Source organism: Cricetulus griseus, chromosome 8, assembly GCF_003668045.3.
Source record: "Cricetulus griseus strain 17A/GY chromosome 8, alternate assembly CriGri-PICRH-1.0, whole genome shotgun sequence".
In the NCBI taxonomy this organism is placed as follows: domain Eukaryota; kingdom Metazoa; phylum Chordata; class Mammalia; order Rodentia; family Cricetidae; genus Cricetulus; species Cricetulus griseus.
This window is the reverse complement of record NC_048601.1, coordinates 16,224,255-16,368,433: the sequence shown is the minus strand read 5'-3', so window position 1 is coordinate 16,368,433 and position 144,179 is coordinate 16,224,255. Positions and strand designations below refer to the sequence as shown.

General features: G+C 38.3%; 2 protein-coding genes across 2 annotated transcripts; both read right to left on the bottom strand.

Moving 5' to 3' along the window:
* Positions 1 to 24,574: 24,574 nt before the first annotated feature.
* On the bottom strand, positions 24,575 to 37,115 carry LOC100774794 (C-type lectin domain family 7 member A-like). Its single transcript, XM_027429996.1, has 5 exons — positions 37,019 to 37,115; positions 36,308 to 36,391; positions 28,196 to 28,306; positions 27,477 to 27,628; positions 24,575 to 24,685 (listed from the first exon to the last, which is right to left on the bottom strand). The coding sequence occupies exons 1-5, from the start codon at positions 37,104 to 37,106 to the stop codon at positions 24,575 to 24,577; spliced, it is 546 nt and encodes a 181-aa protein (XP_027285797.1). The 5' UTR covers positions 37,107 to 37,115.
* Positions 37,116 to 54,659: 17,544 nt separating this feature from the next.
* On the bottom strand, positions 54,660 to 101,630 carry LOC100750597 (killer cell lectin-like receptor 2). Its single transcript, XM_035448729.1, has 6 exons — positions 101,516 to 101,630; positions 99,750 to 99,839; positions 97,668 to 97,889; positions 96,529 to 96,671; positions 65,837 to 65,940; positions 54,660 to 54,780 (listed from the first exon to the last, which is right to left on the bottom strand). The coding sequence occupies exons 1-6, from the start codon at positions 101,628 to 101,630 to the stop codon at positions 54,660 to 54,662; spliced, it is 795 nt and encodes a 264-aa protein (XP_035304620.1).
* Positions 101,631 to 144,179: the final 42,549 nt, after the last annotated feature.

The window sequence follows — 144,179 nt, the reverse complement described above, 5'->3', positions numbered from 1 at the left end:
AAATGGTGTCAAACTCATGGTGGTCCTCCTGTGTCAGCCGCTCAAGTGCTGCGATTATCGGAATGAGTTACTAAACTGGGTGATCTGCTCCTTCTTTTCTTACTTAGCAGCTGCGTGTCTCCCAAAGACTTGCTGAGTAGAACGTGCCAGTGGGAGCCTGTTTACTCCTTTAGTTTTCTTGTAGCATTGATTGAACACTGCAATGCTGCAGAATCCTACCTTTTTTCTCAGTGAGGATAATAGTGACTGTCACAAGCCTTCCAGAACATTCAGTTTGCTAGACCGTGATCTTCACAACCAGTGCTTCCACTGCAAACAGTTACAAAGAAAACAGGAAAACAGGAGTGTGTAACCTACCAGCTCTGCTTTGGAGTGTATCTCCACAACATGAGAATGCAGAGTTCCTCACAGATAGACTGACAGCCCAGGTTTTGATTCCACAAAAAGAACGATAGAAATGTTTCCACAAGCCATCTAGCAACATGAGAGAAGATAACAAGAGTTATCTAGGAAACACGTACGTGTGAAATGGGTGCTCAGCTGTAGAATAACCACTATTATCTACTAAATACATGGATTTTAAACTTATTCATTTTTGTGTGCATTGGTTTGCCTGTATGTGTATCTGAGTGTGTCAGAGTCTCTGGAACTGGAGTTACAGACAGTTGCGAGCTGCCATGTGGGTACTGGGACCTCTGGAAGAGAAGCCAATGATCTTAATTGCTGAGCCATCTTTCCAAGCCAATACATGCATTTTTTAAAAAACAAAAAAACAAAAAGAATGTTAGACATTTTTCTAGCGATTTTTAAGGATCTTTGTTTTGGTTTGGTTTAGCTGTTTCTCTCTCTCTCTTTTTTTTCTTCTGGGATTATATCTTGTAAAATCTTGGCAAACATTCCACTAATAAACTATACATTCGTATGTGGTTTCCTAACAATTCTATGTAACTTTTATACAATCTCTACCTGGAAATTATTCTTAACCTGGATTCTCTCTCACACTCAGTACATTGCAGTCCAGCCCCTCCCCCGTCACTCCAAGTCCTCAACAATTTTTTCTTTCACCCTTTCTATTCTCCTTTTCTATTCCGTGGTAGCATTCAACACTGTTTGTCATCCCCCTTTTCTGCACTTCATGCCTTATTTTCTGTATTCTTGGTCTCCTCACCCAGACTAATGTTTCAATATATATCTCAAAGGCATTTTTCCTTTGGTCTTTAGCTCACACATGGTGTCACAGCAATTAACTTCTCAGAAGACCCCCAACTATTCCCTACACAAACTCAGTACCTCTAAAGGTAACCAGAGGCTTTGAGGTGTAGTTTAGTCAAAGAGCATTTGCTCAATAAATTCCAGAGTCCAGCCCCTTAGAACTATAACATAAAAAGTAAAATACCTAATTAATAACAATAATAAAAATAGAAAGTAAAATAAAACAGTATGATCCTTAGGCACCAAATTGTGATGATGTATTATTTATGATTTATTAAAGCTTGTCTGAGGGTTCAGGATGCAAAGCCAGCCAAAAGCTATAGAATTCAGGCAGTGGTGATACAGACCTTTAATCCCAGAAGCCGTATTAGCTAGACATAGATCTAAGCAGTGGTGGCACACCTTTAATCCCAGGACTCAAGAGACAAGCAGATGGATCTCTGTTAGTTCAAGGTCACATTGAGCTACACAAAACTGATCCAGTCTAAAAGAGAAACAGCTCACACAAAGGCGATCTCAGCACTTGGGATCCCACACCTTTAATCCAAGCACTAGGGAGGTATGAAAGGAAGTGTCTCACATGGAGATTCAGTTTCCAGACAGGGAGAGCTATTGTCTCTGAATATATGTGGAGAGAGCATTACACTCTGAGGATTCGTGGAGCCAGAATCTCCATTTCAGTCTCATATAAAGGTAAGAGCTAGTGGCTGGCAGCTTTGCTTATCTGACCCCAATATCTGTCTCTGGGTTTTTATTTTTCATGTTACCCAAATCACTTATCTGATAAGACTAGGGTAAAACTTAAAATTGTTACTAGAGTCATTTTGACCTTTAAACATTAGCTACATACAATTCTGTTTTTCCTTTAGATATATGTTTTTATTTTATGTATATGAATGTTTTACCCATATGTATGTCTGCATACCATGTGCATGCCTAGTGCCATTGAAGTTCAGAAAAGAGCATTTTATTTCCTGGAACTGGAGTTACAGACAGCTGTGAGCTGCCGTGTGCGTCCTGAACACTAAACCCAGGTCCTCTCCAAGAGCAACAAGTGTTCTCAACCGCTGATGCATTAACTTATTTCTGCATTATAATATTCTTAATTTTCTTTCTTCTTACTTTTATATGAGGAAAAAAAGTAAATTACACTTAACTTCTACACTAACCAATTACGCTATAATTTTTCTAGCTATTGAATTTTGTCTGGATGTTTAAGCTCCCATATGGTTTTGAGTTGTGTGGAATCATTTCATTTCCACTGTGTATGTCACTTGTTAAGCAAGGTTTGTAACAGTTCCCAAGTTTTTGTTTACCTCAATTTTTAAATTTCATCCTAGTTTTTAAGTATTTTATTCTTTAAGAATATCATATATGCATACAATGTGTTTTGATCATATTTACCCCCAAAACTTCCCCCACTAATTCCTCCATGACCCACCTCTGTTCCCTTACCAGACCAACTTTGTTTCTTTGTATCTGTTTTTATTTCTTTTTATAGCCCATCCATTTAAGTTTGTGCTACTCACATATGCATGGGTATGGCACTCTGCATTAGAACACAGTCAGTCTACAAGTGTCACAGCCATATTTTATATGGCTATTACACTTAGTTGTTTCCACATTCTTAAAATATCATCATTTGGGCATGGTGGTGCACACATTTATTTCCAGCACTCTGGAGGCAGACACAGTAGGATCTTTGTGAGTTGAAGCCTGGTCTATATAGTGAGTTCAGGAACAGTCAGGGCTATGTAGAGATACGTTGTCTCAAAATGAAACAAAAACAAACACAAAAATCAAAAAGGCTAGCTCTTTTCCGGCACCTAAAATTTCTGCAGAGAAATGTACTGGCAGTGTTACAGGATTTCCCTTACATGAGAGGAATCACTTTTCTTCTGCTATATTTAAAATTATTTGACTTTTAACAATACTACTTGGCTTTGTTTGTTTCTTTGTTTGAGACAGGGTATTGCTATGTAGTTTGGGGAAGCCTGGAACTTGCTATGTAGACCAGGATGACTTCAAATATCCACCATTCTCTAGTTATTGTATTTTAAAGGAGAATCCCAGTAATTGAGAAAATCTTAGCAGCTATGCACTTCAGGACCTCAATTTTGAGTGCTCCCTTTCCTTCCTCACTCCATTGATAGTTAATTGTGTGTCTGACATGCAAAAGGCCCTCCTATAAATTGAGATAAAAAAAGAATTTTCTTTAATTTTTTCATAAAAAAATTAGAAGCAAAATCACAGAGAAAAAATTAAACACAGCATTTAAAGAAACAGACTGCAAATTATATTTTGCATTAAGCCCCCTTTTAAATCTTATCTTTGGGCTGGGAGATAGTGGTGCATGTATTTTATCCTAGCACTCCAGAAGCAAGTACACACAGATCTCTGTGAGTTTAAGGTCAACCTTAAGGTCTACAGAATGATTTCCAGGACAGGCTCCTAAGCTACAGAGAAACCCTGTCTCAAAACAAATAAACAAACAAACAAAACCTGTACCTTTGTATATAAGATATATACTTCAAGTTTATAAAGGATAATTACTTAATTCTAAACTAGCTACAATTTTAATTCACAAATTACTTTTAAAATTATTTCAACCAGGAAAACAGAGACACATTTTCTTTAAATTTTGAAGTATTTTAACATTTTCAAAACCCAAGTGTATGACAACATGAATTTTATACATGATGGAAGATCAACAATGTGAATATGGACATCATATATTTAAACAAATAGTTAAGAAAATATCAATCCCCATTGCAATACAGTATTTGATATTTGGAATAAAGGACTAGAGATGGGTCCGTGGTTAAGAACAAGTGTTGCTCTTTCAGAGGACCTGACTTCAGTTCCCAGCAGGGCAGGCTAATAATTACCTGTAACTGAAGGATCAGAAGATCCAACATCTTCTATTCTACTGGCCTCAGAGGAGGGCACTTGTATTCATGGAGAGAGAGAGAGAGAGAGAGAGAGAGAGAGAGAGAGAGAGAGAGAGAGAGAGAGAGAGAGAGAGAGAACGCTACACATAATTAAAACAATAATTTGAAAATTTTGCAATAAACCTGTAAAGTCGGTTTGGGACAGTGACTCAAAGTCATAGGTGAAGTAGTTCCCACATAACTCAGGCCATATTTTAGCCAAACAGAAATGGCACCTCTGACCATGCTGACATCACAAGCCGTGTTTCACATCCTTTGGAAGCCACAGATTCCACCACACCCCGGTCGATAATGAGCTCTTGTTGTGTGTTGCCAGGTGCGAGAAGAAATATCAAAAGTATGTGTTACTTTCCTGTTGGCATTTGGTTCTACACATACTATCTTTGGTTTTTACACATTTCAATGGATTCTTTGTTTTGCAGTTCTGTTTCCCAAGCAAGCACAGGCCCATACTTCCTTATTTAATTCTGCACAGACTCTTAAGAGTGGAAAAGATACGTAGTTGATGATGATTTTTTTCTGGAACATATGGCAAACGTTGAAATGGAAAATTGTGCATCTTTGAACTCAGTGTTTTGTTTGATGTATTTGTTCCCCACTTCCAGTTGCTTCAATATTAAATATTCCAGAAAGATACTTCGTAACATCTTGACTCACCACACATCTTCGTGAGGTCGCTTTAAACAGCCCTACACCCTGCTCACTGGGGTGGCCACATTCTTACTGAATTCTCATCCCATGTCCTCAGCTCCATGTATTGCAAGTTCCTTGGTATCTTGTGACTCTAGAACAGTGGAGTAACTTACCACAAGAGAAAATCAACAGGAATTAAAATATATTTTCAAGAACAAAAAGAAATGCAATGTGCTAAATCAAGGAAACAGTATCAGCTCAGGACACAATAAGACCAAATTCTCAGCACAAAGGAGATACATTTGCCCCAGAGACAAAGCGGAGGAATAAGAGACAAAAGACTGCCTCCAGATAGAGAGGAGACATATCTACAAATGACAGTTTATAAAGAAACAGGGCAAACCCAGTGTTAGGATGAAGGGTTCACTTTTAATGGACATGTTTATTAGGAGAGTCAAAGGGAGGTTTCTATTGCTTACCTTCGTAATCTAATGGTTTTCAGCATGGCAGATGGAATGGGGGAAGTACAAGGCCTGCCAGAGCCATGTTTGCCATCCATAAGCTGCCTAGAGTCCCTTCACTAATTTTCATGAGTTACAGAATAAAACAAACAAACAAAACTCCCCATGTTTAAGAAAGAAATGTAACTGCATTCCAGAGGATCCCATGCCCTCTTCTACTCTAGGTGGGAACTGCATGTATTTGGTGTCTGACATATGAAGGAAAACACCCATAAATAAAAATGGGAGTAAAATAAAAAGTCTATTGTATCAGGTCTTTCTTTGGGCAACCATCTCCAGAATAATGACACAGGGGCTTTTTATTAATTACGAAAGCGTGACCTTAGCTTAGACTTGTTTCCAACCAGCTCTTAAAACTTAAATTAACCCATTTATTTAATCTACACTCTGCCACGTGGCTTGTTATCTTTCCTCAACACTGTATATCTGACTTCTTCTGTATCTCACTGGTGAATCCTCCACATCTCATATTCTTCCCAGAATTGTTATCTCTGCCCTGTCCTCTCCTGCCTAGCTATTGGTCATTCAGCTCTTTATTAAACCAATCAGAAGATACCTTAGGCAGGTGAGGTAATATCTTGCAATACTCCCCCCTTTTATCTAGATAAAAAGGAATGGTTTCAACTCTTAACACAGTAAAACTATATGCAGTAAGAACAGCAATCGGGTAAAAATTACATTCACAATTTTCAGTCAATTTGTATTTTGCAACTTTGGAAAAGGTAGTTTATTATCTGTACTATTATGCTGAGTCCAATATTTTATACCTCAACATTTTCTTTCATACCTTGTATTACCAATCTAAAAATGTCTCTTTTCTTAGATTAAACAATTTGAGCTTTATGTTTCTTAATCTTTGTAACTCTTTTGTGAGTAATCTGTAAAACTATTAACTACCTAATCTTCAACCTCATCAGAAACTTAAAAAGGATAAAATATTACCTGAGTAAACAGGAAGTGTATGGAAAATCTAGAAACTCACAAAACTATAGAAAGGATAGAGACAGTTGGACTGCTGCTTGGACATATGTCTTGGATTGTGTGTTTTGGTAGAGAAAAAGGAGGGGAATGTTCAGCAAGCCTAGGGTGAAATAGATGGGAGGAGCAAAAGCAATAGAAGCTCCCACTCTGACCAGGAGGTCCCTTACCAGCAAGTGGGTGGGACAGGTTGGTACCTGTGGTGGTTTGAATAGGAATGGCCACCCCAAACTCTTTAAGTGCTTGCCCATGGGGAGTGGCACCATTAGGAGTTGTTGGAGTAGATGTGGTTTTGTTAGCGGTGTGTCACCAGGGGTTGGACTTCCAGGTCTCAGAAGTTCAAATCATGCCCAGTGTGGCATTCTCTTCCAGGTGCCTGTGGATCCAGATGTAGAACTCTTGGCTCTTTCTCCAGCACCATGTCTGCCTGCATGCCACCACGATTCCTTCCTTGATGATAATGGACTAGACATCTGAAGCTGTAAGCCAGCCCCAATTAAACCTTTTCCTTTTTAAAAGTTGTTTAAAAGTTGTTGTGGTCATGGTGTCTCTTCACAGCAATAAAACCCTAAAACAATACCACTAGGAAGGAACGGGTAAGAGGAATACCCCTAAAGACACAACTGAGTGGTGGGGTTTGGTGAAGTTGATAAGTCAGCCGTCTTCCTTAACAATAGGGGACTGAGAAGGAAAGGTGAATCCCCAAAACTTGGTCAGGACTGAGTAAGTGGCCCTGGTATCAAGGAAATGGATGGACTGTCCTGTTTCTGTGATAACTACCCAGAGTTCCCTGTCAGAGATGGAGGTAGTCAGGGAGAAGACCCTCTCAGTTGTCCATGGAAATCAGCGGAAGAATGATATGGTTCTGACAGCCCCACATTGTGGACAGTCAATAACACAGTAGCACCTTGAATATGGTCATGGTGGTTTCTAAGGGTTCAGGCCAGCCTGAGTCCAGTGACCCTCTTAACCAAATTTGAAACAGGTGTCTAGAGGATCTCAGGTTTGGGAGGAAAGAGAGCCCAGGCAGTTGCTGTGGTTGGCTGGAAGGTCTTACCCAGAATTTGGTGTTTTGTTTTCAGGCCCTTTCATCTCTCCTAATGGTACACCTTAAAGGCCACCTTTGATTTCTGCCTGTGGGGTCAGGGTCCCCTTTCTAGACAATTAAGTTTGGCCCTAATGTCAGGGAAACTTTTAGAGAAATATGTCATAAGAAGCTGTTTTCCAAATGGGGTTTCAGGCTCCAGATTGGTTTATTATAAGAGGATCTTTGTAAGGCAGTCTGGGAACTGAGATGGGTTTTCATTTTGTCCTGGATGACCTCTTAGATTTTTTTCATAATTTACTGCTTTAAGGACATCCAAGAGGCAAGTTGTAAATTGATTACTACCTGAAATGCTCCTAATGGTTATTTGTGGTGATTTGAAGGGGAATGGTCCCCATAGGCTCATGTGTTTGAATGCTTTTTTGCCAAGGAGTGGCAGTACTGGGATATCAGCCCTTGTTGGAGTAGGTGTGGCCTTGTTAGAGAAGGTGTGTCACTGAGGGAGGACTTTGCGCTTCACAAGCTCAAGCCAGGCCCATTGTCACTCTTTCTTTTTGCTGCCAGCCAATCCAAAGGTAGAACTCTCAGCTCATTCTCCAGCAGCATTTCTTCCTGCATGCCACCATGCTGACTTCTATAATGATAATGGACGAGACATCTGAAAGTGTAAGCCAGCCCCAATTAAATGTTTTCCCTATAAGAGTTGTCTTGTCATGGTATCTTCTACTAGCTGCTGGATGAAGGCTCTGGATGGCATATAAATTAGTCATCAATCTCACTATCAGGGGGGGAATTAAGGTAGCCTCTCCTCTGTTGCTTAGACTGTTAGCTGGGGTCATCTTTGTAGATCTGCAGACATTTCCCTAGTGCCTGATTTCTCTTTAAATCTAAAATGTCTCCCTATATTATGGTATCTCTTTTTGTCTTCTTCTATTCTTCCCCTGACTCAACCTTTCTGTCCCCTCATGTCCTCCTCACCCCTCCTCTTCTCCATTTCTCAATGTCCTAGCTCCCTCCCCCGCTCCTCCCATGCTTCCAATTTGCTCAGGAGGTCTTGTCCCTTTCCCCTTCTCCAGGGGACCATGTCTGTCTCTCTTAGGGTCCTCCATGTTTATTAGCTTCTCTGGCAGTGTGGATTGTAGGCTGGTAATCCTTTACTCTATGTCTAAAATCCACATATGAGAAGTACATACCATGTTTGTCTTTTTGTGATTGGGTTACCTCGCTCAGAATGGTTTCTTCTAGTTCTATCCATTTGCCTGCAAATTTCAAGATTCCATTTTTTTTTCTGCTGAGTAGTACTCCATTGTGTAAATGTACCACATTTTCTCTATCCATTCTTCAGTTGAGGGGCATCTAAGATGTTTCCAGATTCTGGCTATTACAAATAGTGCTGCTATGAACATCGTTGAACAGATGTCCTTGTTGTATGAATGTGCTTCTTTTGGGTATATGCCTAAGAGTGGGATTGTTGGATCTTGTGGTAGACTGATTCCCATTTTCCTGAGGAGTCACCATACTGATTTCCAAATTGGCTATACAAGTTGGCACTCCCACCAGCAGTGGAGTAGTGTACCCCGTTCACCACATCCTCTCAGCATAAACTGCCATTGGTGTTTTTTGATTTTAGCCATTCTGACAGGGGTAAGATGGTATCTCAGAGTTGTTTTGATTTGCATTTCCATGATGGCTAAGGATGCTGAAGACTTTCTTATGTGTCTTTCAGCCATGATTCCTCTATTGAGGACTGTCTATTTAGATCTTTTTAATTGGATTGTTTGGTGTTTTCGAAATTAGCTTCTTGAGTTCTTTGTATATTTTGGAGATCAGCCCTCTGTCAGATGTGGGGTTGGTGAATATCTTTGCCCAGTCTGTGGGCTGCTGTTTTGTCTTGCTGACTGTGTCCTTTGCCTTACAGAAGCTTCTCAGTTTCAAGAGGTTCCATTTATTAATTGTTGACCTCAGTGTGTGTGCTACTGGTGTAATGTTCAGGAAGTGGTCTCCTGTACCAATTAATTCAAGGGTATTTCCCACTTTGTCTTCTAATAGGTTCAGTCTGGCTGGATTTCTGTTGAGGTCTTTGGTCCATTTGGACTTAAAGTTTTGTGCATGGTGATAGACTTGGATCTATCTGCAGTCTTCTACATTCCAGCATCCAGTTATGCCAGCACCATTTGTTGAAGTTGCTTTCTTTATTCCATCATATAAATTTAGCTTTTTTGTCAAAAATCAAGTGTTCATAGGTGTGTGGGCTAATATCGGGGTTTTCAACTCTATTCCATTGGTCTACTTGTCTATTTTTGTGCCAATACCAACCTGTTTTCAGGGCAATAGCTCTGTAATCGTACTTGCAGTCAGGGATGGTGATGTCTCCAGAAGTTCCTTTATTGCACAGTGTTGTTTTGGCTATCCTGGGTCTTTTGTTTTTCCATACACAGTTGATAATTGTTCTTTCAAAATCTGTGAAGAATTGTGTTGGGATTTTAATGGGGATTGCACTGAATCTGTAGATTGCTTTTGGCAAGATTGCCATTTTTACTGTGTTGATCCTACCTATCCAAGAACATGGTATCTTCCACTTTCTGGTATCTTCTTTAATTTCTTTCCTCAGAGACTCAAAATTCTTATGGTACAGGTTTTTCACTTTTTTGTTTATAGTTACCCCAAGGTATTTTATGTTGTTTGTGGCAGTTGTAAAGGGTGATGTTTCTCTGATATCTTGCTCCATGAATGTATCATCTGTATATAGTAGGGCTATAGATTTTTTTTAGTTAATCTTGTATCTTACCACTTTGCTGAAGGTGTTTATCAGATGTAGGAGTTCCCTGGTAGAGTTTTTCGGGTCACTTATGTAGACTATTATGTCATCTGCAAATAGTGAAAGTTTGACTTCTTCCTTTCCAATTTTGTATCCCCTTGATCTCCTCTTGTTGTTGTGTTGCTGTAGCTAGAACTTCAAGGACAATATTGAAGAGATATAGAGAGAGTGGACAACCTTGTCTTGTCCCCAATTTTAGAGGAATTGCATTGAGTTCCTCTCCATTTAGTTTGATGTTGGCTGTCGGCTTGCTGTATGTTGCTCTTATTATGATAAGGTATGTTCCTGTTATCCTTAATCTCTCCAAGACCTTTATCATGAAGGGGTGTTGGATTTTGTCAAAGGCTTTTTTGGCATTTAGTGAGATGATCATGTGGTTTTATTTTCCCTCAGTCTGTTTATATGGTGGATTACATTGATGGATTTTTGTATGTTGAACCATCCTTGCATCCCTGGGATGAAGCCTACTTGATCATTATGGATGGTTTCTCTGATGTGTTCTTGGATTTGGTTTGCCAGTATTTTATTGAGTATTTTTGCATCAATATTAATGAGGGAAATTGGTCTGTAGTTCTCTTTCTTAATTGTGTCTTTGTGTGCCTTGGGTATCAAGGATATTGAAGCCTCGTAAAAAAGAGCTTGGCAATGAACCTTCTGCTTCTATTGTGTGGAGTACTTTGAGGAGAACTGGTATTAGCTGAACCTTGAAATTCTGGTAGAATTCTGCACTGAAGCCTTTGGCCCTTGGCTTTTTTTGTTTGGGAGTCTTTTGATGACTGCTTCTATTTCATTAGGGGTTTTAGGTTTATTTGTTGCTTATTTGTTCTTGATTTAAATTTGGTAAGTGAAATCTATCCAGAAAATTATCCATTTCCTTTAGATTTTTGAATTTTGAGGAATATAGTTTTTTGAAGTATAACCTGATGATTCTCTGGATTTCCTCTGTGTCTGTTGTTATATCCCCCTTTTCATTCCTGATTTTATTAATTTGCACGTTCACTCTCTGCAGTTTGGTAAGTTTGGATAAAGGTTTGTCTATCTTGCTGATTTTCTCGAAGAACCAACTCTTCTTTATATTGATTCTTTGTATTGTTCTCCTTGTTTCCTATTTATTGATTTCAGCCCTCAACTTTATTATTTCTTGTCATCTGCTCTTCCGGGGTGAATTGGATTCTTTGTGTTCTAAGGCTTTCAGTTGTGTTGTTAATTCTCTAGTATGATTATTCTCATGTTTCTTCATGTTGGCACTTAGCACTATGAACTTTCCTCTCAGCACTGATTTCAAAGTTTCCCCTAAGTTTGGGTATGTTATGACTGCATTTTCATTGAATTCTAGGAAATCTTTACATTCTTTTTTTTTATTTCTTCCTTGACCCAGGAATTGTGCAATTGGGTGTTATTTAACTTCCATGAGTTTCTAGGTTTTCTGTAATTTGTGTTGTTGAATTCTAACTTTAAAGCATGGTGGTGTGATAAGATACAGGGGGTTATTTTAATTTTCTGGTTCCTGTTGAGGTGTGCTATGTTGCCAAGTATGTGCCTGATTTTAGAGAAGGTTCCATGTGGTGCTGAGAAGAAAGTATATTCTTTTGTATTTGCATGGCATGTTCTATAGATGTCTGTTAAGCCTAATTGGGCCATAACTTCTGTTAGTTTCTTTGTTTCTTTGTTAAGTTTCTGTCTGGTGTTCCTGTCCGGTGGTGAGAGTGGGGTGTTGAAGTCTCCCACTATAAGTTTGTGCAGTTTTATGTGTGATTTGAGTTTCAGTAATGTTTCTTTTACAAACATGGATGCCTTTGTATTTGGAGCACAAATGTTCAGAATTGAGACTTCATCATGATGGATTCCTCCAGTGATGAGTAGGAAGTGACCCCCTTCATCTCTTTTGATTGATTTTAGTTTAAAGTCCAATTTGTTGGATATTAGGATTGCTACACCCGCTTGTTTCTTGGGTCCATTTGATTGGAAAAATCTTTCCCCAGCCTTTAATTCTTTGGTACCGTCTGTCTTTGAAGTTGAGGTGTGTTTCTTGTATGCAGCAGAAGGATGGATTCTTCTTATCCATTCTGCTAACCTGTTTCTTTTAATAGGTGAGTTCAGACCATTAATATTGAGGGATATTAATGACCATTGATTTTTCATTCTTGTTTGTTTTGTATTTGGTAGTGAAATTATGTGTGGGTTTCCCCACATAATTTTTTCTTTTGGCTTTTTTCTTTTGGCTGTTGGTAAAGTGGGATTATCTGTTGCCTATATTTTTCTGGTTGTAGTCAACTTCGTTGGGTTGCAATTTTCCTTCCGGAACTTTCTGTAGGGCTGGATTGGTAGATATGTATTGTTTGAATCTGGTTTTGTCATGTAATATCTTCCCCCCCCATCTATAGTGATTGAAAGCTTTGCTGGGTATAGTAGTCTGGGCTGGCATCCATGGTCTCTTAGTGTAGGTAGAATATCTATCCAGGACCTCTGGCTTTCAGAGTTACCATGGAAAAGTCAGGTGTAATTCTGATAGGGTTGCCTTTATATGTTACTGGACCTTTTTCTTTTGCTGCCCTTAATATTTTCTCTTTATTCTGTATGTTTGGGGCTTTGATTATTATGTGGTGAGGAGACCTTTTTTTTTTTTTTTTTTTTTAGTCTGGTCTATTTGGTGTTCTGTAGGCTTCTTGTACTTTCATCGGCATGTCTTTCTTTAGGTTGGGAAAAGTTTTCTTCTATAATTTTGTTGAATATGTTTTCTGCACCTTTGAATTGGATTTCTTCACCCTCTTCTATACCTATAATTCTTAGGTTTGGTCTTTTATGGTATCCCATATTTCCTGGATATTTTGTGTTAGGGATTTGTTGGACTTAAGATTTTCTTTTGTTGATGAATCTATTTCTCCTAGTGTATCTTCAACTCCTGAGATTCTCTTTCCATCTCTTGTATTCTGTTGGTTATGCTTACATCTGTAGTTCCTGATTGTTTATCCAGCTTTTCTATTTCCAGCATTCCCTCAGATTGTGCTTTCTTTATTGTCTCTATTTCAGTTTTTAGGTCTTGAATTGTTTCCTTGAAAGATTTGTTGATATCTTGTATTTTTTGGTTTGTTTTTTCTTCCATTTCTTTAAGGGATTTTCTCATAAACTGTTTGAGGCCCTCTATGATTTTCATGAAGACTTTTTAAGGTCATTCTCTTCTGCTTTATCTGTATTGTGATGTTCAGGTCTTGCTGGTGTAGGGTCCCTAGTCTCCGGTGGTGTCATAATGGTTTTTCTGTTGTTGAATGTGCTTTTATATTGTCTTCTTCCCATCCTTTCTTCTGGTGGGTGTAGCAGGAATTTCTTCCTCTCCTGGTGGGTACAGGACCAAGGTTCCCTTCTGGTAGGTGCAAACTGTTCCAATATTCTGATGTCTGTCCTCTTCTCATGGATGGAGGCGGGACTGTTACCGGGGTCCTGGCAGCCTCTGGGTGTGTTGGATCCCAATGAGTTCGGATCCCGTGAGCAGTCCCAGGGCCTCGGGTGTCCCTGACAATTTGTCAGATTTTATCATCAAGGAAAAACTTAAACAACAGCTATACTTCCAGCCTGAAACCTAATATTCTCATGGAAGAAACTGTGACTCTCTCTCTATATATATACATACCATCTTTTGAAGGAGGTTAATTGTGATGAGGACAAGGTATTTCATAACCCAAGAATTATGATTTTATAAAGGAAAGATTACAATGCTGCAGTATTGTGCTGTTATTGTCAAAGCAAATGACATGGATGAGGAACTTGTTGAACTGTGTTGATCTTCTGTTTGAAACTCTGCACTCGAAACATTTCCTCACCTCTCAGTGCCACATTCTCAATTTCGACTTTTGTTTACCAAGTTGTATGGAAGTGATGTTACTGTTTGAGACATCTCTTCATTAAGTACTCCAGGAGCACACAATCTTCCTGCCTCAAATTCCTGAGATCTGGGATCACAGTGTATACTACTATGCTCAATTAGATCATACATAATCTTGGCCATTTGATTATGAACATTTCCCATCTTGTCTGTCTATTTTATTTTTTTTCTGAGCTTTTGTTGATCTATAGTTGTCAGACATGTAGACCTGAAATAACTTAGAAAATGTTATCTTTGTAGATTTCAGGGTGGAGTGTATGTACAAATACCAGGGATATTGTGATCACACAGACAAAAAGAGAAAACCAGAAAAAAATGCTGTTTAGAAGGATGTAGGCATGCCACGTGACATGATGAACATAACTAAAGCCCATGAATTAAGCGCTTATTGAGACTGGAGATGATTTAATGTTTATATATTCAGAAAATTTTGTTTGATGATGAACATGTATTTAATAAGTATTTATGTGAGAAAATATGATGCTGAAAAGGACTGAAATACATTTGTAGAAAGAATGCTGTAGCTACAAAATCTATTGTTTGGATGAAAAAGAATATAGTAGGTAGGCTTCAAGGATAAAAAGACTGATCTATACAGTCTTTCTAGTTTTTATATTTTGATCCATGTGAATTTTTGTTCTGTGTGTTTTCTACTTTTGGGGGGTACTTAAGGCAGTTTGTAGTATTATGCTACATTTTTTTATGTTTCCTAGGTTTTAGAGTTCTTTGGGGGGAGGGGGTGTGCACATCCGTGCATGCATGTATGTGTAAGAATTATCATCAATATTTTGAGTTGGGCAGAGGAGAAATGTGTTAAAAATACATTATGCACTTGTGTGAAATTTGTCTTATGTAACCCTGTATAATAACAAATATAAATGAATAAAATAGTTTTGATTCCTGTTTCCTCTGTTCTCATAGTAACTTCAAATTCATAACTTTTTTTCTTTTAATGCCCAAGGATATCTGGGGAACTTTGTTGGCTTCCTTTGCCAAGAGCATCCTCTTCTGTCAAAATAGTGCAATGCAGCCTCTTAAATAGACTGAAGAGAAAGACAGTTGTGTGTGAACAGGTGTGTGTGTGTGTGTGTGTGTGTGTGTGTGTGTGTGTGTGTGTGTGTGTGTGTGTGTGTGCATTTGTACTTGCAGAGGTCATGTATTTGTGTGTGATTTTTTTTTCTGGTACTCTCCTAACTCCCCCTCTGTACTGATGAGATTTCAAATGCATTTCTTTTCATTTTACCCTTTTCTGCCTTCAAAGGTGACTTCTGCAGACAAAGTGTGATGATTCAGAACACATCTTTAGGTACTTCCCTTCTACTCTGTATTTGGCCTGTTCTGAGTTTTAAAGATTTTCACTAGTGCATTCTTATTACTCTGTTTCTCAATTCATGTGCCATCTGAACCTAGACATGTCTAGTGAAAACCACATATTCAGTAATCATTTGGTAAATCAATTGCTCTATAATCTATACTTGAGACAATGTAAATACATTTTTATTATCTTGAAAGAATATGTATTACCTTTCAGATAAGAAGACTGATCTATACAGAGGGAATAAATGCAGAGATGGAAATGTTCATTGGTGTGATTTCCCATTATGCATTATATTCATTTAGTACTTTGTACCCAACTATATGTACAATGCTGTATCAATTATTATTACTTTTTAAGATAAAATAAGTGTCTATGGAATTGACATTAACAAAAGGGATATCTATATTTCCCTCCTCCCCGAGGATCAGAGACCATCCCAGAAGAGATGGCAGAAAGATTATAAGAACCAGCGGTCAGGAGGATTGCAGTGTAACAGTGTCTCCTGGACATGACAGAACCTCTTCACTGATAAACTCACAGCAGCTGTGGTTGTCTGCCCAAGCTCAAGCCAGGCAACCTTCTACTACTTGGTGGGGGCTGTGGGGCTCACAAGCTCCCACCCTTAACTGAGGAGCATCTGTGGTCAGCTTATGGCTTCTGGGAGGGAAGTTGGTTTTCTTTAAGTCAGTTGCCTTTGGTAGGTCAACAGCTATCCAGTGGATGTCCCCACAAACTGGACTCAATGGGTTACTCCAAAAAAAGAAAAAGGACACACATGGTGTAGATATGTGAGGATATGAGGGAGGCGAATATGATCGAATATATTGCATGAATTTCTCCAAGATTTAATAACATTGTTTTCATTACTTGAGCACACCTGTTTCTAAAGTCTCTATTCGGTTTGTCTGTATATGTTTTTAAGCCAGTACCACACTGATTTTATTACTATTGATTTTTAATATATTTTCAAATTAACAAATTTTGGCACCTTGATTCTTTTCCTTATATTTGGGGTCTTTGGAGGTCCCCATATGAATTTTAGGATTTATTTATTTTTGTTCTTGTAGAAAAGTTGTAGGATATATTACACAACTATAGACCTGAGGATATATTTCACAACTATAGACCTGTTTAAGAATGGACATGCTAGCCAGGTGTTGGTGGCGCACGCCTTTAATCCCAGCACTCGGGAGGCAGAGGCAGGCAGATCTCTGTGAGTTCGAGGCCAGCCTGGTCTCCAGAGCAAGTGCCAGGATAGGCTCCAAAGCTACACAGAGAAACCCTGTCTCGAAAAACCAAAAAAAAAAAAAAATGGAATGCTAACATGAAGTACACTTACTTAGCAGCAAAAGTGAAATCATACAAATGAGACCTCATCGAAGTAACAGCAAACAGCCAAGTGTGCAGAATGAACACCTGTAGTGGAAATATTTGTACATAATTTTGGTTATGGGATTAAGAACCAAAATACAATAAGAATTCCTACAACTCAATGGCAAAAATAAATAAATTTAAGTGTGGTCAAGGGCCTTATTAGACATGTCTGAAAACCAAATGCCCACATGCTATTATTGCAGGAAAATGGTCAATGTGGTCAACCATCAAAGAAATATAAATCAGATCCACAGTAAGATGCACCCAACATCCACTGATGTGACTCCTAAAAATGAAAAGACACTGCTTATGTGGAGAATATAACCATAATATTCCATAATATTCTTAGCTTAAAACAGATTCACCATAAAACTTCGGAAAAGATTATCCATTAATTTCACAATTATTTCTGAAGCAATGAATAAAATCAGTATAGTAATCTTTGCTAATAAGAATAAATTTCAATCATAAGACAGAAATTTAAAAAGAGAAGATAAAATGATCCAAAAACGTTAAACAGGAACAGAGAGGTGAGGCGTCTTAGCAGGTAAGATTGTCTTCAAACCTGATGACCTGAGTTTGATTTCCAGGTCCCACACTGATTGATTCCTGAAAACTCTCCTCTGACTTCTATGCTTGTGACATGGATTCTTCAAAAATATCTTTTTCTTATTCATCTATAATTTGAAGGTTTTAAAATTCTCCCTTTGTGTGTAAAAATATCAGTGTGAGGTTTCCTATACTGGCAACATTTAATGAATATTTATTAAATGCATCGGTGTTGAAAAGTAGAACACTTTTAAACAGAAGGGAAGTATCAGTCTCTGTGATCTAAGCCAACTGAACTACATTTCCTACACAGATAATCAGCCTTAGGGTATATAATAGAATAGAGCTCAGTTTGGGGTTCCAGAATGTGTAATTTCTAATTTATTAAATGGACATATCCACTGAGTGTCATATGTCCCAAAGAGTGTGCAGGGATTGCCACATGGGAAAAGCACCATACAGCACAATTCTGGTCAGTAATATGATTACCATGAAAGAATGGACTCGTAGAGCGATGTTATTCTGCAGGAAAACACTTCATGAAATATTGAAGACACATTTTAAATGATGCAAATTGCCTAAGTATTAGATTTTAATACATGATACAAATAATATGAAAATGTGCAAAGAGGGAAAGATGAATCATGTAAGATGCTTTGGAAGTTTACTTAACTGCAACACACACACACACACACACACACACACACACACACACACACACACACACACACACACGGGAGAGACAAGAATGCCTGTGTGCACACGTACATGTATGCATATATGCTTCAGCTTTCTCACAAATGAAAGTGGATTTCAAAAGGAACAATTCCGATCTAGTCAAACATTAAAAACATGTCCCATCATAGAAGCAAATAAAAGACAAATTACTAAGAAAATGAAGATGGGAAGATGTGATTAAGGAGGTTTTGAGTTTTGTATATTAAAAAAAAATACTGAAAGTGATATATAATTACGAAAAGCTGGCAAAATGTCTTTTAATGTTAGAGAGAAAACAGCTTTATTAAACATCTAAAGAGCATAAATTGAAACAACAAAATGAAAATTGCTATGTACCTACCAAAATTACCCATACTTTGAAAGATTATGCAGCATCGATGAAGGAACCCACCGCTGTGTTTTGTGCCAGCTGGTGCAGCATTTCTGGAGGGAATTTAACAGCACAGCGAGGACGGTCAAAGGGCCATTCACTTGACTGAAGAATGACAGCTTTGTACTTCTTTTCAATACCAGAAATTTACGTAGAATCATGCTACTCCCCATATATTTATCAACAAACATCGAAATCAATCAAGTTTTCTAATAGCAGAGGCATCGTTACAGGAGTTATTAAATATTTAAATGACTCCAATGATACATAAAACTGCCTACAATATGTCATGAAATAATGAAAAGAAGAAATGAAAAGTCTGGAAAATTTTCTCTATTTCTTCTAGCTAAAATACTTCTTATAGATCATTTATTTTTTTGATATTTTATGTATTATACATTTTGGATGTTTTACTTACAAGCATGTCTGTACATCACATGCAGTGCACAACGAGGCCAGAAGGGGGCACTGCATTGTCTGAAGCTAGAGCTACAGAAATGTGTGAGCTTCCATGTGCATGCTGGAACAGAACCCGCATAGGTCCTGGAAGGGCAGTCAGTGTGCTCTTAACCCCTGACCTATCTCTCTAGTCCATGAACACAGACATTTTATACTGCAGTTTGTTTATCACAAAGGCTGTAAGACTGCATATTCTATCCTCTTGATCTTAAGGAAATCTTTCACAAGCCAGTACTAAGATTTGGAAAAGAAAAGAGCAGTTGGATTATATAGTAGAAACTCACAGTCCCAGAGAAGGGAAAAAACCATCCTCACTTCCACTCATTGTCCTCTTCCTTATAGGACAGGCCAAGCTTAATGAAAATATTTTCTACTGAAAGTCACTTCTTGCTATTCTGCTTGGAGAGGAAATGCATAAGTCCCTTATGCATTTTAAAGCATGAGTGATGCTTAAAAGCATTAGTGATGATGAGTACCGAACTAATATCAAATAAGAAGTAAAGGAATCGCAAAAGCACAGCAGTCTCTTTGTACACACTAATGAACAAAACATCAAAAGAAAAGCTTCAGGACTGCACCGAGGATGCACTTTTCAAACGACTTAAACACAAAGAGAGGCACAGACAGAGTCTTTTACTCAAGGGCACTGCCACAATAGAAATCACTTTGTTTAATTTGATTTATGATCCACCCAACACTCTGCTTATGCTTTGAGCTTGAAACATGACATTAAATAAAATGACAAAAATCCTTGCTGCTAGGGAAGTTAAGTAAAAATAAACAGCAATGCGTGGACAGTATATGGTAATGAAGAATACCCTTCATGGTGTGATTAATATGAAGACAGCTGAAGGGCCAGAGGCTCCAGAGAGGGGTTGCTGGGGGACAGTGATAGACAGATGCTGGTTAGGACTGCTAGTGCAGTCCTATGAATAACTAACTAAATAAGTACTTGAAGGGAGGAACACTTAGCAATGGTTATATGTGAGGCAGTAGTGAATGCAGAGTGATCACTCGGTACAGAGGGCCTACAGAGAAGGATGTCTGGTGTGTTGACAAAAGGGAAACGGTGCTACAATAGCACGTGCCAGAAAAGAGTCCTCAAAGTGAATCTAAAAGAAGTTTGTCTTCTCTTGTGTGGCAGTGGCTGCCTGGTTCTTCTTTGGATGGCTCCTACTACATGTTTATATCTTAGTATTAAAGGATGAAATGCAACTTTACCGTTGATGTGCTTCTCGCTGTCAAAAAACATGAAGTGTTCCAAGCTGAACATGGAGTACATGACTTTAATCCCAGCACTCAGGAGGCAGAGGCAGATGGGTCTCTCTGAGTTCTAGGTCAGCATGGTCTACTCAGAGAGTTAAAAGGCAACCAGAGCTGCATATTGTCTTCAATCTCCTTGTCCTTCAAAGATGTAGCATTCCAGGATATGCAGTGATAGAATAAAGGCATCTCTGTGTCTCAGTGGAAACAAGTCACATGACTTGGAATGACTATACTCTAACCAAGAGTCAGGGGCTATCGGATAAAACTCCAGAAAAAATGACCTGTATTCCTTGATTAAAAGTTGACCTTGCTTTTCTGCCACTGGGAAAATATAGAAACAAAAATATAAAAAATACAAGCATAAATTCCATCTTAGTCCCTGACAAGCTGAAGGTAAAAGAGATAAAAACATTTACTAGATTAGAACAGGTGTTAAAAACAGTCATTACAGAAATATGCTCCAGAAATAACAAATCCACCAATTAGCTGTTTCTGTGGATCCACATATAGGTAGATAAGTAGACAACTTTCTATCTTGATAAGCAAGAAACTTTATAGCATTTATTGTGAATCTTGAGAATGACTAATTGGCATCAAGTTCCTTTGACCCTGAGGAGTTAGGTATTGAATGTCTGTGTAAGGCATCACAAATCACCGGGGACAAGATCAAGTACTTACGGTTGGGTTACTAATATTTGCTTTTCTTTTGGAGTCTGAAGTTTAATACAATCTCCCTCTCCAGCAGGGGAATAGGGCATCTTGGATGCATGAGACTGGAATGAATGAAAAGATGATCAGACAATCATGTATCACACAATTTAAGAGAATTTTAAAGCAGGGTCTTGAGGCTTGCCATCAATACCAGTAAGGAGCACTCAGGACTGGACAGTTGAATCAAAGAAAGAAGTCAGGATAAAAAAATATTGCCTGGCTTTGTAAGGGCTACAATTTTATTCCTGCTGGCACCTAGCTAAGAGAGAGTCAATTGTGGTGAAACCCTGTATCTTTAGGGTCCCACTGCTTCTCAAAAAGAGTGTCATCTTTTCTTATTGTGCTTCTTATATTCCAGGAACAAAACCAGGAGCATTTTCTCATCTTTAGGTTTGAAATGACTGTGAAATCCTCCTTGAATGGAGGTGGGCTTCTTTCATGAGGGGTCATGGAGGGGACATTCCTACTTCCACTGACCACTTCTTTGTAACTTGGAGTTTTATAGGCCCATATATTCGAGAACTCTTGGCTGTAATGTCCTGGATGACCATAATAACAATTGGAAAATATTCTTAACTGAAGGCTGGATTAGCTAACTTTGACTGAACTGGTGGTCACCAGATGGAGCTCTCATGTTCCCAGAGATGGACTGGGAGAATGCAAGTGTCACAGTCATCTACCAAGTTTGCCTCCTGTCTTTTTCTCCTACCTTCTCTTTCTGCCCCTCTGGATCTTAGACTCTCTTCTCAGCTATTAAAGATGCCAGAGGCTACAATTAATAAAATGGAGGTAGGATGTTGGGATAGTTGGCTTAGAGTTTGAAGCTGAATCTGATATCTGAAAGGGCCTGGATTATAAAGCATACAGCCATGAGTTTAAACTTCCTGCGTCTCATGATTCTGGTGAGCATGTTTGCTCAGAGTTTTACATATCCTAGATTCAAAGGGTGCATTGTAGAATATTAATTTAAGATGTGTTGCATCCATTTATACTGTGGAATGTTTATTTAATGATGAAAAGTTGTATTGCATACTTTTATGTTGCATTTGCTTAACTCTGTAAAGCTGTCACTTTGCCTTCCTAAAAGACCTGATTGATCTAATAAAAAGATAAATGGTCAATAAGTAGGTGGAAGAAAGGATAGGCAGGCTTGGCATGCAGGGAGAATAAGTAGGAGGAGAAATCTAAGATAGAGAAGAAGAAGAAAAGGAGGGAAGAGTGAAAAGGGTAGAAAGCAAGGAAAATGCCAGGAGAATGCCAGGGGCCAGCCACCCAGGCAACTAGGTACCCAGCCCAGAATAAGCCATGGAGTAAGAAGGAAATAAAGGTATATAGAATAAAGAAAGGTAAAAAGCCCAGAAGCAAAATATAGTTAAAGAGAAATGGGATAAATTAAGTTAGAAAATCTGCCTAGAAATAAGCCAAGCTAGTGTTGACCTTCAGAAGTAAGACTAAGTCTCCATGTATTTGTTGGGCCCCCAAAGATTTTTTTTAAAGCATGGTTTTTGGAAGATTAGTGATTACTGTGTTATCTCCCACACTTACCTGTTTATCCCATTATCCAGTGCTCAACCCATACTTCAATAAGAAAACATTTCCCTAACTTCTAATACCATGGATTAGAATCACCTATTAGTGACCTTTATTGGTGAGTGAAAGTCTAGAAGATGATCCATATTGAGTCTGCTTTCTTTCACTCAAAATTGTGTTTGTAAACTGAAGATTCTAAGGTGTTCTAAGACACAGACATGGCAAATGGTAATAACTCTGAGTTGGTTGTTGCACATTATAATGTGTATCAAATTACCTACTACCCATAAATATGTAGAAGCAACTTGTTGTTTTATAAATTCCATTTGAGCTTAAAACTTTTGATAAGTTTTAAAATGGAAAATATTTTTTGTTCAAGCAAGAATTTATGCGAACACACATGAAATGCTTAAACAAATCAGGCTAACTGCCAAAAATTAATGAGGAATTAGTTATTTAAATAATGAATGGTATCTCCTTTGGAAAATATTTTCTTAACCAAATAAATTCTATTGACAACACACTGGTATTAAAAATGTGAAGAATCAAGTATTGGTGAAAATTATTGTTTGGATAATGATAAAGACACAACCAATGTGAATGTTATTTATTGAATATCTGCTAAAATATGAAACTTTGACACAGAAATTACAGTAGCAGAGGTTTATAATGGAGATATTCTCCATGCTACACAAGACTGTGTAAAGTATCACTCACTCCAGGTTTTGCGTAATTGTAAATTCTATAATAAGCCTAAATACCCATTGCAATATGATTGGCCAAGTACATTTTGCAACATCTCTTACTAGCAATGATTAAAGATGTTCCAAAAAGTATAAACCTCCTTTATGTCTGGACAAGAAACAGTCTTCGATGTCTAAATATTGAAAAGCAAAACTGAGGGTGCTGGTTCACACCAGAAATCCTAACATTAAGGAGTCCCAGGGTGAGAGCATCTCCACCAATTTTAAGCTAGCCTTTTCTACATGAGTTCCAGGCCAACCACAACTAGATAGTGAGGCATCATATAAAAACCAAACCACCCTTAAAATAGAAAAATCTATACTGCACTTTATGCATTTGTAACATTTGCTTTATAAGTAGAATGTCTTTCCATATGATATCCTTAGGATGATATCTAAAATCTAATTGAGTCTGACAAGTGGTTCTTGAAACATAAGAAAGACAATAATAAATGGTTTTACAGTTCAATTTTGCTTTCTTTTATATCTTATGCAATACAAACACATCACTATTTATGGAAATAAATTTTCTTAGATGAATAGAAGAAATAAATACAAAGCTTTACAAACAAAATAAGTGTTTCATGTTTTTCCATTCACTGTTTTTTTGCCATTTTAAAATATATATGTACTTCTTAAGTTTATTTCATTTACTGTCTAAAAATCTTTGCTTTATCCTTGATTAAAGAGAATAAGGCTTCCTAAATCATGTAGAGTTTACTGATTTGTGTAAAATACTCTAAGTTATTGAGTTTTATTTTACTAATAGACATTAAGGAATAAAAACAGAAAAACTGTGATTTTTACCGACTCTTTGAATTAACAAGGCAGGTAAAGTTCTTTTCACAAATGTAATGGAAATATCTACTACACACACCATTGCTGAGGAACACTGGCTTGAGGTATCCACAATCTGCAGATGCTGAATGTGTTTCACGGAAATACCTGTGTCAAAAAATGTTTATTTAAGACAAATCACTCGTTAAGCATAACTTTTATTATCAGTTCAGTCGGTACCACTGAGATAAAGCTGCTAAGTGATAAAGCCTAGTATGGGGATGTAGAGTCCTTTTTTTAATGGAGGGGTTAGGGAGATGGCCCACCAATTAACAGCACTTTCTGCTCTTCCAGAGGACTGTTTCAATTCCCAGAACCCACATGACTGCTTACAATGATCTGTAACTCCAGTTCTAGGGAATCCAATGTCCTCTTCTGGACTCTGAGTGCATCAGGCATGCACAAGGTGAACAAACATATGTGAAACATGCATATGCATTTTAAAAATAATAAAATAACAAATAGAAAAAATAAGAAACATGGAAAGAAATGCTTCTTTGTTCTGGTATAAACTAGGTCTGAATTTTTCAATGAGATTCTGTGCATGAAAATCTATAGCAATGAACTAACGACATGATCTAATTCACTGTGATCTTCTGTTATACTGAATCAGTTGTTAAGGAAGTTTATGAAATAAAACCTTACAAGTCTGAAGAAAGTGCTCTGTCCTTCTGATTCACCCACTGGAATTGATTTCCATTTTTATGTAATCCAACCCAATAGCTGTAATTCAATCGTGACTGAATAAAGTTCTGTAGAAAAAAATTAGAATTTTTAGTATTCCTTATGGTATCAATATCATATAAGACATTGTACTTGAGGTTCAAAATCAAGATAAACTAAATCTATAATTCCTCAGTATCAAAAGACATTTTATAAAATATGTTCAAACAAGCCTCAGATTTGGAGATGCTTGTACTTATTGAAAAGACAAAGATATCTTGTAAGTCAATGAAGAAATTCATCTAATAGGAAAAAAGAGGAAAAAACCCAAGTACTTATATTTCATGTAAAGAAAGAATTTATAGGTCAGTAAATGTAGACATACCAATGGCAATCAAAATATTTATATTAAAGCTGTAACAAGATATTTTCCAATTAACCCCCTTATGTGAGATGTGAATAATGACAAGAGTCCCATGGATAATGAAATCAGATGGATGTATTTGCTATTGTTATTGATACCATATTGAAGAAGGTTAGGGAAGTTTTAAACTTTTTACATGCCCTACTATGCAACTTTACTCCTACAGTTATGTGTGAAAAAGAGAAGATACATTGAACAGTATTGCACAGAGTACAAGTTTGAGGGTATTAATACAAAATAAAACTACTATGACTGATAAAGAACAAAAAGCTGCATCCATGTCATGATGTCTTATGCCACATGAAACTTAAGAAACTATAGAAAGCCTTAATTAAGTTGCATTTATAATAAGAAAATTAATAAACTTGCATTTTCCTTATGTGTAAATGTAGATCACAGAATCTGAAGATTTTATGTACTAAAATAATGAGTTTAAATGTATTAGTTATGGTTTTTCTTATACATGCCAATATGAGGCAGTGAATTTTGTTGCTAAAAGCAATACATTTTATATATCCTCCTCTCCTCCCTGTGCCTCTGTCTTTCTGTGTATATATCTGTCTCTCTCTATCTCCATGTGTCCATTTCTATATCTGTATCTCTCTCTCTCTCTTACACACACACACACACACACACACAGAGAGAGAGAGAGAGGGGGGGGAGGAGAGAGATTCCACAGTCTCTGTTATCATGCCGTTTAGTTAATATATACAAAAATGCAATACATGAAAAATGCATGGATATTATAGAAACATATTTTAGTATACAGTTTGTATCTCTAAAATCACATAAGTTACATATGTGCCAATAATTTCATTCATTTATGTACATCTTCTAGGAGTAAAAAATAGACATAGACCCCACTACTGTCCTCCTTTCTAGGCTGTCACCACCCCATCTCTCTTCTCTGGAACTTCTATGGCAATGCTGCTACTGGGTTGGGCCCACTCCTTCCTCACCCCTAGCCAACCAATATTCTTTCTTCCTTTACTAGGACCTTGCCACTATATTACCACAAGGTCATACCTCTTTCCTCTCCCATAGACTGCCCAATGTCCCTTCCTCCATTTCCAGAAGTATGACACTGTGCCTCCAGGGATGGCCATCTCTTTTCTCTTTAAAGTCAAGATCTTACATGCACTCAACAAGACTCCATACTGTTGCTTCTGTCAGATATAGGGACCCTGTTTCCTGCTCCCTAGACTATTCAGAATCCTGCTTGCCTTCACAAGGTCCCAAGCAAACTGCACCAAAGGCTCCTCTGGCAAAGTCTAATTTAAAAGTTTCCCAAATCTACAATAATGAAGAAAATAATAGTTATATACAGAAGATAGAAAGATGGATCAGTGGTTAAGACTACTTGCTGCTCTTGCAAAGGACCCAAGTTTGATTCTGAGCACATGCATTTGGTGGCTAACAAACACCTCTAAGCCCAACTACAGGAGATCTGATATCTCTTTTGATCTCCATAAGTACTAACATGTACACACACACACACACCTAAAATAAATCTTTGGAATACATTTATTTAAAATTAAAGAATTATACACAAATTATGCAAATGTTTACAAAGTAAAACAGTATTCCAATTTATAAAGAACTCATTTACAACAATAGAGATTCAAAATGTGAAAGGTATTTATAAATTATAAATTAGTCTTTGTATTTCCTTGTCTACCCCCTCTATTTATTTATGAAATATCTATCTTAATAAAATAATTATATATTAGTAAGTGTAATGGTGTTTTATGCATCCTCGATAAGATACTATTAGAAACAGCATTTCTAAAAGTAAATACGAAAATGGAATCTAGTGCCTAATTTGAATTGTTGAAAATAAATCTACAGAATATGCTAGAGTGACCTCTTTCTTCTTAAACTTTGGAAAAAATAGCAAGTGTCATATACGAACAACAGAGAAACTCCTGTTATTCTTAGTTATGAGTCAAATAAAATTTATTTCTGAGAAATGATCCTAACATATTTCTTTTATTTATTTGCCCTTTATTTTAAATCCTATTTCTCCAGTGTCAAATGACAGAGACTCATGTTTCATCCAAGAAGTACATTTCTTCCAGATTCTGATAATAGAAGAACAGAACTCAAAAATAATTATTTGTTTTGGTCACTTGTATCAAAGAGGTGAACAAAACTCAAGGGTAGCTTTTCATTAACAATAAATAGTCTGTTCTAGCTAAACTCTGAAAATGCAATGTAAGTAAAGTGGTTGAGAATTATCCCATGATTGCCCACACCAGGGTTATTTCTCAAGATATAAAAATGATCATCTGGATATTTTTAATGTCTTTGCCCTTTTCTTTCCAGGTAAATATGTGCCAAAGTACACAAGTGTTTCTGTTTAGCAGGCAAAGAACAGTAGAAGGAACATAAATGATTATCACAGCTCAAGACATCAGGACTTCTCAAGAAAGACTCAAGCAACACACTCCACACACCTGCTCTTCTCTGTTGTCAATCTTAGCCAGGTGAGAACCCAGGCGTCTGCAGGATGCTTCACTGTCCTCCCATGTCTTTTCTTCTTCTGAAAAGTAGTAACAATTTTCTCCACAACAGGACCATTTTCCATGACATGGATGGTAGCCTTTTCCTGAAAATAAAAGCACCCATTATCCTCAGACCCATTTCAAGACATGGACTTTTGGTGTTTCATCATTTGTTCTATATTTCACTCCAAAGAGTAATTGCTTTCACTAAAAATAGGTCTTCTGCCAAACTTTATAGTAAAGAATGTTGTGAATACAGAAACTGACTCTGACAGATCTAAGGATTTTGTGAGGGCTGCACTGACAGATCTTGACTTCTCAAGGAGAAAGACACCAGCATTAAGCATTTCTATCTGCAAGACGAGATCCATAAGAATGAACATTGGGAGTGACATTAATCTAAAAGGCTCTACATTGGGCAAATACACCCACAGTACAGAATCATATAAAATCCTCAGTAAACTCAAGGTGAAAACCAACAGCAACTTCTTTGGTGAAAGCCAAAAGTTTAATTAACAGTAACAAAAATGATGGATTCAGTTTGGAGAGGTGAACAAAACTCAAATCCTGACAAAGTTCAATGTAAAGTTTTAAGATTAAAATATGAAGTGGGACAGAAATGTAAATACCATTAAAATATGTCAATTTTCAGCACAAGTTTTGATGCATACCCATAACGAACGGGTGTAAAGTTGAAGGACCCGTTACTTCCATTGAGGAGACTGTATTTGCATTTGCATCTTTCCCATATTGAAATTTGAAGTTAGAAGTGCTCTGCAAAACTAAATCCATACTATGAGATTAGAACCACACTTAGTGATAACTGATCACATAACAACCATTCAATTGTAACTGTAAATAGTAGATGGTATTAATTAAATTACAGCAAGAAAATATAAAATATTTTGAAGTGCTAGAAAGTAAATATATTTTAAAATGCAGATATTTATAACTTGCGACACACTATGTTTAAAGTGCTTATAACATTTTTAAAACAAAAAGTCAAGTGAAAAAAATGTATAAACTGATTATATGTCCTGTATCTACAAATAACGCTTTGACATTTATTATTCCATTTAATGCTTACATGTGTAGTTTGAAGGACCTGACTTTATATTTTAATTTATAATGGACTTATTGAATATGGATTACAAAAAGTAAACTAAAAATCTCTGCTTGGACTTATAATCTTGGGGATGGTGAGATAGCTCAGTGGTTAAGAGCATGTTCTACTCTTGTGGAGAACCCAAATTTTGTTCCTGGCCCTCATATCAGATAGCTCACAACTCTCTGAAACTAGCTGTGGCAGAATTAAGGCCCTCCCTTTATTCCACTGCCTCTGCACTTGTATGCATCCCCCCCCCCGCCCCCGGCACATATACAAATAACTTAAAAAGTAGTAAGTCTTTTAAAGAAAGAATCAACTTGAAGACCTTCCTGATCCCTCATGTGCTCCTCTCCCCTCCCCTTCTCTCCTCCTATTTTCTCCTAAGGTTAAGTTGGGGGAAGAACAGAGAAGGAGAGCAAAGATTGAGGGAGCCAATATGGGCTCAACAAGAAACCTGGCACCAGGGAAATTGCCAGGAATCCACAAGGATGACCCCAACTAAGAATCTAAGCAATAGTGGAAAGGCTGCCTTAAATGCCCTTCCCCAGTAATAGGGTTGATGACTACCTTAAATGCCATCCTAGAGACTTCACCCAGTAGCTGATGGGAGCAGAAGCAGAGATTCACTGCTAAGCCCTGAGCTGAACTCCTGAAATCCAGTTGTAGAGAGGGAGGAGTGATGAGCAAAAGGGTCAAGACCAAGCTGGGGAAACCCACAGAAACAGCTGACCTGGGCAAGTGAGAGGATACAGATTCCAGACGGACAGCTGGGGAACCTGAGTAAGACCAAACTAGGCCCCTTGAACATGGGTGTGAGTTGGGGGCTTGGACAGTCTATGGGGCCACTGGCAGTGGAACCAGTATTTCCCTAGTACAGGAATGGGCTTTGGGAGCCCATTCCCTATGGAGGAATACTCTCAGCCTAGATACACGGGGGAGGGCCTAGGTTTTGCACCAAATGATGTGACAGCCTTTGATGATTCCCCCATGGTGCTCACACCCTCCCTGAGGAGTGGATAAGTGTCTGGCATGGGGAAATGGTGGGGGGTTGGGGAGGAAAGGAGGGAGAGGGAATTGGGATTGGTATATAAAATAAGATTGTTTTTAATTTAAATAAAAACTAAAAAAAAAGAAGGACTCAAGATGTCTTCCAAAAACTCATGAACTAACAATGTAAGAGTATGAAGCAAGCAACTTATTTTCTCATTTATAATTCTTTTCTTTCCATGGTTATTTAGAAAAATTCATTTTTGGTAACTTTTTGTATTGAACTTTTTTTGTTTATTTAGTTACTCTATGTAATGTTTGTCCTAACTGTCACTAGAATCTTACTCATTACATGTATCTATTTACATATTATTCCCTTGGTTCAATTTACAGTTACTTTTAGAGTCTTATTATTAAAATTGTTCTGACTTCGTTGCTTTAAAGCTATGATCTTATAAAAATGCATCATAGCATGGAAAAATGACCACTTTTTTCACTTTGCATTGTCATGATAATATTCATCCACATTGTTATATATTCCTGTAGTTGAGTTTTTGACTACCAAAAAATTGTATTTTGTGACTCCATCTAAGAGATGATGTAAATCTACATACTTTCAACACTTGTTTAACCATAGTTTAAATAATACAATTTTCTAGACTCAGTGATTAACAGTCTTCACAAATTTCAGCCATTGCAACCTAGTTTGGGTCATATGATCATTTACCAAATCTACACCCGCAAGAAGTTTTAGTGGTCTTCCTCTTGATCAAAGTTCTGTCTGTTTATAGTTTATAGTTTATAGTTTATAGTTTCACTTCAGCATTGGCTATTCTTAATACACTGTTCCTGATGCCAGATGGCTGTGTTTCCACTAATCAGATATCCATTTGTTTCACCCTCAATCATACTTGCCTGTTTTTATGTTGATTTACCCTAAGTATCATCTTCCTGACCTCTTGTCTTCCAACACGGCAAAAACTGCCCACTGGTTTTGAAAGGTTTCTGTATAATCTGCCTTCCATCTCCTTTTTGTCATGTTCTCAAGTAATTTGCGTGTTAATTGAATGTAATTAAACACATTTTATATCCCTAATCTAGATATCTGCCTTGAGCTCATATGTGTGCTGATACTCTGAATCTATTACCAACCACAAACTGTGAAAAAATAACTCAACCTAAACTTTGTGGTTATGCCTATTGTTGTGCCACATACTCCTGTATAACCCCCCTCTCTCTTCTCAGGAACACACACACACACACACACACACACACACACACACACACACAAATACGTGAGTCTGACATAAAATGGGATGACTGATGCCTTTTTGTTCCTCCCCTTCTCAGCTGAATACAAGCTCTAGCAGTTCTGTATCTCACCCATTCCTCCTGTGTTTCCCTGTATGATGTCATGACTTCTATCATGACGCTAACCTAGACAAACATGGACACTTATGAAATAAGTCTCCTACACATGCATGCTCAATTCTAGTTTGCTGAGCCATTCCTTCCAAAGGTCTTACCTGTCCATATAACTTGAATCATGTGCCTCTTCACTTTCCATCACCAGATAGTTATTTTTATTTCATTTTTCTTTTATGTGAACTATAAACTTGCCTGGCATGGTATAAAAACATTTATAAATTAGCATTATCTGTCCAAACTTATATCTAGCTTAGTCTTTCACTACACCACAACTGTCTGTGAGTCTCTAAATCTGTTCCTTTCTCATGCTCCCTACTCAAAGTAGATGAGTTTTCTCTATGAGTGGCCTAATTCTTACTTTCTCTTATTTAACCTTGATTACTGTCTCAACCAAGAAGGCTTCTTGACATCAGGATGTTATGTGTCACCCATATAACACAGCATCATGCCCTTATTGCATTCATTTTATTTTAAAAAAACACTCCAATATATATATTCAACTCATTAAAATATTTTCCTTCTTAATTTTTTTCTATTTTTTATTTAAATTAGAAATAAGCTTGTTTTACATGTTAATCACAGTTCCTTCTCTCTACCTAACCCTCTATCCCATCCCCTTTCTGTTCCCCAGGGAAGATGAGGTCTTCCATGGGGGATCATAAAAGTCTGTCATATCATTTGGAGCAAGACCTAGGCCCTCCCCATGTGTCTAGGCAGAGAGAGTATCCCTCTATGTGGAATGAGCTCTTAAAGTCCATTCGTATGCTAGGGATAAATACTGATGTGCTACCAGAGGCCCCATAGATTGCCTAGGCCTTCTCACTGACACTCACATTGAGAGGATCTGGATGAGTCCTATGCCGGTTTCCAAGCTATCAGTCTGGGGTCCAAAAGCACTCCCTTGTTCAGGTCAGCTGTTTCTGCGAGTTTCTCCAGCCTGGTCTAGACCTCTTTGCTCATCACTCTTCCCTCTCTGCAACTGGACTCCAGGAGTTCAGTTCAGTGTTTAGCTGTGGGTGTCTGCTTCTGCTTCCATCAGCTACTTCATGAAGGCTCTCAGATGGCATATAAGATAGACATCAATCTCATTATTGGGGAAGGGCATTTAAGGTAGCCTCTCCACTATTGCTAAGACAGTTAGTTGGTGTCATCCTTGTAGACCTCTGGACATTTTCCTAGCCCAAATTTTTCTTTAAACCTATAAACCTCCCTCTATTATGGTGTCTCTTATCTTGCTCTCCCCTATTCTTCTCCCCCGACTTAAACTTCCTGCTCCCTCATGTCCTCCTCTGCCCTCCTCTTTTCTCCTTCTCTTTCTCCTAGCACCATCATCCCTAACCCCAGTGCTCTCAATTTGTTCAGGAGATCTTGTTCCTTTCTCCTTCTAGAAGAGCTAATACCAATACTCCTCAAATTTTTCCATGCCATGGAAGCAGAGGTTCATTGACAAACTCTTTTCACAATGCTACAATTACCTTGGTACCCAAGCCACACAAAGACACAACTGAGAAAGAGAACTACAGAGAGTTCCCCTCATGAACACTGATACAAAAATATTCAATAAAATAGTGGCAAATTGAATCCAAGAACACATCAGAGAAGTCATCCACCATGATCAAGTAGGCTTCATCCCAGGGATACAGGGAGGTTCAACATATCTATCTATCAATACATCTATCAATGTAATCCACCATATAAATAAACTGAACAAAAAAAACCCATATAATCATCTCACTAGATGCTGAAAAAGCCTTCTACAAGATCCAACACTCGTTCATAATAAAGGTCCTGGAGAGATCAGGAATAACAGGAACATACCTGAACATAATAAAAACAATCTACAGTAAGTGAACAGCCAACATCAAACTAAATGGAGAGAAACTCAAAGATATTCCTCTAAAATAAAGAACAAGAAGACAAGGCTCTCTACTCTTTCCATATCTCTTCAATATTGTACTTGAAGTGCTAGCTAGAGCAATAAGACAACAAAATGAGATCAAGGGGATACAAATTAGAAAGGAAGAAGTCAAACTTTTACCATTTGCAGAAGATATGATAGTTTACATAAGTGACCTGAAAAACTCTACCGTGGAACTCTTACTGCTGATAAACACCTTCAGCAAAGTGGCAGGATACAAGATTAACTCAAAAAATCAGTAGCCCTACTATATATAGACAATAAATACACTGAGAAAGAAATCAGAGAAACATCACCTTTTATAATAGCCACAAGCAACATAAAATATCTTGGGGTAACACTAGCCAAACAAGTGAAAGTCCTGTATAGCAAGAACTTTGAGTCTTTAAAAAAGATACCAGAAAATGGAAAGATCTCCCATGCTCTTGGATAGGTAGGATCAACATAGTATAAATGGCAATCATGCCAAGAGCAATCTACAGATTCAATGTAATCGCCATCAAAATCCTAGCACAATTTTTCATAGACCTTGAAAGAACAATAGTCAACTTTATATGGAAAAAAGTCCCAGGATAGCCAAAACCACCCTGTACAATAAATGAACTTCCAGAGTTATCACCATCCCTGACTTGAAGCTCTATTATAATGCCATAGTTCTGAAAACAGCTTGGTATTGGCACAAAATTAGACAAGTAGACCAAAGAAATCAAATGGAAAACCCTGATATTAATCCATACACCTACAAACACCTAAATTTTGACAAAGAAGCTAAAATTATACAATGGGTAAAAGAAAGCATCTTCAACAAATGGTTCTGGCATAATTGGATGCTGGCATGTAGAAGACTGCAGATAGATCCATGTCTATCGCCATGCATAAAACTTAAGTCCAAATGGATCAAACACCTCAGCATAAATCCAGCCACACTGAACTTCTTAGAAGAGAAAATAAGAAGTACCCTTGAATTAATTGGTACAGGAGACTGCTTCCTGAATATAACACCAGTAGCACAAACACTGAGATTGACAATTAAAAATAGGACCTCCTGAAACTGAGAAGGTTCTGTAAGGGAAAGCATACAGTCAGCAAGACAAAGCAGTCTACAGAATGGGAAAAGATATTCACCAACCCCACATCTGACAGAGGACTGATCTCCAAAATTTACAAAGAACTCAAGAAGCTAGTCTCCAAAACACCAAATAATCCAATTAAAAAGTGGGGTACAGAACTAAATAGACAATTCTCAGTAGGAATCTAAAATGGCTGATGGACACTCAAGAAAGTGCTCAACATCCTTAGCCATCAGAGAAATGCAAATCAAAACAACTTTGAGATACCATCTTATTCTTGTCAAAATGGCTAAAATAAAAAACACCAATGATAGCTTAAGCTGGAGAGGATGTGGAGAAAGGGGTACACTCCTTCACTGCTGGTGGGAGTGCCAACTTGTACAGCCACTTTGGAAATCAGTATGGTGCTTCCTCGGGAAAATGGGAATCAGTCTACCACAAGATCCAGCAATTTCACTCTTAGGCATATACCCAAAAGAAGCACATTCATACAACAAGAACAGCTGTTCAACTATGTTCTTAGCAGGATTATTTGTAATAGCCAGAACCTGGAAGCAACCTAGATGCCCTTCAACTGAAGAATGGATGGAGAAAATGTGGTACATTTACACAATGGAGTACTACTCAGCTGAAAAAAGTGGAATCTTGAATTTTGCAGGCAAATGGATGGAATGAGAAGAAACCATTCTGAGCAAGGTAACTCAGTCACAAAAAGACAAACATGATCTGTACTCACTCATATGTGGATTTTAGACATAGAGTAAAGGATTACCAGCCTACAATCCACACCGCCAGAGAAGCTAGGAAACAAGGAGGAACCTCTTCAAATATCTGAGCTCTTGATGCCATACATTTTTTGACCCATGGGACATAACCAAATTGCTTATTGAATCAATTAATTTAATTTAATCCAAAATGTTTTTAAGCAAATAGAAAAATGATACTGATCAAAATTGTAGAGTGTCAGTTTTCAACTTTTTAGAGCCTGGCGTATCACTGAGGACCTGTAATTTCAACACAGGGAGGGGAAAGCAGGGGGACAAGCAGTGAACAAACTTCTTCAGCCAGGTGTGACAGCCAAGCCTTCAATCCTAGCACTGGGGCAGGAGGGTCAGAGGCAGGTGGATCTCAGTCCATTCCAGTCTATCTAGGCTTATAGAACAGGACCTGTATTAACAATGAAATTAACCAAGTAAACAATAAAACTCACTGATTAGAGATGTATCAAAACTGTCAAGGCCAGCCTGGTCTACTGAGTGAGTTCCAAGAAGCCTCCAAAGCTACAGAGAAATTCTGTCTCAGAAAACCAAAACAACAACAAAAAAGGATCAAAGCTGATAAATGGAGTTGTATTCATAGAGCAAAGCGGGTATGCTTCTTCTCCTTTGTGGTTCCAGCAGTATTGCAGGAAGCTAAGAACTTGAAGTGCACATGCATAGAACACTTATTAAGTAGCTTGCCCATTGGCCATAGTGCAATCTGCTTAATGGAGATTTTTCTTAAACATTTGTCTGACTCTTAAAAAAATTATTTTATGTGTGTGAGTATTTTGCCCAAATGTATGTATGTGTACCCTGTACATTCAGTGAGCTCAGAGGCCAGAAGATGGTGTTGAAACTAGAGATAAGGAGGGTTGTGAGCTACCATGTGGTCTGGGAACTGAAGGTAGGTCCTGCAAGAACTGTGCTCTTTACCACTGAAAGAAAAAGTGCTCTTAACCAATTAGCCATCTATCTAGCCTCTTGTATGACTCTTGAGTGTTTGGAAGGCAGCCTAAAAATATCTAATTTATAAATACAGAAAAAAGAACAATCTAACCTAAGAAGCCTGCTGAAATTTTACATAATGAAAATGCATACAGATTTCAGTTTTGTGTTTAAGTTGAAGAATACATCTAGGAGAATTTGACTCTGTGCATCTTTGTGTTTACTTCATGATATAATAATGTTTATTTTCTTTAAAAAAGAGTTTAGGAAGGAAATAGAAGTACTCTCAACTCACTGATTATACACAAACTTGTTCATAGTTATTTCACATATTAATCTGCATTGTACTTATTCATGTATATCTGCATAATTATAGAAGTATAATGTTTTATGTGTTATAAAAGCATAAATATAAGATACTAATAAAGTCTTTATCATCATCACAATTATCACTAATACCTATAATCACTAGGACGTCTAGGAACCTCAAGGCTCACAAATGTTCAGCAGGTGTAATGTTGCTTATACCTCATTGTTACCATAAAATATATATATATCATACTCACACAAATATCCCAAGACTGCATTTGACATCAGAAGACAAAGACATACTGTTCCCAGGACCACAGCAGTCATACGCCATGGGGAGTCTTCATAAGATCATAAGACAAGATACATAACAAACATAGGAAGACCTCATAATTAGAGAAGAATGGACACTTATGCTTGAGGTTAAAATTAATATCAGTCCACCCATTGGTTATTTATCCAGAAATGTATTTTAAATAATAGAAATAGTCAAATACATAGCTGTAACGTGAACGTTTCTGGCCCAGCTAGGCACCGCTGCTTCAGCCCCAAATGATCACACAGATGCTGTATTAAACATGAAGTTGTTGGCTGTTTGCTATGGTTTCTAATTGGCTAGCTATGACTTAATTATTAACCCCATAACTGCTAATCTGAGTATTTCCACGTGGTCTTCTCTTACCAGGGAAAGGGTCCGGACCTCTTACTCCTCTCTAGATCTACATGGTGACTGACAGTGCCTCCATTTCCCAGAATCCTCCACCTCTCCTAGTCCCACCTACCTTGCTTCCCTATTGGCCAACAGTGCTTTATTCATCAACCAATAAGACAAACATATACACAGAAGACAATTCCCCATCATGTAACATATATAGTATCAAATATTTGTGAATATAATTATGAGCTTGTTTTTTATATTTGATATTGTGTTTTCAACACACATGCACACAAGGCAAAAACAATGTTACCTTTGTTTATCTTAACTAGCTGGGTTTTTTCCTCCTTCCTCCTAAGGGATAATGTCAGCTCAGCATATCTACTTCTTTCCTCGCTCATTTCTGACGACTGCAAGCAGGAGCAGAGCAAAATCCTTACCAGTGTTTCATAGGGTATAATTAATCCAGTTAATAATGGGAACATGTATCATGAAGCAATAGAGAGTTGAATAACAGGAGGAATGATCTGGAAAATGTGAATTTCTCCATGAATCTAAATGATGTTTTAAAATGTTTTCTCTGTGACACTTTAGAACAGAAATTTAGCATAACTAAGTAATGGTCTGTGACAGGTATCAAATATGTTCCCTTAAGCTATCTGACAGCTTAATTCTATTGGTTGCTAAAATTTAGAAATATCCAGATAGTGGGATTTACATATTTTGTTGAAAAATATATCTGATCACTAAATGCCTGAATTAGCCTCAGTGGCAACAATAGTAGACTTTGTATAAGAGTCACTTTTAGCAAAGGCACACTCTTATATAAATTCTATTAATGTATTATATCAAACCACCTTTTGTTTTCCTATTTTGTTAATATTGTACTCACAGGACTTTATGGTTCTTGTCTTACTGTATGAGAAAAATAAGTAAATCATGCCACCTACAGCAAAGCAGACAACAGAACCGCTCCAACTCTAATTCTGAAACAAACATAGTGATGGCAGTTCTTGCCCTGCTTTATATACGGGAAACTTAACCCCAATGAATCGAAATAGTATTGCCTAAATAAGACAGAAGACAGCCAATTATTGACATTCTTGTTTTTATAGATACATACATAAATTCTAAAACATTCTTCTTCTATATTTAACTCATGTAAGTCACATGTCTGAAAATGGATAAAATGAGCTTCCTTCCCCAGAAATCAAGGGAAGAATCTGATCTGAATCAACAGAAAGAAATCTCTTCTGAGTTAATTAGTACTAATAAAAAAACCACATATATCCCTTCTTTCCAAACAGGAGCAGGCATTGATGATGATGATGATGATGATGATGATGATGATGATGATGATGACAGATGAGTCTAAAACCAGGTTATCAGAGCTAGAAGTACATGCCTGAAACTCCAGAGTTCTAGAGGAAGAGCCACAATGGTTCAAAGAGAAATAGGAATGTGCTGATCTTTTGAGCTACAATTTCTTATAACCTTACCTACTAAACAAATAAGCTCAATTAAGACATAGATTTTTACCTTAAGGAGATTACAGGTTAAGGATAATAGTTTCTGGGGATTTGGCTGGGTGGTAAGAACTTGCCTAGCATTTGAAAGCTGTGCTTGATCCCCAGAACTGGGAGAAAGAAAAGCAGTAAAAAAAAACCATAAGTCCCATGAGAAGTACTTAAATTTTGTTTCAATGCATCTCATAAAAGTCACGTTTAGGTTACTGTTTGTAATGGAGAAATATTCTTATTGGAAGGAAAGAGTATGAAATTAAAACCATATATATGACAATAGGAAAGCAAATTCATAAAACAAAGTAAAAGAAGCAGAATACACAAAATGTTGGTTTATAAAATGTACACTTGGGGAGCTTTTCATTATATCTATCTGCTCTATTTCCATGTTTTGTTACTTGAACATATACAAATGTTACTTTGTTGTATTTGATGAATCTTCCCACATAGTCTCAAAAAATTTAGGTGCATTTCTACGTAACTAATTCAAAATAACACAGCGAGGAAATATGGGATATTGAGTGATTTAAGCATATAAAGCATCTTTCCCCAAACAAAAGCTTCTGGTGATTCTGAGGACAGAGTCAGAAAACCGTTCATGAGAAAGCACAACTTTTGAATTCTTAAAATACATTCCTAGCTAACCATGTGAGGTTTTTTTTTTGTAAACATAGTGAGATATTATTAGAATGTCTACAAAGACAGTATTTTCCAAAATATCTGTTAAGTTATTAATCTGCAGTTTACATAGTGAATATTTTTAAATACACTCTTATTTCACCTCTGGGATGAGTGGGCAGGCTCAGTTCAGTTCTCCCCTGCAACAATCCAAAGCCCTCTGAACTTTCTACTCAGCTTTCTATGGCATCTTCTTCACCCCTCCGCTCCATACAGCATAAGAGCACAGACCCAGATCCACACTCACAGCCTCTGATGTCATCTGGGTTTTTTTTTTTTTTTTTTCCGGTTTTCACCAGCTGGAAGGCAGGCTTGGTCTGGTTGCTATCTGAGACCTATGAAGAGCTGTTACTAGCTCGTTACCTCCACACTGACATTGGGAGGGGCCTGTTAATAGGTATCACTGACTCTGGGGGCTGGTAGTGGAGGACAGTCTATGATGTCACACCACGTTCTTATATCAACAAGTTCCACTGAAGTCAGGATCACATTTTCCATTAATTACTGTGTCAGTTTAGAGGAACAAACACACACACAAAACCCTACTAAACCTGTAAATGTCAGGAAACATTTGTTTACAGAAAACTTGAATTTCGAGAGTTTGAGAAAGGTATAATTGTGGAAGAAGATGACCGTGGGAAATAGTTAACAACTAAATTTTACAAATGATCGAAACTAAAGATAGAGGTGTAAAACTGTTTTCTTTCTGGAGTGGTTTATAGAATTGAAAAAAAAATCTGCAAACGTTTTTTAATTGTAGTAAAAAACGTAAACACTAAAGAGTATGGAAGATCTAGCCAGTACTTCCTATTCTCCTGAGCACGTCCATAGTATTGAATTAGTTAAAATAAATAGATACCAGTGCAGATAATAGCGGGTTAGTGCCAAATACTAACAATACACAGAATTAATTAGGAAAAGTATTTTAGAGATTTCTAGCTTCTTTTAAGGCAGATCTGCCTTTGGCTTCATCTATTTTTTGTTTGTGTGTTCGTTTGCTTGTGTTGTCCCCCTCCCCCATGTATAAGAACTAACTGATACTTTTCTCTCTCTTTTTTTTTGTTGTTTTTGAACTTTTATTTTTTTCCCAACTTTTTTTTATTTGAATTAGGAACAGGATTGTTTTACATGACAATCCCATTTCCCTTCTCCCACCCGTCCTCCCCTACCCCCCCCCACTAAAACCTTATCTGTCACATATCTTCTCTACTCCCCCTGGATGGTGAGGCCTTCCATAGGGTGTCATCAGAGTCTTACATTTCCTTTGGGGTAGGGCCTAGGCCCACCCCCTGTGTCTTGGCTCAGGGAGTATCCCTCTATATGGACTGGGCTCCCAAAGTCCACACCTATGCTAAGGGTAAATACTGGGCTTCTACAGGAGGTCCTATAGATTTCCTAGGTTTCCTTGCAGAAACCCAAGTTCCTTGGGTCTGGATCAGTCCCATGCTGGTATTCCAGCTATCCGTATCTGGGTTCCAGTTCAGATCGGTGGTTAGTTATGGGTGTCTTCTTCTACTACCACCAGCTGCTGGATGAGGGCATATAAGTCTGCCATCAATCTCATAATCAGGGGAGGACAATTGAGGTAGCCTCTCCTCCATTGCTGAGATAGTTAGCTGGTGTCATCTTTGTAGATCTCCAGACATTCTAACTGATTCTTTTCAAGCAGTCAATTTCCAACAGAAGCAATATAGTAAGGAAGCTCTGTAGAATTCTCTAGGCAGTTGGCACAGGTCTGTAGACACCCTTATGAGCCATGCTATGAGATCACAGGTATTGATTACTCTGTGACTGCCAATATGTGTCATTTAACAGATGTATATTTAATAGCACTCTTTTTATTAGTATTATTGTTTGTGTGTATGTGTATGTCTGTAAGAATGTATGCCACTTGCATGCAGTTACTCGGGGAGGCCAGAAGAGGACACTGAATCCTCTAAGCTACAGTTATGGAAGGGTTTGAGCCATCTGACTTGATTACTGGGAACGAAATTTGGGTTGTCCGCAAGAGCAGCATGCACTCTTACCTACTGAGCCACCTCTCCTGCTCCTTAACATGAAATAGGAAATTGATTTTAAATTAGCATATAAATAATTATAGTAATACAGTTTCTGTGTTTTTTTAATTAGCTAGTCTTACATTTATGATTTTTAGGATTATCAAATCATTGGATACATAGAACGTGTACTTTGTACATGATAACTTATATGTATAAATTATATACATGTGCATTATATATGGATACCTTAAAATATATGGCAAACAGACAAAGAAGGGAAATTATATTTTAATTCTTTAGTTCTTAGGGTTTTGACAACAAACTACCAGCTTTAGTAAATTAAAATAAACAAGGTATTTTAAAATACCTAGCAAAATATAGAGCTAAAAATTTTACAAATAATATTTACTATGAGTAAAAATATTATACGTCACTGTCAGAGTGTACATGGATTATAAATCCATGTTAACTAAAACTATTTTCTGTACTTAAAACACACACACACACACACACACACACACACACACACACACACACACACAATCTGTGCATTTCAGAACTTCTTAGAATGTTTTCATTACTAAACTCTTGTATGTCAACTTTTATTTTTCTTTTAAAGACATATGTGTTTGGCTATTTTACATCCAACTAGCCTAGTAAACATTAAAATAAAAATGTGAATGAAATTTGATAACATTGTTAAAGTCATCTGCTAGATGAAAACCTATGAATAGATACATGAGACATGAATGAATAAATAAAAACAGATACTCATGATAGAACATGTAATCAGAATATGGAAGAATGACAGCCAGATATAGCTAAATTAATGTGTAATTATCAGAGCTAAGGAAAATAGTGGGTATAAGAGAGGGAAATTTAGCCCAAGCAGTTCTCAAAGAGGCAGCTTAAAACTTTCAGTTATTAAGAGTCTAGCAATACTCAAACAACTTAGCTCAGAATGCAGCAAAACAGTCACAAAGCTGGCTTTTAAACTAATAGCAGTATAGAGACTAGCTGTGCCTTCCTGGCCCCAGCAAACAAAATCTACAGGGGTACTTGCGGTAGAAAATGTGGTTAGCCACTCAGAATAGCCTTTAACTGACGTCTTATTCAAACCAAGATGACGGAAAGTGGTTAATTGGTTATTTCTCTGTTGGCCCACAGAAGTGAAGGTCAGTTTTCACACCCATGACTAGCATGATCCTGGGCAGAAGAATTTCCATTCTCACCTCTCTAAAATCCCCAGAAGACAGACTCAGGCGCCAAGCTACTTGTACTCTCTGTTGTATCCACCTTGATCTTTCAAAGTAATTCTTCCTACATCCACCATATTGTACTCTCTTCTATTCCTTCTTGTTTTATGCTTTATTCTTTTTAATTTTTTTGGTTTTAAAAATTTATTCTACTAAATTTTATTTTACAATCCAGCCACAATTCTCCCTCTCACCCCCCCCCATGCTTCTCCCTGTCCAGCCCACCCCTAGTCCACTGCTCCTCATGGGTAAGGGCTCCCATGATGAGTCAACACAGTCTAGCACAGTAGGTTGGGGCAGGCCAAGCCTCTATCCATACATTAAGGCTGAGCATAGTATCTTTCCATAGGGAATGGGCTCCAACAAGCTAGTTCGTGTTCAGGTTTGTATGGTGGTCCGACTGTCAGGAGCCCCTCAGCCCAAGCTTCACAACTGTCTCCTGCATACAAAGGGCCTTGTTTGGTCTCCTGGCATCTCCACAGTTGTAGATCTAGATAGAGTTCATGAGTTTCCACGAGCTTGGCTCAGCTATCTGTAGATTTCTTCATCATGATCTTGACCTCCCTTGTTCATATATTTTCTCCTCCCTCTCTTCAACTGGATTCCCGGAGCTCAGCCTTGTTCTTGGTTGTGAATCTCTGCGTCTGGTTTCATCAATTACTGAACAAATGCTCTATGATGAAAGATTTGAGTATTTACCAATCTGATTATATGGGTAGGCCAGTTCAGGCATCCTCTTCACTACTGCTAGGAGTCTTAGATGGGGTCATCCTTGTGGATTCTTGTGAATTACCCTAGCACCAGTTTTCTTCCTAACCCTATAGTGTCTCTCTATTAAGATATCTCTTATTTCTCTTCTACTGCATGCCTCCCCTGTCAGCCATCCCATCCCCTCATGTTCTCATCCCCTCCCCTTCCCCTTACCACTCCCCTGCCCCCAGGTTACCCAGTATATCTCATCTAATTTCCCTTCCCAAGGCGATCAATGTGTCCCTCTTAGGGTCGTCCTTGTTACCTAGTTGCTCTGGAGCTGTGGATTGTAGTCTGGTTATCCTTTGCTTTACATCTAATATCCACTTATGAGTAAATGCATACTGTGTTTGTCTTTCTGAGTTTGGGTTTTCTCACTCGGCATGTTTTTTGTTTCTAGTTCCATCCATTTACCTGCAAATTTCATGAGGTCATCATATTTTTACAGATGAATAGAAGTCCATGGTGTATATGTACCACATTTTTCCTTATCCATTCTTCGATTGAGGAGAATCTAAGTTTTTTTTTTCTAGGTTCTGGCTTTTACAAATAATGCTACTATGAGTATAGTTGAGCAAGTGTCCTTGTGGTATGATTGAGTGTCCTTTGGGTATATGCCCAAGGTGGTATTGCTGGGTCTTGAGGTAGATTGATTTTTAATTTTTTTTGAAACCACCACACTGATGTACAAAGTAGCTGTACAAGTTTTCACTCACACAAACAATAGAGGAGTGTTTCCCTGACTCCACAACCTCTCCATCACAGGTTTCATTCTTTGGGAAAGTGCTCAGGGGTAGACTTTCCTAAGTTTAGACCACCTCACTCAGGGACTGAGGTGAATCTCGAGTAATACTTTTGTGTGGTTTTGGTCAAGGAAAGAGTCAAAATTCAACATTTGAGGTGTGAATTCTAAGGAATTCATGCTGCCTTTGTATTATTTAGAGCTAATCACAGGCCATCCCACAGGAAGTTATGAGATCACTGGTATTTTCAGACTTGGATTTAAGCAATCCTTCAAAAAAATGTGTGTTTACTTAGTGTAGTGGTCATCACACTCTCCTGATAAAAATAATTTGTTTCCATATGTGCCGCCATGGTAATGACCATAGAGGAGTCTCTGGGTATACCCCTGAGATTGCTTCTCAGAGGTTCAGCAAAGAAGAGAAGTCCTGGCAAGAATGTGGGCAGCCCTATTCCATTCATTGGGGTTCTGCACTGAATAGAAAGGACAAAGAGAGCTGAGCTCCAGTTTTCTTCTCTTTATGCTTCCTGACTGTGTGCCATGTGACTTTACTCTCTAGTTGTCAGGCCTTCTCAGCTTCTCAAACTGTGAGCTAGAATCAATCCTCCTTGGTTAAGCTGCTTTTCTCAAGCATTTGTCACAACAACAACAAAAGTAACTAAAACAGTTGTTACACAGTGCTTTCTGATATTCAGAAGCTTAAAATTCTGAAGTTCATCAGGAGAAATTTATTAGATTAAAAGAAAAAATACAGAAACCCTCTGGAAAAAACAAACAAACTAACTAAAGATAAAACACTGTTAACTAAAATTTTTCATTTGTTTTTAAAATGAGGAAAATATATTACCAGAAAAAATAAAATTTACTCATAATTTTAGTCTTTAAAAACTCTATACATATGACTCTATCTAGCCCTTAGTTGGGCATAAGTACTCCCTTCTATATCATTATCTCTCTGTATATATCTGCTTCATTTCCACATGTATATACATATGGAAATGAATCTGGAGTCATGGTTATATAATTTTAGTATAATTTAGATAGTTTGGGGCTTATTTTGGTTCTAAAAAGAAGATAAATTTGGACTAAATTACTTTATAGTTACTTTTAGAGTTTTTAAATATACATTTTTTTATTCTTGGGGGAAATGTATGCAATGTATTATGGTCATATTCACTCCTCACTTCTCCCTCCAGTTCCTCCTGGCCCCTACCTGAATATCTTGCTCAACTCCCTGTCTTCCTGTCCTGTTTTGTCTGTCTTTCTTTTTCTTTCTTTTTTCTCTTCTTTTCTTCCTTCCTTTCTTTCTCCCTTTCTTTCTTTCTCTTCTTTTCTTCCTTCCTTCCTTTCTCCCCTTCTTTCTTTCTCTCTCTTGTTTTCTTCCTTTCTTTCTCTCTCTCTTTCTTTCCTTCTTTCTTCCTTCCTTCCTCCCTTCCTTTTAATTAACCTAGTAAGTCCACACCACTCTTCATCCTCTGACAGGCTGTATGCTGTTCTAAAGCCTCTTAGCTTTCCTGAAGAACATTTTCCCGCCCATGTGATTAGCAGGCCCATTGATTTGGCTCTGGAAGGGAGAGAAACTGATGCCTTTGTTCTTTACCAGAAAGCTCCTGCTAGACAGTAACCTGGTAATAGTCCTAGTAGTTCAGAAAGTCATGTCTCTACCCAGGGCCAAAGATAGGACTCAGATAGGACTTGACAATGAAGAAAACAGTTACATAACAGAGTGAAAGACACCAAGGAAGGGCGAAAGAGTTAGCTCAATGCATCTGCCCTCCTTCAGAGGACTCAGTTCAGTTACAGCACCCACATGGTGGCTTACAGCCATCTGTGACTCCAGTTCCAGGGCTCTGGCACCCTTTTCTGGCCTCTGGGGATAGTAGGCATGCATGTGGTGCACATGTACACATGCAGACCAAATATTCATACACATTAAATAAAAATGAATCTTTTTAAAGAGAACTTTTCCCATCCCTACATTCGTTTACTTCATGAATAACTTTGCTTTGTCACACTCTAAGTTCTACCTAAAGATTAGGGTTGGAGCTTGTCAAGGGATGGTGTCTATTACTGTAGTCTTCCTCTGAGGAGTAACCTGGCCAGGGATATAAGTGTTCAGTTCTATTCACCCTAACATCAATTACTTTTACAGTAGGCATTTCTCTTTCCTACAGTAAGATAAGATTTAGTAGTTCTGAAGGAGACTATTATAGGCCTGCAAGCAATTCAGAAAAAGAACACATGATTACTTTAATAAGTAAGGAAATTGAACTCATATATTTTGCAAAACTAATCATAACAAAAAATATGATTTGGGGCTGGGTGTTGTAGCACATCCCTTTAATCCCAGAACTAGGGAGGCAAAGGCAGATGGATATCTGTGAATTTGAAGTCAACCTGGAATCCACAGTGAGTTTCAGGACAGCCAGAGCTACATAGAAAGACCCTATCTCAAAAGATCATATATGATTGCATGTTACTCTGGTTTTAAGGGTGGAGTTATAAAAATGTATACAGGCTGAGATACAGAAGAAAAAAAAGTATAGGCCTCCATGAGATGTCTATAGAACCATTTGTCACAACTGCAATCTGCACAGATAAAGGGAAGGCATAAACTAAGTTAGACCATCACTCAGAAGTGTCTGTCCAATATGGTGGCTTCTGGTCACCCATAGCCACTGGATATCTTAGATGTGCCTGTTATAGATTTATAGATGCAGTAAACCTGTAATATACATTCAAATTGAAAATTTGATTTTTTTAAAGTATGCAAATGATCTCAACAATATTTACAGTGACTATATGGAGAATTAATGATGTCTTAGTATTTGAAACAAATAATGCACAATATTAGTTTTTTAAGAAGAAGGGAATTTTTGAAAATATGGGAGACAATTTTAGCTCACTACCAAACTCCTCTACACCACAACATAGTCTTTAATGTTGTAGTACTAACTATCTCACAGGTAGTGGTCAATACTTTTCATGAGTGATAAGTTTCCTATAAACAAAATACCCACATATCCTGAGTGGGTTTTGGTATCTATCTAATAGCAATACTACTCATTCTGTAGTTTCATTTTTAATCTATATCCTTCTGTGAGTCACAATTTATCAGATAACAGCTCATTTGAGAGCTTGACAACCCTTTTCTGTAATTGACACATTCTCCTGGACTGGGTCTATACACTGCCCATTGGGTATATTTCTGCAAGGAATCTTAGAATTATGCACTCTGTTCTTTTCGCATTGTCAAGATGGAACTAAATGGAAGTCTTCTATGGAAAGTTCTTTCTTCAGGGAGAGCAGGATGGCTCAGCCTGAAGCAATGGTTCTCAACTTTTAGGTTGCAATCTCTTGGGGGTTGCTTATTACAGATATCCTGTATATAACATATTTACATTAAGATTCATAACAGTAGCAAATCACAGTTACGAAATAACAAAATAATTTATGTTTGGGAGTCACTCCAGCAAGAGGAATTGTCTTAAAGGTTCACAGCACTAGGAAGGTTGAGAACCACTGGCCTAAAGTCTTGATGCTCATACTTGGACTCCATGGTACGGAAGAAAACAGACTCCTGAAAGTTGTCCTCTGACCTCCACATGCTTTTCTTTATGAGAGTGTTCCTTGGTGGGTTGCCCATGATTGAGTGAATGGTGAGAGTGTTCTGTACAATGACTCCTTTGTTCATTGCTCTTTACACCCTTTGAAGCCCCTCCTGAAGTTTTGTATTAAATGCTGTCAGTTTCTACCCTACACCCTGTCTCATCTGAATCCAGTCAACAGAGATCACAAAGACTAGAGAGATAAGCAAAGCTGGGAGTGAGATCCTAGTAACAGTTGAACAATTTTTTCCTCAAAGTTTACTCAAACTCATAGGAAAAATATGCCATAGAGTTAAATAATTGGTGAGTTCTAGACAGCCCATGGCTTGTCTTTACTAACTCAACACCATCACAAGAATTGAAAGGCCATAATAAAACATTGTATGTATTGATTCTATAAAAATAAGACATTAAAAATAAACCAGGCATATCCTGAGAGGTTAGCCCAACAGAGAAAAAAAGTATCAAGAGTGACATAAGGCATTTATGCTAAACCACGTAGGAAACCACAGACTCAGGAACTTACACTGTACACTCCACACTTAGGGCAGAGAACTTTAACAGAAGGTGACCTTCACAGTGCCATCTCTTTTCTTCCTTTCATCCATACAGTAGCAAATGTTTAAAATTTTTAGAAGTAGTATATAATAAATGAGTAATATTTATTCAAATCTTACATTAAATCTTTGGGATAATTCAAACTTGCATTCATTGGGTGTAGATTCCCACAAATGTTCACTGTAACATTCACAGGAGAATATGGTATTGCAATAAAATTTCAAATTACTAAAAATATAGTGCTGGCAAGGTGTTGGTGGCTTAAGCCTTTAATTGGAGCACCTGGGCGGCAGAGGCAGGTGAATCTCTATGAGTTCAAGGCCAGCCTGGTCTACAGAGTGAGTTCCAGGACAACCTCCAAAACAATACAGAGAAACCCTGTCTCAAAAAGCCAATATCTTGACCTCACAGTTATGATCATATCGTGGCATATGTTTTTTAGTACTCTGTTGGAGTTGGATTAGTAACTTATTAGAACTTTATTGACCATGAACAGTAGCCTAATGAAAGAGAGAAATCTGGAACATACTTTATTCTTTTTAATATCTCAACTCACTTTATTTGTCGTCATTCCTTAAGCCTTTTTATCATCAGACCTTCATAACCTTAATTCATAAACCTTACATTACCATCTTTATATAGATAAACCTTAAAATACCTGTTCCTGAAATCTGTTTGGTGACAGAGCTTTGGCTGTTGCTTTAGCTGGCAAAGCTACCCGTCATCAAAAGCATCAGGGTTCTTGTAGATAAGGAATGAAGAGTAACAGTGAACATTGAAACAATAAAAAATTAAAAGAAAAGAGGAGCAATGAAGAAAATTGATAGAAAAACTTATGGAATCCTAGTACAAAATTATGTCACTTTTTCTCCTTTCTTCTAAAGAACAAAGCAAGAGTCTTGTGTTTTCTAATTATATTATATCAGAAACTTCTGTCAAGGCGTTGATTACTTATTTTAAATTTTCATCTTTATCAATTGTATGATTAAAACAGATATTCTTTTTTGTTTATTTGCTTGAGCTTTTGGTTTTTAATTTTGCTTTTGTTGTTACTATTCTTATTATTGTTTTCTTGGTTTTGGCTTTTGCTTGTTTGGTTTTTGCTTTTCAACACAAGATTTCTCTGTGTAGACCTAGCTGACCTGGAACTGGTGCTTGCTATGTAGAACAGACTGGCTTCACACTGAAATGTCTGCCTGGCTTCACACTGAAATGTCTGCCTGTCTCTATCTCCCAAGTGCTGCAATTACAGATGTGTGATAGCACACCCGGCTTGGTTTGGGGTTTTCTGAGATAGGATAGCACTCTCTAGCCCATGCTGGTCTCAAACTCATGGTGATTCTCCTGCCTCAGCTTCCCAAGTAGCAGGATTCTGGGCATAAACACTGCAATAGGGTCTATCAAATACTCGTAATTGTTATTCTACTGTGGTGCACAGGCTTTAGCTGGTATTTGGCAATGTAACAGATACTAAGTGGTAGAAGTATGGACATTTTGTAATGTATATTAGATTCTGAAATGGATTTTAAAACTTACTTTTTACTTTTATAATTTTTATTTTTTATGTTTTACACACTAACCACAGCCCCCCCCCGCCCCTGTAGGGAGACACCCTAGCCCCGCCCAATAGTCCCAGGACAGGTGCCAGGTGGACCCGGGACTCGCCCATAAGGGCAGGGTGAAGGAAAGCCGGGGTGACATAACGGAAGGTTCTTAAGGGCCGCAGGTGGAGACCCTAGCCCCTTCTCTCTGGCCCCACTAGCTGGATTCCTGTGACCTCGCTCTGGCCTGCGTTTTGCCCTGGTGCTTTCTTGAATAAAGAAATCTTACCATCATGGACTACGGTTCATTTCTGGGTACACGAGGTAATCATAAGACACCCCCTTCCTCCCCTCCTCCTGTTTCCTTCAAATCCCCCAAGCTAACTGCCCCCAGACTCCTCCTCCACTCCTTAGAAAAGGTAAGGCCTCCCATGGGGAGTTAACAAAGCCTGGCACATTAGGTTGAGGCCTGACCAAGCTCCCTGCCCTCCCACCCTTCTTTATTGAGGCTGAGCAAGGCATCCCACCGTTAGGAATGGGTTCCAAAAAGCCAGCTCAGGCACCAGAGATAGATCCTGGTCCCACTGCCAGGGACCCACAAACAGTCCAGGCTATACAACTGTCACCCCCATGCAGAGGGCATAGCTCGGTCTCATGCAGGCTCTTCAGTTGTTGGTCCAGAGTCCTTGAACTCCCATGAGTTTGAGTCGGCTTTGGTTTCTCTTCAGATCATATAAATCTTTCATCGTTTACATTGTATTTTTGAAGTACTAATATATTTTGCTAAGTTTATGTGCAGTAATGGCCTACCAACATTCCCAATTGCAGCATCTAAGAGTAAATTTATTAATTCTCACCAGGGAGACTGTTTTCCAAATTTCTGGACCTTGAGTTTATGTGGTTCATTGGCGATGCCCTCTGGTGGCCATTGTGCAAAAATAACAATATCTGGTGAGCTCTTGAGCAACTTGAACACCAAAGTGGACAAACAGTACAGGTCTCGCAGGTTCAAAAGACATACTTCTTGTGGGGGGTTAAAAAAGGCCCAAAGGCCACATTACAAACTACATCATATGGTATGTATAAATTCATCCATTATACCTGGAATCCTGAGGCAACTTCCACAGCCCGTGATTTCTGCTCATTGACTTTACAATTTACTGAGGGTAGCTGTAAGTAAATGTATCACTACAAGGCTTGACCAAAGGCTTTTGATTATCTGTGTAATTATCCTCTCTTCATAAAACATAACAGTATTTAGTTATGACTTGCAGCCTTGAAACACCCACCACCAATCACCATTACAGTACCCCTTGGCATTGTTGCCACTGTGAGATTCTCATGTGAGTCTTCATGCTGGCTATGGTGACCCATGACTGAATTTTACCACTCAGAAAATAGTGGCAGGAGGATCAAAAGTTTGAGGCCAAACTGAGCTACCTAGCAAAATCTTGTCTCAAAAACAAAAAACACAAAACAACAAAAAGAAAATCTTCATAAACACATATCATGCATGTGTGTAGAATATGCACACACATATTTGGATTTAAGTCTAACTTCTACCAGTTATTTAGTAGTGAATGGGTACTGTGCAGAATTTTAACATTTAATCAATTATTACTTGACTCAAGTTTACCCTAAATCAAATTTCTAAATTTCTATCATTGAAAGCACACTTTTTTTTCCATTGGCTTTGATATTTTAAACAACCTCTGAATCTATGTTAGTACAAATAAGACTTTTCATATACAAAATGTTCTGAAGCTTCTCAGGGCTGTAAAAGTCAAAGCGTTTCCTCTCAGTGTTTTTGGCAGGACAGTTGACTGTTGACATAGGAAACATGCATTGGCTGGTGAAGATGCAACAAGAAAAGCTACTGGGATCATTGGGTACAGTCAAAGAAAATATAGCGAGAGTTGGGAATGGCAATTTGGGTCCAAATGTGACTGAATAGAGCAGTCAATATTATTGTCTTCATAACAAAGGATTGATGTGACTCTGTTGGAATCTATAGGCCTTCCTGTATTTTCTGTATCTTAGCAGTTGGCAGATCAAGGAGATGTCCTTTTATTTGGAGATGTTGGACTCAGCCTTGAAAACCACTACGGATATTTTGAGTATCACTTCTTCATCACTTAAAGGTTCTAAGTAGCATTTGTGTGTATCAAATGCAGGAGGAAACATGGCTTATAATACTTGGCAAGAAGCTGTAAAGAGAAGTTCATATATTTCTTGGGTTGTTGAACCTGTGAGGTCCTGTTCGAAGCTAATGATTCTGCTAGCATGATGTTTAACACAATAGGAATAGCATCAATTTTTAGAATTTGGGGATACATTAGTTTCTACCAATTGTCATGAGATTTTGCCTCCTGGAAAACACCCTCCTCTATTATTTCTAGAGAGGAGAGAAAAGCAATGAGATAGAAAAAAAGGAAGGGAACTTCCTCTATAGAAGTGCAGGCAAACCAGTTCAGCACACATATTCACACTGTATGTCACACAGAGTTCCTAGTAAATGCCATGGCACATACATCCACATAATGTGTCACATAAAGTGGTTAGTAAAAACCATTTTGCCATAGATTTTCTTCACCATCTAAAGAATTCCTCCGAGGGGCCTTCTTAAGTAAAAAAAAGCTTTGGCAAGTCTGCAGGCCTAAGCAATGTTGTTTGTTGGTGACAGAATAAGAATGTTTTATGTTCAAAGGAACAAAGTTTTAAGATGTTATCTCTTCAAAGAAATTCTCCTGTTTCTGTGGGCAGAAAAAATATTCAAAGTAACAGGTCAATGTACCTAAAGCAGAGATCTCAGGAAGAGGTCAGAGGTCTAGCTTTGACGGCCTGCGAGACATATGGTTCCTGTTAATTCTTCAACCCTGAACCACAAAAGTTTCCTTTGTGATTGCCAGCGTCTGTGTGTCCATCTTCTCTTGCACCACAGTATCTTCTCTATGTACTGCACTGCCAGGTTGTAAGACCAAATTTTATAGCTACAGGAGAATAAGTCCAGAATGATTCTGATGGATCCATATGCTTTACCTTGTCTATGAGGGCATTCCTACTTCTAGAAACTGCATGCACTGTGAAATTCTCCTATGTCATCAGAAGCTCACTGACATTTATCACAACTATAACTCCGTAGTCCTTTGGCATGTATTTGCACACATATGATGAAAAGTCTATATCACCCAGTTACTTGAAAGCATTTTCTAGACCACTGGCTTTCTAAATCTCCAGCTGGCAATGTGTGGCTATAGCATGCCTTCCATAGTTCAGGTCAAATTAGCTAAAATATAAATTGAGAAAATGCAAGACATCCAGAAAGTCTGCAGCCAACTCTATCGTAGGAGAGGTAGTATCCGAAGCCATGAATGTAACCAGGCATTTGGAGGAATGAGTAACTGATGTGGATGGCAAAAGAAAATGTCCTTTGGGTGGCAGCTAACAGTTGCTGCCACCTTAGGATGATGTCATATAAGATTCAACCAAACATCATTAACATTTTGAGGCCCTTCCAGAACGTGAAAAAGAGAAACTTTATTCTGTGTTATTTTTGCAGTATCCCTATCATCTGTTTGGTTTCCTGTAGTAAGTATCACTTTAAAGAAAGGGAAACAAAGTAACTGCATAAGAGGAAATGCAAAGAGAGAGTTGGAAAAAATCTTATCTTAGATGTCTCAATAAAGGATTCCTTGAGGTCTGACAGTTTCATGTCAGAATGAAGGAATGCTGAGCTTCTTGGACCTGAATCAAGAGATTGGAACCATACTTTGGACCTACACAGAATCCTTAGCTTTTTGTTTGTCTGTTTTAATCTCTCCATACAGTGAATTCTTACAGCTATCATCTAAGTCACTAAATTCACAGGGACCCAGCAGCTATAGGTGACTAGAATTCACCAGCTCTAAGTGATGGTCTAACTCAGTTTATGCCTATACTTTATTCATGAGGATTACAGCTAAGGTGAATGGTTCCACTTCTTACAAAGACACTGAAGCAAAAATAGCAGTGATAATTTGAACCATACTATGAACAGTTTTGCGTATTTATGCATTTCTCTTAAGCTCTATTTGAACCTAAGCCTCATGCCAGGACCAGCAAAGATGGACTTGGAGTTCATGGAACTGCTTCTTTCTGTTCTCAGTGACCGACAGCCACATGGAAATCATCTCTTTTCTATGCTTTTCGATATATTTGTCTCTTTAATAAGACTCCAAGAAACACAGTTAACAGGTGGTACCACACATGATGGTTTAAATCAGATGTACCTGTTTTCAGGCCTTTGCATACTCGGTCCCAAGTTGGTGGTGGTTTGGAGAAGATTAGAAGGTGTGGTCTTCCTGGAGGAAGCATGTTACTGGGGACCGGCTATGAGGTTTCACAAGATTCCACTACATTAGTTAGCTCCTTCTGCTTCCTGTGTGCAAACTGAGATGTGCTCTTAGTTATTTTCTTTCACCATGCCTCTGCTCAGCCATCATGAACCCTATGCTTCAGGAACCATAGCTTAAAATGAACCCTTCCTTGGGTAATTTGTCTTGATCATGGTGTTTTATCAAACATTAGAAAAGTAATTATTTTTCAAGACAGGGTTTTTCTGGGTAGCTTTAGCTGTCCTGGAACTCACTTCATTGCTAAGATCAAAGGTGTAAGCCACTACATCTAGCCCACATCAATTATTACCACCATTTCTATAAGGCCTCAACTTATCATAGATGGATTAAAGAGGGGTGAATAGGACAACTGATGTCTTGGATAAAAAAAATTCAGCAGTTGCTTGAACTATTCTTTGAAATTATATTTTAATTCCAAAAGAAATGTTTATAACAATGAAAAAATCTTAAATGAAATAAAACACACAATACAAGATAACAATCAACTAATAAGAAATGGAAGCCCACAACTATATTATAGTTCTTAACAGTATTTTCAATTAAGGCAATTTGTCCTATTGATAAGGAAATACTCAGGCTGTTTATTTTGGTTCTTTATTCATTTCTATGGGTGTTTAAAAAAACAAGAAGAGCAGATTTTTCAGGGGCTGGGGGCAAAGGATGTCCATGCACCAGAGTAGCTGTATCTTTTCTCATCCAGGAAGGAAGATGGACTCTGTGCTGTCAAGTCAGATTCTGGAGAACATTCCCAACATCTTTCAGGTCATCTCTCTGTTTGCACAGAGGACTAAGTCCTGTGATCAAAATACTTGTTATAAGGAGTCACAGATTATTTCAGTAAACACATGAGCACCAGCACATTTCATTTTATATTTACCGCTTGCTGGAGAGTGAATCAGGGAAATTATTGTCTCCTCTCGCAGATACAGTGGTAGGGTTGATCACATTCAACATCATCTAGTCTTGTTTTAGATAAAAATACACATCTTCTAGTGTTTGGATTGAAATTCGTTATGTTCAAGTCACTAAAGAACAAAAACAATGGGCAATTATTTAGTTTTGAACATTCACTGAAATGTCATGATTTTGAAAACTCTATTGGACAGAGTATATAGAATATGGAACTATTAGTCATAAGTTCATCACTAAAATGTTTTCTTTTTTATAAACTTATTAAACAAGCAATTATCTCTTGGTCATATGGAAATCCCTATCTTATTCCAGAGTTGCAATTTTTGGTCAGCATGTAAAATTGATTTTCAATATTTCCAAGCAATTATTTTATGCTAGTCTGCTTTGCCACTTATATATCATCAATAAACATGCCAGGTAGAAACCAGGTGGTGGTGGTACACACCTTTAATCCCAGCACTTGGGAGGCAGAGGCAGTCAGATCTCTGTGAGTTTGAGGCCAATCTGGTCTACAGAGTGAGTTCCAGCCCAGCCTCCAAAGCCACAGAGAAACTCTGTCTGGAAAAACAAAAAAAAACAAAAACAAACAAACAAAAACCATGCCAGGTAGAAACAAATGTGTGTAGCACACAGAACAAGGTCTCATATGATGGAGTTTTAAGAAGAGAGAGAAGATTTGGAATATAGTCATAGATAAATGAGAGCCTATAGCTAATGTTTTGGGCTGTTTTCCCTTTCTTTCTCTCCCACCTTGTAGCTAATGGGTCTGCACTGAAATATGATCATCTACTGAATTTTCTGTATGCAATACAACTCTGATTTCTGCAGGATGGTATATTAGAAGCCACAACTACCCCCTCTTTAAAAAAGAAAAAAATAAATGCTGCAAAATAAAAATAATGTATTTTTTAAAAAATCATAAGACAGAGCAAATTAGTACATAGGCTAAAACAGAAGGACCATGAGTACCAGTTCAACTTGGGCTATGTAGCAAAACCAAACGTAAAAAAAGTGATTAATAAATAAATTGATTAATTAATAAGATTATCCTTGTAAACTGACAGAATGAGATTCCTGCTCAGGCTGAGGTGTTAGCTGGAGTCAGAAAAACCTCAAATTGTCAGAGAAGCACTGTAGTCATTTTCCTCCCCTAATAGTCAGAGGAAGCTGGCTAAAGAGTGCACTCAAAATGAAGATCCTCAATAGTGAGTCCATCAAGGCACAGTGAGGTACAATGGTGGTCCCAGTATTTGGAAGGTGTGAGTAGGAGGATCACAGTTCAATACATAGGGAATATGAGGCTAGTCTGGGCTAATGTGATTCTCACAAAGAAAAAGGAAACGAAAATGAAAGCCACTCATAATAGGTGGAATTGGTCTTTAGCAAAGTAAATCACTTTCTTTGAATCTTGGATTAAGATGGGGAGAAATTGAATATTAAAATTTACTATAGGAATTTAAAAGAATGGAAAATAAATGAAAACAAGTGGCTTGTGGGATACAGACAGAACATGTTACATACATTAGGAATAGAATGTACATTAGTCATGAGACATGCTCATGGGTGCAGTCAAGAAATCATGTGTGTATGTTGAACATTTGCAAAAGGAAGAAAGGACCCATAAGCCACCAACTGTTTACAAAAGTTATATCCTAAAAGTAAATAAAATGTATGTTTACACAATGACTTGTACATGAATTGGCATGATAGCTTTCATAATGGTCAATAGCTCAAAATTGTCAAAATTTAGAAACACACATGTTAAAATGTGGGGGGAAATACCATGGTATATTTGTGTGACAAAAAGAGTGCTTTGTAACAAGAAGATTGAACCACTGATCAATGGGAAAAGCTGGAGTTAGCTAAAATAATAATAATGGTAATAACAATGGTAAAAGATGCAGAGAAAAAGGAGCCAATCACCAATCTGTATAAAGTATATGACTCTCTGGATGTGGCCATACTAATTGACAGTACAAAAGATCACATGTCTACTTGGCTACGGCCAGGTGGCAGGCAAGGTGCAGAAAAGAACTTTGGGAGGCAATGAAATGATCCTGTTCTCTCTCTCTCTCTCTCTCTCTCTCTCTCTCTCTCTCTCTCTCTCTCTCTCTCTCGGTGGTTTCTATTGCTGTGATGAAACACCATGAGCAAAAGCAACTTGAGGATAGTTTATTTTACTTAAATGTACATATCATAGTGCATCATCAAAGGAAGTCAGAGGAAGAATTAAACTGGGCAGGAGCTTAGTGGAACAATCTGATGCATGCCAGTGGCCATGACAGAGGAGCGGCAGATGGCATTTGACTTCAGGAGATTGACCCACCAGGAAACAAAATCCTGATGGGTGAATCTTGTATAGGGAAGACCAGGAGACTACAGGCCCCAGACCCCAGAATGTCTTTTGCTTCTTCTGTGCCTTCACCTTTTTGCTGCTGCCTTCTTCCTCTAGTATCTGACATGGTGTGAGTTGGCATGGGGAGACCCCACTGCCATTAAAGCAGTATGATCATCTCTTGGAAATATCCCAGTCTTCTGGGAAATGTTACCTGTGGATTATTATGAAGATGATATCCTCCTAAGATATACTGTTTAACTGAAGCTGTGATATTATACAATAATAGTGTTAGTTTAAATAGGATTTTGATGATTGAAGGTGTTTAATAAATATAGCAAGGAATTATGATAGAGGTTATTTTAGTTGAAAAATTAACAAAGGCAATGGTTGGATAAAATGTTACCTCTGCCTCTGATAAAGCAGAGGCTGCAGAGGATAAAATTTTTTTTAAAAAAAAGGAAATGTGACTCAACTAGAACACAAAAGTTTCTATTGAGGAGTCATATAGACTGTGGCTTAGGTTAATGATGAAGAAAAACAATTGAGTCCCAGTACCCCAGTTAGCTTAAATTCTTTAATATTAAGTAGAAATATGGTTAGCAAGTTTCAGTGTTCATCGTAGCTGAAACAGTCTTAAAATGACTTCACTTTAGATTATGATGTTTTGATAATAGCTTTGAAATGGAAAACACTAGAAAACAATCTGAAGTTCACAAGGACACACAGCTAAGGAATAGATTCATTTGGTTAGGGAATCAAAAAACACAGAGGCCCAATTATTACTAGCTGACATGCTTTTCCTGATAGGGCTGATGGTTAATCAAAGATGATGATTAATTCCTTGTACACATTTCTGCCTCCAATCTTCTGATAACACAAGAAAAAAAATTACTATCGATGGGTGGGTTTGTACCCTAAAGTTTTAAAGTAGAGATAACTGATTATTTTCAAATATAAAAGTTTAGGTTTGTGATTCTTTTAAGATTCCTTACAAGATTATCTTTCAAAATAAGTAATAAAGTGATTGATTCTTTCTTTGCAACCAAATATGCAGTCTGACAGCAAAATAACTGCCTGAGAAAAATCCCTTGCTTGCTCACACCCTGTCAACCTATATCAAGTTACTTAGATGTAAATGTATGTGGGTTCTTGGGATGACTTTGTTTTAATTATGTAAGAGGCATGAAAACATGTTTTTATCTGTGTTCATTGTAATAATTTACTTGAAAGCAGAATATAACCACATTATAATTTCTATATTGCCTAAAAGATTTTGTTCAAGTATATAAGCTGAAAAGGAAAATATATTTAGAGAATAGATACGAGAGACTAGAGAATAAGAAATACAGAAGTAGGAAGCCATCAAGAGAATGTGTGAGTGTTTTTCCCCTTACACCCTTGGATAAAAATAGTATAGTAAGCCACTCTGTGGATTTCTTTTGAGCTCTACTCTCCTGGAAGCTGGCTCCTCATTCAGGGCTCCATGCATGTGTTACAAAGGAGTGCAACTTACTGGCTTGCTTCAATAATTTGCTCAGCCTACTTTCTTACAGCATGCAAGAGTAGCAGGCCAGGGGTGATACTACCTACAATGTGCTGTGACCTCCCACATTAGTCACTAATTAAGAAAATACCCTATAGACTTGCCTACAGCCAGATATTATTGAGGCAATTTCTCATTAGAGGTTCGCTCTTCTTAGAGGACTCTAGCTTGTGTCAAGTTGACATAAACAGCTTGCACACTGTGGCTTGTAAAGGTGTACATATCTGCTAAAACACGTATTTCTCAAGAGTTACATTGGATGCATTTCATTTCATTGGATTCACACACCAACTTCAAGACTTAATTTTTTAAAATGTAATTTTAAAAAAAAAGGAGGAAAGGAAGAAAGCAATCAGGAGTCAAACTGTTGTATAATAAAAGGATATTACAAGTGAACACACTGCATGATCCTCCATATGAAGAAACACCAACAAGGACACGCTCCAGAAAACTGACAAAACTGACTAATATGAATGTGGATTACAGATTAGAACATTTTACTAGATCAATCTACATTTCTTGAGTTCAATCATTTCAGTATGCTGTTGTAAAAGAAATTGCTAATCCCTAGCATATATTTTGCAGCAAATAAATGCATTCTATAGATGACAAATTCTTCTACATGCAAAAAGCAAACAGTAAGAAACCAACTAACAAACAGAAACCCTCATCTGCATCCTAGTTCTTAAATGTAATGTCAAAGCCATGGATATTGAAATGATTTCTTCTAGTAAGGATGAGAGATATGCACTCTTTATTAGGGTTCTTTTTAAGTTCAATGTGTCATTCAGGGGAAAAAGGACATTGATTTCTCAGGGTCTTTTACATCCATTGTAGAAGGCATCCATTCTACAAACACAAGCTGCTGTGTGTGCAAGGAAAAAATGGCTCCTGCTGTGTTAAGACAGATTTCAGAAGAACTTTTCTACCCTTTCCAGCTCATCACCCTATTTGCACAGCAGACTCAGACCTGTGGTTAAAACATTTTGCTGTGAGGTAGTCACAAATTGTCACAGGAAACCAACAAAGATGACCACATTCCATTTTTACCTTTCCTATGCACTGCACACTGAATCAGAAAATTAATCCACTTTGTTTTCACACATACAGGAGTGAGTTCTAGCACAGTCATCATTATTTGTACCTGGGGAACTCAAAAATGCACTGCCTCCTGTCTTACATAGAGAGCTCATCACTATCAAGTCACTATAAAATGAAAAATATAATGGGCAGCAATTTAAATTCGAAGCTTATAGTGATTCAGGGCAACAGTTTTTTGTTTTGCTTTGTTGTTTGTTGTTGTTGTTGTTGTTGTTGTTGTTTTTTCGAGACAAGGTTTCCCTGTGTAGCTTTGGAGCCTATCCTGGCCCTCGCTCTGGAGACCAGGCTGGCCTCGAACTCACAGAGATCCACCTGCCTCTGCCTCCCAAGTGCTAGGATTAAAGGCGTGCACCACCAATGCCTGGCCACAAGTTAATTTTTTTGTGAGCAAGGTAAATTAATTTTCTGTATGTCCATGGATCAATTTTATACTAAGATTGCTTTCCTCTCATACTTTTTGCAATAAAGAAAATTTTAAAAGAAGAAACAAATGCATGCAGCACACAGGACAAGGACTTGTATGCCTGTGTTTTAAGTGATGGGATGTTTGTAAAACAGTCACAGAAGAAGGTTTGTGACTGCTGTTGTGATTGTTTTACTCTTTCCCCTCCTCAGAACTATTGGGACATCACTGAAACACCAGGATGGACTGACTTCCCTGCATGCAAGACAGCTGCAATCTCTGATGAATGATGAATACTAAATCCACAACTACCTTCCACTGGAAAAAATAATTCAAAATGTTAAATAAAAATAAAACACAGCTGGGCAGTGGTGGCACTCAACTTTAATCCCATCATTTGGGATGCAGAAGCAAGTGGATCTCTGTGAGTTTGAGGCCAGCCTGGGCTACAGATTGAGTTTCAGGGAAGCCAGGGAGAAACCCTGTCTTGAAAAACCAAAATAATTGAAATAATGATAATAAAATGAAATAATGATACAGATGCACAAAGAAAAGTGATACGAGTATAACCTAGCATTGGGGAGGCTGTTTTAAGAGGATGATAAACCTGGTCAGACTGGGCGATGGAGGAAGACCCTGATCAAGTATTAACTAATAGTTTAAAATTTATTCAATACATCAATGGACAGGCAGGGAGCAGATTCCTATGCAGACCGGGGCTTCAGAAGAGGTGAGACTCCCAAAGCATCAGTAAACCATGGCAGTCAGTCTTTCTAATAGGTGAGGCAAAATAAATAGTGAATCTATGGAAAATGATATTCAAATACTCAATGATGAATCCGAGAGTATAAGGAGCTCAAGGCTGGTTAGGGAAATACAGTGAGTTGGAATTGGGCTAGCCTAAGGAGAACTTATCTCAGAGCATACCAGACAGAGAATGAAATCCACCAACTCCATTGGACTGAAATGGCAAAGGGATAACACATTAACAAAATATCACCTTCCTTTAACTTTGGATTTAAGCTAGGTGGAAATAGAGGATTTAGATTTACTACAGGAAACCAAAGCAAGAAAATTAAGCTAAGTGGCCAATGGATCATATACAGAACAAGTAAAATACAGAGGGAATGGGTATACACACTGGTCAGTCATGAGGTATGATTATGAGTGCAGTCAATAAAGCAGGTGCTGAACACGAACAGAGAGAAAAAAGCTGCAGCAAACACTGACTATTCAAAGGATACTCTTGAAACTCATATTCTGCATCATGAACTCTTAACTTCACCCACATGGTGATGGCCATCTGGACCTCTATACACGAAACACAAGCTCACAGCTGTTCACGAGGTTCATCAGATACTGACATTATAAGCAGGTATCCAAGTTACTTCATCTTCCCACTGGAGAAAATACTTATGGTGGTCACACCTGACCCCTGGGATTCCTTACTGAAGGCTCAGGTTTGGCCCTAGTAATCCCAGCATCATCATGGACCAGTTCTGTAACATAGTCAAGGTCTACAAAGGTCAGTTAATTTGGAGGCGGACATCCTTTCAGCCACTGGAACCTCACTCTGAATGTCACCACCTGTCCATTTCACTCTGTATGGTGCTGTGGGATGCAAACATCCATTAGCCCTGTGGCCTTTGACAATGGCAAATGCCAGATAATCTGGTGCCCTGGAGGTTATATGCAAAGGAGCAGAGCTTGCCTGTGTGCAACAGTACTTTGTATAGAAAAAACAAAATTAATAACAATGGTGTTAATCTGTGTGATTACATATAGTACATATTAGTACATAAGATGTACATATTAGTACATCTTATAAAGTCTTCTGTCCTCTGGCCACCTCTGTGACAGAATGGCCTGGCCATCTCTGTGACAGCCTGCTTGAGAGTGTCCTTGGAGAAGAGAGAGGAAGTTATTTTCCTGAAGATTTGGAACCTAGCAGTCCACACTGGCATTGCCATGTATATATAAACAGAAGGGAGGCAGACCTGCCAAGTTCTCGGGTACCGAATGAAAGATTCCTGAGAAAATTACCACTGCTGATGCCTCAGAGAGTTTCTGCAGCAGGTGAAGAAGAAATTCACTGAAAACTACAAGGAAAATGACAGCAAGAACAAAATCTAGCAGAAAAGGCAACCTAAGTATACAGACAATAGGATGGCCACCTAACACATGTAAAATAAGTATGATTGATATCTTTAAAAGGATAAAAGAGCAAAATAAGAGATACCATCAAAGAGGGAGCCAGTATAGGTTTGAACCAAAATCAGGCACTAGGGAAATGTCCAGAGATCTACAAGGATGACACCAACTAAGCATCTAAGTAACAGTGGAAAGGCCACCTTAAGTGCTCTCCCCTGATAATGAGATAACTTATATGCCATCCTAGAGCCTTCATCCAGCAGCTGATGGAAGTAGAAGCAGATACCCACAGCTAAACACTGAACTGAACTGGAATCCAGTTGCAGAGAAGAAGGAGTGATGAGCAAAGGGGACAAGACCACGCTGGTGAAACCCACAGATACAGCTGACCTGAACAAGGGGAAGATCTTGGCCCCCAGACTGATAGCTGGGAAATCAGCATGAAACTGATCCAGACCCCAAGAATGTGGGTGTCAGTGAGGAGGCCTTGGAAATATATGGGGCCTCTTGTAGTAGATCAGAACTTATCCCTGGGGTAGGAAAGGACTTTGGGAGCCTCTTTCATATAGAGAGAGACTCCCTCAGCCTACACACACTGGGGAGGGCCTAGGCCCTATCCCAAAGGATATGACAGACTCTGAAGACGCCCCATGGAAGGCCTCACTCTCTCTGGGGAGAAGAAATGGTGTTGGATAGGTAGGGTGTGAGTAGGGGGCAGGGGTAGGGGGAGGGAGAGGGAATGGAGAATGACATGTAAAACAATCTTGTTTCTAATTTAAATAAATAAATTAAAAACTGGATAAAAGCATATAGCCACACCTGCTTGTAGTCTCAGAACTTGAGAGATGAAGATATAAGGATCAGGAGTTCAAGACAAATCTGGGCAACAAAAACCACCATCTCAAAACATCAACAAAACAATAAAAATTAAATTACTTTAAATGATATAAAAGGCAACTTGCAATGTAACTAGCTAACAAAATTATTAAAGGACAAAGACAAAATTATTAGGGGATTTTTAAAAAATATGTATTTCTAACAAATCAATAATCATTAAAAATGACCAATGTGAGCCGGGCGTTGGTGGCACCTGCCTTTAATTCCAGCACTCGGGAGGCAGAGGCAGGCAAATCTCTGTGAGTTCAAGGCTAGCCTGGTCTCCAGAGTGAGTACCAGGAAAGGCTCCAAAGCTACACAAAGAAACCCTGTTCAAAAAACCAAAAAAATAATAAAAATAAAAATAAAAATGACAAATGTGTGAAATGAAGGGGAGAGGGTCTGAGGATTAAAGGATAAAATGTGCATGGGTACAAGAAAAGAATGGACAGGATACAATAAAGACTGGATCAACCAAAACTAAGGATGCATAAAAGGCCTATGGATGCCAACTAGTTACTAAGCTCAGAGTTGACCAACACAAAATAGACTCCTATTCTCTTGGGCAGTTTGGGAACCTTTGTGCCTTTGTGTGTTTGCTTGCTTATTTTGGTCAATTTTTTTGTCTTATTGGTTGTTTTTTTATAGTTTGAGTTTTTCTCCTTTTTTGTTTTTATTTTGGAGAGACAGAGAGAGAGAGAGAGAGAGAGAGAGAGAGAGAGAGAGAGAGAGAGAGAGAGAGAATAACCTGGAGTTGAGTGAGTAGGGGCGGAGTTTAGGAAGGAACTGGGTATTAAGCAGGGAGGAAAAGCTCATCAAAATATTCTATGGAATTTTAAAATATCAAACTAAAATTTTAAAAAGGAGTTAGATACACAGAAGATAGGAGTTATTAAATGAAAATCAAAGGGCAAAGTAAGGGATATCTCCCAAGGAATTAATGGTCAAGATATCACAGAGGTCTCCAAACAACACAAATTGTTGGCATGCCCCTAGTTTCCCATCATAACTACGTGGTAACACCCTATTGCTGAAGACACCACACACAGTGTCAGGACATAGAGACATCAATCTTAAACCAATCAGGAAATATATTCCCTTGGGCTAGCTTTCAATGGATCAAAAGGTGCTTTGCAGGTTGTCTTAGTTGGGGTTTTTATGGCTAGGAAGAGACACAATGACCTTGGCAACTCTTATAAGGAAAACATTTAATTAGAATGGCTTATAGTTTCAGAGGTTCAGTCTATTATCATCATGGTCGGAAGCATGGCAACGTGCAGGCAGAATTGGTGCTGGCTCCATCTTCATAGCAGGCTACAGGAAGTAGTCTGACACACTCTGTGGTATCTGGAACACAGGAAAGCTCAAAGCCAGCAGTCACTGTAACACACTCCCTCCAACAAGACGAAACCACCTAATAGTGCCACATCCTGTGAAATTATGGGGGCAATTATATTTAAAATACCTCAGGGAGAAAAGATATAAATGGTCTTTCCTAGTATTGGACCTTGCATGCCACAATGCTGGCCTGTCAGGTAAGTTGTGCCCACTGGAACCATTATTATAAGATAACTAATTGCTTTCTTACTGCAGTTGAAGGATGTCATGCTTGATTTTGAAACCTAAATGAAAACCCCATGGTTGTGGAAGTCATGGTCCCTAGTTTTGAACTTAGCAAAATGATATTACCATTTTGCTAAGTGATCCTGTGGTCAAATAGCATTCTTAATATTAATGTTTATGGTCTAGACCTGGGCGCTTTCAACATCCATCAGAGAAGCTTCTTTTTGCAATAGGCAGTGGTTAGTGAAGAGAAACAGAATTGGTCAAAATGCTTAGGAGAAGAGAGTTTGTGCTCAGCCCCAGAGGGGAAATCTTCATAAAACCCTTTCCCAGTAAATAGAAGGGAAGAGGAAGCAGAAATAATGCAAGAACTAGAGAAGGGTGAAAGCACCATGAAAAACAATGTTCTGGACCTGACAAAATTTGTTAGGTGACAGCTGCTGGAAAAGGGGCATTCATTGCAGGGAAAATGTTACCACCGATGGGTATCCTGTCTCCTGTGGATGCTCTGCCTTGCACCTAGTGACAGCATCAATTAAGAAAACAGCAGTTAGAGGGGCACTTGGTAGGATAAAAGCAGAGGAAGTTTGGGGGAGGTAGGGAAGGAAATGATCATATTTTATGTTATATATGAGATTCATTCAAGAAAGGAAAATATCATTATTAAAGATAATCAATGAATAGTTTGCTTCCAGATTATAAAATAACATAAAACCTGGAGATTACAACAATATGATACCTTGAAATGGAAGGTAGATTATACATATGTGTGTATATGTAAAAAGCTTCTATATATATATACATATATATATATATATATATATATATATATATATATAAAACAAGCAAACATATAAGCTAACTAGATAAACAAGTGAAGTGAATGTTCCAGATATTCACACCCATAGCATCTATCAGGATAATCCAGTCACTTTGCATCATATTAAGCTGTTGATTTTCTTGTGCTCTCTGCATCTTAGAACATAAAATCCTGATCTGTGCTCAGTATTACATTACTAACCTTCAGTTTCTAGATCGTTCCTCTTCCCTCTCTAACACTTGCTCAAAGACTGCCTTATGCATCTTGTGCTTATCTGTGAGGAAAATGTGTGAAATGAGAGGGAAAAAAGCCTTTGCACATCATCATCACAATGCCTGCACCAATATTAGAGTGTGATGGCTCAGGAAACTCACAGTTTAAGTGGGCTATCATCAATCCATTGCCATTTTCTTTTTTTTGTCTCATATGATAATCCAGTCCAGTAACTGCTTGGATTAATTTGGAGCTGAAGGAACTTCTGTAAGGGAAAATAAACACATCTGATGATAAAATTTCCTTGTGCTTAGTGAGAAAAGAACCAATATAACAGGTCCCAGCTATTCTTATGTCAGTTCTCTGCTGTCCTGTCCTCCAGCTCTTCCATCCCTCCAAGTTCACTTTTAAAGTGATTTTCCATTAATAACTCATTTATGTCAAAGTTGATTCAATTTAGACAAGTTATTTAAAATGAAACCTTCAGGTGTCTAGAGATACTGAATTAATGGTATGATTTGTGACTGTGTTTCTCATGCTCTAAATGACAAAGTCTTCAAGCTGAACTGCAAGCATTTCTGTAACAAAATAGAGTCTTCATATTAGAAGAGATGTTATTAGTAACAATTTAAACAGAAAATGTCAGCATCTTGGCAGCTTTGTTTTGTTTTAATTACTCATTTCTAAAAGTAGACATCTTTTTAAAGAATATAAAAGTAGTATAAATAAAGATTTTGGACAGTGTCATTGAAAATAACCAAAGAGCTAACTGGTAAAACCATTTAATTTCACAGTTCTCATATAATCTCCATTTCTCAGTTTGGCCCAGAGGTCAGTTATTTTCCCTATTGTCATCCAACTACTCATCTCAGGCAGTCTCACTTCTGGGTTCCACGAGCAAGACCTAGACTGTGACCTTTCTGGCTGTAGTTAGCACTCTGTGGAGATACATAACTTTCAGTAACAGGATGCACTGTACTACTGGTTTAAACTTATTCAGTGAAAACATGTTTTTCTGGGGGACTCTCCTGTAGACCCCAGAGAAGGGGAGGAGATTGCAAAGACACAACTGTCTCTTCCTTAAGGAGTCTCCTCATAAGAGACCCTGTGTCCTGACTCTAAGCCAGGAGCAGGAGGGAGTTTCCTGGGAGACTCTTATTGCACAGGTTTGCTCATATTACCTGCAAATTATATACAATCAAAAAAATACCTAGATCAGTATTCCTCTATCTAAGGTTTAGACACAGAGTCTCAGAGAAGAAAATAAAGCAAGAGTCTACAATACCAGTTCATCATCATCATCTATCTTCAAAATGGAGAAGCTGCAATCCTGGCAGGTCTGTTGGCATCCTTTCCAGTTTTTCTTGTTCATAATGAAATAACATTTTATGCCACAGCAGAACCACTGTACTTCAACATGTTTGCCTACAACAGAGAAGAGGAATGGATAAACTTATTTTCTGGTTTACTGTTATCAGAACAGTGTACTTACTAAGCTTCCATAACTGAGTAAATTCTCATAGCTCTCAGAAGTTAAGATTCTAGAATGCTGAGAGACCCCTGTACAGCCTGTACAGTGTTGCTTGTAACAGTAGATATATAGAAACAGCTGGTGTGCCCATTGTGGATACATCAGTAGAAAAGAATGTAGCACATGTACACAAAGGAATACTGTGTATCCTGTAAAGGGAAGTAAATCAGCTGGGCATGATGGTGCGTGGATAACCTGAGCACCCCACAGAGTGAGAGCACCACCAGTTTGAGAACAGCCTAGACTAAGTAGTGACTTCTATACCAGCCCTGGCCATGAAGTAGATTCTAAAATAAACTGAGCTACAGAATGAAATCATGTCTCAAACCTCAACACCACCCAAAAGAGATGCTCAACTAAGTGACAAACATGGATGAACTTGAGGATGCTTTGCAAAGTGAAATTAGCCTGGTCTGGGACCACACTTTATGACTCAACTCAGATGAGGGTTCTAACACAGCCCACCCCTAAGCATCAGAGGTATGTGAGACACCAGAGCTGCAGTACAGTGAAAAAAACACTTGCTGCACAGAGGCAGTTACAGGATCATGGAATTCTAGACCTGCAGCAATGCACTGTGCTCCCAGTTCATCCACAGATACTGCGCATATAAGGTTGTGCTACAGTCTGTGTTAGATGCTCTTGTCTTAAGAGAAATGAGAGACACGTGAGGGAGCCTTTGAAGGTGTTAGTCTGCTCTCCTGAGTATATTGATGCCTTCAATACTGTTCCCACATAGCCAAACATGTCAAGTTGAATAAATTAAAATGTGGGCATTTTTATAGCAATGATACCCCAATGTGATTATTTTGTTTAGTGAGGTGCTGGGGAAGACCTTGTCTATTTACAAATTTTATCTCCAACCTTTGTTTTTCTGTGAAGAGGTATCATTGTGTATCTCAGGCTGGCCTGGAATTTGCTGAGCTGTACAGATTGTCCTCAGAGTTATAATCCTCCTTTGCAACCTCCTAAGGACAGGGACTATAGCAATGTGCTACCATTTATAGATGATGAAGTTATTTTAAAATAATGACACAAGATGTTTTACATGGGTCTAGAATATTTAAAAATTTGGCATTTTTTCTTTTCCTATTACATATTTTATAATGTAGCAGTATTAAAGATATTATTAGACCTTCCTTATTGAAGATTGTCAACCCCATCATGGTTTTGTGAGATCATATGCAAAAGGTCTTTGTAAATTCTAAATTCTGAAAAAATATTTAATACTGAATGATAAACTTGTTACAGTTTATTTATTATTAATTAAAGTTAACCAGTCATGATTAAAGGTAAGAAAGGTTCCTTGCAATATGTTTTTCATCTTTCTTGCCTCATTCACTGTGTCACTGACAGAGTTACACAAGAGTGCACACCATGGTGAAGCTCCCATTTGTGCTGCAGGGAGCGTCACCATGGTCACAAACAGGTCAACTCACCAAGGCAGAAGGAACACACACACACACACACACACACACACACACACACACACACACACACACACAATTATTTTTATGACTGCATCCATATAAATGTTGTGAGTCCATTTCAACCTATTTGGTAAATACACTCTTACTAGACACTTCCATGTTCTTTCAGTAATAAAGCTGGAGACTCAGATTTACCCCCTTAGCAAAAGAACCTTCACTGTCAGTTGTGTTGACTTGTGATTTCATCCTCTGGAGGCAGTAGCAGTACCAGAACAGTCACTGGGTTCTAGAAACTGTAAGATTCTCCTAACTCAAGCAGGGCTTCCTGGGGTTCCAGAACCCTACATGAAATAAGGAGACCCCCAACCATTAACCAGCAGATAACCAGCATTGTAAGCTGCTGATTGAACTTCAAATCTTCTGGAGAAGAATCAATACAGAATAATGGATTATTTATTCAAGATTCCCACCATACCTGGGGGCTGTTTGCAAACTAAATCAACTTTAGTTTCCCTGAAGCATCTGTCCTGTTTTCTGTTGAGGGAGTCCAGACTTTTTCTGAGGGCCTCAAACTCTATGGACTTATTATTTTTCAACATTTCTTCCCTTAAGTTGCTGTCATTTTTCATGGTGCTGAATTCTTGATGGAGATTCTTTAGAGTTTTCTTCAATTCATGATTTTCTTGATTACACTGAAAAACTAAAATTAGTAACAGATATAACACCAACAAAATGCTCATAAGGGGCAAATATTGAAATTTAAGATAACAGAGAAAGCCCATGTTGCCAACCAACACATATCATTACTTTAACTGGTACTTTGGCATTTAGACAGTAACACCTCAATTAACTTACTATAGGAATGGAAACATGAATTTCTCTCTTTCAGGGTAACTTTAATGTAAACAATACAGCTGAATAAAATTATGGTGGAGATACCACAATTCCAATTATTTTCACATTCCAAAACTTGCATATAAGTAGCTAAGGAAAGTATTCAGTGAATACTTGACACAGCATGAAAAGGTGAACTAAGAAACATCAAGAAATGGCACAATTCTCATTGTACCAGAGGGAAAGCAAAATATCCATATGTGTAGCCATGTCTTAGCACAGCCGGGGAGTGATTTCCTCTAGAGATCTGAAGAAATGCAATAAAGCTTTAATGTCTGCACAGATGAAGTCTCTTCACTTAACCATGTCTTCAATACACACAGAGGAAAGTGAAAAGAACATCATCATTTCTTTTGCACAGCTCTTTTTCACAGAATGTTTACCTAATGTTCCCAATCACCTGAGCTCAGAAGGCAGACTATCACCGAGTCCTTAGAAGGAACATTACCAAGAATGAGACAAACAAGGCAGTGCCCACAGCCCCAGAGTTAATATAGTAAGTATTGTGAGAACAGTACACTCTACTGTGTCAGTCAAAATATATGAAGTCCAGAGCTATCTGACACACATGATTATAGGAGGACAATGGATTGTGTGAACTACATAATTGGTATCTAAAGAAATTGCTTAGGCAGAAAGGCAAAAACATGTACTCCAGTTACTCACTGTGTATCACCAACACTGCAACAGCCACCAGCAGAATGGCAGAAAGAATTCCAAGAGCTTTGGCAATGAAGTGACAGGGAACTGAACACTCTTAAATAATAATATAAAAAAACAATAAAATAATCACCATGAAAAGAGCACATTCCACTAGTAATTATAATTTTGCATAACATGGAAATAAAGGAATATTTGTTTCTAAAAATTTTATGGAAGTCCATCATACAAGCTGACTCTACAGGTGCTTTCAGAATTGTAGATTTCTACCTAAAATGGACCCAATACAGAAATGTGTGGTTTCACAATATTTCAACATTTTTTCACCTTTGGCCTTGTAGTCTCAATTTTCCTGTCTCAGCCTAGAAGTAGCTGGATACGGGCACATGCTCCTCACCCAGTTCTATAGGATCAAATATGCATTCTTCAGAAAGCACTGGAGGCACAGACACAGTCTAAGTAGAAGACTCCAAACTAGACCATAAAGTCCACCAAGAGAGCCTAACTGAGCAAGAAGAGGAAGGAAAGAGGGGTGGATACTCTTCAGAATTTGGGGAACCATGGTTGTTCTGGAGCTGATCTGTTCATAGCCCCATCCTAAAGGGACCTAAAGTCAATCTCTTTTTTTCCCATAAGTTTTAGACAATACTAAACAACTTGTTGTGTATCTGAAGTATGTGGAATCTGAACGTCATGCCTCTGTTATCACTACATCAAAGAAGTTAGATGAACTATGACAGTGTTTGCAGAGTAAGCTGAAAAAGAAAATAGAAAAGTGAGATTTCCGCTTTTATATTAATAATTGTAATTATTCTTTGACATTTCTGCAAATGCACATTGTGGGTTAATCATTCCAATCCCACTATCCTTTTTCATATCATTCCCCTGTATTCCTCTGCAGCATCTTCCTAGGAAGAGACTTCGTCTTTAGACAACTTTTGTTGCTTCATTGAGTTAGATGTTGGGACAACTAAAACACCTTCTGTTAGAGTGAAAGTATTGTTTCAAATGCACAAGTTACATTTCTTTAAGATTTAATTTCTCACTTCCACACCAATCACAGCTCCAACAGCCAGTCATCAGGCAAGTCTCCTATGGCCAGGCAGCTCCATCACCATTCCCAGGTGCATCAGAGGGCCCCAGAGGCACAGACTCCACTTGCACCAATGGGAGGAAGAGGGTAGTGGCTGCTTTTCGGGCTGGACAGCCGCACCCTTAGTTCCAGGGTCTTCAAATTCCTCACCCATATCAGCTCCAGTGTCTGATCAGCAGCTGAGTCTTCTGCAGCCAGGTGGTTCCACCACCATCCCCAGGTGCCTCAGAGGCCCTTGCAGGCACAGACCCACACCTGCCAACAGGAGAAAGAGCCCCAACAGCCAAGACTATTGCAACCAGGACACTCCACCACCAGCCCCAGAAGAATCAGAAACCACCTGGAGGCACAAGTTTCACTTGCACCAAAGGGAGGAAAAGTAGCCCTGTGAGACATAGACACCATCTGCATCAATTGGAGGAAGAATCAATGCCTGTACCTATAATTATCCCAAACCCAGATGGCCAGAAGGCAGTGTGAGAATACACTCGACAATGTTGCAGTGTGGGTGTTGGGTTAACGCGGGTCCAAGGAAAGAAGACTCAGAGGTACCTTAAGAATGACTTTAGACTTTCTTGACAGCAGGGGGATTTAGTCTCTAAGGACTGACCTGCTTTTCCTTCAGCCAGTTTATTTTTCTTTATTTTTCTCCATTTAGCCAGTTGACTTCCATATGCTCAAAGCAACCTGAATGAAGCTTTCAAAAACACGATCCCAAGTGCAAATTATTGATTCATCAGTTACCACAGCTTTCTGGATTTCTGAACCAAGTTTTGCACTGGCTTTGTATCCTTGAAAAAATCTCAGACAAGCTTCACAAGGTTGGCAAGAGAAACAAAGGGTATCTGCTAAATAAAAGATTAATTATGGCTAGGTTCTAACATGCTAGGGGCAGGCCAGGTGAATCCAGAGGTTCTACAACAGCAAGACCCTAGCATCCCAACACAGATGAAGCAGAAGAAATAAAGACCTTAAAATAACTTTATGAAGATGACAGAGGGCTTTAAAGAGGAAATAAAAATTCCCTTAAAGAAATGGAGGAAAAGACTAACAAAAATGGAATAAATCAATAAACCCCTTAAAGAAAGCCAAGAAAATGCAATCAAACAGGTGAAGGAAACAGTTCAAGACTTGAAAAATGAATTACAGACAATAAAGAAAACTCAAACCACAGGAATTCTAGAAATGGAAAATCTTGGTAAATTAACAGGAGCCACACAGGCTAACAGAATGGACATGAAAACAGGATCCATCCTTCTGCTGCATACAAGAAACACACCTCAACTTAAAGGCAGACATTACCTCAGAGTAAGGGTTGGCAAAAAATTTTCAATTCAAATGGTCCTAAGAAGCTACACTGGCTTAGTGTAGCTATCCTAACCTCCCAAAATATACTTCAAACTAAAATTATATGATAGAAATGGAGAAAGACATTTCAAAGTCATCACAGAACAAATCCATCAAGATGAAGACTCATTTCTGAACATTTATGCCCCAAATACAAGATAACCCACATTTGTAAAAGACACATCAATAAAACTTAAAGCACACATAAAATTCCACACACTAATAGTGGGAGAATTCAACACTCCACTCTTGATAAAGGACAGGTCTACCAGACAGAAACTTAACAAATGAAGGAACTAAGAGATGTTATGGCTCAAATGGACTTAACAGACATACATAGAACATTTCACCCAAACAAATAGCATAAACCTTCTTCTCAGCACCTCATGGAGCCTTCTCTAAAACGATCACATTCTCAGTCACAAAGAAAATCTCAACCAATACAAAAAAATGGAATAACCCCAATATCCTTTGAATCAACACAAAATAGGAAAGTCTACAATCTCATAGAAACTGAACAAAGTTCAACTGAATCACCACTGGGTCAAGGAAGAAACAATGAAAGAAATTAAAGGTTTCCTATAATTCAATGGAAACGAAGGCACAACATACCCAAAATTATGGGTAAGACAAAGAGGAAAGTTCATAACACTAAGTGCCTACATAAAGAAGTTAGAAAAATCTCACAAGAGATTTAACAGCACACCTGAAAACTATAGAACAAAAAGAAGCAAACTCACCCAAGAGGAGCAGATGACAGGAAAAAAAAACTGAGGACTAAAATAAAAAAAAAAATAGAAGCAAAGAACAATACAAAGAAGAATGAAACAAAGAGTTGGTTCCTTGACACAATCATTAAGATAGACAAACCTTTATCAAAAGTAACTAAAAAGCAGAGAGAAAATATCCAAATTAACAAAATAATGAAATTAAAAGGGGGACATAACAACAGACACTGAGGAAATCTAGACAATCATCATGTCATGCTTCAAAAACCTGTACTCCAAACATTGGAAAAACTAAAAGAAATGGACAATTTTTGGATGGGTATAAATTACGAAAATTAAAACAAGACCAGATAAGCAACTTAAATAGACCTATATCACCTAAGGAAGGAGAAGTAGTCATTAAAAATCTCACAGCCAATAAAAGCCCAGGGCCAGATGGTTTCAGCACAGAATTCTACCAGAAGTTCAAGAAAGAAATAATGTCAATACTTCTCAAATTGTTCCACATGGTAGAACCAGAAGGAACATTGCCAAACTCTTTTTATGAGGCTATGGTCACACACTGATACCCAGACCACATAAAAATGAAACAAAGTAAGAAAATTATAGAACAATCTCTCTCATGAACATTGATGCAAAAACACTCAATAAAATACTGGCAAACCAAATCCAAGAACACATCAAACAAAAATAATGCACCATATCAAATAGATTTCATCACAGAGATGCAGGGAGGGTTTAACATACAAACAATCTGTCAATGTAATCCACCAGTTGAACAAACTGAAAGAAAACAAGACAAATGATAAATGAACTGAAAAGGAAATCAGGGAAACATCACCCTTTAAAAGAGCCACAAATAACATAAGATATCTTCAGAAACTCTAACCAAACAAGTGAAAGATCTGTGTGACCAGAACTTTAAATATCTGAAGGAAGATACCAGAAAATGGAAAGATCTCCCATGCTCTTAGATAGGTAGGCTCAAAATAGTAAAAACACAATCTTACCAAAAGAAATCTACAGGTTCAATGCAATCTCCATCAAAATCCCAACACAATTCTTCAAAGAAGTTGAAAGAACAATACTCAACTCCATATGGAAAAATGAAAAAAAAACAGGATAGCCAAAACAATCCTGTAGAATAAAGGGACCTTGGGGGGCATCCCAATCCCTGACTTGAAGCTCTACTATAGAGCTATTGTAATAAAGAACAGCTTGGTATTGTCATAAAAGCAGAAACATGGATCAATGGAATCAAATCAAAGATCCTGACATTAATCCACACACCTATGAACACCTGTTTTTTGACAAAGAAGCCAAAATTACACAATGGAAAAAAGAAAGCATCTTCAATGGATGGTGCTGGTATAACTGTATGTTGACACGTAAAAGAATGCAAATAAATCCATATATATCACCATGCACAAAACTTATATCCAAGCAGATCAAAGACCTCAATATAAATCCAGTTACACTGAACCTCATAGAAGAGAGAGTGGAAATTATCCTTGAATGTGTTGGCCAGGAGACCCCCTTCCTAATATAACAGCATTAGCATAGACACTGAGAGCAACAATTACAAATAGGACCCCCTGAAACTGAGAACCTTTTGTAAGGCAAAGGACACGATGAATAAGACAAAGTAGCAGCCTATACAATGGGAAATGACTTTCACCAACCCCATATCTGACAGAGAGCTGATATACAAAATGTGTAAAGAACTCAAGAAATTATACATCAAAATAACAAATAATTCAATTAAAAATGGGGTATAGATTTAAACACAGAATTCTCAACAGAAGAATCTCAAATGGCTGAAATAAACTTAGAAAAATGTTCAACATCCTTAGTCATAGGGGAAATGCAAAACAGTGTACTCAGAGATACCTTCTTACACTATCAGAATGGCTAAGAACAAAAACACTGATGAGAGCTTATTCAGGAGAGGACAGGGAGTAAGAGGAACACTCCTTGATTGCTGATGGGAGTGCAAATTTATACAGCCACTTTGGAAATTAGTATGGCAGTTTCTCAGAAAATTGGGAATTAGTCTCCCTCAAGACCCAGCAATACCATTCTTGGGCATATACCCAAAGATGCACAATCACACCACAGGACATTTGCTTCACTATATTCATAACAGCATTATTCATAATAACCAGAACCTACAAACAACCTAGATGCCCTCAAACTGAAGAATGGGTTTAAAAAAATGTAGTACATTTACACAATGGAGTATTATCCAGTGGTTAAAAGAATAAAGTTTGGAATTTGTAGGTAAGTGGATAGAACTAGAAAAAAAAATCATCCTGAATGAGGTAACCCAGACCCAGGAAGACCAACATGTTATGTCTCACTCATAAGTGGATGTTAGATGTAAAGAAAATGATAACCAGGCTACGATCCACAATCCATGGGAAGATAAGAAACAAGGAAGACCCTAAGAGAGACATACATGATGCCCCTGGGAAGGGGAAATAGATAATATCTCCTAAGTAAATTGGGAGCACGGGGTTTGGGGGAGGGAATGAGTGAAGTGAGAGAGGAGGACATGAGGGAACAGCATGGTTGAGTTGCAGGAAAGACAGAAAGGGAGAGCAAGAAAAGTGATATCTTGATAGAGGAAGCCATTGTGGGGTTAGGGAGAAACCTGATGCTAAGGAAATTCCCAGGAATGTGAAAGGATGAGCCCAACTAAGACTCCAAGCAATAGTAGAGATTGTGCCTGAACTCCAAGCAATAGGAGAGAGTGTGCCTGAACTTCCCCTGACATCAGATTGTTGACAACCCTAATTATCATTAAAGAAACTTCATCTAATAACTGATGGAAGCAGCTGCAGAGTTCCACACCTAAGCACTGGGCTGGAACTCAGAGTCAAGTTGAAGAGAGGGAAGAAGGATTAAATGAGCAAAGGGGTCAAGATCATGATGGGGAAAATCACAGAGACAGATGACCCAAGCTAGTGGCAGCTCACTGACTGCATAGGACAGAACTAGGCCCTCTGAGTGTGGATAACAGTTCTATGGCTTCAGCAGTCTGTGGCGCCACTGACAATAGACCAGGATATATCCTTAGTGCATGATCTGCCTTTTTTGGAGCCCATTTCCTATGGAGGGATATCTTACTCAGCCTTGCTACAGAGGGTAGGGGCTTGGTCCTGCCTCAACTTGATATACCAGAGTTTGTTGACTTCCCACGGGAGGCCTTACACTTTCCTAGGAGTGGATGAGAAGTTGGGTGGGGAAGGAAAGGGAGAGAAGGAGGAGGAAAGGGAGAGGGAACTGTGGTTGGTATGTAAAATGAAAGATTCAAATAAAAAAATTTAATTGCTCCAGAACATTTGGTGTTTCTTCAGTCTCTAGTTTATCTGTTCTTTTTAAAGAATTCTTCTTGACTAGACTAAATAACAAAAGCCTCCTAATGGTTTCTCAAAATTGACAGAATATATTCATTTTTCACTACTCGATTTTCAAGAACTTTTTCTTTCAGACTCTCACTGTTCTACTCTACCCACCTGGCTTTATTTGTTATGAGTAGGGTTATTTTTTTCCTTTAAAAATTGGTTATTTAATTTTAAACTTATTTTTGAAGTTTTGTACGTGATTATTCTTTGACTCATACTCATTTATCTTTTTCACACCGCTTGAACCACCAATCAAAGCTAAAATGGAGGGCAATTGTTTTCAATAGAAGCCAGTAGAATTTTTTTTTTAGATGTCAAAAGTTACAATGCATAAAAAACCGGTGCATTTAGACACAACCCTTACCTCTGTGGCCAGATTTTCTGAGCCCTTGAGTTTCATCAGGCCTTCCTCTGTTCTGCAACACTGAAGAAGACTTATGAAATCTCACAGTTGTGTAAGTGATCTCCTCATCACTCATCATTCGAGTACGTGAAGTACAGTGTTAAAATGTGGCCTTTAGTGATTTCTAAAGAAAAAGTTAAAATGTCCACCTTTAGGAAGGTACCTGGATCAGATGCTTCGGTGGGGTGGGAAGGGTGGAGCCTGATAAATTAACTCCCTTAGTGATATCTGAACACCCTAAATCATGTGGACTGACACTGATTTCCACCAGAGGTGAGAAGTCCTCAAAGGTTTCTGTCATTTATACCTCTAACAGTCGCAGCGCTTATTATTAGGATATGCAGAAAGAGTTCAGAATTTACTAATAAGTCATTGTAATATTTACACATGTTTGTCTAAAATATTCAACATATGTAAAAGTGTGAGTTAAAATAGGAACCACTGCAAATCATTGAGATAATTTTTAAACTATCAATTCAAATAATCAAACCTTTCTAGATGGATAAAATTTTGCTTTAAATTATTTACACATTTTGATCAATGCACAAATATTTTTAAAAAATGTTCTTTTCATCTTTTCAATTATACATGACTCTCAAAGATTCCCAGACACCACCCACAAAATAATATGTGCAGGTTAACCCTGCAGATGATTAATATTAGGGATCCAAGACTCATAAGTGTTTCTTGGGTTAAAGTCCAAATACCTGAGATGTTCAACCCCTCCACCCAGCCACTGCCTACACCTTCTTCTCCAGGCTCAGGCCTGTTTAATGCTTGGAACTAGAAATGGCCCTGCTGGGTGGGTTAACGAAGACCCAGAAAGACAGATAACATATGTTCTCTAGCATCTGAGGATTCTGGACCCAAGTCTTCAGACAGACATGCTACATAACCTGGAGTAACTGCAGCAACCAGGAAAGTAGAAAGGGTTATTGCAGGGGTGAGGTGGGGGAGCAATATACAGGGGAATATCAGGATACCACCTGAAGTTTTAATCTGAAATCATTGCATGTACATGATCATTGTACATGTTATATTCTAGTATAGGATATTGTCAGAGGAATCTGTATAAAAATATTTTGTTACTATGCAGCAGTCTTTAGTTTAGTTATGCCCATTAAGGATTCAATCTGATAATAGATAACAGTACATTATTAAATAGTAAATATTTGTTACTCACCCCTTACATTCATAACTGAGATAGTAGCCAACAGATAATATGGGAAACACATAGTACATGAATTGATTCTTCTCTAGTTACTTTAAATTTATGAAGTTTTCTGAAATTATTCGTTTTCCCTTAATTGCTGAGAAAAAGGAAACTTTCCATTACAGAATTCTTTCTTAAAATTGTTACGTATTATTATTGGTCTTTATGGGGGGCAGGGGAGTACTTGAGCCACGGTGCATGTGTCCATGGGAGAACTTTACCGAGTGAGGCCTCTCGCTCCACGTTTATGTGGATTCCACTGACCAAACTCAGGCAGTCAGTCAGGCTCGTGCAGCAAGTACTTACACACTGAACCATCTTACCTGACTCCTATTCTGACTTCTTCAAGATGGATGTATAATCAACTCCAAAGAACCCTCCACCTTATTTTCTTCAAGTCACAGCCCAATCAGAAATAAAATAACCAGCACTGAACTCCAAGTTTTACATGGTACCAGACAGAGCCAACCAGATGGAACAGAAACTACAGGGCTCCCCAGCAATCCCGCTCTCACATCTCACCATCCGAAATTCTCTAAAGGACATAACAGTGTGTGATAGAAAAACAACAAAAGCAGCTGTTACCTGTGTCTGTACCCAGAAGTGGTTTTGACGGAGGGAATTTATCTCCCAGATGCTGGACAAGTTGAACTTTCCTGGACTGGTCCTCTCACAGGCACCAAGAGAAAAGGCAGAACCGAATCGCCTCTGAGTGATAACTCCAGGTCATGAATTTCTGCCCCTCCTCTTGACACAAACTTAAAAGAGGAAACTGCATGATGAAAGCTGATGTTGACAGAAAGGGAAGAATCAACATACTATGACAGATGCTGCAAATCCTGTCCATAATCAATAGTTTAAGACTGAGATAGACATACCTGCAAGAAGGTAAAACCAGTGTCCTTAGCAAAACCATTAGTAAAAAGAGGAGACTGAAGTTCTTCTACACCTAATATTGTGGTTGGCTGCTGGAAATTTTCCCTTATGTTACTATCTGAAGAAAAAAGTTACTTCCTGTTTTTGTAGTATGCTTATTACTGCTGAGTGTGTTTTAGGATGCCTTTAAGCTCTCACATTGCCACCATGAAACTTGCTGTAAACATTTATAGTTTTTCATTCATACATTCATACATAGTATTTACTGTGAAATTAATGTCATTATTTATTGTGATATCATTCAATATGCTGATATTTTCATGGTTCAGGGATATCAAATGTAAGAGATTGAGCACACTCAGTAAATATTCTATGACTTAGGCTTTGGTTTTGTTTTGCCCTGGTTTTTAGTGTGTGTGTGTGTGTGTGTGTGTGTGTGTGTGTGTGTGTGTATTCCTGTCTGTCTGTCTGTTTTGGTTTTGTTTGTTTGTTTTCAGATAGTTGTTATACATACTTACTAGGTAGCTCAGGCTGGTCTCAATCTTACAGTCCTCTTCACTGCTGGGATTATAGCTATATACCACCACATCAATTTACACGATGATTTTTTATGTTTTCTAATAAATAAAAAGCATTCCTATGTTTTATAAATGTTGATCTATGAGATATTTTAAGCCAAATATAATTATTAATCAACTATATATAGTATAACTCAAATAATCCTCTACTGCTGAATAATTAAGTTGTTTTGCAGCATTTTGCTGTTGTTGGTTTATAAACTTCACAGGATATACAAAATTACAATATACTTAGAATTTTTAGGAATGAAGTGGTGTGATTAAGGTAGATAAACACTTAAAGAACTCTAATATAGATTATCTATCACAAGGCCTCTTGTCCATTTATAGTATACCAGTTGTGTGTGAAAAGATTCACAATTTTTAAAGATGAGATAAGGTGAATTTTTCTTCTTGTGAGATTTGCCCTTAGGTTTGTGAATGGGAATTCCTGGAAAGAAGCTGTGTTATCAAATACTGATTTACTGAATAAAACTACAGGGGACATGTTGGAATGTTGTAAGTCCAGAGGCTAATTACCTGGACATATGATATCTCTAGCCCCTTAAATAGCCATTTCTTGCCCATCAGTGTCAGAACCAATATCCCATTACTAATAGAGAAAAACTTCTTGAAACCTATTAATAGACCACTAACTTCCACCAACCTGAAAGCTGAGAATGTCATCTGATGACCTATGGAAAGTCTTTCTCTATTTTGCTGTAACCACCTCTCTGATGTACCAACAAATACACCCATTGAGCCATCGCTCATGTTCCCTTTATATTTTTAAACCCTGATATCTCTGAGTCATCACTCAAGTCTGCAATAGTCAAGCACCAGAAGTCCCTTAAAACAGCTCTTAAACATTAACTCATCTCAACAGTGTAAGCAAAGTTCACTGGGTGCTGACTGTGAATGCTTCTAGCATACCTTCAGCTAGTCACATTTGTTTCTGTCCCCTCATTCTAGGGGATCTCTGTCTCTAGTGTTCACACACACACACACACACACACACACACACACACACACACACACAGACAGAGAGAGAGAGAGAGAAGAGAGAGAGAGAGAGAGAGAGAGAGAGAGAGAGAGAATGAAAGAAGAGATTTAACAGGGTTGTGCTTAGAGGAAAAATCAAGAGGGAATGAAGGAGCAGCAGCTCTACATGCTGATGAGAAAGGAAGAACAGCTGTGGAGTGACATTGGATAAGACAAAAACCTACAGAATTAAATCAGCCAGTACACTTTAAAGATTTGTTGGCCTCAGAATGGAAAACAGGACATGTGTTACAGTGGGGAAGGGGTTTTGTTTTTGTTTCCACAGAAGAAAAGCTATGGATACCATCAACATTGATAAGAAGATTTGATTAGAAGAAGATACCTCTTAATTAGAAGAGGTGATAATTCATCAAGCAGCATGGCCATTTAATCTAATCTAATCTAATCTATACAGCTAACAAATGTTTTTCATTTGATCAGCTATAACTTGCCAAAAGAGAACCTCCCCAAGATTACGGTTGGGAAAGGGTTTTGTTTTTTATCTTTTCAGAAGAATAAAGGTATCCAGATAAGGAATCCAGAGACCACTAGACAAAAGAGACACCTGAAGAAAAAGAACAAATAATACATTATAATTACCCCAAGAAAAAGAGTAAATAGGCCTATTGGTATATCACATTTCCAACAGGATAAAATTTCAAAAATCTTCCCAAATGTTTGTTTCTGCTTTTCTCTACAGACAAGCAATGATGCAAATGGTCTCTTTGTAGTTCTAGCCCAATGTAAGATTAAAGCTAGCTTCCAAGTTGAAGTATGGCTCTTTCCTTCTGTAAACCCAAGCATGCTTATTAAATTAAAATCAAAAATGTCTGTGTCATATCAAAAGAACCACCTGATATGTGACAGAATAAAAATATCTAAGGACTAATTTTGCCACTAATTTCATAATCCTCTGGTTTTATAATGTTATCTCAAAATTTGTAAGATTAATACATAAGTATTTTAAAGTTTTAGTCATAATATTAATGGTCATATAGATTATTATCTAATTCTAGATAAGGGCTTCTTCTATCTTCTTGTACTTGATTTCATGTTTGAGTCTCCACCAGTTTTCTGTAGTGAACCATGACCACCTAACAGTGAACTTTGAAGTCTCCAAAAGAAGGAAGAGGCCCCCATAATGACAACCCCATGACTATAATAACACCATTAAACTGAACAACACAAAATAAAGACTAGCTTTGGGCTAAAAACTGTTCATATCAATTTCAAGGTGAATAGCTGAAAACCATTAGGACCCAGCAACAGTAATTTATTTTCACTGCTAATACTACATTGTGTAAATTTACCACATTTTCTTTATCCATTCTTTTGTTGAAGGGAATCTAGGCTGTTTCCAGATTCTGGTTATTACAAATAATGTTATGAACATAGTTAAGCAAGTATCTTGTGATATGATTGAAACATGCTTTAGGTATATGCCCAAGATTGGTATAGCTGGGTCTTGAGGTAGATTATCAGTGTAGCTGAATCTTAAGCTAGATTGATTCCCAATTTTCTGAGAAACTGCCATACCAATTTCTAAAGTGGCTGTGTGAGTTTGCAATCACACCAGCAGTGGAGGAGTGTTTTCCTTATTTCTCATCCTCTCCAAAATAGATTGCCATTAGTGTTTTTGGTTTTAGCCATTCTGATTGGTGTAAAAGGGTATCTCAGAGTCATTTTGTTTTCCATTTCAAGGCAAAGGACACTGTCAATAAGACACAATTGCAGCCTACAAAATGGGAGAAGATCTTCACCAACACCCTATTTGACAGAGGGCTGATGTTTAAAATATGCAAAGAACTCATGAAACTACACATCAAAATACCACATAATCCAACTAAAATGCTATACAGATTAAAACAGAGAATTCTCAATACAGAAACCTCCAATGGCCAAGATACACTTAAAGAATTATTCAGCATCCTTAGCCATCAGGGCAATGCAAATCAAAATGACTCAAAGATACCATAAACCACTTTTATGGCCAGGCCTCATGACCAGCAGTAGAAGATGAACAGAAAATGAATTCAGTGGCATTTTTGGAGATTTTTGTCTCATGATGCTTTGTCAGAGCCTTTTTTATTACAGGTCCTTTGCATATAGATTACTATTTCCAGTTTTGTGCTGTTTATGAGATTTCTGTATATGCAAATGTTTTTGTCTCTGTGTCTATATGAGTTTCTTGGGCTTTTTCCTTGGCTCCTTTTCTTCTGATCATTTTTCCCGTTTGTGTTTTGTTTGTTAATTTTATCTAACTTTATTTTATTATTTTATTAATATTATTATCATTTAGATGCATTTGCATCCAAAATAGAGAGAGAAGCAAAGAGTGTGAAATTGGGTGGGTGAGGAAAGTAGGAAGGATCTGGGAGGAGACGAGGGAGAGTAAGCCCTAATCAGAATAGATTGTTATTAAAAGTATCTATTTCCATTAAAATATATTCAAAATAAAATATAGTTAAACACCTTTCTCTGAAGAGTAAAGTTGATTTAAATTCCCTGTCTATTGACAAATACACAGGAAGTATTCAATAAGTGTCTGTTATGAATTTTTTTTTAAAAATAGGGGGGAAGAATTTTACAAAGGTCGTAAATTCAGTCCCAGCAATCTCACAATCTCCCAAAGTACTGAAAATATAAACAGATATTTGACAGAGGAAAACATGAGTGACCAATAAGTTCTTAAAAATAACAATGGTTGGTATCATTAGCTCTTAGAGAAATGTGAATTCCTCAACTCATCACAATAGTAAAAATTGAAAGCATTGAGAGTATTGTCTTGGCAAAATTGAGAGGAAAAGGGAACTCTTCCATCTTGCAGAGAAAGTAAGATTATGTAATCCATGTGAAACTTGCTAGAATTTCCTTGTTGAATGAAACTTCACTTAACACAAAGATTCTAAAATCAAAGTTCCAGATGTTTACTAAAAAGCACTGAATTTGTGTTCACACAGTGACTAACACAAATCAGCATAATTCTCTTCATAATTGTCAAAACTTAGATTCACATCATATATTCACATGTGAATGTAAAATATTATGGAACATTTGAAAATAGAAAAGTGCTTTTAAACAAAAACAGTGAACCACCGATCCATGAAAAGGCTTTATTTAGTTAGTTAAAATTAATAATGATTGATAATAATAATAGTAAAAGATGCAAGGAAATATGGAACCAATCACAAATCTGTACTTAGTATATGAAACTGTGGAATGTGCCTTACTAATTTACAGTACAAGAGAGCAAATACCTGCTTACCTGAGCACAGGTGGGGAAGTCAAGGGGCAGAAAAGAACTTTGGGTGGTTAAAAAAATCCCTCTTATGGTTTTACTGGTCTCTTAGGGTGTCTATTGCTGTGATGAAACACCATGACCAATACAACTCGAGGAGAAGAAGGGATTGTTTTTGCTAACATTCCAAATAACAGTCCATCACTGAAGGAAGTCAAGACAGGCAGTAAAACCAAGCAGGAACCAGGAAGCAGAAGCTGATGCAGAGAGCATAACGGGAATGCTGGTTACTTGACGCTTCCCATGGCTTGCTCAGCCTCCTTTCTTATGGAATCCAGGAACACCAGCCCAGGGATGGCACTACCCACAATAACTAGCTCCACCCAATGAATCACTAATTAGTAAAATTCCCTGTAGGCTTGCCTTCTGCTAGATCTTATTGAGGACTTACTCAATGGAGGTTCTCCCCCTCAGATGTATCTAACTTGTGTCAAGCTGATATAAAAATAGCCTGCACGATGGTTCTTGAACAGAAGCACATAGTTTTTAAAACTCATATTGCTCATGACTTAGACTGGCTATATTTCATTACGTAAACACTACAAGGTAAAATTTGATCTTTTTAATATCAAGGCCCAAAAACACACACCATAAGTAAATAACAATTTTAGATCTAAAGAACATTACAAGTGAATTCACTGATGATAGTGAATGTGAGGAAATATTGACAGTGACAGGATGCAGAAAACCGACAAATACGAATATGGGTTGTGGAATAGAGCATAGTATTTGGTCAATACTAAATTTCTAGAGTTTTATAGTTTAAGTATGATGATACAAAAAATTCCTTGTCCTTAGGAAATATCTATGGAGAGTTTAGTTTTATTATTACCATCATAATTATTAGTATGCTTCACAAGACAGTGTCACTCTGTAGCCCACAATCCCCTCAAACTTACTATGCAGATTAGGCTGCACCAAAACTCATGGACCTATAAGATTATGTTTCAGCCATGACATCCAGTGGGTCTCAATTAGTATTACTGTATCTAATGTGGACTCAACGTCTCAGCAAATTAGTGAGACAGAGTGCAGGGTGAGAACACATACAGATTACGGGTGGTTGTATGAGTTCCTTGAATAGTGTGCACTATGCATCAAATCCAGAAATACAATTTACAGCAAAGGAATGTTTTAAAAAAATAAATTGTTCTATATACAAAAACTAGAAAATACTAACCAACCAGCTGAAAACAGAAACCCGCAACTACATGCTATTTCTTAATTGTGATGTCTGAGCATTGGGCCTATAAAAATGGATTATCCTAGTGAGATGTGAGTGCTGTTTTTCAATGTTCTGTATTTGGATTTGTGTGTCAACCAGGTCACAAAGAGAATGATACTGCAGGCTTGGAACAAATGGCATCCATTCTATAGACATAAGCTGCTGTGTTTTACAGGAAGTAAAATGGCTTCTGATGTGTTAAGTCAGGTTTCAGAATATTTCTTCTCTTTCCTATCCATTACTCTGTTTGCTTGGCTGATTGAGTCCTGTGGTTAAGACATTCAGTCCTTAAGTATTCAGAAATCATCACAGGAAACCACCAAAGACAATAAAATGTTCCATTTTTACTTTTTCTTCATGCTGCACACTGAATCACGTATTTTATTCATTCTCTTTTCACAGATACAGGGATGGGTTCTACCACAGTCATCAGGTTGTATACCTCTCAAACTAAGAAATGCACAGTTTCCACCTTCCTTTAATGATTCCATTGTCATCAAATCACTACAAAACAAAACATATAATGGGCAGTTATTAAAATTTGAACCTTATATTGATTAAGGAAATTATTTTAAAAACAAAGTTTATTGACAAAAATATACAGACTATAGAATTGATTTGTTTTACTAAAGGAATTTGCTGTCTCTAAATTCATAAAAAGTGGTCTTGGGGCAGTGATGTGGTGATATATTATTTATGATTCATTAAAGCTTGCTTGAGGATCCAGAAGGAAAAATGAGACTCAAGCTATAGAGATCAGGCAGTAGTGGTACACGACTTTAATCTCATTTCTTGGAAGATAGAGGTAGACAGATCTCTGTTAGTTCAAGGCCACAATGAGCTACATGAAATATATCCAGTCCTAAAGAGAAGCACCTTAGAAAATGATGGTCTCAGCACGTGAGCTCACACACCTTTAATCCCAGGACTCATGAGAGGTATTTAAGACAGCAACAGGATCTTAGAGCTGTCATTTGTTCTCCAGCTACATTGAGGATAGGGCCACATTCTGAGAGAGTCTCTAGCATGTTGAGGAGATCATAGAATTTTGAGGACCAGTGAAGTCTGGAGCAGTTTGAGAATCACCCCTCTGGTCTCAGCTGAGGTAGGGGGAAGAACTAGTGTCCAGTTTCTTTGCTTTTCTTATCTTCAGCTTGAAGTTTGAGCCCCAATATCTGTCTCTGAGTCTTTTACTTTTCATGTTACAATTGGCACCCAATATTAAAGTGGGGATTCATGAAAAGACCACTTTAAGTCCACTGGCACAGGCATAAGCCTGAACTGCATGTGGGACTCCCACTTGACTCCCTCCTGCCTGAGTCCCTGCTCAACCAACTAGGTTTTCTCCTCAAACCTTTGAGCAAGTGTGAGATTCTCTGGTTGTAGTTTTCTAAATGGTCTTCAGCTGCCACCCAAACTCAGGAGGCATTCAGGCTCTTTCTAGAGCTCCTCTTTTCGGAATAACACTTTCTGCTCATGGCCACAAGCTAGTTCTCTGATTCAAATGTGCTACACCTCAAGCTCACTGACATTGTCAGCAGATTTCACAAGTCAATTGGAAATTCTTAAAGGAAGGAATTAGTTAAAAGAGAGAGTTTTTCCCCACACTAAAAAATGGAAAACTATTAAAATAGAGAGTAGATCTCCATATGATTACATAATGGATAGTTTAAAAATGGAAAATGAAGGGATAATCAACTTAACCAGGAGTGACATACTGTTAATTATCATTTTGATAATCTTTGTTGGTGGTTTTATAATTCTTGGTGTATCCCTGAAAGTGGTGGTTGATATGACTGCTAAGATGCAGGCCTGAGAAAAAGTTATTAAAATTATAGAGATATTCAAACCCAGACTGAGAAATTAAGTGGGGAAACAAAGCATTGCATTTTAAGTTTAAAAACGAACCACCTAAGGTCTTGAGAGAAGAATAATTAATATATCCATCCAGTAAACTTACAGGAAGTACCAATGAAAAAACTTCTATAAAAGCTCCTTGAAAGCCTATGACAGTGTTTAATTTAGGGAAGTTCAAGAAAGCTGTAGTCTCATATGGCATCTATTCACCATCTGTGAGGCAGATGATACACAGGTGGTAAGTATGTAATAGGGTTATCCCTATAGATTGGGTAGATTTGATTAAAGCTGTGCTAGAGCCTGGACCACAATTACAATGGACTTCATGGTTCAGAGGAGAGGCTAAGAATATTCAAGAGTGGGCTAAATCTAGAGGTATAGATATCTCCCAAGATCAAATTATTAGAGAAGGATATTGTGCTACTTTAGAAAGACAAAGTCAACATGATGATCACCTGTTGGGTTTATGCAATGCAGCAGCTTTGATAGCTTGAGACAGAATTTGAGAAGCAGGAAAGAAAATTGAATCCTTTATAAAAGTTATTCAGGGCCCAAAGGAAGCATTCACTGACTTCTTACAAAGACTGTCATTAGAAGTCAATGTAATGATATCAGACTCAGATGCCATAAAATAATAATTAAAGCTCTGGCTTTTGAAGATGCTAATGCACAATGCAAAAGGATAATTAGGCCTTTAAATGCAAGGTCAGTTCCTCTGGAGGATTGTATCTAGATACACTTAAATATGAAGGTCGTGGTCATGATAATGGTACATGGATAGGAGAGGTGACTTCAAGAGGCTTAAAGAAAAAGTGTGTCAAATGTTTTCACTGTGGCAGACAACTTCACCTGAAAACAGCACATTTCTAGGAACAATTCTTTTTATAAATATAATTCAAACAGAATGAACCTCTCTTCTGGATTATGAAGAAGGTATGGCAAAGGGAGTCATTGAACTAAGGAATGTAGATCAGCAAGAGATTATCAAGGTAATATTTGCCTTTGGGAACTCTCAAAAGTCCCTGTGCCAAAACCAGTTCATTCATTTCCTGCCTTCATGGATGAAAATCCTCCGCAGAACAATTAAATAATCTAATACCTATTGAAAGAAAACATATTGCCCTGGGTAATAGAAAAGCTTTAGAAGATAAAATGAAAAAATTTTTAAGAGAAACCATAAACCAAAATTGATAAAGATTAAATTAGGAACTTCCCCAAAGTTAGCATTGAGGAAGGGTTTTGCTTTTGTCTTTCCAGGAAAATAAAAACAACCATCTTGAAGAACTTAAAACATCCAAAGAAGAAGAGAGAACAACCTGGAAAATTTGCCAACCAAAAAAATCATTATACATAATGTGATCTCTAAAGTCTCCAAAAAGAAGATGGAATTCCAGCAGGGTGGTTGAGGTCATAACACTTTTAATCTCACCACTTAGGAGGTAGAAGCACTCAGCTCTCAATGAGTTTGAGGCCAGCCTCCTCTATAAAGTGAGTTTTGGGACAGCCAGGACTGTCAACACAAAGAAAACATTTCTTGAAAAACAAAACAGACAAATAACAAAAAAGAGGGGACCCTGCAGATGACATTTTCACCAGGACTATGACAACAACATTAAGCTGAATAATACCAACTTAAGATTGACTTTGTACTACAAACGTCTCAGAACAATTTCAATTTTGAGGGGACTAGCTAAGGTGATCCAGCCTCACAGACTAAGACTTAAAATTTCTAGAAATGGAAACCCTGGATAAGTGAACAGGAACTACAGATGCAAGTATCACCAACAACATACAAGAAATGGAAAAAAAGAATCTCAGGTGTTGAAGGTATATTAGAGGGAATAGATTCATCAGTCAAAAAATATTAAATCTAAAAATTCCTAACACAAAACATCCAGGAAATCAGGGATGCAATGAAAAGAGAAAACGTATGAGTAATAGTAATAGAAGAGGGAGAAGAAACCCTCTTCAAAGGCTGAGAAAATATGTTCAACAAAATCATAGAAAAAGTTCTCCCAACCTAATAAGGACACACCAATAAAGATGCAAGAAGATTACAGAACACAGACCGGACCAGAAAAAAAAATCCCTTTACAACATAACAATAAAAACACTAACTATACAGAATAAAGAAAGAATATTAAAAACTACTGATGGGGGACATCCTTCTGTGTATATGTTTCTATTATTGGTTGATAAATAAAGTACTATTGGCCAATAGGGAAGCAAGTTAGGCGGGACTAGGAGTCGAGGAGGATTCTGGGAAATGTAGTAAAGAGCAGTCTTGTGTAGAAAAGCAGGCAGGAAGTGATATAGCAGTCAGACTCAGAATATAAGCAGGGACAAGCAGGAAATCACTCTCTTCCTCCTCCTCTCTTCTCTATGGTGTCTCCACATGATCCTGGTAAGAGGATGCATTCCACTGGCATCCTCGATGAGATAAGTTTTTATAAATTATATAGATTAATAGTTACGGTTGAAAATTAAGACTGAGCTAGCAGATAAGAAATCCTAGTCATTGGCCATCAGCATTGTACCTAATATAAGTTTCTGTGTGTTTACTTGGGGCCCTAACGTGGTGGTGGGAGGAACTCAGGCGGGTAGCAGGAAGGCTTATCCTTACAAACTACAAAGAGCAAAGCCAAGTAACATATAAAGCCAGACCTATCAGAATTACACACAACTTTTCAATGAAGACTTTAAAAGCCCAAAGAGCCTAGACAGTCATCTTGCAGATTCTGAGATACCATGGATGCCATTCCAGACTATTATACTCAGAAAAATTTTCAATCATTATAGATAGACAAAACAAGATACTTTATGACAAAGTCAAATTTAATCAATATCTATCCACAAACATAGCACTACAAAAGGTACGAAAGGAAAACAACAAACCAAAGAAGTACCATGAAAACATAGGCAATAGATAATACCACACCATGAAAGCCCAAAGATGAGAAACAAACACAACAAAACACACACAAACACACACACTCACACACACACACACACACACACACACACACACACACACACACAAAACCACCACCAACAACAACAATGAAAACAGCAATAATAAAACAACAACAAATAACAAGAATCAACAATCACTGGTCACTAATATTTCTCAATATTAATGGACAAAATTTATCAATAGAGACACAATCCAAAAGTGGCTATGAAAATAGGATCTATCCTTTTGCTGCATGGGAGAAACACACCTCAAGACAGACATTACCTTAGAGTAAGGGTTGGAAAAACATTTTCCAATCAAAAAGACATGAGAAACAAGTTGGTGTAGCTATTATCCTAATATCTAACAAAATGAACTTCAACCAAAAATTAATTGAAAGAGATGGAGAAGAACATTTCATATTCATTAAAGGATAAATTCACCGAGATGACATTTCAATTCTGAACAAATATGCCTCAAACACAAGAGTACCCACATTTGCAAAATAAATATTACTAAAGCTTAGCTTACATATCAAATCCACACATTAATAGTAGGTGCTTACAATACCCTACTCACACCAATGGACAGGACATCCAGAGAGAAATGAGAAACTAAACAGAGAAATAATGAAACTAACATTCTGTGACACAAATGGACATAACCAATACCAATAGAACATTTTACTCAAACACAAATGAATATATATTCTTCTCAGCATCTCTTGGAACCTTCTCCAAAATTAACCACATACTTAGTGGTTGGAGTTCAACAACACTACAAAGTACAGAAAGCTGAAAAAACTCATGGAAACTGCACAACTCTCTACTGAGTTACCACTGGTTCAATAAAGAAAGAAATTTAGGACTTCCAAGAAGTCAATGAAAATGAATGCACAACATACTCAAAGTCATGGAACACAGTGAAAGCATGATGACCAGGAAAGTTCATAGCACTAAGTGTCTCCCTAAAAGATTTGGAGAATTTTTATACTAACAACTTGGCAGAAGACCAGAAATATCTAGAACAAAAAGAAGCAAACAAACCCATAGGAGTAGACTGTAGGAAATAATCAAACTGAGGGTGGAAACCAATAAAGTAGAAACAAAGAGAACAATATAATGAATCAAAGAGTTGATTCTGTGAGCAAATCAACAAGATAGACAAACCCTTATACAAACTAAGTAAATGGCAGAGAGAGAGACTGCCCAAATCCACAAAATCAGGAAGGAGAAGGGGTATTTAACAACAGACATTGAGGAAACCTAGGCAACCATTAGGTCATACTTTAAAAACCTGTACTTCACAAAATTAGAAATTTAAAAGAAATAGGGATATTTCATGATAAATGCAACATGCCAAAATTAAATCAAGATCAGAAAGACAATATAAATAGATTTATAACCCATAAGGAAATAGAAACAGTCATTAAAAGTCTCCCAACAGTAAAAACAACAATAAGAAAACCCAGGGCCAGACAGTTTTAAGGCAGAATTCTACCAGAATTTCAAAGAAGAATTCTACCAATACTCCTCAAATTATTCCAAAAATAAAAAGTGAAGGGACATTGCCAAATTCTTTTTATAAGACCACAGTTACCCTGATATCCAGTCCACACAAAGATTTAACAAAGAAAGAGAATGGCACACCAATTTCCTTCATGAGAATGAACATAAAAATAATAAAATACTGACAAACCAAAAATCCAAGAACAAATCAAAATCATCTACCATGAACAAGTGGAATTCCTTGAGATGCAGCAATGGTTCCACATATGAAAATCTGTCAATTAATACACAATATAAACAAACAGAAAGAAAAAAATCACATGATCATCTCATTGGATGCTGAAAAAGCCTTTGACAAAATCCAACACCCCTTTGTGATCAAAGTCTTGGAGAAATTCCTAAATACAATAAGAGCAATGTACAGGAAGCAGATAGCCAACATCATTTTAAATGGTGAAAAACTCAAAGTATATCCAGTAATATAAGGAAAGAGACAGGCTGTCTACTGTCTCCAATATTTATTCAATATACTACTTGAACTTCTAGAAAGAACAATAAGACAATCAAAGGTGATTAAGGGGAATTGGGAAAGAAGAAGCCAAAGTATCACTATTTGCCAATGGCACGATAATATTAATAAGCAACTCCAAAAATTCTACCAGGGAACTCCTCAGCTAATAAACACCTTTATGGAAATTGCTGTATACAAGATTAACTAAAAAAATTAACACCCATAGCCATCAAGAAAATGCAAATCAAAATTACTCTGAGATTCCATCTTACACCTGTTAAAATAGCTAAGATAAAAAACACTGATTACAGCTTATGCTAGAGAGGATGTGGAGCAAGGGGAACACTCATCCATTGCTGGTGGGAGTGCAAACTTGTACAGCCTCTTTGGAAATTGTATGGCATTTTCTCAGAAAATTGGGAATCAACCTACATCAAGACCCAGCTATACCAATGTTGGGAATATAGCAAAGGATACTCAATTGTACCATAAGGACACCTGCTCAATTATGTTCATAGTGGCTTTATTCATAACCTAGATGTTCCAAAACTAAAGAATGGATAACAAAATTTTGGTACATTTACACAATGGAGTATTACTCGGTTGTTAAAAACAATGACATCATCATGAAATTTGCAGGCAAATGGAGGGAACTAGAATAAACCATCCTGAGTGAGGTAACCCAGACCCAGAAAGATAAACATACTATGTATTTATGTATAAGTGGATATCACCCATAAAGGAAAGGATAACCAAGCTATAATCCACAGACACAAAGAGGCTAGGTAACAGGGAGGGTCCAGTGGGAAATACATGTATCTCCCTGGGAAGGGGTAATTGAAGAAATCTGCTGGGTGGACTGGGGGCAGCTGGGGATGGGAACTTGGGGGATAGAGTTGAGGCTGGATGGACCGGGTTTGTAATTTTGGGGTCAAGTAGAACCTGTTGCATGAGAAACTCCAGAGAATCTGTAAGGATGAACCCAGCTAAGACTTCTAGGAATACTGGATATGTAGAGTGAACTCGCCATCTCCTGAGATCAGATCGGTGACTACCCCAATTGTCATCAGAGAGGCATCATCCCACAACAGATGGAAACAGATGCACAAGTCCACAGTAAACCATTAGGTTGAGCTCAGGGAATCCTGCTGAGAAGAGAGAGGAAGGATTGTAGGAGCCAGTGGTGTCAAGGACATCACAAGAAAACCTACTGAAACAACAGAGTCTAAACCATAACTAGGGAGCCTTCCTGGGAATGACCCAGGCCCTCTACATATATGTTGAGGTTGGTGCCAGGATATAGAGAAGTCAATCTCAAACGAATCTGGAAAAATCTTCACTAAGGCTAGGTTTCAGAAGCTCAAGACATGCTTTGCAGACTTCAGGGAGAGAAAGTTTATGAGTGCTCTTACCAAGCACTGGACCCTGCATGACACAATACTGACTAGCTAGGCAATATGTGCCCCATGGTACTATTGTCATAGGATGACTAATTATTTCTTATTGTATGTGAGGTCTTTATCGTATGGGGGATGTCATGTTTAGTATTGTAGTCTAAATCAAAAGCCCATGATTGGGGAGGTCACAGGCCCTAAGGTGGAACCTATTACAATCACATTGCTAAGTGGTCAAGTGGTCAAACTACACTTTTGGTATTTGTGTTTATACCAGAATTGTTGTCAACCTTGGTCAGAAAAGTTTCTTTGTGCAGTAGGTTGTACAGAGTAGCAGGACTGCTCAAAATGCTCAAGAGATGAGAAAGTGTGTTCAGTCCTATGGAGACATCATCATCAACTTCCTCCCAGCAGCACCACCCCAAAGATTCAGGGAATATCAGGGAAGAGGAAGCAGAAAGAATATAATAGCCAATTGATGAGGAAAAGTTCTGTAAAAAGCTGACTTCTGAACATACCATGGGTGTCCCAAGCACAAATTCATAGCTACTGTGGTTAGCTATATGCAATCTGCTCATGATTAGCCAGCCGAAATTCCAGCATAAATAGAGAGCTGCCCACTACCATTTAATAAATAATTATTGTTAGGTGGTAGTTGTTGGATATGAAAGATTCATTCTTTATTGTGGGTGCAGTCACTGATAGGTACCCTTGCTCCAGTGAATGGCCTATAACCATGCACCAATGGACAGCATCAACAAGAAAAAGTTAGAGGCGAACCCTTTAGGGTACACTCATGGGAAGACTGAGAGGGAAAGTAGGGGGGATAGGATCATAGTTCATTCTCTGTATGTATGAGATTTTCAAGAAATATTTATTAAGAAAAGCAGCGAGTATACTCTTCTATGAGACTAGAAATTAATAACTGTAGAGCTGAAAGTAGATATGCATATGTGCACATATTAAGATGTTTTTATACTTATACATAACAAACAATTTTATATGCTAACGACAGAAACAAGTCAAGTTAAAATTTGGGATATTCATACTCATTGTGTCTGTCAGGGTGATCCAGTCACTTCGAATCATCTTAATCTTTTGATTTGCTGTGTCCTGTGCATCTTAGAGCACACAGTCCTAGCTGGGTTCAGTATTACATCGTGAGCAGTTAGCTTCCAGACCATTCCTCTTCCTTATCTAACACTTGCTCAGACATGGCCTTGTCCTTACCTGAGAGCTCCATGGACAAAGTGAAAAGGCATGTGAAATTAGAGAAAACCTTTGCACACACTCCTCTCAACTGTACACCAGTGTTAGAGTATGAGGGCTCAGGAAACTCACAGTTTGGGTGGGCTATTGTTAATCCATTGCCATTTTCTTTTCTTTGTAACATATGATAATCCAATCCAGAAACTATGTGGATTGATTTTCGGCTGAAGGAACTTCTGTAAGAGAAAAAATAGCACATCTGATGATAAAATTTCTCTGTTTGGTGAGGAAAGAAAAATCATAACAGGTCCCAGGCATTCTTATGTCACTTCTCTGCTGTCCTGTCCTCCAGTGCTTCAGTCCCTCCAAGTTCATTTTTAAAGTGATTTCCCTCGAGTCGATCATTTATGTCTAAACCGATGTCAGTTACACAAGTTATTCAAAATGAAAGCTTCTGGTGTCTACAAATACTGGATTCATGACATTATTTATGTCTGTGTTTCTTAGGCCAAGTCTCACTATGTAACCAAGGCTGACCCTGAATTCACAATATTCCTGCTTGTGGCTCTGAAAAACAAACCATACTGCATTCATGATTTGTTATATAATTTCTGACACTCTATAAAATTATTCAAATGTATGTTCTCAAAGACTACAGAGGCACATGGAAAATGTTCATATGGTAAATAATGGCCTGTCTTCAAAGCAAATTCATTAAGATGAAAATCCTGTGTGAAAAGCTGCCCATTAAACTCCATGCTCCACAGAGAAAACCATTTTGAAATTCAGACCTGGAAGTGACAGAAATTGAGGAGGAAAGGGACAGATATTTGTAAAAATTCAATAACCTAATATATTTAAATGTGAGTTTAAATTTAATTATGCTTACTATATCAACTAGCAACTTGCATTATTATTTGACATTAAAAATTCTTTTATGTTGTAGTTTTTATACATGTTTTAAATTGGTGTATAAATTTTGTGCCATGTACTAAATGACAAGTTTCAAACTGATGCTTCAAGCATTTCTCTAGAAAAAAATAGTCTTCATATTAGAAGAGATGTTGTTAGTAATAATTTAAACAAAATGTCAGCACCTTGGCACCTTTGTTTTCTTTTAATTACTCATTTCTAAAACTAGACATCTAAAAAATGAAAATAGTACAAAGTAAAGATTATGGACAGTTTGATTGATAATCACAGTGCAACTAACTGGTAAAACTATTAAATTCCATGGTTCTCATGTAATTTCTATTCTGCATATTGGCCCAGAGGTCAGTTACTTTCTCTATTTCATCCAATAATTACTCATCTCAGGTAGTCTCACTTCTCACTTCCAAAAAGCAAGCCCAAGACTGCAGCCTCTCTGGTTATAGTTGGCACTCTACGGAGATACATACCTGTCCCTCACAGGTCCATAGGAAACATGCTTATATGTAAGGCCCTGTAACAGATTCCTGAGAAAGAGAAGGACTTGCAAAGACATGACTGTCTTTTTAGTAACAAGTCACCTCATAACAGACCCCATGTTCTGAGACTAGACCCAGAACAGGAAGGAGTAGGTTAGGATACTCTTACTGCACAGTTTTTGCTCACATTACAGGCAAACCATGTACAACACTTAAAGTTCCCTCTTTTGAACAAACAAGCCTGGGCTCAGTATCTCACTATCCAGGTGTTGAAGAAGGACTCAGAGAATAAAGAAGCATATACAGTACCAGTTCGTCATCATCCTCTATCTTCAAAAGGGATAAGCTGCAGTTCTGGCAGGTCTGTTTACATCCAGTCCACTGTTTACCATCCATGATGAAATAATAACATTTTATGCCACAGCAGAACCACCGTGCTTCAACATGTTTGCCTACAACAGAAAAGGGGATGGTGAAAATTCTTATGTTCTAGTATTCCGTTATTAGAGCATTGTTTTAATTACATATCTATAACTAAATAAAATTTCATGGCTCTAAGAAATTAAAATTCTAGAATGTTGAGAGACCCTTGCATGCCCATGTTCTATACACTATTATTTATAACAGTAGATATATAGAAACAACTGATGTGTCCATTGTGGATAAATCAGTAGAAAAAATGTTGCACATGCACACTAAGGAATACTATTTAGCCTTTAAAATTAAGTAAATTGGCTGGGCATGATGGTGTATGCCTATGACCTAGGCACTACACAGTGTGAGACAGGAGGATCACAACCAGTTTGAGACCAGCCTAGGAAGAGTAATGACTTCTACACCAGCCTTGGCTATGAAGTAGATGCTAAGACAGTTTGAGCTACAAAATAAAACCCTGTCTGACACTTCAGCTCCAAAATGTGCTTCTGGGAGCTTCACTATGGTCACAAATGGGCCAACTCTCTCATGCCATTGCAGAAGGAACACACACACATACACACACACACACACACACACACACACACACACACACACACACACACACACACAATTATTTTTATGACTGCATGCATATGAAAGCGATAAGTCCATGTCAGCCTAAGAGTTTGGTAAGTATACTCTTACTGTAAACTTCCAGATTCTGTTAGCAACTAAGCTGGAGCCTCTGGTTTACACACAAACCAAATGATCCTGAACTGTTAGCATTTCTGACTTGCAGTTCCACCCATTGCAGCAGTAGAAGACAGACAGCCACTGTAATCTAGAAGTTATAAAATTCTCCTAATTCAAAAAGTAATTTCTGGGGTTCCAGGCCCCTACATGAGATAAGGAAATCCTTAGCCATTAACAGGCAGATCACCAGCATTGTAAGCTGCTGATTGGACTTCAAATCTTCTGGAGAAGAAACAATACAGAATAAAGCAATTCATTATTCAAGACCCCCTTCTTACCTGTGCGCTGTTTGCAATCCAAAACAACTTTAGTTTCCCCACGGCATCTGTTCTGTTTTCTGTTGAGGGAGTCCAGGTGTTCTCTGAGGGCCTCAAACTCTATAGACTTATTTCTCAACATTTCTTCCCTTAAGTAGCTGTCATTTTGCATGGTGCTGTACTCTTGATGGAGATCATTTAGAGTTTTCTGCAATTCATGTTTTTCTTGACTATACTGAAAAACTGAAATTAGTAGCAGATATAACACCAAAAAATACTAATAATGAGTAAATATTGAAATTTAAGATAATAGAGAAAAGCCATGTGACAACCAACACTTATCATTACTTTAACTGGTACTTTGACATTAAGAAAGTAACACTTCAATTAATTTGCTATAGGAATGGAAACATGAATTTCTCTCTGTGGGGGTAACTTTAATATAAAGTAAACAATACAGCTGGAAAAAATTATAGTGGATGTGCCACACTTCCAATTACTTAAATTTCACAGCACAAACATTTCAAATAAGTATCTAGGTAAAATATTCAGTGAATACTTAATAGAGTATGACATTGTGAACTAAGAAACATTAAGAAATGACGCAATTATCATTGTACCCAAGGAAAAGCAAAATATCCAAATATATAGCATTATCTTAGCACAGTATTGCAGTGATTTCCTCTAAAATCTGAAGGGATAGAATAAAGTTTTAACATCTCTGCACAAAGAAGTCTCTTCACTCAGTACACACAGAGAAAAATGAAAAGAACTTCATCATTTTGTTTACACTTCTGTTTCTCACAGAATGTTTACATATTATTCATAATCACTTGGTCATGGTGGATAATTTTTGATGTAAACTAGACCAAGATAGACAGACTCAGTATGTACTCATTCATACATGTATCTTAGATGTAAAGCAAAGGTTAATCAGGCTACAATCCATAACCCTGGAGAACCTAGGTAAAAAGGGGGACCCTAAGAGGGACACACAGGAAAGGCCCCAGGAAATGAAAATGGTTAAGATGTCCTGGGTAAACTAGAAGGGAGAGTAATGGGAACATGAGGGACCAAAGGACCCAGTTGGTGAGAGACAGACGGGAAAAAGCAATGAAAGAGAAATCTAGATAGAGGGAACCATTGTGGGATTAGGGAGAAACCTGGTGCTAAAGAAATTCTCAGGAATCCACAATGGGGACCTCAGCTAAGATTCCTAGCAACAGTGTAGAGGGCTTGGAATGGCCCTCCCCTTTAATCAGTTTAGTGACTACCCTAATTGTCATCCTAGAACCTACATCCAGTAACTGATGGAAACAGATGCAACGATCCACAACCAAGCACCAGGCTGAGTTCCTCAAGTTCACTTGAAGAGAGTGAGTAGGGAATATGTCAACAAGGGGGTGTGCTGAACCCAACTAGTGGGAGATCACAGACTATGGACTGTCAGCTGGGGAACCCGCATGGGACCTGACTAGGCCCTCTGAATGTGGGTGACAGTTATGTGGATTGATCTTTTTGGGGAGCCTGGCATTGGCACCAGGACCTATCCCAGATTTTTAGCTGGCTTTTTGGAGCCCATTCCCTATGGTGGGATACCATGCTCAGCCTAGATACACGGGGGAGAGGCTTGATCCTGCCTCAACTTGTTATTCCAGACTTTGTTGACTCCCTAAGGAAAGCTTTATCTCCTCTGAGGAGTGTATAGGGAGTGAAAAGGGGGGAGGTGGGGGTCAGGAAAAGGGAAGGAATGGGGAACTGGGGTTGGTATATAAAATGAAAAATAATTTTTTAGATAAATAAAAATAAAAAAATTCACAATCACCTAAGCTCAGAATGCAGACTACAAACAAGTTCTCATAAGGAACAGTAGCAAGAATGAGATAGATCAAGGCAGCTCCCAACAGCCCCAGAATTAACAAAATAGGTATGTGTGAGAACAGGACACTGTCCTGTGTCAGGTAAAAAATAATGATGTCCAGAGCTAACTAGGACATCCTGTGATTATAAACAGAACAATAAACAGAGTTGTTAATTGCATAATTTTTCTCTAAAGCTATTACTTAGGCAGAAAGGCAAAGAGGATGGATACCAGTTACTCACTGTGTTTCACCAGCACTGCAACAGTCACCAGCAGAATGGAACAAAGGATTCCCAGAGGTATTGCAATGAGGTACCAGGGGACTGAGCACTCTTAAGTCAAAACAAACAAACAAAGAACAACCAAGAAACTAATCAATATGAAAAGACCACATCCCAATACTAATTACTATTTTGTGTAGCATGGAAACAATAAGATATTGGTCTGTATAAAAATTTTACTGAAGTCCATCATTAAATGCTGACTGAAAATATGCTTTCAAATTTGTAGATTTCTACCTAAAAGGCAACCATGGTGGAAATCCTACTTGTGTGAAGTTCCGCAGGATTTCAGACTTATTTTACCTTTGATCTTATAGTCTCAATCCTCCTGAATCAGCCCGGAAGTAGCTGGATGACAGGCACATGCCCCTCACCTAATTATACAGGATCCTAAGTGCATCTTTCAGAAAGCACTGGAGGCACAGACACAACCCAAGTAAAAGAACCAAAGCTGTATAGTGCAGGCAACCAAAGGAGCATAACTGGAGTAGAGATGGAAAGAAAGAGGGATAGATGATTTTGAGAACTGATAAGGAACCATGGCTATTCTGGAGCTATCCTGTATACAGGTTCATCTGTAAAGGGGCCTAAAGTCAACTCTCTTCTTTATCACAAACTCCATTTTTTTAAACAATACTAAACATCTTGGTATATCTGAGGGTGTTGGGAAATCTGGAAGCCAAGCCTATGATTATCACTATGTCTAAGAAATTAAGGTTCTCAGCTAGGACTTCAACTGTTAAAGTTCATGCAGAGTAAGCAGAAACAGAGAAGAGAAATCAAAGTTTCCTCTTTTTATTAATAAACGTAATTACTTTGACGTTTCTGCAAATGTATAATGTGGTTTAGTCATCCCCATTCCCAATACCTTCTCTCATCCAGTCTCTTCCTCTGCAGCCTTCTTCCCGGGAAGAAGCCTCCTCTTGGGATGGACTACCTTTGCTGTTTCCTTGCATTGGATGTTGGAAATATTTAAGACAATGGAAACACCTTCTGCTAGAGTAAAAGTATCATCCCAAATGCATACTTTATGTATCTGTCAGATTCCATTTCTCTAGAACATTTGGTTTTCTTCAGATTCTAGTTTACAACTTTTTTAGGTTTCAGAATCTTTCTTGACTAGACTAAATAATAAAAATCTAATGGTTTCTCAAATTTTTTAGAATGTATTCACTTGCCACTTCGCAGGAATTTCTTTTCTTTCTTTCTTTCTTTCTTTCTTTCTTTCTTTCTTTCTTTCTTTCTTTCTTTCTATTTTTTTTTGAGTCAGGGTTTCTCTGTGTAGCTTTGGAGCCTGTCCTGGAATTCACTCTGTAGACCAGGCTGACCTCTAACTCATAGCGATCCGTCTGCCTCTGCCTCCCGAGTGCTGGGATTAAAGGCGTGTGCCACCAACACCTGGCGTTCGCTGGTATTTCTTACAGACTTCTATTGACCTGTCTTGCCTTCTCTGTTACCAGCTAATTGTTAAAAATAGCTATTGTTTTCCTTTCCTTTTTTATTTTAAAAAATTGATTAGTTCATTTTTAAATTCATTTTTGAGCAACTTTGTAAGTGGTTATTCTCCCACTAATACTCATTTATCTCCCTCCTACCCCTGTGCATCACTAAGCCCAGCTAAAATGGAGGGTTATAATCTTCAATAGAAGTCAATTGGACATTGTTTTCAAATATCAAAAGTTACAATGCATAAAAATCAGGTGAATTCAGACACTGGAAACACTTACCTCTGTGGCTAGCTTCACTGGGCACTTGAGTCTCATCAGGCCTCCCTCCATCCTGCAGCCCTGAAGAAGACTTATGGAATCTCAAAGTTGCATAAGTGATCTCCTCGTCACTCATCTTGGAAGTAAGCTAAGTATGGTCTGTGTTAAAATTTGGCCTTGAGTGATTTCTAAAGAAAAAGTTAAAATGCCCACCTTTAGGAAGGTATCTAGATCTGATGCTGCAGTGTGGTGGGGAGGGGTGGGTCTGTGTAAGCCCCCTAATGTTCAAAACACCCTAACTTACATGGGCTGACCCTGATTTCCACTAGAGGTAAGAAGTCTTTGAAGATTTCTGTAATTTATATCTCTACCCTTCACAGCATTTACTATTAGCAAACATAGAAAGAATTAAAAAGTTATTGAAATATTGGCACAGCTTATTTCTTTAAAATATTCAACATTTATAAATTTTTAGGCAAAATTGGTACCACTGAAAAATCATTGAAACACTTCTATACTATCAATTCAAATAATAGTCAAAGCTTTGTGGATGGATACAAATCTTTCCTTTAAAACTATTTATATATTTTGATAAATACATGAAAATAAAATGTTCTTACAGTCTTTTCAATTATATATGACTCTTAGAGTTCTCCCAGACACTACCTTTGAAACAATATATGATGGTTAATTCTGCAGTTGATTAATGCTTTGGGCTCCAAGAAACATAAATATTTCTTTGGTTAAATCCCAAACAACTGAGATGTCCAACCTCTCTACCCAATCACTGCCTACACATTTTTCTCCAGGGTCAGGCCTGATACATAGAACTAGAAAAGATCTTACTGCATGGGGTGGCCCAGACTCAGAAAGCAAATACTACATGTTCTCTAGCATCTGAGGATTCTGGACCCACGTCTTCATACATGCTACATAACCTGGAGTAACTGCAGCAACCAGGAAAGTAGAAAGGGATATTGCAGGGGTGGGTTGTGGGAGCAATAGAGGGGAATAGCAGTATACAACCTGAAGTTTTAATCTCAAATCATTCCATGTACATATATATCATTGTAGTATATGATGTTGCCAGAGGAATCTATATCAAAATAAATTTATTCACTATAAAGCATTCATTAGCTAATGCCCATGAAGGATTAAATCTGATAATGTGGTTCTCAAGGATCAAACTCAGGTGGTCAGTCAGTCTTGTGTAGTGAATACTTTACACACTGAGCCTTCTTACTTGGCTCCTATCAAGACTTCTTCAAAATGGATATATAAATATTTAACCATATCAAGAGTAATGAACTCCATCAAACCGTAGATCTTATTTTCTTAGCACACAGCAGAAGTCAAAGAACACTCAGAAGAATATAACCAGTGGTAACCTCCTGTTTTCACATGCTGCCAGAGTCATCCAGCTCTAACACAAGCAACATGGCTACCCCATCCATCAATCCCACTCACAAGTCACACCATCTGAAACTCTCTAGAGTATGTTTGATCATTTGATAGAAAAACAATAAAAGAAGCTGTTACCTGTTCCTCGAACCAGAAGTGGTTTTGGTGGAGGGAACTGAGTCTCCAGTTGGGGGACAAGTTGAGCTTTTCTGGACTGATCCTTCTTAGGTCCAAGAGTAAAAGCAGAACTGAATCGCCTCTTGAATGACACTCTAACTCATAATTTTCTGCGATCCTCTTAACAGATACTGGAAAGAGGAAGCTGCATGATGAGAGCTGATACTGACAGAAAGGGAAGAATTAACTTAGTATAACAAAGGATGGAAGTCATTTACATAACCAATATTTGAAGACTGAGAAGGTAAACATGTCTGTGAGAAAGTTAAACCAGTGTTCTTAGCAAAACCACTAGTAAAAAGAGGTGACTGACATTCTGCAATTCCTAATTTTGTTAGCCTGTTGGAAATTTTCCCTTATTTTACTATTAGAAAAAGTTACTTCTTGTTTTTGAATTATGCTTATTACAGCTAAGTGTATTTCAGGATGCCCTTAAAGCACACACATTTCCACTGTGAAACTTGCTGTAAACATTTATAGCTTTTTATTCATGCATAATATTTACTGTGAACATTGCTGTCATTCCATAAGAAGTAATCTTATTAATGAAATTTTCATGGTGTGGGATTATCAAAATATAAGACTTTGAGCATGCTCAGCAAATATTCTACCACTGAGCTACATACTTAGGCTTTGGTTCTCTTTTGTTTCTGTTTTTTGTTGTTTTTTTTTAACTTTGTGTATGTCTGTGTTTTCTTTTTGTGTATTTGTTTTGAGGCAGTTGTAATGTCATATTATTATGTACCCCAGGCTGGTCTCAATCCTGTTGACAAAATTTCTTCACTGCTGGAATTATAGCTATAACCTACCACATCAATTTAGACCATGTTTCTTGATATTTTCTAATAAGTAAAAAGCTGTGGTGATATATTATTTATTGTTTTAAAAAGCTACTGGAAATATAAATGCAAAGCTAACAAACACCATAGAACCAGGCAGTGATGATACACACCTATAATTCCAGGAGCCATACTAGTTAGCCATAGAAACCAGGTGGTGGTGGTATACTCCTTTAATCCCAGGATTCAGGAGAGAAAGGCAGATGGATCTCTATAAGTTCAAGGCCACTCAGTGTTATATTAGGGTGAATCAGTCTAAAAGAGAAACAGCTCACACAAAGGAAATCACCTTTAATCCCAGCTCTAGAGTGGTATATAAAAATAGAAATGGGGTATTTAGTATTGAATTTCAAAGATTTATTCTCCAGCCATGTTGAGGAGTGGACAGCCCTTTCAGCCTGAGGTAGAAATAATAGCTTATGGTCAGCTACTTTGTTTCTCTGATCTTCAGCTTGAACCCCAACATCAGTCTCTAGGTTTTAATTATTCATTTTACAGTTGGTGTCCAACATTAAGGTACAAATTCACAAATAAAGCTATTTGCCTTTGAAGCCACTAGCCCAGGCTGGAGCTACACACGGGGCTCCCTCTGGAGTACCTGGCCAGATGGCTAGGTTTTCTTTTGCTTTTTCCCCAACGCTTTGAGATATTTGAGATTTGCCTGTTGTAGCCTCTCTAAACAGTCTTCAACTGACACCCAAACTCCAGAGGCACCTAGGCTCTAAACTCTGGAAGACATAAATACCCTAGAGAAACTGGCTTTTGCTTTCAGGTCATATCTAACACATGTGTTTCTTCCTAACAATCCCATGTGCATTTTTTTCAGACAGACTGCTCTGTATCCCTCTCCCTTTCTGGCTCCCCCTGCCTGTGAGCTGCAGGCTTTCCCTAAAGCCCCTCTCCTTGGGCTGACACTCTCTGCCAATGGCCACAAGCTGGTTATCAGATTCAGATTTGCTACTCTCACAGTTCAATGACACTGTCTGCAGATTTGGTAAGACTACAAGGAATTCTTAAAGGAAAGAATTAGTATAAAAAGAGAGATTTTTCACACATTAAAAATGAGGAGTATATAAGGGAGCAGGAAGGTTTGTAGGGGGAAGAATAGAGGAGAGCAAAATAAGAGATACCATCAAAGAGGAAGTCAGTATAGGTTTAAAGTGAAATCAGGCACTAGGGAAATGTTAAGAGATCTACAAGGATGGCACTAACTAACCATCAAAGCAACAGTGGAGAGGCTACCTTAGAAACCTTCCCCTGATAATGAGATTGACAACTAACTTATATACCATCCTAGAGCCTTCAGCTAAAAACTGAACTGAACTGGAATCCAGTTGCAGAAGAGGACTGATGAGCAAAGGGGTCAAGACCAGGCTGGTGAAACCCACAGAAACAGCTGACCTGAATAAGGGAGAGCTCTCGGCCCCCAGATTGATCACTGGGAAACCAGCATGGAACTGATCCAGAAGCCATGAACATGGGTGTCAGCGAGGAGGCCTCAGAAATCTATGGGGACTCTTGCAGTAGATCAGTACTTGTCTCTAGCATAGGAATGGACTTTGGAAGCCCATTTCACATAGAGGGATACTCCCTCAGCCTAGACACATGGGGGAGGGCCTAGGCCTTATCCCAAAGAATATGACAGATTCTGAGGAACTCCCATGGAAGGCCTCACTCTCCATGGGGAGCCAAATGGTATTGGATAGATAGGGTGTTAGTGAGGGCCAGGGGAGGAGGGGAAGGAGAGGGAATGGGGATTGACATGTAAAAAAATCTTGTTTCAAATTTAAATTTAAAAAAATTTAAAAATGAGAAACCCATTACAATGGAGAGTGTTAGATCTCTGTATGATTACCTAAAAGATGATTTAAAAATGGAACAATTAGATCTGATGCCAGGGATCTGCTCACCAGACCCGAATTCAGTGGTGTGTACCCACACACCAAGACCCTGGTGCAGTTCTGCCTCCATCCACCGGCCCAGGTAGGTCAGGGGCTGTTTTCAATTCCGAGGCCCTGCTCAGAGACATCTGACTCCAGGGATCTGTTCACCGGATCCGAACTCAGCAGTGGAATCCGACAAACCAGACACTCCCGAGCCCCTGAAGGCAGTTCCGACTCCATCCACCTGCCAGCACACCTGAACACTGCTGAGTCCACGGTAACAGTGCCACCTCCATCCACGAGAAGAGGACAGACATCAGAGTATTGGATCTGTTTGCCTCTACCAGAAAGGAACCTTGGTCCCATACCCACCAGGAGAGGAAGAGATTCCTGCTACACCCACCAGAACAAAGGATGATAAGGGGACAAGTTAAAAGCACATTCAACAGCAGAAAACCCAATATGACACCACCGGAGACTAAGAACCATACACCAGCAAGACCTGAACATCACAATGCAGATGAACCAGAAGAGAATGACCTTAAAAATATCCTCATGAAAATGATAGAGGACCTCAAAGAAGACATAAGAAAAATCTCTTAAAGAAATGGAAGAAAAAACAAACCAAAAATACAAGATATCAACAAATCTCTCAAGGAAACAATTCAAGACCTAAAAACTGAAATAGAGACAATAAAGAAAGCACAATCTGAGGGAATGCTAGAAATAGAAAAGCTGGGTAAATGATCAGGAACTACAGATGCAAGCATAACCAACAAAATACAAGAGATGGAAGAGAGAATCTCAGGAGTTGAAGACACACTAGCAGAAATAGATTCATCAACCAAAGAAAATCTTAAGTCCAACAAATCCCTAACACAAAATATCCAGGAAATATGGGATACCATGAAAAGACAAAACCTAAGAATAATAAGTATAGAAGAAGGTGAAGAAATCCAACTCAAAGGTGCAGAAAACATAACCAACAAAATCATAGAAGAAAACTTTCCTGACCTAAAGAAAGATATGCCAATGAAAATACAAGAAGCCTACAGAACACCAAATAGACTGAACCAAAAAAGGAGTCCCCACATAATAACAAAACACCAAACATACAGAATAAAGAGAAAATATTAAGAGCAGAAAAGGAAAAGGGTCAAGTAATTTATAAAGGCAAACCTATCAGAATCACACCTGACTTTCCCATGGAAACTCTGAAAGCCAGAAGGTCCTGGATAGATATTCTACCTACACTAAAAGTCCATGGATGCCAGCCCAGACTACAATACTGAGAAAAGCTTTCAATCAATATAGATGGAGAAAACAAGATATTCCATGACAAAAAGCAGATTCAAACAATACATATCCAGCAATCCAGCCCTACAGAAAGTTCTGGAAGGAAAACTGAAAGCCAAGGAAGTTAACTACAACCAGAAAAATACAGGCAATAGATAACCCCACTTTATCAACAGCCAAAAGAAAAAAAGGAATAGAATCCCACACATAATCTAGACACCATCACCAAATCAAAAACAAACAAGAATGAACAATCAATGATCATTAATATCCATCAACATTAATGGTCTTAACTCGCCTATAAAAAGACACAGATTAGCAGAATGGATAAGAAGACAGAATCCTTTCTTCTGCTGCATACAAGAAACTCACCTCAACTTCAAAGACAGATGGTACCAAAGAATTAAAGATTGGGGAAAGATTTTCCAATCAAATGGACCCAAGAAACAAGTGGGGTAGCAATCCTAATATAAAAAAAAATGGACTTTAAACTAAAATCAATCAAAAGAGATGAAGGAGGTCACTTCCTACTCATCACGGGAGAAATCCATCAGGATGAAGTCTCAATTATGAACATTTATGCCCCAAATACAAAAGCATCCACATTTGTAAAAGAAACATTACTGAAACTCAAATCACACATAAAACCGCACACACTTATAGTGGGAGACTTCAACACCCCACTCTCGCCACAGGACAGGAACACCAGACAGAAACTCAACAAAGAAAAAAAAGGAGCTAATCAAAGTTATGGCACAGTTGGACTTAACAGATATCTATAGAACATTCCATCCAAATACAAAACAATTTACCTTCTTCTCAGTGTCACATGGAACCTTCTCTAAAATTGACCACATACTTAGCAACATAGCAAACCTCAACAGATACAAAAAAAATTGAAATAACCTCCTGTATCTTATCAGACCAGCATGCTTCAAAGTTAGAATTCAACAACACGATTTACGGAAAACCTACAAACTCATGGAAATTAAGTAACATTCAATTGCACAATTACTGGGTGGAGGAAGAAATAAAAAAATAAATTAAGGATTTCCTAGAATTCAATGAGAATGAGGACACAGCATACCCAAACCAATGGGACACTTTCAAAGCAGTGCTAAGAGGAAAGTTCATGGTGCTAAGTGCCCACACGAACAAACAGGAGACTAATAACACTAGAGAATTAACAGCACAACTGAAAGCATTAGAACACAAAGAAGCCAGTACAGCCTGGAGGAGCAGACGCCAGGAAATAATCAAATTGAGGGCTGAAATCAATAAAATGGAAACTAAGAGAACAATACAAAAAATCAGGATTACAAAGAGTTGGTCCTTCAAGAAAATCAACAAGATAGACAAACCTTTATCCAAATTTACCAAACAACAAAGAGTGAACATGTAAATTAATAAAATCAGGAATAAAAAGGGGGACATAACAACAGACATAGAGGAAATCCAGAGAATCATCAGGTCATACATTGAAAACCTATATTCTTCAAAATTCGAAAATCTAAAGTAAATGGACAATTTTATGGACATCTTTCACTTACCAAAATTAAATCAAGAACAGATAAGCAACTTAAATAGACCTATAACCCCTAATAAAATTGAAGCAGTCATGAAAAGTGTCCCAACCAAAAAAAGGCCAGGGCTAGATGGCTTCAGTGCAGAATTTTACCAGAAATTCAAGGTACAGCTAATACCAATTCTCCTCAAAGTATTCCACACAATAGAAGCAGAAGGTTCATTGTCAAACTCTTTTTACAAGGCTTCAATAACCATGGTACCCAAGTCACACAAAGACACAATTAAGAAAAAGAACTACAGACCAATATACCTCATAAATATTGATGCAGAAATACTCAATAAAATACTGGCAAATCGAATCCAAGAACACATCAGAGAAATCCTCCACCATGATCAAGTAGGCTTCATCCCAGGTATGCAAGGATGGTTCAACATATAAAAATCCATCAATCTAATCCACCATATAAACAGAGTGAGGGAAAAAACCACATGATCATCTCACTAGATGCCAAAAGCCTTTGACAAAATCCAACACCCCTTCATGATAAAGGTCCTGGAGACATCAGGGATAACAGAAACATAGCTCAACAAAATAAAAGCAATATACAGCAAGCTGACAGCCAACATCAAACTAAATGGAGAGAAACTCAATGCAATTCCTCTAAAATCAGGGACAAGACAAGACTGTCCACTCTTTCCATACCTCTTCAATATTGTCCTTGAATTTCTAGCTAGAGCAATAACAAAACAAAAGGAGATTAAGGGGATACAAATAGGAAAGGAAGAAGTCAAACTCTCACTATTTGAAGATGATATGATAGTCTACATAAGTGACCCAAAAACTCTACCAGGGAATTCCTACAGCTGATTAACACCTTCAGCAAAGTGGCAGGATACAAGATTATCTCAAAAAATCAGTAGCCCTGCTATATACTGATCACACATTGGTGGAAAAAGAAATCAGAGAAACATCACCTTTTACAATTGCCACAAACAGCATAAAATACCTTGGGGTAACACTAACCAAAAACATGAAAGACCTGTACCATAGGAATTTTGAATCTCTAAAGAAAGAAATTAAAGAAGATACCAGAAAATGGAAAGCTCTCCCATGCTCTTGGATAGGCAGGATCAACATAGTAAAAATGGCAATCTTGCCAAAAGTAATCTACAGATTCAATGCAATCCCCATCAAAATCCCAACACAATTCTTCACTGACCTTGAAAGAACAATTCTCAACTTTATATGTAGAAACAAAATACCAAGGATAGCCAAAACAACCCAGTACAATAGAGAAACTTCTGGAGGCATCACCATCCCTGACTTCAAGCTCTATTACAGAGCTATAGTCCTGAAAACAGCTTGGTATTGGTGCAAAAATAGACAGGCAGACCAATGGAATAGAGTTGAAAAACCTAATATTTTTAACCCACACACCTACAAACACCTGATTTTCTATAAACAATCCAAATATATATGCTGGAACAAAGAGAACATCTTCAACAAATGGTGCTGGGATAACTGGATGCAAACATGTAGAAGACTACACATAGACTCAAGCCTTTTGCCCTGCACAAAACTTAAGTCCAAATGGATCAAATACCTCAACATAAACCCAGCCACACTGAACCTATTAGAAGATAATTTGGGAAATACTCTTGAATTAATCGGTACAGGAGACCACTTCCTGAGCATAACACCAGTAGCACAGACACTGAGATCAAAAATTAATAAATGTGACCTCCGGAAACTGAGAAGCTTCTGTAAGGCAAAGGACACAGTCAGAAAGACAAAACACCAGGCCACAGACTTTGAAAAGATATTCACCAACCCCACATCTGACAGAAGGCTGATCTCCAAAATATACAAAGAACTCAAGAAGCTAGTCTCCAAAACACCAAACAATCCAATTAAAAAATGGGGTACAGAACTAAATAGACAATTCTCAATAGAGGAATCTAAAATGGCTGAAAGACACATAAGAAAGTGTTCAACATCCTTAGCCATCAGGGAAATGCAAATCAAAACAACTCTGAGATACCATCTTACTCCTGTCAGAATGGCTAAAATCAAAAACACCAATGACAGTTTATGCTGGAGAGGATGTGGAGAAAGAGGAACAGTCCTCCACTGCTGGTGGGAGTGCCAACTTGTACAGCCATTTTAGAAATCAGATTGGCAACTCCTCAAGAAAATGGGAATCAGTCTACCACAAGATCCAACAATTCCACTCCTAGGCATATACCCAAAAGAAGCACATTCATACAACAAGGACATCTGTTCAATGATGTTCATAGCAGCATTATTTGTAATAGCCAGAAACTGGAAGCAGCCTAGATGCTCCTCTACCGAAGAATGGATAGAGAAAATGTGATACATTTACACAATGGAGTACTACTCAGCAGAAAAAAAACAATGGAATCTTGAAATTTGCAGGAAAATGGATGGAACTCAAAGAAACCATTCTGAGCGAGGTAACCCAATCACAAAAAGACAAACATGATATGTACTCACTCATATGTGGATTTTAGACATAGAGTAAAGGATTACCAGCCTTCAATCCACACTGCCAGAGAAGCTAGTAAACTAGGAGGACCCTAAGAGAGAAATACATGATACCCTGGAGAAGGGGAAAGGGACAAGATCTCCTGAGCAAATTGAGAGCAAGAGAAGAGGGGGGAGGAAGCTAAAAGAATGTGAAGGGAAGAAGGGAATGACTTGGATTGTTATGTAAAACAATCTTGTTTCTAATTCAAATTTTAAAAAATCAGAAAAAAAATGAGCACACGCCTGTCATCCAGCACCTTCAAGGCTGAAATGGGGGGGGGTGAGAATATAAGACCAAAGGTAAAAAAGGTTTGAAATCCTTTGAAACTTCACACATGTAGGATTTCTACAGTGGGTGCATTTTGGTAGAAATATACAAATTTTGAAAACACATGCTCAATCAACATTTATGATGGCTTTCTCTAAAACTCTTCGAAACCAACAGCCCCTTGTTTCATGTTACACAAAATTGTAATTACTATTTTTATGTATGCTTTTCATGGTGATTATTTTCTTGCTTTGTTTTTTGTTTGATTGATTGATTGATTGATTGATTTAACAGTGCTCAGTCCTCTGGTCCCTCATTGCAATACCCCTGGAAATCTTTTGTTCCATTCTGCTGGTGATTGTTGAAGTGTTGGTAAAACACAGTGAGTAACTGGTATACATTTTCTATGTCTTCCTGCTTAAGTAATAAATTTATACACCAATTATGCAGTTAAAACACTGTCCATTTCATCCTATAATCAGTGGATGTGCCAGATAGCTCTGGACTTCGTAAATTTTTTGCCTGATACTCTACAATGATCTTTTCTCATGCATACCTATTCCATTAACTCTGGGGCTGTTGGTCACTGCCTTGTTCTGTCTCATTCTTGGTACTGTTCCTTCTGAGGACTTGGTGACAGTCTGTCTTCTGAGCTCAGGTGATTGAATCTTATGTAAACATTCTGTGACAAACAGCTGTGCCAAAGACATGATGATGTTCTTTTCATTTTCCTCTGTGTGTATTGAGGACATGGTTAAGTGAAGAGACTTCATCTGTACAGAGACATCAAAGCTTTATTGGATGCCTTCAGATCTCTAGAGGAAATCACTACCATGCTGTGCTAAGACATGGCTGCACATATGGATATTTTGCTTTCCCTGTGAACCAATGAGAATTGTGCCATTTCTTCATGTTTCTTTCTTTTTTTTTTTTTTTCTTTTTGGTTTTTCGAGACAGGGTTTCTCTGTGTAGCTTTGGAGGTTGTCCTGGAATTCTCTTTGGAGACCAGGCTGGCCTCGAACTCACAGAGATCCACCTGCCTCTGCCTCCCGAGTGCTGGGATTAAAGGCGTGTGCCACCAATGCCTGGCTTCCTCATGTTTCTTAGTTCACCTTTCCCTGCTGTGTTAAGTATTCACTGAATATTTTATGTAGGTACTTATTTGAAAGTTTGGTGTTGTTAAAAATGAAATGATTGGAAGTTTGGTACATATACCATAATTTTATTCATTTATTTATTGTTTACATTAAAGTTGCCTCAATAGAGAGAAATTTGTGTTCCCTTTCCTTTTTTCACATTTTTTATTTTAGAAACAATCTTATTTTTACATAGCAATCCTCCCATTCCCTTGCCCTCCCATCCTCCCATGTGTCCCACTGACCCCACCAACCCACTCCCACCCACTCCTCAAGGATAGTGACGCGGGCGGGGGGGGGGGGGACGCGGCGGGGGGGGAGGTCTGCCAAAGTGCCAAAGTCTGTCACATCACTTGAGGGAGGACCTAGGCCCTCTTTCATGTATCTGGGCTGCAACAGTATCCCTCCATAGGGAACGGGCTCCCAAAATCCATTTGTGCTTTAGAGATAACCACTGGCTCCACTGTTAGAGGTCCCATAGACTGCCAGGCCTCCTAGCTGGCACCCACATTCAGAGGGCTTGGTTAAGTCAAGTGCTGGTTCCCCAGGTTTAAGACTACGGTCTCCATGCTCTCACTGTATCAGGTCAACTGTTTCTTCTGGTTTCTCCAGCATGATCTTGGCTCCTTTGCTCCTCCCTCCTCCCTCTCCACAACTGGATTCCAGGAGTATGGCTCCATGTTTAGCTGGGAATGCCTGCTTCTGCTTAGATCAGCTACTAGATGAAGGCTCTAGGAATGTGTTTCCTTTCCTATAGTGAGTTAATTGAGGTGTTAGTTTGTAAATGTCAAAGTAACAGTTAAAGTAATGATATCTATTGGTTGTCAATATGGGTTTTCTCTGTTATTTTAAATTTCAGTATTTATTCCTTATGACCATTTTTGGTGTTATATATGCTACTATTTTTAGGATTACAGTAGAGTCAAGAAAATGTGAATTGCAGAAAACTAAATAATTTCCATCAAGAGTACAGTACCATGCATAATAACAGCTACTTAAATGCTTAGAAACAATTTTACAGAGTATGTTGCCCTCAAAGCCTATCTGTACTACCTCAACAGAAAGCAGAACAGATGCTATGGGGAAACTAAAGTTGTTTTGGATTGTAAACAGTGCACAGGTATGAAGGGGATCTTGAATACAGAATTGTATTATTCTGTATTGATTCTTCTCTAGAAGATTTGGAACCCCATTAGCACCTTACAATGCTGGTCATCTGTGGGTTAATGGCTAAGTGTTTCTTTATCTCATGAAGAGGCCTGGAATCCCAGAAAACCATGCTTGAGTTAAAAGAATCTTATAGCTTCTAGAACTTACTGGCTTTGGGCTTCTACTGCTCTAAGGAGACAGAACCACAAGTCAGCACAGCTGACAATCCAGGTTAGTTGTCTATTGGTCTGTGGGCAAAATTTGATCCTCTAGCTATATTGGTGATAGAACATGGAAGTTTCTAGTAGAGAGTATTTATAAAATTCTTTGGCTGAAATGAACTTAGGGCATTTATATGGTTGCAGTCATAAAAATAATTGTGTGTGTGTGTGTGTGTGTGTGTGTGTGTGTGTGTGTGTGTGTGTTCCTTCTGCCATGGTGTGAGAGAGTTGGTCTGTTTGTGACCATGGTGAAGCTCCCAGCAGCACATTTTGGAGCTTCAAATCGTGTCTATACTTGTGAGTAGTCATGCATGGGGCAAGAGCCAAGGGCTCTGAGACAGACAGAGACAGTGACCTGGCACCAGATTTTGAGAATAGCCAGAAGGTGAGGAGAAGACTGTGCTCAAGAAATGAAGCCTCACATTCAAGGGAATGGACAGAGGTGGGTAACCTTGCCAGAGACTCAATTGCCAATACTGACGAAAAGGCAAAGCCATGAGAGAATGAGAAAGCAGATTTGTTGCAGGTGGAAGAGAGCAGAGCCAGGTTGTGCGATCCTAGCTTGCCTCAAACTGCCTACAGGCAAGAGGAGTCGCCAGGAGAGCATTTCTGGTCAGGAAACCACTGTTGTAATTTAAAAAATAAAATAAAAAGCAGAGTGAGAAAAAAAAGACTACATGTGGCAGATCTCACTTAGAGGGTTTTTTCTTTAAATTGTGGGAAAGGGAATGGGGAAAGGGGGAGGGGGAGACCAACCTCTGGGGACAGGGGCAACAGAAAAGAGGGGTTTGGGGGGTACTGAGAGACAGGCAGAGAAGGAGAGAGAGAGGGAGAGAGGGAGAGAGAGAGAGAGAGAGAGGGAAGAGGGAGGGAAGAAGGGAGGGAAGGGAGGGGAGGGAGGGAGGGAGGGAGGGAGGAAGGGACAGAGAGGAACAGACAGAAGGAAATGAAGGAAGGAAGGAAAAAAGAAAAAGGAAGGAAGAAAGGAAAGAAGGAAGGAAGGAAGGAAGAGAAAGAAAGAAAGAAAGAAAGAAAGAAAGGAAGGAAGGAAGGAAGGAAGGAAGGAAGGAAGAAAGGAAGGAAGAAAGAAAGATGGGAGGTGGGCAGGGTCCTTTTAAAAGCTAACATCATGGTGAATATGCATAGGAGGTGCTCTTAGTGCCTGCAGCTGATGACATTTCCTATCAGAATCCCAAGGGCAAGCCAGTACAGATTTCTGAATACTAACAACCTGAGCACAGGTCAGGAGGCCAGGGAACACAAAAGAACTTTGGGTAGTAAAAAAGCAAACAAACAAACAAACAAAAACAAAACAAAACATATCCCTTTTAGGGTTTGATTATTCTCATAGGGTGTCTATTGCTGTGATGAAACACCATGGACAAATCAACTTGGTGTGAAAAGGGACTGTTTTACCGACATTGCAAATAACAGACCATCACTGAAGGAAGTGAAGGCAGGCACTAAAACCTTCTAGGAACCAGGAGACAGAGGCTGTTGCTGACACCATGTAGGAGTGCTGGTTCCTGGAATCTCCCCATAGATTGTTCAACCTCCTTTCATACAGAATCGAGGGACACTGGCCAGGGATGGCACCACCCACAATAGATTGGCACTACTCATTCAATTGCTAATTAAGAAATTCCCTATAGATTTTCCTACAGCTGATCTTATTGAGGCATTCTCTCAATTGAGGTTCCCCCTCTTAAATGTATCTAACTTTTGTCAAGTTAACATCAAATGGCCTGCACAGAATTCTACCAGAAATTCAAAGAAGAGTTAATACTAATACTCCTCAAATTGTTCCACACAATAGAAACAGAGAGGTCATTGCCAAACTCTTTTTATCAGGCTACAATTGCCTTGGTATCCAAACCACACAAAGACAAGATTAAGAAAGAGAATTACAGACCAATCTCCCTCAGGAATATTGATGGAAAAATACTCAATAAAATACTGGCACACTGAATCCAAGAACACATCAGAAAAATCATACACCATGATCAAGTAGGCTTCATTTCAGAGATTCAGAAATGGTGCAACATACAAAATTCTATCAAAATAATCCACCATATAAACAAACTGGAAAAGCAAAAACATGATCATCTCATTAGATGATGAAAAATCCTTCTACAAAATCCAACACCCCTTCATGATAAAGAGATCAAGGATAAAAGGAACATATCTAAACATAATAAAGGCTATAAAGCAACCCAACAACCAGCATCAAACTAAATAGAGAGAAACTCAACTTGATTCCTCTAAAGTCAGGTTGGTTGTCCACTCTCTGCATACCTCTTCAATATTGTACTTGAAGCTCTTGCTACAGCAATAAGACAACAAAAGGAGATCAAGGGGATACAAAATGGAAAGGCAGAAGTCAAACTTTCACTATTTGCAGATGATAGTTTACATAAGTGACCTGAAAATTTTTACCATGGAATACTTACAGCTTATGAACACCTTCAGGAAAGTGGCAGGATAGAGATTAACTCAAGAAAATCAGTAGCCCTCCTGTATACAGATGATAAATTGGCTGAGAAAAAATCAGAGAAATATCACCCTTCAAAATAGCCACAAAAAACATAAAACATCTTGGGGTAACTCTAACCAAACAAGTAGAAGACCTGTATGACAAGAACTTTCAGTCTTTAAAAAGAAGGAATTTAAAGAAGATACCAGAATATTTAAAGATCTCCCATGGTCTTGGATAGGTAAGGGCAACATAGTAGAAATGCCAATCTTCCCCAAAGCAATCTATGGATTTAATGCAATCCTCATCAAAATCCCAGCACAATTCTTCACAGATCTTGAAAGAACAATACTCAACTTCATATGGAAGAACAAAAAACCCGGGCTAGCCAAAACAATCCTGTACAATAAAAGAACTTCCAGAGGCATCACCACCCATGACTTCAAGCTGTACCATAGAGCTATAGTAATGAAAATAGCCTGGATTGGCAGAATCACAGAGAAGTAGACCAATGGAATCTTATCAAAGACCCTAATATTAATCCACATATCTATAAACACCTGATTTTTGGCAAAGAAACTAGAATTATACAGTGGGAACAAAAAGCATCTTCAACAAATGGTTCGGGTATAACTGGATGCTGACATGCAGATAGATCCATGTCTTTCCCCAGGCACAAAACTTATTTCCCAGTGGATCAAAGACCTCAACATAAATCCACCCTCACTGAACTTCTTAGAAGAGAAAGTTGTAAGTACCACTTGAACACATTGACACAGAAGATAACTTCCTGAATATAATACCAGTAGCACAGACACTGAGATCAACAATTAATAAATAGGACGTCCTGAAATGGAGAGGCTTCTGTAAGGTAAAAGACACACTCAACAAGACAAAATGGCAGCCTACAAAATGTTAAGAGATCTTCACCATCCCCACATCTAACAGAGGGCTGATGTCCAAAATATACCAAGAACTCAAGAAACTACACAAAAAACATCAACGAATCCAATTTAAAAATTAGTTATAGATATAAATAGAGAATTCTCAACAGGAATCTCAAATGCCCAAAAGACACTTAAAGAATTGTTCAACATTCTTAGCCACCAGGGAAATTCAAATCAAAACAACACTGTCACAATGGCTAAAATCAAAAAACACTAATGAAAGCTAATGCTGGAGAGGATGTGGAGTTAGAGGAACACTCCTCCATTACTGGTGGAAGTGCAAACTTATACAGTCACTTTGAAAATCAGTATGGCAGTTTCTCAGAAATTGGGAATCAATCTACCTCAAGACCCAGCAATTCCACTCTTGAGAATATACCCAAAGGATGCACACTCATACCACAAGTACATCTGTTCAACTATGATTACAGCAGCATTATTTGTAATAGCCAGAACCTGGAAGCAACTTAGATGCCTCTCAACCAACTCAACCAAAGAATGGATAAAGAAAATGTGGTAGATATACACAATGGAGGACTATTCAGAGGTTAAAAAAAAATGACACCTTGAAATTTGTAGGCAAATGGGTGGAACTAAAAGAAACTATACAGAATGAGGTAACCTAGACAAAGAAAGACAAGCATGTTATGGTCTCACTCATAAGTGGGTATTATCCATATGGCAAAGGTTTTCCAGCCTACAATTCACAAACCCAGAGAAGCTAGGAAACAAGGAGGACCCTAAGAGAGGCATTCATAGACCCCTCAAGAAGGTGAAAGGGACAAGATCTCCTGAGTAAATTGGGAGGGAAGGAAGGAGAGAGAGGAGGAGAGAGGGAGAGGGGGCAGCACAAGGAAAGAGACACCTTGATAGAGGGAGCCATTATGGGATTAAGGAGAACCTGTCACTAGGGACATTCTCAGGAATCCACAAGAATTCCTTTGTAAGGAACCATTATAATTTATTGCAGAAGTAGCAATTAATATTCTACTTATCAACTCCAGAATATTCATTACTATAAATTTTGCAGTATATAGAATATGTGCTGTGTGCTTTGTATTCTCAAGAAGGTCCCAGAGAAAGGAACTGCTTCCTCACTGGTGCATCAGCAATAAGAGCTGCAGCCTCTGGATTTCACACTACATAGCCTTAGTATTTCCCTTTGATATGGAACTGAGAAGTCCCTTGAATGAGTTAACAGGACATGTGGCAAGTCACATACCCCCACCCCTGAGACTTAATTTTGCCAGGATGCTTTGCAAGTCATGTCCAGGGGGAGACACCTGTTTTTCTCAAGACCCTACCTGCCTTCATGGCTCAGAGACATGTGCGTGCCCTATTGTCAGAGAGTTGTTAAATGTGCCTGTGTGTATAAAAATTAGAAGACTTATGGATCTGGGAGAACTTTTAGAAGAAGAAACTTTTGGAGAGTTTTTAGAAGAGACCTTGGGAGAACTTTTACAAGTAGGCACTTTTAAAGAATTTTTAAAGGGAACTTTTGGAGACTTCTTAGAGGGAGCTTTTGGAGAATTTTTAGAAAGAACAAGGAAAACTTATTTTTGCAGATTTTTTTATTTGAATTAGAAACAAGATTGTTTTACATGTCAATCCCAGTTCCCTCTCCCTCCCCTCCTCCCCTACTATCCCACACCACAACTAAAACCCTACCTATCATATATCCTTTCTGCTCTCCCAGGAGGGTGAGGCCTTCCATAGGGGGTCATCAGAGTATATCACACCCTTTGGGATAGGGCCTAGGCCCACCCCTGTGTGTCTTGACTCGGGGAGTATCCCTCTATGTGGAATGGGCTCCCAAAGTCCACACCTATGCTAGGGATAAGTACTGAACTACTACAGGAGGTCCCATAGATTTCCTAGGTCTCCTCATTGAAACCCGTGTTTCTGGGGTCTAGATCAGTCCCATGCTGGTTTCCCAGCTATCAGTCTGGGTATCAAGAGCTCCCCATTGTTCAGGTCAGTTGTTTTTGTGGGTTTCACCAGCCTGGTCCGGAACTCTTGGCTCATCACTCGTCCTTCTCTGCAACTGGATTCCAGTTCAGTTCAGTGATTAGCTGTGGGTATCTGCTCCTACTTCCATCAGCTGCTGGAAGAAGGCTATAGGATGGCATATATGTTAGTCATCAATCTCATTATCCGGGGAGGGCATTTAAGGTAGCCTCTCCTCTGTTGCTTAGATTGTTAGCTGGTGTCATCTTTGTAGATCTCCAGACATTTCCCTAGTGCCTGATTTCTCTGTAAACCTAAAATGTCTCCCTCTATTATGGTATCTCCTTTCTTGTTATCTTCTATTCTTGCCCTGTCTCAACCTTTCTGCTCCCTCACGTCCTCCTCACCCCTCCTCCTCTCCCCTTCTCATTCTCCTAGCTCCCTCCCCCCTCCTCCCTTGCTCCCAATTTGCTCAGGAGATCTTGTCCCTTTCCCCTTCTCCAGGGGACCATGTATGTCTTTCTTAGGGTCCTGCTTGTTTCCTAGCTTCTCTGGCAGTGTGGATTGTAGGCTGATAATCCTTTGCTCTATGTCTAAAATCCACATATGAGTGAATACATACCATGTTTGTCTTTTTGTGCTTAGGTTACCTCGATCAGAATGGTTTCTTCTAGTTCTATCCATTTGCCTGCAAATTTCAAGATTCCATTGTTTTTTTTCCCCGCTGAGTAGTACTCCATTGTGTAAATGTACCACATTTTCTCTATCCATTCTTCCGTTGAGGGGCATCTAGGTTGCTTCTAGGAGAACTAGGAGAATTTTTAAGGAAAACTTTTGAAACAGAACTTTAAGAGAGTTTATAGAGGGAACAAACTTTTAAGGAGAAATCTTAAGAGAGTTTTTGAGGAAGAACTTTGGGGAAGGACATTTTTTGAAGAATAAAGAACCATGAGAATAATGCATGTGTGAGAGCTGGTTTATTTCCTTTTGTCCCTCAGATCATAACATTTTAGCAAAGCCCAACCTTCCTGCTTTAAGCCTCCTGCCTAAACCCATGAGAGATGACACCAATTAAGAATCTAATCAATAGTAAAAAGGGTACCTTAAATGCCCTTTCCCCCATAGAGAGATTGATGACTACCTTGAATGCCATCCAAGAGCCATCACCCAGTAGCTGATGGAAGCAGATGCAGAAATTCACAGCTAAGAACTAAGCTGAACTCCTGGAGTCCAGTTGTATAAAGGGAGGATTGATGAGCAAAGGGGTCAAGTCCATGTTTGGGAAACCCACAGAAACAGTTGACCTGAGCAAGTGAGAGCTCATAGACTCTAGACTGACATCTGGGGAACCCATAAGACCTAACTAGGCCCTCTGAACATGGGTACCAGTTGGGGAGGGGTTTAGGTTATCTATGGGGCTAGTAGAAGTAGTATTTATCCCTAGAGCATGAACTAGCATTTTGGAGACTATTCCCTATAGAGGTATACCTTGCTCAGCCTAGATACAGGAGGAAGGGTCTCTGTCCTGCTCCATATGTTGTGACAGACTTTGATGATTCCCCATGGGAGGCCTCACTATCTCTGAGGAGTGGATGGGGTGGGATGGGGAGATGGAGAGGGTAGTAGGAGGACAGGAGGGAGAGGGAACTGGGATTGGTATGTAAAATAAGATTGTTTTTAATTTAAATTTAAGAAATAGGCTGCACAATGGTTCTTGAACAGATTACATCCTTTTTAAAACTAATATTTCTCATGACTTAGGGTAAATTTTGTTACATACACACGAGAAGTAAAACTTTGAATTTTTTAATATCAAGATCCAGAAACAGACATCATGAGTCAATAGCAATTTTATATCTAAAGGGCATTGCAAGTGAATTCAATGATGATAGTGAATGTGAGGAAATATTGGCAGTGACAAGATGCAGAAAACTGACAAATGTGAATGATGGTTGAGGAATGGAGCATATTACTTGGTCAATACTAAATTTCTCAAGTTTTAGTTTTAGAAAGATGCTACAAAAGAAATAGCTTTTCCTTAGGAAATATGTTTGGAGGATTTAGTTTTATTATTACCATCATCATCATCATTATTATTATGCTTCCCAAATTAGTATCACTCTGTAGCCCAAAATACCTTCAAATTTACTATGCAGGTTAGGCCACACCAAAACTCGTGGGCCTATAAGACTCTAAGTTTAAGCCATAGCATCCATAAGGCCTCAATTAATATTATTGTATCTATGTGGTTTTAACTTAGTAGGAGATAAGTGAGACAGAGGGGATGAGAACACATGTGAACTGTGGGTAGCTCTATGACTTCCTCGACTTAGCCTGGAAACTGCTCACTAAATCTGGAAAGATATTTTATAGCAAAGGGATGCTTTTTAAAGATAAATTCTTCTACATACAAAAAATTGCAAACACCAACCAACTAATGAAGAGAAACCTGAAACTGCATCCTAGTTCTTAATTGTAACATCAGAGCAGTGGGGTAAAGAAATGGATTATGCTAGTGAGAAGGAGAAGTAGTGCTGTTTTTTCGAGGTTCTATATTTGGATCTGTGTGTCATCCAGGAAATGAAAGTGATACCACAGGCTTGGAACAAACGGATTCCATTGTCCAGACATAAGCTTCTGCATTTATAGGGAGTAAGGTGGTTTCTACTTGTGTTAAGTCCAGTTTCAAAAGAACATTTCTACACTTTCCTGTCTGTTACCATGTTTGTTTAGCTAATTGAGGCCTATGATTAAGACATTCCATCACTAAGTAGTCAGAAATCATCACAGGAAACCAACAAAGATGACAAAATATTCCATTTTTACTTTTTCTTCATACTGCACACCAAATCACATATTTTATCCATTCTCTTTTCACAGATACTTCTGCCTCAGTCATCAGGTTCTATACCTCTAAAACTGAGAAAAGCACAGCTTCCTTGACTAACATAGTATCATCCAAGGCTAACCACATATTTCTTAAATCAAATTAATATATTTTATGGTCAGTTATTGTTTAACATCTATTACCTAGTTCTTGTGAATTTTTAAAGTATTGAGCTATTTTTACCTAGTTTAACTCTTCCTTATTAAAAGTTTTCATTACCAGACACTTAAGCCCATTTTTGATGACACATGTAGAGCCATATGAAATTTTATTGTTGGGAAAGTTTTTACTATTTGTACTTATATGAATGACATGAATGATTTGGAAAGTGCTGTTTTTTCCTGAGATGAGGTCATGGCTAGTTACCCCATGTCAGGGGATGATTTCTTATCTATTTCTTTTGTTTGAAATGTCAGCATAGGCTTTTAGGAACATTTGGTTAATGTGAAAAGAAGGAATAGAAGAACAAACAAATTGCTACGAGAATCACAGCCCAATATTTTTCTCTGGCTGAGAGTTCCACAACCATTTCCAGGAGACCTCCTTCTTTTGAAGTTATCAACTCAGTCTGTGGAACTTGTCACACAGAATCTACTGGATTTGGTGTGGCAATCTACAGAATAGGAAAAGATCTTCACCAATCCCACATCTGACAGAGGGCTGATCTCCAAAATATATAAAGAACTCAAGAAACTAGACATTAAAATACAAATAATCCAATTTTAAAATGGGATACAGACCTAATCAGAAAATTTTCAAAAGAATAATCTTAAATGGCCAAAAAAATACTTTAAAAATGTTCAACATCTTTAGCCATCAAGAAAATGCAAATCAAAATGACTCTGAGACTCCATTTTACACCTTTCAGAATGGCTAAGATCAAAACCAAAAATGACAGCTTATGCTGGAGAGGAAGTAAAGCAAGGAGGACACTCCTCCATTGCTGGTAGCAGTGCAAACTTGTACGACCTCTTTGGAAATCATATGGTGTTTTCTCAGAAAATTGGATATCTGTCTACCTCAAGACAAGCTATACCACTGTTGGGCAAATACGCAAAGGATGCACAATAATACTACAAGGATGCTTGCTCAGCTATGTTTATAGCAGCTGTTTTCATAATTGTCAGAACCTAAAAACAACCTCAACCAAGGAATGGATAATGAAAATATGGTACATTTCCATAATGGAGTATTACTCAGTTGTCAAAAACAATGACAGCATGAAATTTACAGGCAAATGAAGGAAACTAAAATAAATCATCCTGGGTGAGGTGACCCAGGCCCAGAAAGTTAATATGCTATGTATTCATGAATAAGAGGATGTTAGCCTTAAAGCAAAGGATAAATAAGTTACAAACCGCAGGTGCAGAGAGGCTAGGAAACAATGAGGGCCCAGGATGGAGCACATGGATCTCCCTAGGGAGAGAAATAGAAAGGGAAATAGAAGATATCTCTTGGGTGGATTGGGGGCAACTAGGGGTGGGAACTTGAGTGATAGGGTTGGGGGTGGATGGATGGGGATTGTAATTAAAGATGTGACTGGAAAGGTGGTAAGTACATTTTGGGGTCAGGTAGAAACCTGTTGCATGAGAGACTCCAGAGAATCTATAAGGATGATCCCAGCTAAGACTTCTAGAAATAATGGATTTGTAGACTGAACTGGCCATCTCCTGAAATCAGATTGGTGACTACGCCAATTGTCATCAGAGAGGCTTCATTCAATAACTCATGAAAAAAATGCAGAGATCCATAGCCAAACATTAGGTTGAGCTCAGGGAATCCTGCTAAGAAGAGGGACGAAGAATTGTAGGATCCAGAAGAGTCAAGGACATCACAAGAAAACCCACAGAAACAACTAATGTGACTCATAGCAACACAGAATCTGAACCAACAACTAAGGAGCCTTCCTGGGACTGACCCAGGCCATCTACATATATGTGACAGTTGGTGTCAAGATATAGAGAAATTAATCTCAATCCAAGCAGGAAACATTTTCACTATGGCTAGCTTTCAAATGGTCAGAAGCTGCTTTGCAGGCTTCAGGGGGAAAAGGACATGAGTGGATCCTGCATGCCACAATACTGAACTGCTAGCAATATGTGCCCAATGGTACCATTGTCTGAGGATAAGTAACTGCTTTCTTGTTGGACATGAGGTCTTTATCATATGAGGGATGTCATGTTTCGTATTGTAATCTACATCAAAAGCCCATGATTGGGGAGGTGACAGGGCTGATGGTTGAACCTGTTACAACAACTTTGCTAAGTAATCAAGTGGTCAAATTGCACTTTTGATGTTTGTGTTCATGCCCTAGACCAGGACTGTTCACAGCCTTGGTCAGAAGTGCTTCTTAATGTAGTGGGCAGTGGGCAGTACAGAGTAACAGGACTGCCCAAAGCGTTGAAGAGAAGAGGAAATGGTTGTGTCCTATGAGGACATCTTCATCAACTCCCTCCCCTCATACCACCCCGAAGACTCAGACACTATCAGGGACGAGGAAGTGGAAATAATGAAAAAGCCAGCTGAGATGGAAAAGCTCTGTAAAATGCTGCCTTCTGGATATGGCGTGGCTATCCCACTCGTAAACTCATAGCAACTGTTGTTCCCTATGTGCGACCTGCACAAGATTAAGCCAGATAAAATTCCAGCACAGATAGGGAGCTGCTCTCTGCCCTTTAATTAATCACTATTGCTAGATGACAGCTGTTGGATATGGAAGATTCATTCTTTATTGTGGGTATGGCCACTGCCATGTATCCTTGTCCAGTAAATGACCTATAATCATGCACCAATGGAGAGCATCAATTAAGAAAACAAGATAGAGGTGAACACTTGAGGGTACAGTCAAGGGAAGGTTGAGAGGGCAAGTAGGGGTGGCTATGATCACACTTCATTCTGCATGTGTAGGGGATTTCCAAGAAATGTTGTTAATTAAGAAAACACAGTGAAAGGGAAGAAGAGGAAGGATGCAGAGGTCATGAGGGAGCAGAAAGGTTGAGTCAGGTATAGATTAGAAGAAAGGACATGTGATAGGTAGGGTTTTAGTTGGGAGGGGTGGTAGGGGAGGAGGGGAGAGAGAAGGGAACTGGGATTGTCATGTAATTCAATCGTGTTTGTAACTCAAAGAAAAAAAGAAAACACAGTGAATACTTTTCTACAAGACTAGAAATGAATAACCTTAGAGCTTATTCTACACTACAACACCTTGAATGCAAAGTAGGTACACATATGTAAACATATTGATATGTCATTATATTTATAAATATCAAACAATTACATATAATAACCACATAAACAAGTCAAGTTAAGATTCGAGACACTCACAGTATCTGTCAGGATAATGCAGGCACTTCTCATCATCCTAACCTTTTGATTTGCTTGTGCCCTGTGCATCTTAGAGCACACAATCCTTGCTGGGTTTAGTATTACATTACTGGCTAGCAGCTTCCAGACTGTTCCTCTTCCCTGACTAGCACTTGCTCAAACACTGCCTTATGCAGCTTTTCCTTACCCTGAGCTTCAAAGAAAATGAGAAAATCCATGTGGAATGAGAGAAAAGCCTTTTTACAACATCCTCCCAAGACCTGCACCAGGGTTAGAGAGCAACGGGTTCAGGAAACTCACAGTTTACATGAGCCGTCACCAATCCATTGCCATTTGCTTTTCATTATATCATATGATAATCCAATCCAGGATCTGTTTATAGTAAGCCAAGACTTTAGGAACTTCTGAAAGGGAAATGATACATCTTATGATAAAGTTTCCCTGATTGGTGAGAAAAGAACCAGCGTAACAGGTCTCAGCTATTCTTATGTTAGTTCTCTGCTGTCCTGTCCTCCAGCCCTTCGTTTTAAAGTGATTTCCCACTCGTAGCTCATTTATGTCTAAACCGATGTCAGTTGCATAAATTATTTAAAGTGGAAGCTTCAAGTGTCTACAGATACTTGATTCATGAAATGATTTGACTGTGTTTCTCAGAGAAATTCTCACTGTGTAGCCACGGCTGTCTTTGAACTCATAGTCTCCTGGCTTCAGATCGATAAATGCACACTGCATACCAGCTCCAAAATTAAGTCTGACACTTTATGAAATTATTCAGATGCACATTTCAGAAGACTACAGAAGCATGTGGGAAATGTTCATCTGAGGCAATACTGTCTTCAAACCAAATTCATTAAGATGAAAAGTCCTGTGTGAAAAGCTGTGCATTAATCTCCACGTTAAGGAGGAGGAAGCAATGCTATACATTCAGACCCAAGTGTGACAGAACTTGGGGAGGATAGGGGAGATATTTGGAAATATTTAGTGTGTCTTTCATGTGACATCTGAGTGGCATGATGTCTAATTAAACTTCTGAATATATTTAAGGATATGAGTTTAAATTTACCTATGTTTACTATATCAAATGGAAAATTATATCACTACTTGACATTAAAGTTTATTTTACACTGTAATTATTTAGACATGTATTAAATTAGTGGAGAAATTGTACATAATATTCTAAATGACATAGGTTTCAAGATGACCATTCAGCCATTTATCCTGAAAAATACCCTCTCTATATTTGAAGAAATTTCTTTAATAACAAGTGTAAACATCTAATGTCAGGATCGTGGCCACTTGTTTTCCTTCAAATGTGCATTTCAAAAGACAGTTGTCTTTTTACGAAACATGAGAATTTTTAAATTATTTTAATTACTCATATTTACATATCCATCACCCCATTCCCCTGCCCTGCCATCCTCAAATGTTCCCCACTCAACCCACCCCAACCAACCCCCCCACTCCTCCCCAGGGATGGTGAGACCCTCCACCAAGGACCTTCAAAGTCTGTCATATAGTTTGGAGGAGGGCCTAGGCCCTCCTTGCTGTATCTGGGCTGCAATAGTATCCCTCCATAGGGAATGGGCTCCCAAAGTCCATTTGTGCTCTAGGGTTAAAGACTGGCTCTGCTGTTAGAGGACCCATAGAATGTCTTGGACTCCTAGTTGGCACCCACATTCAGAGGGCTTGGTTTGGTCCAGTGCTGTTTCCACAGCATTATGACTAGGGTCATAAAGAATATTTACAATGGAAGTTAATGTTATTTTATATGGAGTGGTTTGACTGAGGGTGTTTTTGTGGTTCTGGGATATCAAATCTAAGATATCATGCATGCCCAGGAAATACTCTACAAGGAGCAATGGATTTAGACTTTCTTTGTGGGGAGCCACAGCCCCAAGATGGTGCCTGGCTGGATGCCAGGAGACCGAGCTTAGCTGTAAACAAGCCTTATTTGGAAGCCCTTAGTGGATCTGGTGTGCCTCCTCCAGCTGTGACCTATCCGGGATCACCAGGTGGCGTGAGCTAATTGGGTAATGAGCTTGCTATCTGGGATTGCCAGGGGGCTGGGAGAGATATAGAAGCAGAGAGAGAAGTAGAAGGAGAAGCTGATGTACAAGGTTCCTGAATAAACTGCTTGAAGAAGAGTTGTGGTCGTGTCCTTCTTGCTGGTCGAGATAGGCGCGACATTTCTTTTTTGTTTTGTTTTGAGGTTTTTGGTGTTTTTTTGTTTCTTTGCTTGTTTTGAGACAGTTGTTGCATCATACTTATTTTGTAGCACAGGTTGGCCTCAAACTCTGAGTCCTCTTGACTTGGTTTCTTCAGTGCTGGAATTTTAGCTCTATATCACCACACAAATTTACACCATGTTTCTAATTTTCTAATTTTTCTAATAAATAACAAACTTTTACATTTTATAAATACATATCTACAAGATTTTTAAAGACATAAAATTATCAATATCTTCTATATAGCATAAATTAAGTAATAAGGTGATCTAATGTTGAACTGTTAAATTATTGACACTGTTTTGCTTTTAATTTAAAAACTATATGGGGTATATTTTAGAATATACTTATAAAGACATTTTATGCATGAAGTCATGGAATCAAAGGAGACAGACTTTTAAGGAACTCTAATATAGATTATCATACACCCTCCAATTCATTTATAGTCTACTAGTTGTATGTGAAAATAATGACAATTGCTTGCTTTTGAAGCTGAGATAAGGTAGATTTTTTCTTCTATGAGTTTTGCCCATGGGTGTGTGATGAGAAATTCTGGGAAGAAGTTTCATCTGCAAAGACTGATTTACTGATAACTGACTAAAACTACAGTGAGGTGGAGAGGTAGGAATGCTGTAGACTCAGAGGCCAATACTTTACTGCATTAACACCCTGTGACTAATAAATAAAAACTGGAATCTATAAACTTAGCAGACCAATAACTTCCACCAACCTGAAAGCTAAGAATGTCATCTCATGGCCTATAGAAAAGCTTCCCCATTTTGCTGTAACCACCTCTCTGATGTACCAATGTATGATGAATTTATCTTGATTTCTAACTTTCTCAGCTCTGCAAAACTACAAAACTTCATGAAACTGCTTCCACATTGGAACATGGAGCCATGGTCACTCAAATGGCTCCAGAAGAAACTATCTTTTATTACATTAAAGGTGAAAGCTGGATTCTACATTAACAGGTCTTCCTTCAAAACCCTTGGTGTGCACATTGTCAGTGAGGCCTCACTTTCTAACACTGAATGCTGAAGACTCTAGAAACATCTTTACAATTGGGGGTACAGTTCAAGGAAAGGCATTGTTTGGTCTGTGCAAAGGCCCAAACTTGACCCCAAACAGCACAATGGTGTTGATGGGGATAATGATGATGAAGATACAGGGAGGAGGGAAACAAGACTATTTGATTTCTATAGTCTGTGCCTTGAGCGAACCCTTGCCAGAATACACTCAAATTTCTCACTGAACTTTACTTTCATGTGATTGTAGATTTTCTTGTTTTTCTTACTTAATTTTTATTTCATAATCATAAACTTAACTCTGCAATACAGCTAGACTTGGAGGGGAATAAGGAAAATATGGAACCCAAAGAATTTCAGTGAGAGCAGAGGTTACAGAGCATTGCTAGCAGATGAGGTGGGGATGCTCTCCTGAGCTACAGAAGGAATGGTCTGGTAGGTAAGAAGTCCTCAAGTCAAAAGAATTAGAGTCACCCACAGTCAGAAATGGTGATCTTGCTGGTCTGCCATTCCTGGACCCAAAATGCTCCATGGCTTCCACAAAGTTCCTGCTTTTTCACCTTCCCAAAGACTACATGTTTGCCATCCAGCCACTAAGTCTTGGCGGTGCAGATAAAACCTGGGAACCATTTATATTTGGTCCAGCATTTGCCACGGACAAGATGCCAGGACCTGTATGCTCTAGGATGAAGTTCTCATGCTCAAATTTCTCTCCATAGATGGACCTACTGCCAGTGCCATTATGGCAGGTGAAGTCACCACCCTGGAACTTGAATCTTGGGATAATTCTGTGAAAGGAGGAACCCTTATATCCAAATCCTTTCTCTCCAGTGCTCAAAGCATGAAAGTTTTCTGCTATCTTTGGAACTTTGGCTGCAAATAGCTCAAAGTGACGCCGCCCAAGGGCTGCCCATTGGCCGTGATGTTGACCATGGCTGCAGGAAGAGGCCACAGGGGACAGCGGCATCTGCAAGGCTAACCTGATGACTTCTTTTTTGATGTAATCAATTTAAATTGTTCTTCAAATCAAGTGGCAGAGGTTAATGGAGCATTGGGTGATGGGGAATGTGCTGGAGAAAAAAGAGGAAATGATCTTGCAATGGCAAGTATAACACCCACTTGACTATAACAGAGATAAACTCTCCTCCTTTCCTAACTTCTAGCTAGCATTTAATCTTCTCTCTCTTAGCCTTCATTCACTTCCATCTCCAGTGTTTGCTCCCATTTCACAATCTTCTCCTGTTCTCACCACTAGGTTATGTAGCCTATGTCTTAAACAGCCAGTTTCTGTCTCCTTACATTGTTTCTTTTGTAGACTTAAAAAAGTCTTTTAACTTTATTATTATCGTGTCTAATGAGTGTGTGTGAGTTCAAACGCATGCATGCCTTGGGTTGAAGGTGGGGGTGAGAGGACAACTTTGGGAATTAGTACTTTGCTTCCACTTTGGGTTCCATGGATCAAATTTGGAATGGTCATCAGGCTTGTGTGACCAGTGCTTTTACCCATGCAGACACCCCACTGGTCCACTTCATGGTTCTTAAACCCTGATATCTTTGAGTAACTACTCAGACCAACCATTATCATACACCAGATGTCTCCGGAAACAGTACCAAGGCAATAATTCATCTCAACAGTTCAGTAAGCCAAGTTGGTTGGGTGTATGCTCCAGAATACCTCTAACTAGTAACATTTGTCTCTATCCTCAATATACAATAGATCAGCAATAAGTGGTAGGGCTCAGGGAGCCACTTCTTTCATCGCTGACTGTCAGGGGTCCCTGGCTGTGTGGACTTAGTGCTACTGCTCACAGGCACAGCTGCTGTGGCCAAGCAGGTTCTTTGTCTAACTACCTTCAACAACTCCATGTAACCCACACATCTTTTTTGTTTTTTCTATTTTTTTATTTAAATTAGAAACAAGATTGTTTTGCATGTCAATCCCAGTTCCCTCTCCTAGACCAGGCTGGTGAAACCCACAGAAACAGGGATGCCACACATCTTTTAAATGGCGTATCCAAATCTGTTTCTTTCTGAAGAGAGGTGACAGTTCCCACTCTTCCATGTATCTAGCAATCTACCATTTGCCATTGCTCAGAGATGAGGTGGCTCCAGAGTCAGTGCAGCCTACTGCTTTAATTCTGACTAGTCTGAAACAGAACTCGGTGATTTCCCTCCTAAGTAATCCTGGGTGGTCTCATTCGGTAGTGATTTGATGAAAACAAAACCACAAGTGCAGCTGACATGATATGATGCTAAATCATCTGTCAGCCTTCCTAGGCCTCCTAAGGTTACACACTGAGTTTTAGTGTTGATGCTAATGATCAAAGTGCTACTTATTGAAGCAGACTCTCTGCCCAAAAATCATAAGCAAAGAAATCTCCCAGCTCCACCCTATGAGCTCTGTACAACTAAACTCTGAATTTCTGAAAAGTGTAAATTATTAATGAGCATAAATAGCATGAGAAAATAGAGTTACTTCAGACCAAATTGACTGATAATCCCACTTAATATTTTTCCAAAGTGCAGCACAAAACATAAAATACTAAAATTCATGTCAATAAGCTAGTGGAACAGAAATGTTAGATGCTTAAAAAAAGTTTTTGTTTTCTTGTATTTTGTCTTTCAAATTCATTTTTGTACAAAAAAAAAGACCCCACACATTCACACTAAAAATATATGCTCATTTTTCTGGCTTCTTTGCTGCAAAAGCCTTCATTGTGAAACCACAACTTCCTGTTCCACTATGTTGACATACACAAGTCTAGTCACACAGTCAAACCTTCCAGTGGGACCCTCAGACCTCACTGGCACCACCATTTCACAGTGAAAATTGCTCTTCCTGTCCCAGGATGAGGTAAAGTTTCACTGGGAAGACTGGCTGGTCCTGGCCAGCTTCACGCCTCTTGGTAATTCTGTCTTAAGGTGGTACTTCCACAAGACTGGAGTATGGTAAACTCCACAGCTCTTAAGAAAACCAAAACGAAATCTCTTTTGAGATTTCTTGTGACGGTAACCACCCCACGTGTCCTGGAATTTATAGTCACCACTTTTCTAGCCCTCTGCTTTATCCTGCCGACCCACATAGTCCTTGCTGGACTTAAAGCACTGGCATTGAGAAAATGAGAAAGATGCTTAGGGAACTCATAGTAATAAAAGGCACCACCAAAAGAGTTTCTGAAGACTACCTTGGCACTTTAATATCAGGGGATAAAATCCATTCATGGAGAAAACAGATAAGAAACAATCTATAAGAGCTTTGCCTCTTCAAGCCCCGTCTTCTCACTGTATAGTGTTTCAGAGGAGAGACTCCAACTCCACTGCATCTTCTGTGGAGTCTGGAGACCCAGCTCATCTTACTCAAAGCACTCTTTCTTCTTTTAAGTTTATTTTTTCCTTAGGTGTTATCTGATGCAGTTCAGGATGGCCCAGAACTGACAATGTAACTGAGACAGACCTGGATTCCTGATTCTCTTTCTTCTATCATGTGAGTAGTGGGATTACAGTGTGAGGCACCCTCTCGAGACCCTACATTGTTTTATTACTTTTGATTGTCTATTTTTTATTTTGATGTGATGTTTGTCCTAGCTCATAATCTAGTAACTCTAAGAATCCAGCTATTGAAAAAAAATCAAACAGATCTGTGGTTCAATTTACCCGTTAACCCTTTGCAACAGCTCTGACACATTTTAAGTAAAGATATGCATCTAATAGTAGGATATTCAAATAAGTCTACTATCATTTATATTCCTGATAATAATATGGTATAATCATACTCCTAATGGCTACTCTTCAAGAACACCAAGTTTTATTTTTTTTTGTTTTTTCGGGTTTTTTGTTTGTTTGTTTGTTTGTTTTGTGGGTGTGGCATGGTTTTTCTGTGGCTTTGGAGTCTGTCCTGAAACTAGCTCTTGTAAGCCAGGCTGGTCTTGAACTCACAGAGATCCACCTGCTTCTGCCTTCCGAGTGCTGAGATTAAAGGCATGAGCCACCACCGCCCGGTTTAAGACCAAGTTTTGATTCCTAACATCAACATCTTGGGGACTTTTTGTCTAAAGACATTTATTATGGGTGGTTTTCATTTCAATTTGGCATGAAGTAGAATAAGCTGATGTTAGAGCCAGCATTTCCATGTGTTTAATGTGGACTAAAAAACAGCTGCTGTCCAGGAATCTTAATGATTTTTGGTGCTGCTCTGGAATGACTGGGGCATCCAGTCATGTGAACTGAGAACTGCTTCCCCAGTGAGAGGTGACCACTGTGGGACTACTTTAAATGTTGAGACAGCAGCCCCAAGGACCAAGCAGTTAAAGGGGTCCTCAACTCCCCCTTGTGATTCATGTGTTCTTACTCTTTCACAGTGAAGGCCTAAAAATTCTCATATATGTTGTCTTCTTTAGAGTTACTGGTTTGAAGAAAAGTGGTCCCAATATGTTTCAGTCTTTGAACATTAGTAAGCAGCAGTAACTGAGAGGGATTAGGTGTGGCATTTTTGGAGTAGGTGTGGCCTTATTAGAGTAAGTTTATCACTTGGGTGAGCTTTGTAGTTTCAAAAGCCCAAGCCAGTCCCAGGGTCTCTTTCTCTTCCTGCTGCCTGCAGGATCCAGATGTAGGACTCTTAGCTACTTTTCTAGCACTGTATCTGCCTGTATACCACCATGCTTCTTGCCATGATGAAAATGGACTAAGCCTCTGAAACTGTAAGAATGACCCAAATAAATATTTTTCTTTATAATAGTCACTGATACTCTCTTTCTTTTTGGATTGACAGCTTAAAAAAAGGAAAGCTGATGGTGTGCTTTATGTTTTGCTTTCATCAAGGCCTGTAACTTGGATACAAACACTAATGCCCACAGAACAAACCTGTAGCTGATGGGTATTGTATTGTGCAATGAGAGGTAAATCAACAGACTTTACACAGCAAAATGAGAAGAAGGGCCACACATTTGTGAATAACAAAGGAACCAGATAGCATTTTCTGGCAAACAGACTACCAAGCCAGGACTGATAGTAACACTGAATGAAGCCAAAAGTCATCTGAATGCCTAAGTTAACCATCATTAAACAATGCAATAAATAAATAAATAAATAAACTCTATTGATCCCAGCTAAGTGGAAAAACCAGCAGCACAGAGTCATTGGGTGGATTGGATGTCAATGTCCACAATTGTTGCAAGTTGGAATGTTTGCAATTTCTCATTTAAAATGCAAGGGAAAAAAATCATTGTAACAGCACTGTACATTCAGTTACACTAGATTAGATGAAGTAATCAGTAGCCATCACACAAACGGCAGTGGCTCCCTGTGGACCTGCACCTCTATAAAGCAGTTCTGTTTTTGCAAAATGTTCAATGAACAGAGCCACTTTGCTTCTATATGCTTAACGCAGTTTTCAGCCTTCTAAAACTTCCATCCTGAAGTCAATACTAACTGATCCCTTCACAAGTAGATTATAACTACAAGAACAGCATAAGGCTTACACTGTGGATTCAGAGAGACTTAAACAAGACACCAGCAGCAGAATTAATGAAAACAATAATGGAAGATGAACTACATTGGACAAAAGTTCAAAAGAACTTGGAAACATGAGCAGAACTTGTTTTATTGGAAGTCAAAATTACAAGTAGGTACTGTACTAGTCTGCTTTCTGACACTGTAATGAAACACTGAACCAAGTAAACTTAGGCAGGGGTGGTTTATTTCATTTTATATGTTTTATTTCATTTTATTATCCAATATTAGGGGAATATAATATAAAAATTTAAGTAGCAGGAAAGACAGAACAGCTCTATTACTGGCTTGCTCCATGGCTCAGGGTTAGCTATTTTTCTTATATAGCCCACAAACTGCTAACTACGGATGGTACCATCCACAATTACCTAAAGCTCTTACATGAATCTTAATCAAGAACCTGCCCCCACAGACATGTCCACAGGCGTATGTGATAGAAGAAATTCTCTAGGTGCGTCAAGTCAACAACCAAGATTAGCTATCACAAGTCCCACATACTTACAACTTGGGGTATCACTGCTGAGCCACAACCTTTCCTTCCTTTCCCACAAGATTTCAGGTTAGTATGATAGAAAACATATTGCAACCTTTAAAAGTTAAAGTCTTTTGAAAACATTTCCACTGATTTAAAAATCCAAGTGCTTTTTAAATTTTTTAATTTCTTAAAAATTTTAGAATAGGTGGCCGATATTTAGTAAAACTGTTACACACCTTCTTACTGAGGAAATGAAGATGCATGGCAAAGGAGAAATTAGATCTAAGCAAGGCTGAAATTCAATTATGTCAATCCCTGTTCTTTAGCTCAGTATTTGGCTACTGGAACTTACTGATGATCTTCTGGGCTTCAGAGGGCCTGAACAGTAACACCTCAGGTTTCTCTGAATAATAAGTATCTGTTAGGGTCCACGAGAAGTCCCTCTGAAGACCAGCATCAATGTATGCAATCAGTGTTACTGTTTATTACCGGTATGCTGGGGACATCCATGCTACATAAAGGCAAAATGGCAATGACACTGAGAGGGACATTCGGCCACCTTTTAACCACAGCTGAGAAGGAGTTGCTAAGGCTGCTGGGTCATTTTAGATATAACTAGCTTAAGCAAATAGTTATCATATTAGTACATTCTAATTCACTACAGCTTGTCAAGGGCTGATCAGGGCTACATTTTTTTTTCATTTTTGGGTAGGCCTGTACAAGCCCCAAGCTTTATCCTTGTTTTGTTATTACCTTGAGCTGTTAAGGCTGAGGCCTGGTACTTCGTACACCAGGCGTCCCTGTCCTTGCTGTTGGTGTGTTGGAGATTTATTGTCCTTTATTTGTGGTTCTTCCTCAGAAACTGTCTGATTGGTTCTAAGAAGCAGGGCCCAAGGCCTAGTTCTTAACTGAGTTATTAGGGCAGGCTGTCATATTTGCTTGGCCTTTTCAGTATCAAGCCAGCCAGTGCCACACAGTGAGATGCTGTCTCAAGAAGCAAAATAATCAAAAAATGGAAAAAATACAATTAAGCTGCATGAACTATTGAGAAAAAAACAGCTATACTACTGGTAACTCACAGATATGTTATGCAGGAGTCTTCTACAAAGCCTACTGTTACTTATTTCTGGAAAGGGGGTCTCTAAAAGGTTTCTTTGGGACTTCTGAATGTTATAAGCATTCTTGAGCATCCCTAATATATCTCCACAAAGGAAAGCTAATGGGCAAGACTCATGAGAGTCTTCTGTGGGTGAGCAGTTTCTCTGATTCAAGAGATGGCAACCATCATGCCCAAACCAGAAGGAACAGTCACACATCTGGGTTACAAGGTGTAGTTTGGTTGCACACCGGTAACCTCAACACTGAGAAAGTCAGGGAAGGAGGAACAACAACTCAAAGCCATCCTCCTCTGTAGAGTTGAGTTTGTAACCAGACTAGGACATGACATTCTGATCCCACAAAAGCAAAAATAAACCAACAAACCAAAATCTGGACTCCACACAGTAAGAGAATAAATATTGTTTTTCTTTAAGCCACAGAGTGTGTGCTCTTCATTAGAGCAGCCCTAAGAAACTAACAGAGTTACAAAAATAATGGAAATTTAATAAATTTTAAAAGTCAAATATATTAAAAGCAAATTTACCCAATTTAAAAGATAGAAATGGCTAAATTGCATTGTCTGTTAAATAAATATTGTTCCTAATCTAGTAAATATCTTACCCCATAGACATCTTCAGGCCCAAATTATCTCTTGGTGATCAAATATTTAAGAAAATAAAATTCAAATCTTTCCAAAATTTAAACTTTAAATATATAAGAATGACCTCTAAAAATTCCAAATAAACATTTAAGACCAGTGTTTTCTCCACAACATAAACAGAAAAGGGCCAGGTGTGGTGGATCACAACTTTAATCCCAGCACTTGGGAAGCAGAAGCAGGAAGAGTTCTGTGAATTCAATATCAACCTGGTCAAGATAGTGTATTCAAGGCCATTCAACGCTACAGAGTAAAACACTATCTTACAAGCAAGCAAACAAATTTGTTTCCAAAGAGAATTTCACGGCTCACATCTAGAATGTAACTCTCAAGAGACTAGAACAGGAGCATTGCCAAGAGTTCAAGGCCAGCCTGGGCTACATAGATAAAGAAAGTGTGAGTCCCTGTCTCAAAAACAATAAAATAAAATAGGGGAATAAAGAAAAGGACAGAAACAGGAAAGCTACAGGCCAATCAGTTACAAATATAAACACAAACATCTCTTTAAAATATTACCCAATGAGACAGACAATGAGGAGGAATGTTATGACCGACTTATGGTGATTGCAGTGTATGGCACTCATGAAGTAAGAGCATCTTTGGTTGCTTGCTTAGTGTCTATACAAGATTGAGCCTATGAACAGTCATGGATAGGGAGGGGCTCATAAGGACCAATCCTCCAAAGGGAATTGTGGGCTTTCTACGGCATTTGGAGGAATGGAAGTCACTGTCTTCAGTGATGCAGCCACTACTGAGTTACTCTGACTCCAATGGATAGCTCCATACCCATTTATCTGTGAGTGTCCCAAGTTAAAGCCAGTGTGTCACAAAGCAAACACAAAACCCCCCAAAAAAGATATGAAAGTGGGATGAGGACTTCAAAGGCATAGAGGTGATGGAGATGCAGGCATTGAACGCCAGAGGTGACTGAGTGTGACCAAAATGTGTTAAATATTTTGATTATATCATTCCTCCTCATGTCCTTGCATATCTTCTCCCCTTCCTAACCATCTAACATTAAGTTCTTCTTCAAAAAATAAACAAAGTCCCTATATAAAAACAAAACCAAGAAGTGGAAATCAAAACTATGATGGGGAATGCCCTTCTCTATGGTGTGAATACATGTTTCTCTTATTGGTTGATAATAAAGCTGTCAGGCAATGGACTGGTAGGATGTTTTATGTGTGGCTACCAGACTAGGAGAATTCTGGGAAGAAGAATGAAGAGAGTGAGTTGCAAGAGAGATGCCTTGTAGCTACTGGGAAAATAGGATGGCTAGGCATTCTACAGTAAGCCAAGACTCCATGGAGATACACAGATAAAGAGTTATTGGTTAATAATTAAGAGACAGATAGCCAGTAAGAAACCTGAGCATTAGGCCAATCAGTTTATAATTAATATCAGCCTCTATGTGTTTATTTGGGACTAAAGGGCTGTGAGACAGAAACTTGCATCTACAAAACTACTTAGAGATTTTTATCTTACACTAGTTAGAATCACCAAGATCAATAAAACAAATAATAGCTTATGGTGGTAAGAATGTTGTAAAGCAGGAACTCTACTCCATTGATGGTATGAGTGCAAACTTGCACAGCCACAGTGGAAAACAGTGTGGCACTTCCTCAGGACAATGGGAATTGATTTACCTCAAGACCCAGCTGTACCACTCATGGGCATATACCTAAAGGACTATGTATCATACAATACAGACACTTGCCCAAACATAATCATTGCTGGTCTACTCATAACAGCCAGCAATGAGAACAGACTACATGTCCACCAACAGATGAATGAGACACTTTTGGTTCACAATAAAATTGAGTGAAAAGTGCAGTTGCCATATCTTTAACTGCTTGATCATCTCTTCAGTCACAATTACTCTGTGGGGCCTACTGTGGGAATTCCCTGTTTTGTCTTAGTGGAGGTGTCTACATGTGGAATGACATGGGTTCCATTTTCCATTTCTTGCTCCCTTACTGAGAAATGCACCTATCCCCAAAGCCCAGTGTTTCTCAGTCTGTATTGGCTATTCCACTTCCTTTCGCTCTCTCACAATCTCTTCAGCAATGCCTCATGGTAACGCACTCAATCAGCAGCTTGATAGTGTCTTAACCCTCAGGGTGCTGTTTGAACTCATGACCATGTTTGCATTCACCATCTCTCTCAGTATTTTGACATATGTCTTACACATATTGATAGTTTTTAATGATATTTGGTCATTAATTTTTGAGGTTATCTGTTAATTTATGAAAGTAAAATCAATGTGCTTCTTTTTAACCCGGGTCCTCTGGTTCCACCTTGGCAAATTACTCATTACTTTCAGGATTTTCGTTTTGATTTTCAGTAGCTCTCTTAGGATGCTTCTTCACAGTGCTCACCACATCTTCTCACATATAGTCTTGCGTATATTACCACTGCGCACCCAATGCAACAACAGAGAGCAGCAAGAAAGACTGATGAAAACGGTGTGTTCACCAGGCTCTCCCATAATCTCTCACTAATTTGGTTTTCTTTTAACTTTCCAGGTTCTGTGCCTATATGTACAGTGAAGAGGGCAGGGTAATATTTCTTCAAAGCCAAGCTGGTGTGAATGAGAAAAGTTTTTAATTTTTATTTTATATGTATAGATGTTTGGCCTACATGTATGCCTGTAGATATGAGTACCAGATATGAGCCCAGTACTCCTGGAGGTCACAGAGGAAGTCAGAAGCCCTGGAACTGGGCATACAGATAGTTCTTAGGCCCTGTGTGGGTGCTGGGAATCAAGGCTGGGTCCTCAGGAAGATTAGCCCGTCCTTCTTTACCTGGTTAGGCAACTCTCCAGTCCACTATGGAAACATTTTATGAGGACAATAGCTAATATTATTTGCATATCTAACTATTAGAAACCTGTGTCTTAAAATGCATCAGAGTTGAACCACAGATCCCTTTGTTTGTTTAAATAGCTGAATTCCTAAGATTAATGGATAAAGAACTAGGATAACTCACCTCATCAAAATAAAAACTATAAAAAGTAAAGGACTGATGTGAGGGCTGGAATCAGTGGCTCACACTGCAATCTCAGAACTCCCAAAGTGGAGGGAGGAGGATCAGGAGTCCAGGCCTGTCTCAGACACATAGTCAGTTCTGGGCCATCCTGAACTATATCAGATCACATATCAGGGTAAAATTCAAATGTAAAAGGAAGATTACTTTGAGAAGGATGAGCTGAGCCTGCCAAATCCAGAGGGGATGCAGTAGAATTGGAGAGCTGCTTAGAATCTCTTATCTGAACTACGATACAGTGAGTGAACAGGGAATGAAGAGACAAAAAAAGCTGCTAGGGATTTCCTTCCCCAATATGGAAGAGCCCAGATATTCATCAGAAACATTTTGTGGCCATTTTATTACTGTTACAGAGTTGCCAAAAGATCTTTTTCATTTTTTTCTCTCAGTGCTTCTGGTCCAGTGAGGACTGAGGACTATTTGGAAAGGCATGGTAATGCGGACTGTTATAGCAATGGTGATTATAAGTTCGAGGAAACATGGTGTGGTTATGGGCAGAGGAAATCTGAAAATAGAGTTGTTGTGGTTTTTTTTTAATTTTTGTTTTCCATGCTTCAAGAACTGTGAAGTTTAGTGTTGTCAATGGTTGGCCTCTGAAGAGAGTACCATGAAGAAGGAAGCTGGCCAAGAATTGCGAGTCCTCCCGGTGAAGTGGTTAAAACCAAGCTTCTTGATGGGCTGCGAGCTATTCCAGAAAACCTCCTCAGTTTGGACAGGAAGAGGATCTTGCAAATGTGAAATGATAACACCGCTGCTGAGGGCTGAGGTTGTAACCAGAGGTTGGAGGTGTGATTACATTGATGTACACAGGTTCAGAGTGGCTGTCTCACCAGAAGTGAGTGGGCATATGATGTGGTTTTCCAGATAAAGCAGCTCATGCAGCCAGGAGCCAGGAATATCGGTATATACTGAAAAATATATTAATGTTTATCTGTATGTAATATTTGCACAAAAAATGAAATTAGAAGAAAAAAATAAAGAAAGTGGAAAACATTTTCCAAATTTCTTACCTTTCTGTTTCATTAGCTGGCTGTGATGCAATTTCATACTTTCCACTTTTTTTCTGCTGTACTTTGCTCAAAGAACTCCACTGTGGGTGTCAATCAATTAGTTAGGAAGATACTCTATCTTCTAATGTAATCATCTGCATTTGAAGAATTTTCTTTACCAGAATCTCAGTGCTTCGTAAGAAACAGAAGAATTTGCACCTGCTGCTTTATTTGGTGTCCGGAAATTCATTGGTGTGATTTTTCTTCTTTCTAAAACTAAAAAATTGGTATGACTCTGTCTTCACATTGTATTTAGTTTCTGTTCAATTTGTTCTCCTTGTTTTTCAAGCACACTGTAGGTACCATATCTGTTGTGCATTCTGCTTTCACAGAGAAGGAAAGGGTTTTCAGCATGTATCACAGACTCAGAGAGAGAGAGGAGACAAGCAACACTCAAACATGTGTGTCTGCTCTGCACTTGCTGAGTCTTCCTCCTGAGGACAACAGCCTCTCATCAAGATGGGAATCAGAAAAATGTCTCAACAGAATTAGCCTTTCTATGAAGAGTTTGATGTGAATCCCCAGACCTGATGTCATCCATGATGTTTTCTAGAACAGTAGTTTCTCACTGCTGTGGACTTGCAGGGTCTTCAGTTTCACTTATAGTCTCTATTTTATTCTAAGAAAAAAACAGCAAGCCAAAACAAACAAACAAACAAAAACCACCTGCCCTCCCAGTATCTTAAGTTGTTTTTCTGTTATCACAAAATATGGACAACAACAACAAAAGAGATGAAGGGTTTATTTTAACTCACAGTTCAAGGTTATAGTCCTTCATGGTAGGGAAGTCACTGGAGCTGGAGCTTGAGGCAGCTGCTCTCGTTTCATCTGTTACAAGAAATAGAGGGAGTGATGAGCATTTGTGCTCAGTTGCTGTCTTCATCTGTACGGTCTGGGATCTCAGCACAGGAAAATGGCATCAGCTACAATGCATGGACCTTCCCACCTCAATTCACCTGCAAATACAATCCCTCAAAGTCTTTTTCAGAGCTAAGTCTAACCTAGACAGTCTCTGACAGGTGTGCCCAAGGCTAGTCTCTGTCTGTTGCTGTCATTCAAGAACATTAACCATCACTCATAGTGGCATGGTGGGGTAGAGAACCTAGCTCACTGTGTGTGCTGGTTCATTTCAGTTGCTATAACAGAGCAAAAGGCTGAGCAATTTGTAACACAATGAGATTCATTTGGCTTTAGACTTCTAGAGGTTGGAAATCTCAAGCTCAGGTATCTTCATTTACGGTGAGGCCTAACTTTGGTCAACCCATGACACACAGAGAAGGAAGGGGAAAGTGCAGATAGGCATGTGTAGAAGAATGAACGGTATGGATGGACTTGGCTCATGACACCTGCTATCAGGCAAGAGGGGTGGTTTATAGAAAAGGTCTCTCTTAATAGCTCTCGGTGGCTGGGAACTCAATATATAATAGACCAAGCTGTCATTGCATTTCTGAGTGTTTTCTGCCTCTGCTTCCTGGGGTTGCAGCAGTGTGTTTCCATGCATTATTTACATGTAAGTTTTTGTTTATATAAGCCAGCCAGCATATGCATCACCCCTTACACACACACACACACACACACACACACACACACACACAATGTAAACTGATCTAGTAATGCATATATGTAACAGAGAACCAAGGAGGATGAGGCAGGAGAACAGTGAGTTTGAATCCAGCCTGGGCTACACAGTGACTTTCAAGCCACTATTAGTTATACAATATGACCCTGTCTGAAACATAGCCTAGAGGCCAAACCAAGCAACCAAGCAAATAAACATACCCTTAAAGGCTGAACGTGGAGTTCATGGTTCAGGATTTGGGGGCATGCATAAGACCCTGGGTTTTATTGTCCAGCTACACTGAAATAACAGCAATGAAATCACCTGTTGTAGAAAGGTATCAACTCTCACTTTAAATATTGTGTGGCCAGGCGTTGGTGGCACACGCCTTTAATCCCAGCACTCTCGAGACAGGGGCAGGTGGATCTCTGTGAGTTCGAGGCCAGCCTGGTCTCCAGAGTGAGTGCCACGATAGGCTCCAAAGCTACACAGAGAAACCATGTCTCAAAAAAAAAAGCATTAAATATTGTGTGTATTAATGGATCATCTTATGACATTTCTAATACACATTTACTTTCAATAAATACAAAACAACAAAAAATCTAATATTTCCTCTGAAATATTAATGTAAGGCAAAACTCCTGAAAAATTATTAAATTTGGAACTAAAGAATTCAGTCATCTCATTTATTCTATATACAATTTTGTTTATATAGAGATGTTTCAGCAATCTCTTCTAACTAGTGGTATTTTAGAGTTACATTTTATCTGAAGAAATTGGCAGTGTTTTCTCTAAATGTATTTCCTTTAATTCTTTCAGTCATCAAATACTGATTACAAACATAATTCTGCTGCATATGAAGTGGGGACCATTTCCAATGTAGGCATGCATAACTCATGCTTCCTATCTTTCGGTATCAGCTCTCAGCATACAATTTCCTCTTTTCACTTTGGTCAAGAGGAGGGGCAGAACTTAAAAGCTGAAGTATCGTGCAGACAGGACACTTCTGCTTTCAATTTGGAGCCTCTGAGGCGATACAGAGCTGGAGAGGACAACTTGTTCCTCATCTTCAGTTCCATCCACTTGCATCACCCCCTGCCTGGGGAATAGGTAACAGCTCCTCTGATGGCTTCAGATATGTCTATCATAGGACCGTGCTTATTCTGTTCAGTTACAAATGGCATGCATGATAATGACCTAGCCAAGAAAGACAATTGATCACGTTAGGATTCTATTAAGTCTGCCTGTGAACATTGACATTAAGCTTCAAGAAATTTCTCTTGCTGTGCTATGAATTTCATTTTATGTTATCAAAAATAATGGTCAACAGAATTAATTACTTTGTAAGTAGTTCAAGTGGTTTACGTAGGTTCTTATGAGCTTTGTAGAATTTTATAGTAAGAAACCATTTTATTTTTAGAAAATTAGAGGAGTTGTAAATGAGTTTAGAAAATTTCATCAATTAAAATGTGCTAGATTTACTAAACATGATTAGAGTCCATTGACAATATTTTAATATTATTTATTGGTTGCCCCATCAAATGCTGTCTAATGGAAGAAGCAAGGCAAATTATAAGTACCTCTAATTTAATAATTTGTATACTGATTTCTATCCAAAGAAGGAATAATTTATGAGTATTTATAATGCCTACTAATGAATTGTTATTCTCCCTATTTTTTGAGGCATAATCCCGCTCTACAATTGTGGCTATTTTGGAATTTCATATCTAGATTTCTGACTTGAGGGACCCTCCTGCCTCTGACTCTGAGTGCTGGGGCAAAAAGTATTTACTACTGTAGAAAAATTTTATTTTTTCATGGGGTCCTTGAATGTTCATGTCCATGGAATCCTTTGCAATTATGAATACAAGTGTTTGACTTTTACTCAGGAGACTTTTATTATCACATAGGGAATCTGAAATTTTAACTTCCTAGAGTATTCCTTTTATATTATCTTTCAGACATTGTTTCTGGCATACGCTTTGTAAAACTGGTCAAAAGACAACAAGAACATTTTA

Excerpts from the sequence above, each read along its gene's own strand:
- LOC100750597 (XM_035448729.1), bottom strand. The coding sequence starts at position 101,630 with ATGAGTGACGAGGAGATCACTTATGCAACTTTGAGATTCCATAAGTCT. Across the intron at positions 97,890-99,749 it reads TGCAGTGCTGGTGAAACACA|TTTTTCAGTATAGTCAAGAA; the intron begins GTGAGTAACTGG and ends TACTAATTTCAG. Across the intron at positions 54,781-65,836 it reads GATGATAGCCCACTTAAACT|TGACTTGAACATAACGAATT; the intron begins GTGAGTTTCCTG and ends TTTGTTCTTTAG.
- LOC100774794 (XM_027429996.1), bottom strand. The coding sequence starts at position 37,106 with ATGAGCGAGGAAAGAAGTAGATATGCTGAGCTGACATTATCCCTTAGG. Across the intron at positions 28,307-36,307 it reads TGCAGTCTTGGGATATTTGT|TTTTGCAGAGCACTTCTAAC; the intron begins GTGAGTATGATA and ends GTATGGATTTAG. Across the intron at positions 24,686-27,476 it reads TTGACAACAGAGAAGAGCAG|AACTTTATTCAGTCACGATT; the intron begins GTGTGTGGAGTG and ends TTTTTTCTACAG.